The 141,114-nt window shown below is 47.7% G+C and overlaps 5 protein-coding genes, 2 long non-coding RNA genes and 1 pseudogene across 14 annotated transcripts; 4 read left to right on the top strand and 4 right to left on the bottom strand.

Annotated features, from left to right (window-relative positions):
- The first annotated feature begins 28,762 nt into the window (after positions 1-28,762).
- Positions 28,763-30,556, top strand: LOC311618273. The gene is made up of 3 exons (XR_014794284.1): positions 28,763-29,008; positions 29,523-29,609; positions 29,700-30,556. It is a non-coding gene; the product is annotated as an uncharacterized lncRNA (long non-coding RNA).
- Positions 30,557-35,076: 4,520 nt separating this feature from the next.
- On the bottom strand, positions 35,077-42,938 carry LOC311615940 (mediator of RNA polymerase II transcription subunit 27-like; annotated as a pseudogene). Its single transcript has 3 exons — positions 42,919-42,938; positions 35,900-36,661; positions 35,077-35,410 (listed from the first exon to the last, which is right to left on the bottom strand). The product of its transcript is annotated as a mediator of RNA polymerase II transcription subunit 27-like (transcript).
- A 4,722-nt stretch (positions 42,939-47,660) lies between these two features.
- On the top strand, positions 47,661-57,437 carry ZC3H12A (zinc finger CCCH-type containing 12A). The gene is made up of 6 exons (XM_084872611.1): positions 47,661-47,789; positions 48,606-49,083; positions 53,267-53,406; positions 54,258-54,492; positions 55,581-55,687; positions 55,893-57,437. The coding sequence occupies exons 2-6, from the start codon at positions 48,689-48,691 to the stop codon at positions 56,747-56,749; spliced, it is 1,734 nt and encodes a 577-aa protein (XP_084728737.1). The 5' UTR covers positions 47,661-47,789; positions 48,606-48,688; the 3' UTR covers positions 56,750-57,437.
- A 3,398-nt stretch (positions 57,438-60,835) lies between these two features.
- LOC311617102 lies at positions 60,836-66,071 on the top strand. The gene is made up of 2 exons (XR_014794054.1): positions 60,836-64,678; positions 64,737-66,071. It is a non-coding gene; the product is annotated as an uncharacterized lncRNA (long non-coding RNA).
- On the bottom strand, positions 65,121-86,371 carry MEAF6 (MYST/Esa1 associated factor 6). 7 transcript variants are annotated; one of them, XR_014794050.1, is made up of 9 exons: positions 86,210-86,371; positions 84,739-84,854; positions 80,766-80,853; positions 80,573-80,618; positions 80,326-80,358; positions 71,655-71,844; positions 67,977-68,034; positions 67,319-67,352; positions 65,121-66,832 (listed from the first exon to the last, which is right to left on the bottom strand). XR_014794050.1 is itself a non-coding variant. In XM_084873292.1 (9 exons), the coding sequence occupies exons 1-9, from the start codon at positions 86,297-86,299 to the stop codon at positions 66,824-66,826; spliced, it is 636 nt and encodes a 211-aa protein (XP_084729418.1). In that variant the 5' UTR covers positions 86,300-86,371; the 3' UTR covers positions 65,121-66,823. The 7 variants fall into 7 exon arrangements, 5 of the variants coding, with proteins under 5 accessions (XP_084729418.1, XP_084729419.1, XP_084729420.1 ...); XM_084873292.1 differs by lacking the exon at positions 67,977-68,034 and adding an exon at positions 68,140-68,169; XR_014794051.1 differs by lacking the exon at positions 80,326-80,358.
- A 5,297-nt stretch (positions 86,372-91,668) lies between these two features.
- SNIP1 (Smad nuclear interacting protein 1) lies at positions 91,669-98,782 on the bottom strand. The gene is made up of 4 exons (XM_084872066.1): positions 98,477-98,782; positions 96,585-96,684; positions 95,088-95,689; positions 91,669-93,115 (listed from the first exon to the last, which is right to left on the bottom strand). The coding sequence occupies exons 1-4, from the start codon at positions 98,704-98,706 to the stop codon at positions 92,851-92,853; spliced, it is 1,197 nt and encodes a 398-aa protein (XP_084728192.1). The 5' UTR covers positions 98,707-98,782; the 3' UTR covers positions 91,669-92,850.
- Positions 98,783-99,573: 791 nt separating this feature from the next.
- On the top strand, positions 99,574-107,180 carry DNALI1 (dynein axonemal light intermediate chain 1). The gene is made up of 6 exons (XM_084872377.1): positions 99,574-99,725; positions 100,223-100,365; positions 102,667-102,836; positions 104,103-104,281; positions 104,598-104,762; positions 107,064-107,180. Exons 1-6 carry the CDS (start codon positions 99,645-99,647, stop codon positions 107,097-107,099), a joined length of 774 nt encoding a protein of 257 aa, XP_084728503.1. The 5' UTR covers positions 99,574-99,644; the 3' UTR covers positions 107,100-107,180.
- Positions 107,181-108,723: 1,543 nt separating this feature from the next.
- GNL2 (G protein nucleolar 2) lies at positions 108,724-129,823 on the bottom strand. The gene is made up of 16 exons (XM_084872376.1): positions 129,621-129,823; positions 127,854-127,938; positions 126,772-126,866; positions 124,797-124,936; positions 121,757-121,941; positions 119,326-119,392; positions 118,050-118,208; positions 117,424-117,537; positions 114,285-114,413; positions 113,449-113,553; positions 112,516-112,674; positions 112,177-112,302; positions 111,002-111,450; positions 110,571-110,653; positions 109,667-109,752; positions 108,724-108,923 (listed from the first exon to the last, which is right to left on the bottom strand). The coding sequence occupies exons 1-16, from the start codon at positions 129,682-129,684 to the stop codon at positions 108,771-108,773; spliced, it is 2,199 nt and encodes a 732-aa protein (XP_084728502.1). The 5' UTR covers positions 129,685-129,823; the 3' UTR covers positions 108,724-108,770.
- Positions 129,824-141,114: the final 11,291 nt, after the last annotated feature.

The following is a 141,114-nucleotide window of genomic DNA, read 5'->3' as shown; positions in this document are numbered from 1 at the left end:
GGGGGCAGTTGGGGGCAATCAGGCCGGTGGGTGGGGAGGCAGTTAGGGGTGACCAGGCAGGCAGGCAGGTGATCGATTAGGAGTCAGCAGCACAGGATTGTGAAAAGGATGTCTGACTGGCAATTTAGGCCCGATACCCAGGATCAGGCCTAAACCAGCAGTCGAACATCCCCCAAGGAGTCCCGGATATGAGAGGGTAAAGTTTGGCTGTAGGGACACCCCCCCCTCCATGCATGAATTTCGTGCACTGGGCCTCTAGTCATAAATAACATTAATGGTAACCAACACTCTGCTGGTCTTGTCAGTAGTGGAGCAAGCAATGCACCTCCTGTAAAGAATAATGACTCTGAACTCCAGGTCACATTCCACACAGGCACGTCCATAGTGACTTCTGCCCACAAGCCCAACTGTGTTGAAATCCATTACAAATTAAAGACAGCACATCTCCTTGAAAACATTTGTGTCAACTGCCATTTTGCTTCAAGGTGGCAGAGTGAAGACATCATCACAGTGGCAATCTTGATCTTTGTGTTAGTCTCCAGATGTACCCAAATAAGCCCATTTCTTCTAAATTTATCAGTGTTGACAGACAGAGAAATGTCAAGCTGTCAATTAAAAGAGATCTCACTTCAGCTTTCAAAATAAATGCGTTCCAAAGAAGCTCTACATTAGAAATGATGCTGGACTGAGAATCAAAAGACCCAGGTTCCAGTTCTTGGCTTGGTCACCACTAGCCAGGTAGATTTGGGAAGCAACTTGACCCCTGTCTGGGCCTCAGACATCTCATCTGCAACATGAGGGACTCAGACCAGAGAATACCATGCTGAGAAAAAAAAGTATAAAGTTGAACGCATCTTGATTTGCTCCCATGCAAATCCTCTTGACTGAGTCATTGTCCTCTGCCCTCCCCTCCCTCGGATTGTCCACTGGCAGAGTTGCGAGCTGATTGGTCCTTCTTTCTTCCTCCTTTGGATTGTTATATTAGGAAGTGAGCAGGGTGGCGCAGGGCAAAGGAAAGGGTTGTCTGCAGCCCTCAGAGAGCTCATTAGTGAGAGAAACTTTCCGACGGGTGACTTCTGGCCTTCAGCCCTGATTCACTCAAGCAAAGGAGAGGAAATAGAGGAGATGGAGAGAAGTGCTGTCAGGGCCTCAGCAGCTCAGGCAGATGGGCAGCATGACTGGCTGGAAAGAAGCAGAGAGGCCCTCCAACTTCAGCAACTCCTCGCATAAAGTCTGAATTCCTGGCTGGGCTAGGGCCCTAAGGTAAAAATATAGGGGGCCCAGAGGTTGATAAGGATCAGCCAACAACAAACTAGACCCTTGAAGGAGACCCTTTCAGAGACTCCCCCCATGCAGGTCAAAGTCATGGGCATCCCTCTGGGAAAGGAGCTTGAGAGCTGTTGGAAGGACTTCTCAGGGAATGAGCTAAGAAGGGAGTTTGCAAAAGCTCTTCAACCAGAGCGATGGTTGGGAGCTGCAGAAGGGTCCCACACCAGGAAGGTTGTAGAGCTGACCATGGTGCTGGTGGCCTCGACCTAAGGCTGTCAGCCCACACCACATCCTGAGTGACCTTAGCCAACTCCTGCCCAAATTCATGCCTCTGCTGGCCTGGCTTGACACTCCTGCCAGCTGCCTGGCCCGAATCATGCAGTAATCTCCATTACCTGCTGCCTCAGTGTGCGGTCTGTTTACCCCAGCCTTTCCCAGCTTCATTGTCTACCCAGCTCCTGAAAATACAGCTGTAGGTTGTGAATAAGTCGCAGGCAGAGGCCCTGGGACTTGACCTGGCATACAGGCCAGGCTACAAGATCGGAGGCAGAACAAACCCACCCTTCCCTGCGCCCTACCAGTGCACCCTACACAGATGGCTGAGCAGAGCTCCCCTGACATCAGAAACCCATCCCCACCCATTGTCGGGCTAAGCAGGAGCCCAGCACAAGTGGAAATTCCCCAGGAGCCTCCCACTGGCCCCACTCCACCCCACTTTGCCCACAAGTTCACTGTCTTTCAGGAATGTGGGGAAGCTTTGCCACCAGCAGCTATCAGGTGCCCAATTGTAGAACAGTGGGTCTTCATTAGGACCAAGGGGGACCCCTTTCCTTTTGTGTACCCCTTGCCCAAATGACCCAAGTCACTGAATGTCTCTGGACCTCAGTTTTCCCATCAGGATTGCCACAAGGCCAGCCTGAGATCATGGAAATGAGAATGCTAGGTAAATTACAGAACATGGAGCAAAGGCCAGCTACTGTTACTGTCCAAAGCCTACCCAGGCCTGCATATTACTCTGAGCCTCGCCAAGGAGGATCCTGGAAGCTAGTTGGTAAAGGAGAACATACAAGTATTTGTATGTGCCAGGGGCTTTCACGAGTGCTGTAATACTTAATCTGTGAGGCAGATTAGTACTGGCACCATCTACAGATGAGGTTAAATTACTTGCCCAAGGTCGTGTGGCTTAGGGGTCACCAAGCCAGGATTTGAGCTCCATTCCATGTGGCTCTAAAACCTGTGCATTTTATTTTACCCTTTGCAACAGCATGGTTGGACCTAGAGGGTATTACGCTCAGTGAAATAAGCCCAACGGAGGAAGACAAATACATATCATTTCACTTATATGTGGGCTCTAAAGAACAGAATAAAGGAACAAACAGAATAGATACAGACCTATGGATAAAGAGAACAGACTGGTGGATGCCAGAAGGAGGGGGTTTTGGGCATGGGTTGAAAAAGATGAAGAGATTTAAAAAAAAAAAAAAAAGTGCTAAGTGGTAGTTACAGAATAGTCGTGGGGATATAATGTACAACACAGAGAATATAGTCAATAATATTGTAATAATTATGCATGGTGCCAGGTGAGTACTTGAAATATCGGTACTTTGTAAAGTATATGATTGTCTAACTACTATGCTGTACACCTGAAACAAATAAAAATTAGGCTGAATGCCAGCTGTAATCAAAAAAACAAAATTTAAAAAATAAAACATGATTTAAAAAACAAAAACCTGTACAGTTTAACCACCCCAGTAACCATGTCCCTCTGGCCGAGTGACCACAGTCCCTTCCATCAGTGCCAGACCTTTTTTCCAGAAACTCAGAGAAGGCCTTGATCCCACCTGCCCCTCCGATCAGATCTCTGCACTGTGCTTGTGTGCTGAGCCAGACCTCACTCTGGGGTTGCCAGGCTGTCCGGAACTTGGCTTTGGCCTAAGGCCTCCTGGGAGACACAGCCTTCCTCCCCCTGCCCATCCCAGGGTACCCTCAACCATCTCCGGATACCCCGTGCTCCAGCCACGTTCTCCCCACGAGCACGTGCCCTTTGGCCAGCGGTCCCCAGACATTCTGGTGCCTGTGGATCACTAGGGGAATGAATGCCAAGGTGGTTCCAGTGCCCTCACTGCCCTGGACTCGCAGGCCTGTGGTCTTCTCCCTGGGCTGGGAGGGGGAACCGGTTGTCAATCCCAAATATCACCTTCCTGTGCAAGTTTCCCTCCCAGCCCACCCCTAACGTCACAGAGGAAAGAACTGAGACCGAGGGAAAAGGTGATTCCTTCAGCATCAGACCACTGGCTGCTGGTAGAGCCAGACTGGGACCAGCACATGGTCCAGGAGGCTCGGCAGGGCAGGGATGGTGGGAGGTGAAGCCATGGCAGGCAGCCCACAGTCTTGGGGTCACTTAGCTGTGGGTCCACGGGATGACTCAGGAGGGAACAGAGCCTTTCACACTGATTGATGAGGTGGCCCCACTGGAGGACTGCTGGGTAGAAAAGCCATTTGTTACTTCCCCGAGGAAGGCTCCAAAATGATGACCACAGCACATGGCCAGGTCCTCCCCCCACACACACACACACACACACACACGTGTCTCATTAACAACTCCCAGGCCATCTGGCTCAGTAGGCACCAGGGCTCCCAAGGCCTGGGTGTCAGGTGCAGGGTTGGACTTTCCCTGCAGGAGAAGAGGAGTTTGCACTGAATTAGAAGTTGGAGAAAACATAGGTGCACCCAGGCCTAAATCTGGAGATGTATGAGACCTCCTTGGAGCTCGGCTCATTCACCATCAAAGCTCTACAAGCTCTGGCCAATAAAACTCTCCATAATGAGGGAGATGATATAGAAATAACATAGGAATCTGCTCTACTAATCTAGCCACTAGCCGTGTGTGATGACTTAACTCTTGAATATGGCGACTAATGGGACTGAGGAACTCATCTATTTTATTTTAATAAATATTAAAAGAAGTTAAGAAGTTTAACTCATTTAAATCTCACAAGAGAACTACAAGTAGATGTTATTTTCCCCGTGTATAGAACGAGGAAGCTGAGGCACAGAGAGGTCAAGTAACTTGTCCAAAGTCACACAGCCAGTAGGTGGTGGGGCTGAGGACTGAATCCAGGTAGTCTGGATCCAGAGTTTCTTCCGGAGCACTAAGCCGCCCCCCGGCTGGCAAGCTGCATTCCTGACTCACAAGCCGGGGCACACTGCAATGGCACATGTGCACATACACAGGTCTGAGCAAGGAGCCTGAGGAAGCACCAGGCTGAGCGTGGACTCCGAGCTCTGCTCTGTAGGGGGCTCCTGGTTTGATGGAGGAGAAACTCCCATGGCCTTGGCCAGACCATCAGCAGTGGCATTTAGAGCCTTGACTCAGCAAAAGAGACACAGATCCTGAGGGATGGGGTGACCGGTCTGATGGGAGAAGCCGTGGAGCACCTCCCAGCCAGACGGAAGAGGCAGGGGAACCTCAGGGGGTTGCCCTGGGGATGGCATGAGTCTGGAGAGAAGTGTCCTGTTGACCTGGAGGCTCCCTGACTCCGTTTCAGCTGATGCGAAGACAGTCTTTGAGGTTCCTGGGAGCCCCCGGATCAGGCCTTCCTGAGCCTCACTGAAAGGGAAGGCTTGGAGGAAGTGTGGCATCTCAGATGATCACTTCTCCCTCAGGCCGGGGTAGGGGAGCCAAGATAGTAATGGGAAAACACATGAAGAAGATGACTTACAAATGGCCCCACAGTCCCCCACATCTCATTTGCATTGAGCTGTTGTTACCTATCAATTATGTCAAATTAGGAGATAGTCACGTTGTCTGCAATACAACAATCAACATCACCAAACCCATTAGTGCCGAATGGGATGGGGTTCCCATGGCCTCAGCGCCGCGCATGGCTATTTCCAACGCCGTCCGCCTGGCCTTGGGAAATAATTGCGTGTCTACTGAAACAGTGGCGATCAGCAGAAATCTCCCCGAGAGGCCACTGCCCTCTCCAAGGCCCTGTGTCAGGGTACCTTGTCACACAAGCACAAGCAAAACGATACAACTGCTATCTCTGGTAGCACAAGTCTCAAGGGGATGGGTTAAGGACAAACCGTGCTAGGCCACCGAAATCCTTGATGAATCTGTCACAACGTTTCAGTCACAGACATGTTCACACAGTAGCAAACCCCCCACAGTCCACACGTGCTCACTCCTGTCATCCACACCCTCTCACAACCAGAATATACACACAAAACATGTTCAGACCCACTCCCACGCAAGCACACACACAGCTCCATGAACTTCAGGAACACACACCCCAAACAAAGGCACACATACCCACACTCACACAGTCACTCACTGTCACACCTACATACAAGCCGACACCCAGCACTCTCACACAATTGATCACCCAACACGTACAAGCAAGTAATCAAACCCAAGATACAGATTCACACACACCAGCACAGCACAATGATTTATCACAGGCACACACTTCACAGCACGCTTGTGGGCACACACTAGTTTGAGAGACCTTCTAAACCAGCGATTTTCAACCAGTGCGCTAAAGAATTTCTAAAGCATGCAATATCTGAATATTTAGTCAGGGACACTGACCTCTTTTCCCTTAGATTGTCAAATTTTTAAAAATGACAACAGTCAACCCAACAACGGCCATCCCGTGGGAATGCCCTGTCCTGAACTATCTATATATATAAAAGGCTAAGTGACCAACTGTACATCCATCCGACCGTCCCACTGACCAAGTGGCCGGTACATATGACTCACAATGGCAATTTAAAAATAAACATTGACTCATGCATGCACAATACACTAAAGCTCTCACTGGTGCCAATCACACACGTGTGTTTCAATCTGTCATTGTCGATCGTGAATTTGGTGGACACTTCTATTATAGAGAAAAGGTTAATAGAGATATTAAAATATTTCTTCTAATTAATTTCCTTTCAATGTGCACAAATCTGTGTACCGGGCCACTAGTAAATAAATATATGTCATTTAACAGAATTGCATCTTATTGGCCTCGTTGCATAATAAGGTTGCATCTGATTGGTTAATTCTCGGTAATAGAAATCCTTATATACAAGTATAGGCAGCTGACTTTTTTTAAGTCACTTTGGAGCAAAAAGGGTAGGTAATTACTTTTTTTGTAAATCAATCAAAATTATATGTATTTTTATCAGATCCGGGGGGGAAATACATTTGGGGAGATGCCGCAGAATTTTAGGAATTAGTTTATGTGTGCCATGGCATGAAAACTTCATCCTCGGTCCTCACTAACACAGCGCCACCCCAGGTCTGAGTACCTCCTCTCAGTGGTGTGGTCTGACTCCTCGTCCAAGATCACTGTTGGCCTGTAGTTCTCCCTCTGAAGGACTGGGGAGGAGGGCAAGTGAGGGAGGCGGGTGGAGACCAGGTCTCCTATGACGCAGGGGCCTCTAGGGAGAGGCATGCCATCATGGTTTTTCATTCCATCGGTGCCTGTTCATTTGCTCATGGTTTCAACCCTGTCGCCATTTACTGAGCAGCACCCTGTGCCTGACCCGGGCTCTCCCTCCATTCATGCAATCGCTACTTCCTGAGTGCCTCCTGTGGACTGGGGGCTGTTTTCGGCACGGGAGGCTCCCCAGGGAACCAAAACATCCCTGTGCTGGGGACATTCACAGTCTAGACGTAGGGGTGTCGAACTCAATCAGAGAAGGGGCCAAAATCTAAAATCCAGCCTAAATCGCGGGCCGAATGGTTTACTGAACAGTCATAAACTGACAATGTCATAAACTGAAAGCGGAGTGCAGTGATGACAGCGCGGTGCGGGCCACATTGCAAGGCCTGGCGGGCTGGATTTGGCCCGCGGGCCTTGTGTTTGACACATGTGGTAGAGGAAGAGGCAGATAACAAAATCATAACCAACTACATATATTAGCTGTGCAGACTGGCCAATAATATGTCAAGAGCTGTGAATAAAAATAAAGCAAAGAGGACAGAGGATAGGGAGAGGCCTGGGGCTGGAATGCAGGAGGCCACCAGGAATCTGTCAGCCATTCTCTCTCTGAATCTGCAGCCCTTTTGATCTCCTACCCACCCCCAACTTCTCAGTGGGAGGCCCTGACCCCGCCTCCGCCCAGGCCTGGCTCTGTATGTCCAGAAAAGAGAATTTGATTGACTCCATTGCGGTCTGATGTCCAATCAGCAACTAACCAGGAAACCAGCTCATGGGAGACACACGTAGCCCCTGAGCTCCTTCTCGCTCTGATTCATTGTTGCCCTCTCCTGGTTCACCCCGCCCATGACTGTGTCCCCCATGAGAGAGGCTCTGAGATGGGAACAAGCAGGGTGCCCTGTCTTCCCGGGCCTTGCAGTCTGGCCTACGCAGACCTGTAGCGGGTGAGGAAGGCTGGACACTGCGCAGGGGACAGCCGCCTGGAGAGGGATGCAAATGCCAACCCCTGCCGCACAGCCCGAGCTTGGCTTCACACACACACCCACCAGAAAGGGGACATCTGACGCTTCTGTGCGGTTCCAAAAAGCTGGAGACATCTCACACCCACAATAATAATCATTATCCTCTGTAATTATTATTTGTGCATTTTGCATAATTGTCATAATTATTATCATCAGCTCATCAGTCTCCCATCCCAGTGTGCTCTCTCCCCATCCTCAGCCCTGAAATCTGATCACATGAGGTGCCCTTTCCTGCCTCTGACTTCCTCCCAGGGGGCTGGATCTTGGGGACCCCCTCAGGAAACGGAATGGGATGCTCCTGGGAGTTCTTCCCTGGGGGGTGGGATCAGGTCGGTGCCGGCTGGACACTGGAGGGTGGCCAGAAGACAGTGGCAGCGGCCAGGGTCATGGCAGTGTCTTTATGCGGCATGGGCTGCAGGTGTGCGTGTTCTCCCACACTCCACAGCCAATTCGTGTCCGGGGATGGACAAAGAGCCAGACCCCTGGCGCTTGGCTGGGATATGATGCCCCACAAAAGTTGGCAAAAGGGCTTCTTTTCCCAGAGAATAGGTTGTTAAACATTTACCAGCACACCCTCAAGCCCGCCCTCCGCACCACAGACCAGGTGTTCTTTCAAGACTTAAATATAACAGTGTAGGCTCCTTCAGCAGTTCTAGGTCACCCAGAGGTGACGTTCAAACTCTTCCATGTGAGGCCTCCTGGAAAGCCCTGTGTGGGCAGCCCAGCCCACCATGCTGGCTCCCATCCCTACTACCTCCCACATCCTTCTAGATGTCTCCGGATCATACAGGATAACAAGGGATCCATCGTGCTGGAACGGCTGCGGCAGATTGTTCTAAGCCCCAGAGAAGTCAACTCCAGACCCCACATCTGGCCTCTCTCCACACACACCAGCCCAGCCTGGAACTTCCTCTCCGCCTGCAGCCTGCTCCCCTTCCTCACGCGGCCTTGGCTTGGACACCACGCTCAGTGCTCCTGTACCCACTCTCATGGCAGCACACATCTCATCACGTGTCTGTCTGTCTGTCTGTGGCCCCACTGAACTACTGGCAGGAATCAGGCCATGTGGAATGGAATGGAATCAACACCACGACGCAAGAGAGGCCGTGCCCAGTGCCCTCACAAAGCCCAGATAAAGTGCTTTGGGCCCTAGCCAGTATGGCTCCTTTGGTTGAGCATCATCCTGTGCACCAAAGGTCACAGGTTCAATTCCCAGTCAGGACACCTGCCCAGGTTGAGGGCTCAATGCCTGCGGGAGGCAGCCGATAGATGTTTCTCTCTCACATTGATGTTTCTCTCTTTTCCCTTCATCTCCCTTCTTCTCTCTTAAAAAAAATCATTAAAAATATTTTTTTTTAATTGAAATGCTTTGGGAGGTCACAGAGAGCAAGGTGCTTCTGAGAAATAAGTCAGGGCAGGTGTCCTGGCCACGTCCCCGAGGAGGAAAGCCAGACTCCCATTAGCAGGCAGTACAGGCGCCTCTGCTCAGTGGCAGTCCCTGCCCCAACTCCCTGCTTCCTGTGTGTCTGCCCTCTCAGCGGGCACCCTCACCAATGCCCCCCTCGCCGCTCCTGCTGGGTCTACAGCTTCACAATTCCTTGGGTACAGGAACCCCCACCTCAACCACACACACACACACACACACACACACACACACACACCTCCAACTTAGCTCCAAAAGAGGCTGAGGCTGAATTTCCCAGATTCGGGGTGGGGGAGGAGGAGACACAGGAGGTGGAAAGAGGCGGGCAGTTGAAGCTCCATGTTAGACAGTGTGTGTGGCCACGAGACTGGCACAGCCTGAACGAGGCTCCTTTTTCTAAATCACGAAAAGGCAGTATTTATTTAGGTTAGCCACGGCCTTGAAGAGCTGGCTGATATTTTCAAACCAAATAACACCTGACGGAGTCTATGGGAACAAACTCCGTAACGGTAAGTCATCTTTGTCCTTACCATGAGTGACAAGACACCGGGGAAACTCTGATATCAAAGGCCACTCCCAATAAATCAAAATGTATGTCATACTCGGTGTTTATAATAAATCCCATTTCTACCATAGGCAGATCACAGTTTTACCAATAGGATAAACATCACTTTTACTCATACATACGCCGCCCCAAATACCGGGTGAACAGAACCAGGAGTGTTGATATAAAGTGATGGCAGATAATTGGCCTGCCTGGGAGGGCCTGTGTCTCCATCAGGTTCTGCTTAGCTCGTTCCCTCCTACCGCTTTTCCAAGATGGTGGGGGGTGGGGGGGTACCGAGGGCCTGGGCAGACAGTGAGCACAGGGGGCCCCCGTGCCTGCTGCTGGCCACATCCGCTCTGAGGAGGCCCTTGCCAGCAAGACCAGCTGCCCACCTGGAGGCCAACTGAGAACTCGGTGCCTGGCAGGCCTGCGGTGGGTTTTCTAAGTCCGCACTTGACTTTGTGCACACAGCTCCATCCTGCATGTGGTCTTGGGGGAGGCTGCCCAGGAGCAGCATGTTGATCAGACTAGAAGGCGAGAGAGGAAGAGGAAAATACCTTCAAACAGCACAGCTTCAAATCTGTCATTGGGTCCTAAAGACCCAGGAACACGAGCACACACAGGCCAGCGCCGAGACAGCCACACGCGTGAGACACGGGAACGCAGAGACACAAGTCAGGCACAGAGGCAGCTCGCGGCGGTGAGCACAGCAACATGCACGATAACCGGCACACACATGTAGCACAGAGGCTAAAGCACGCGTGTCCAGTGCAGACTGGTCAAGCCCAGAAGTGCCTGCACATGCCCAGAGGGATGCACTCCATGCAGTGGGTGCCCAGCATCTTCACACACACACATACACACACACAAGTGCTTTCATGTTCACACACCCTACCACCCACTCTGCAGTCCTCATCCGGGCCACATGGGAGCAGGTATCTCCTCATAGTGTCCTGCTCACCAGCTTCTCTGGGCCTCTAGATGTCAGGGGCCTAGAGCCCTCGGACCCACTTCGGTCATGGCCATGAGATGCTAATGAGGCAGACCTGCCCCCAGGAGGGAAAAGAGAGCCCTGGCGTTTGTCAGGGCCCTGCCACCAGGTAATTCAGGAGCATTAGAACCACAGGGGGTGGAGCTTAAGTCACTGCCTGGCGCCACCCCCAGAGACTCTGACTCAACTGATCCGGGGAGGGCATGGGCATGGGTTTATCACTCTCCCAGCTATTCCAGTTGCTTCAGGGTTAAAATTATGGAGGCGGGCCCTAGCTGTCAGGCAGGGTTGCTCAATAGACAAGATCCTGCGGGTGGGAAGGCTGTCCCCTCTGCCCTTCCACTCGCTCAGGAAGCCCTTGACATCCTCCAAAGACCCTTTTTTAGTGCCGTGGTGCACAACAGAGCCCCGGTCGTGGGGCGCGCCCATCCGCGCACTGCGGCTGCCCCCTGCTGGACGGAGCCGGCAGAGCAAGCTGCCTCCCTGACCTGCTTCTCCCACCAGGGCTGATCCCTGGCTGAGATATGGGGGGAACCATATCTCAGCCAGGGAGAGCGCGGCCCTGAAGAGAAGTCCCCAAACCCTTCCCAAGAGGCCCAGACCTTCAGCTCTGCGCCTCCAGCCACCTCTCTGGTCCCAGCCATCTTGGGCCTGGGTGATCCCAGAGGTTCCTGCCTCTGCTCGTCACTCAATGGGAGCCAGTAATGCCAACGATCTGGCCAGCCATGGCGTCTGGGGCGACAGGGATGAAGGAAGAAGGACACCGACAGAGGAGGTGCCTCCAGTCCTCTCCCATCCATCCTCCCGCAAGCTGATAGCATCCTCGCCTACTGCACAGCCTGGTGCTCCCACTGCCCTTAGAATGAAGCTCAGGCTCCTGAACACAGCTGGCCAGGCCCCTCACACCTGGCTCCTACCACCCAGCCCCCCAGAAGGCCTTCCACCCTGGGGCCGCCTGGCAAACTCGTAGTCGCTGCTCCGCATTCTGTTCACGACACCCCTTCTAGGCAGCCTTCCCTGACCGCCTCACTTCACCACTCTCCACATCCATTCGCCACTTCCCCCTCTTTTTCCTGAACATGACATACCGCCTCTTGTAAGTCTCTGTAATGTGTCTGCCCCGCTGCCCCTCCCCCCAACCCCCACCAAACTAGGGATCCCAAAGACAGGGACCAGGGGCCTGGGCTCAGTAAGGGCTCGTAGAATGAATGAGGCTTTCTCCAGCCTTCTGGGCGACTGGGAGTTCTCCCCATTCTGCTCCCCACACGGGTGGCTGAGCCCCTCAGTCGGAGAAGCAGCCCCTAGAGCAGGAAGAGAAAACTAAGAATCCTGACTCCAACAAAACACTTACCTACCAAGGGCCAGAGGTATTCAGTCCCCAGTGCTTTCCATCTGTCAGTCCGTTTAACCTTCTGCAACATTATCCCCGTTTCGTAGTTGTGACGATGGAAGCACAGAGAGGGTAAGTAACTTGCCCAAACACACAGCTGAGCGATCAGGAGCTGGGATTCAGCCCGGAAGTGGGCTCCAGAGGCCACACTGCCCCCTCTTAGGAAAAGAGACTGTTGGTGAAGAACCCTGGCACAGTCTAGCCAGGCCTGCCTCCCCATCCCACCCCAATCCTCCATCCCACCCCAACCCCCCCTCCCACCCCCCATGCCTCCTGAGGGGCACTAAGGGCCTTCCCAGAAGCGGCCGGGCCCAGATTCTCTCCCCAGCCTGCAGTTCTAGGCCTGTGGCTTCTTTCACTTCCTTCTTAATTTTTCTGACAAGAGCAGATGCCACTGCAGCTGACATGCAGCCTGTCGCTGTGAACGGGAAGGCGGATCCAGCGCCTCGTTTGTCTGGTAGGAAAATAGAATTGGACAAGGAGACAGCTGAGCTTTGGAAGACCTGGAGGCCCTGGGTGTAGTGGCAGGAGCAGAAGAGCTGCCAGCAGGCGGGAAATGGGTGCAGAGACAGGACAGGCGGGGCCCACAGACCCTCAGGGCCAGCCCTGCCTCTAGTCCCTCCTTCCACCCTCCGTACCTACCTCCCCCCCTCCTCCTTCTTCCTCCCCTCCATCCAGAACTGAACAGCTGCCATGTGCTGGGCCTGTGCTGGCTCCTAGCAGCACAAGGACACAGTCCTCACTGCCGTCCCCAAAGAGGACAGTCTGGGGACCCGTCAGGGACAGACGTCAGGTCGTGGTGCGGGGGATGCTTTGATGGAGCAGGACTCTGAGGCCCAGCTGCCTAGGTTCCCATCAGCCTCCACCCCTGTGAGCTGGTGAACTGCACAAGCTCCTTCCGGTTCCATCTGTAAAATGGGTGCTAACGGCCCCCGGCACCCGCTTCATTGGGCGCTAGAGGCTTGAATGAGTCCACATGAGTAGCACTTGGGAGCAGTTCCTGGCACACAGCAAGCCCTTCCCCCACATTCAGATCCCGGAATAGCCGCTCCTCACCAAGCCCCAGGAGCCCCACTGCTCCTCTGCTGCTCCCCACACCCTCCAGAAGAGCCCCGAGGTCCGGCTCCCCCTCCTCCCGCTGCAGGCCCCTTACCATCCACAGCAGATGTTCGCACGCACCATGCATACCGTGCTGTGCTCCGGGCTGAGCTCCGTCTCCTCTGCCGAGCCCGCCAGGCAGGGGCCCCGTGCCTCTGAGCCCCTGGTCTTGGAAGAGGGTAAGAATTCTGCTTCCTGTTCTCGCCCATCTGCCTCACCAATCTCTCGGGACCTGGGTGGTAAGGGGCACCCTGACTTCAGAAAGCTGCCCCCTCCGCTGGACTGTTCTCCCTGATGCTGCCCTCAGGCTCTCCAGCTGCAGTGCCCAGGACCGTGTCCTGACAGCAGAGGCACTGCTGGGTGATCTGTGCAGGAGTCCCCCTGGCTCAGCCCCCGCCCTGCAGCCACAGACCCGGGGGGCAGAATACGGCGGGAGCTGGGCACACCTCCGGCCTCAGCGAGGCCATCAGAGAGGAGCGCCCGTGTGGGCCCTGCACCGTGACTGTGTCTGGAGGGCTCTTTGGAGTGTTTCCATCCGAGTGTACGTCTGGACACATCTGGGGGAAGGGGGAGGGGGTGATTGTGCTTGTGTGTCTGTGTGCTTTGTGTAAGTGCAGCTTACCCGTCTGTGTATAACCATTTCTCCAGGCCCCGGCATGAGTGTGTCTGTGTCTCCGGCAAGCACTTGCGAGCACTTTGTTACCATCACCAGGACCAGCACAGCTGTCATCCACTGAGGACCCACTGCGCAATGTGCTTTACCTACATGTTTTCTTTATTCGCCACTTAAAAAAATAAAAAATAAAAAAGCTTCCTGGCTCCAACCCTTTCCCAAGCCCTGCCTACGAAGATCCCAGAGGCAAGATCTAGCCCAAATTCCTGAGTATAGTCTTCAAGGCCCTACACAACCTAGCCCAAAGCGATTTCTTCCACTGTACCTCCCATCCGCCTCTCTCCTCAGTCTGCATTCTTCCTGCCCCGCCTCTCATGTCCAGGAAACTACTGCACACCTTTCCAGACCCAGCAAACATCGCTCTGCCTGGAAGGTCTGCACTGATGGCCCTGCCACCTCCTCCAGGAAGTCTTCCCTGACTGACCAAGAATTGGCATCTGTGGCCTGAACACTGCTCCTCTGATGCTCCCCTGGGTGGTCATTACTTCTTTTTTCTATGTTTTTATTGATTTTTAGAGAGAGGAGAAAGGAGAAGGAGAGATAGAAAGAGCAATAAGAGAGAAACATCAACATAGATCAGCTGCCTCCTGCATGCCCCCTGACAGGGATTGAGCCTGCAACCCAGGCATGTGCCCTGATAGGGGATTGAATCAGTGACCTCTTGGGGCATGGGTCAACACTCAACCACTGAGCAACACCAGCTAGCAGTCATCACTTCTCACTTATCTAGTTCCCCATCTGACTGGGGGCCTGATTTCCCATGAATCTCCAGCCTGCCTAACAGGAGGTGCTCAGGAAATGCTGGCTGAGCACTGCTTAGCTGGCTAGGGGAGAAGGAAGCAGGGAGGTGACCCGATTCCTATCCCCTGAGGCTCCCTGCCCATCCCCCTTCACTCAGGGAAGCAGCTTTGCTCCCGCTCCTGGCTCATCTGAAGGGTCAAGGTGCTTGGTCCAAAGCAGGCTGTCCAAAGCCACCCAGACCTGGAGGAGCTGCAAAGGAGCCTGCTCAGAGCTGACACAGACCTCTGCTGGGGTGAACTCTCCCCTCTTCCCCAAAATTGCTGCTCCCTCCAGACCTGGGATCAGCGGAGGCCACCGCCACCCCCCATTCCTGTGGTCACTGTCAACACCAAGGAGGTGGGCAGGGTAGTCGGAGGGAAGTGAGGTAGGGGCAGAGGGGAGGAGAGGCCAGAGCAGTGGGGGAGGGTGGGGGAGGGGAAGGAATGGGGGGGGGGGGGGAAACTGACCATCGGTTTCTGAGTTTGCAGACTGTGGCTTCTCCCTAGTTAACAATTGCTGTCCAAGCGCAGCCCCCAGCCCCTGCTAATGACTATGATTAGCACTGAGCGAGCTGTCGCATTTTATATTTTATAATTAAAGCTGTTACTGTCATTAGCACTCTGCGTCCCCGCGGCTCTGAGAGGGAGCGGGGAACGGGCCCTGGGGAGCTGCGGTTGGATCCTGGGGCCTCCTCCCCTCTCTCTGTGCCCCCTCCACCACCTGCCACCTCCAGGAGCACCAGCCCGGCCGCTCAAGGTGTCAGCAGGCTCGGTGGCCACAAGGAAGGATCTCGTGGGGGCCCCGGCAGACCCCCTGCACCCTGGGAAAAGCCAGAGCCAGGCCTCTGGGACACTGCCCAGAGGGGCTGCCACCCCAGGGCCCTGGCTCAGCCCCAGCTCTGCAGCCCACAGCCCAGGGAGCAGCGGTCTGCCAGGCCCATCTGCTCAGGACTTGACCTTGTCCCTTCGCTATTTGTGAGTGCCAGGCCTCCAGCCCCACAGGCAAGTGTCCTGTCAGCGCTGTCCTCTCTGGCTCCCTAGTCTCCCACCGCAGCCCAACGCAAACCTCCCCACTGAAGCGCCTTGGTTGCCTAGCCCTTGGAGTTTCTGTTTCGTTGTCTGTAAATGGGCTGTCTTAGCTCAGGCTGCTATAACAAACTGCCACAGACTAGCTGCTTAAGCAACAGACATTCATTTCTCAGTTATGAAAACTGGGCTGTCCGAAACCAAGGTGCCAACAGATTCCGTTCTGGCGAGAGCCCTCTTCCTGCCTCTCAAAAGGCCCTTCTCACAGAAAACACGTGTGCACACAGCTTTTCCTTGGTTCCTGCACATGGGAAAGGGGGAAGTGGGAAGGAGAGGGAGGGGACGAGAGGGAAGCAAGCTCTCTGATGTCTGTTTTTATAAGGCAGTGGTGGGCAAACTCATTAGCCAACAGAGCCAAATATCAACAGTACAATGATTGAAATTTCTTTGGAGAGCCAAATTTTTTAAACTTACACTTCTTCTAATGCCACTTCTTCAAAATAGACTCGCCCAGGCCGTGGTATTTTATGGAAGAGTCACACTCGAGGGGCCAAAGAGCCGCATGGCATGTGGCTCACGAGCCGCAGTTTGCCGATCATGGCCCTAAGAGGTTCCGTCACAACTTGGAAATCAGCAAAAAGACGGCTGTGAGTCTCCTCCGTGTCCTGTAAATCAGGCAGCACACCGGCTAGAGCGAGCGGGCTCTCTAGGGCACGCAGCTCTGTTTGACGTTCTAATTACTATCGATTAGGGCTCCTGCTCTGTAGCATCAGATGTTCACTTGTAGAAAACTGATAAGGTACAAGTGATTTCCAACCAGCAGCGGAAACAGTCTCAGAGGTTAGATTGCTCTATTGCAGCGATTCTCCACTGGAGTGCCACAAGAATTTCTAAAACATGCAGCACCTGACTACGCAGGGGCACTGACCTCTTTTCCCTTCGATCGCCCAATAAGAAAATGACAGCAGCCAACACAAAAGCCATCCCCTGTGAATGAACCAAAACTATACCTACTGAACCAAGATGGCAGCGTAGGCAAATGCCTATACTCACTGCCTCCCACAACCACATCAAAATTACAACTAAAATATAGAACAACCACCTTCCAGAACCTTCAGAAAGCTGGCTGAATGCAAGTCCTACTAGAGGAGTAAAGAAGAAAGCACAGAGGCTGGTAGGAGGCGCAGAGATGCGGAATGGGCTGGTTAGGCACCCACGTGGCCTGCTTTTTTAATCAGGAGGGAGATGGTCTCTGCAGAAGCCGCTCAGAGGAGCCAGGGGTCCCAGCCCCACACCAGACTCCCAGCCACAGTGATTGTCTTAGGGATGGGGGCTCAGTGACACAGAGGCTGCTGGAGACCCAACTGCTCCTCTTAAAAGGCCAGCAACACGAACTGAACTTACCAAGCTCCTGCTTCCTCTGAGCTCCATTGTCAGGGTGAGGCTCTGGGGGACCCAGACACATATGGAGAGGGACTGGACTGTCTGGCATCAGGGCAGGAACTCGGGGACAGCTTTCTTCCCAACGGAGGTACTCACAGGGGTTGTTGTTCTTGTGCTGGGACCTCCCCAGTTGCAGGACTGACTGGCAACCATTTCTGTTTGCTCAGCCCTGATGATTCCCTGAGACCCCACCCCACCCAATTTACAACCCCAGCCAAGCTGTGTGCAGAATGGCCTGTCCTTTTTCGGGCTAAAACCTGTCAAACAAGCTGCAGCTGGGTCAGGAAGCCCCAAACCTATCAATAACCAGCACCAGCCTGCCTTGCTTCACAGCTGGGCCTCCTCTGGGCACTTCCAAAGCTGATACAAAGAGGAGGAATTTGCAGATCTATCTGTAGCTCTTGCACGTTGGCCCCAGGCTAGCGGTTGGCAAACTGCAGCTAGGAGACCCACAGTTTGAAGCTCTGTTGACTAATGAGTTTGCTGACCACTGCTTCAGGCACCTTCCTGGAGACCCAAGAGCCAGTGTACTCAGTGGTCAGTGTCAGACCAGATTTCAACTCTTCACATCCATAAGCTACACAATCAAGGGGCAGATTCAGTGAGCACCAAAGCCACTGAAGCAAGTCCTGCTCCATCAGGGTGTCTCCTGCACAGTAGCTCTTCCATTATAGACACAGCTGGTCCCCACAGTCAATTGACCTGGAGATCAATTCCTTCCAGTGACACCATCAGCAATCAAGGCTCAACTACAACAAGACTGTGCACACAGCCCAGCTCAGGTGACTAGGGAGACTGAGCCACTGGGTCCTATAGGACACCTACTATACAAGCCACTCTTATCAACTCAAGAAGACTTAGCAGCTCCACCCAATGCATAGAAACAAACACAGGAAAGCAGCCAAAATGCAAAGACAGGATGTGAGGGTGATCTGGCTGCGACATTTGTCACCCCATTGATCGCCAGGGTTGATTTGGCTGATCTGGCTGGCTAGGCGGGTGTCCCCCTCCTCCCTCACCGATCCATGTGCGTCCCTCCCGAAGCTGCGCGCTCGGTCGAAGAGGACGACTTTCCCCCAAGAGGAGAGGACCGGTCTTCGGTCAAGAGTATACGAGTAGCTGCGCTCCCCTGCTAGAACCTCCAAACAAGCTCTCAAAATGCAAAGACAAAGAAACATGACACAAATGAAAGAAATGGAAGAAAGCAAACTACAAGAGGAACCCAAAGAGGACCACCCCAAGACACATCATAATTAAAATGCCAAGAGCAAAAGACAAAGAGAGAATCTTAAAAGCAGCAAGAGAAAAACAGTTAGTCACCTAAAAAGGAGTACCAATACAATTGTCAGCTAATTTCTCAACAGAAACCATGCAGGCCAGAAGAGAGTGGCAAGAAAGATTCAAAGTGATGAATAGCAAGAACCTCAACCAAGATTATTCTACCTAACAAAGCTATCATTTAGAATTAAAGGTGAGAAAAAGAGCTTCACAGACAAGAAAAAGCTAAAGGAGTTCATCACCACCAAAGAAGTATTATATAAAATGCTGAGGGGTATTCTTTAAGAAGAGGAAGAAGAAAACAAAGATAAGGATAAAAAATATGAACAACAAGTGGCAACAAACACATATCTATCAACAATTGAATCTAAAACAAAAACAAAATCTGATGAACAGAATAAACTGGTGAATGTAATAGAATCAGGGGCATGGAAATGGGACAGACTGACAATTCTCAGAGGGAATGGGATGTGAGGGGGAAAGAGATTAGACAAAGATCTTATATACCGTACATGTGTGCATTACCTATGGACACAGACAATAGGGTGGCAAGAGCCTGGGGTGGGGTGGGAACCATGTGGAAGGGAGCTATGGAGGGGAGGACATCTGTAATAATTTCAACAATAAAGATTTTTTTAAACTATACCTATTTTTTGTCAGATTGGCAAAAAATATGATTTTTATGTGCTGCAGAATTTTGGTAATTGGTTTATGTGTGCTATGAGATGGAAAAGGTTGAAAATCTCTGCCTATAGGATATTGGCCAATTTATATCTAATTTTGTAATCTTATTCCATTACTGTTTTTCATATGAGCGTCTCATATCTTCCTTTGAATCACCTTTGTTTAAAGATTCTCTCATTGAGCCAAGCAATATTTTGGTTGTGCTCACTAGGTATTGCATGAGAATTGGGTTTTGGGGGGTTTTTTAAATATATCTTATTGATTTTTTACAGAGAGGAAGAGAGAGAGATAGAGAGTTAGAAACATCGATGAGAGAGAGTCATCGATCAGGTGCCTCTTGCACATCCCCTCTTGGGGATGTGCCCGCAACCAAGTACATGCCCTTGACCGGAGTCGAACCCAGGACCTTTCAGTCTGAAGGCTGACCCTCTATCCACTGAGCCAAACCAGTTTCAGCTGGGTTTTTATATTTTGAGAATTATACCTGGGCATCTGGGGAACCTAGAGAGGAGTTCATGTGGCCCACACTGGGTCCTGGGCTGCTTGTCACCCTACTGCCCTGCTTTTCTCTCTCTCTCTCTCTCTCTCTCTCTCTCTCTCTCTCTCTCTCTCTCTCTCTCTCTCTCTCTTCACCCCTCCTCCCCCATTATCCTCTGTTCCTACCCCAGCCAATAAAACCGGGGCACATGTACAAAATTTACTACCTGTTTGCCTGCCTGCTTCTTAGATTTCGTCTTCCAGACTTCTTTTTACAAAACAGAAGTGGTGTTTGCCTTGTTTGCATCAAAGACCCACCCTGGTGATTTTCTTGAAAAGGGTGGAGAGGGGTTTAATTCAAGGTCATGTGTGTCTCCACTTCAAGAAACCAACCTGGTTTCCAGCAATAAACTGTCCCCTAGTGAGCATCCTCATTAAGTTTAAAAAAAAAAAAGAAGAAGAAGCAAAAAACTCTCTCCTCAAGATAACCTACTACAATATTTAAAAACTAATTATTGTTGTTATAGAAAAAAGCCGTTTTTTCTTATATTTATTATTCTCTTTCTAGCGTCTTATTAAACTCTTTTATTTGCCATAATTAATTATTTTGACTTAATTTTATTGGGTTTTCTAGTGATAAAATTGTGTCTTAGGCAAATGATGATAATTTTCCCATAGCTAAATTTTGTAATTATGTTCTCTGTCTTATCACATCAGCTGTAATATGCACTCTTTTCTATGATTAAATGTGTTGAGCTTTTGAGCAGCTATTGAGGAAAATGTCTTGGTGAGCAGAGAGCCTAGGGACTGAGGAAACAGCTAAAAAAAAAAAAGTCATAGTAGCTTGAGCATGGAGTGGTGGGACCCTGCCTGGACCAGTTATCATGCCTGCAAAGGAAGAGATACAGGGCAGAGAGAGTTTAGACCAGTGGTTCCCGTGAGGGGCACATGCCCCAAAGGGGGCAATTTGACTTTTAAAGGGGGGGCAATTTGAGAATGAGTTATTAACAATGTATTTTTTGCATTTCTTGTGGTTCTAGGGGCCTGATATACACTATATAAATATATTGTAACATTTGTGCATCTCTGTTCTCTATTATGTTTTGAGACTTTATTTGCTATTTTATTCATATCATTTTATATTTTTGTTTTTTAACAATTTCTTAGTGATTTCGTCCTCAGTGCAGTGCTTCAATTGTCCTTTTGTTCTTTTATTTTTCTCTTTCCTGGGTGCCATATACGGGAGGGGGGGGGAGGGGCATCAGGATTGTAGAAATGCTTATGTGGGGCATAGCCAAAAAGAGGTTGGAAACCACTGGTTTAGATGCTGAATCAGCAATGAGAACAGAAACCAATCATGAATTCGGGTCTGCACACCTGTAGTCCCGCAGTCCACCTGAATGACCAGGTATGGTGGGCACCCTCCTACCTCCTGTACACAGTGACTGTTTTATTGATATTTTACCGAGAGGAGGAAGGGAGAGAGATAGAGAGCTAGAAACGTCGATGAGAGAGAAACATCGACCAGCTGCCTCTTGCACACCCCCTACCGGGGATGTGCCTGCAACCAATGTACATGCCCTTGACGGGAATCGAACCTGGGACCTTTCAGTTCGCAGACCAACGCTCTATCCACTGAGCCAAACCGGTTTCGCACAGTGACTGTTTTAGGGATGGACACTGGATGCAGATCTTTGCTTGGTTTCCCCATCCACGTGACCCAATCGGTCCAATCAGAAGGGAAGTTTAGAGATTCTGTTGGATGGTCGTCCAAAGGGAAGCCCCTCTCTCTCCCGGGATTTGGAGGAAGAGCTACAAGCTACTGGTGCCAACATGGAGAAGCTGGCCTGCACACCAGGAGCCTCAAACTCCGGATCAGGGGCATGTCAAAGTTCACGCTGCCTCTGGCCTTGCAATTCACAAACAGTGCACGTGCCTTTTGTGAATGGTCTTCCATTACAACATATTAGAGAGTCCCCAACTGATACGCCAGGAAACTGACAATATTTTTAATAGCTACTTATAAGTCTCTCCCAGTGCATTCATCTGAAAAGAGGTGTGAGGGAGAAAAGTAATTAGATGTCTCAGTTTGTAAACATTTCCTAAAATGTGAATTCAAGAGAGAAATTAGCAGATATTTTAATTGTCTGTTCCATCTCCACATACTCTTCACACTTAACCTACCTACTCTGCAAATATATTAACATTTTCATAAACACTTTTCCAGTTTACAGTGCGACTTCACACGTCTTGACTCAGTCAGTTCCCATGACAAACCAGAGGAGGATGGTGACAGCGGTGACTCATTTTGGGTAGCACTCCGCAGTGTGCAAGGCTCTCTCTCACCTTATTTCCTGTGATGTTCCTGTGCCTGGCTCCTTCAAGTTCTGGACTCCGGGAAAACCGAAGGGCTTGTAGCTCTCTTGGCCCGAGAGAACTGTCTCACCTTCCTGGGTCTTCACCGGTGTCAGTCAGTCAGTATTGTTCTCCCACCCAGTTCAACAGGTGAACTCCTATTCGTACTTAAAAACCCATTTCGGAGAGGGCAAATGGTATCTCCCTCCACAGAAAGATGGGCAGGCTGTGTGGTCCTCAAGAGGCGTGTTGCCTTTGCCAGGTATGTCAAGGTCAGACAGCTGGTTGTCGGGATAGAACGAGGGTTCTGGTCAACTGTTTTGTGGTTTGGGGTAAACTTCATGCATCATGAAAGGAAAGACGCTAGCCGTAAGAATCCACTCTCTGATTGGCTAGGTTTACTCTGAGTTGTAGGGAAGGAGAAGGGTCGAGGTCAGCCTTGACCTTGGGCCATTTTTATTGGTTTGAGGCTACTGGTCCTCAGGCCAAGTAGTCTAAGGGGATCAGGTCGTCCCGCTTTTAAAAAGTCCCAATTTTTGGAAAGAATCTTTCCAATCTTTCCAAAAATCGGGACTTTTTTTAAAATGCTGTGGGACGCAGGAAAAATTGTTAAAAATTAGGACTGTCCCGCCAAAAGCGGGACAGTCTGGTCACCTTAAACTAGACTTAGGCCTTCCAACAGGTCTCAAGTAGACTTACAAATAAACCTCAGACTTCTCAGACTGGGTTCAAAGAGACCCTCGCCTGGATCCTCAGATGTCGAGGGGTCCACCGAGGCCATGGATCAGAGCACAGACCTGTGTCCGGAAGCCCCTACCTGCCAGCCTCTGTGGCCACACCACCCCGAAGGCACCCCACCTCCTCTGACCTCAGAAGAAGCTCTTTCCTCCAACCTCAGGTGTTCCCTCAAAGACACCCTCCTCCCAAGAGAGCCAGGACCAGGCACCCACCACCCGAACCCCTGCCGGAGGTCTGCCTGGGGCCAGCAGAACTGCCCAGGAGTGCATCTGGGGAGAACTAAGGGTGCTGGGTGACCATGGCAACCAGCTGGATTTCCTGACTTAGAGCAGGTGGGACACTGCTGGGCCTTCCCGACTTCCTTACTATTGCTGCGGGGATTCTGGTAACCAGAGTGACTCTCTCCATAGATCAGGGGCCTGGGGGCAAAAGGGGGGGGAGAGAGCTGCCCCATCAGGGGAACAAAAAGAGCCAGTGAGAGGGGGAGAGAGGTGATGGGAGCCGAAAGTGGCCCAGGCCCTTTCTCTGAAACTGATTCCCTGGGAGCTACCTGGGGTCGGTGGCACCATGGCCCAGTATTTACGGGATCCAGTTGTAACTGTCAGTGTGAAATAAATCTACTTCCTGCCAGCACAGACGGGCCCACAGCAGAGGGTCGACTGGTGTGGCCACACTCTGGACTCCAGTATCCAAACAGACTTGCAAACCAGAAACCCAAAGCTACCACCCTGTGTGCTCACCCTCACCACCCCTGCCATCTGAATGTGCAGAACGGGCGTGCACACAGGCACCTGGGCGTGTGAGGGCCTTGGAGAGCAGTAGGGGAGCAAGGCCTGCACACACACATGTGCCAGTGCCGGCCCCGATCCCCAGGGACCCTGGGCCGCCGCCGCCCTCCAGGGCTGCTGGGGGGCTCACCTCCCCAGCCCCCAGCACGCTGCATGCCTGTTGTTTAATTTCACTGAACACAGAGTCCCATCCCCGTGTTAATTGCTTTTGCTCCAGCCTTTTGTACCTCCCACTAAATGAGGAAATGCCACCTATAAAAATTTAATTTTAAAAGCCAACTTGTTTGTTTTATATTGAAATTCCCCAGGCAGCTCCAGCAGAGAAAACAGACACATTTTCGTTTCATTAAAGCAACTTGAGTGAAGATATAAAAAAAGAAGAAGAAGAAGCTAAGAAATGAGATTTAAAAACAGAGGGAGATGCGTTTAAAGAAAATGAATGAAAATGAGCTGCTGCTTGGACGGCAGAGAGCACGGCTCCACCTCTGCGCAGGGGACAGGGCAGTGGAAGAGGGAGGCAGGGGACACGCGAGGCTGGCGCCTGAGAAGGCGGGGCCACGGACTCTCTCCCCTGAAGACTAGGTGTCCTAGAAGACACAGGGTGGAGGGTCTCCAGCCCGGAGCCAGCAGCATCCGCTTCCTCAAGGTCCTCCTGCCTGCGTGATGGTTAAACTGGCTGGGTGGTCCTGGATCACCCTTACCAGCTGTGTAATGGGGGGCACGTGGCCTCAGTTTTCTCATCTTAAAACAGAAATGATAATGCTACTTCATTTGAGGATTCAGTAGGGACATACCTTGAAACTCTTAAAGCAGAGCCTGGTGTGCAGTAAGTGCTTAATAAATGTTAGCTTTTATTGGCTGATCCGGCTGCTACCCGTCCACTCCATGCTCCTAACACAGTCCCCTCGGCTGAATGCACCTGCCTCCCTCCCTCACCTACACATTCCCTCACCACTTAAAGGTCCTTCTACTGATGTCCCTACGCCAGTGGTCGGCAAACCGCAGCTCTCGAATCACATGTGGCTCTTTGGCCTCTTGAGTGTCCTAACGCCACTTCTTCAAAATAGACTCTTCCAGGCCAAAAACCGACTTCTGCACCTGGGCCACGTTTCAATCACACTGTAGTTGTGTGCCTGCACATGGTATTTTGTGGAAGAGCCACACTCAAGAGGTCAAAGAGCAGCATGTGGCTCGTGAGCCATGGTTTGACAACCACTGCCCTACGCTAAAGACAGCTAGGAGAGGCTGGGAGATCTGAGGAGAAGCCCCATTCTATGGCATAATTCTTGGGGCCCTAGCCAAGTCATTAAAATCCTATAAAATAAAAGGGTAATTTGCAAATTGACCCTAATGGTGGAATGACTGGAAAGACCAGTTGCTATGATGTGCATTGACCACCAGGGGGCAAGTACTCAATACAGGAGCTGGCCCCTGGTGGTCAGTGCACTCCCACAAGGGGAGCTCCACTTAGCCACAAGCTGTCAGTGGGACATACACACCCCACCCCTAAAGGCTGCTGGGCTGCCAGAAGGATGTCTGTCTGCCAGCTTAGGCCCGATCCCCCGGGGAGTGGGCCTAAGCTGGCAGGTGGACATCCCCCAAGGAGTCCCACACTGCAAGAGGGTGCAGGCCAGGCTGAACTTTCGTGCACCGGGCCTGTAGTGTTATTCTAATCCTTCCAAGGAAAGCCAGCTTCCTTAGGTTCAAATCCCAGCTCCACCAGCTGCAAGTTCTTGGACAAAAGTCAGCTGGGCCTCAGTCTCTCCAGTAATAAAATGGCAACAATGACTGGATCAGCCACATGTTGTCATAAAGATCCAATCAAACAAGCTCTTCGGAGTGCCCGGCACAGCTGCGAGCCCAGCGACTGGCCATTTCTTCATCAGGTCTGTGGAGGCGGACGAGGGGTGGGCAGGTGGTTCCATAATCGACTGACCTCGCCTCCCACTTCCTGGTTGTCGCCATGGGGCAATTATGAATGGTGTTCCCTTTCATTCCCCAGGGTCCGAATCTGGATGACTAACGATGTAGTCACCCCACTCAAATCCCCCACCCAGTGGGAGGCAGGCTCGCCCAGGAGCTGGGGAAAGGTCCTGATCCTTGGCCTGGTTTCTGCCTGACTACTGAGGGCTAACCTGGAGCCCTGACCTCACCCTCGGCTCAAGCCAATGAAGCTCATGACCTCACTTAGCAAGAAAAAGCGCCGGGGCAGGGAGAGTCCTGGGGAAAAGCCAAGTGTGCTGGGCTTGGAGGCTGGAGCAACTTTACACAACTCCTGATCCTCAACTTCCTCTCTCTCCAGGAGGAAGTTAGCACTGTCTTACTAAGGGCTGCGAAGATCAGATCAAACCAGTGGGTGGATGTGAAAGTGTTTTGTAAAGCGTTGCTCACAGTCTGATGAGCATCCTTAGAAAGTCAATGACGTCTGCCTCAGCCCCCAGAACAGAATTTCCTACTTCAGTTCCTGGAGGTGACCAGCGATGGGGACAGAGAGAGGCACAGAGAGGGAAGGAGTCGCCCGCTCAGCTCCTCCGCACGTGGAGGTCCTAGAACTCATAGCCTGTGTCCTGAAGGCCTTTTCCTACTTCCCACAGGAGCCCAACGCCTCACACGCACAGCAGAGGCCCTCCCTCCAGACTGGAGCAGCTGTGGGCCCAGGCTTCCCCCATTGGCTGGGACAGCTACCTCAGGATAGAAGGTGAGTGTGTGGCCTCATGGGCTGCTGCTTCTCAGAAAAGCTCAGAGAGAACCGTCCTAGGGGCTGCAAACCAGCACCCTTTCCCTTCTAGCAAAAGCCTTTTCCAGGTTCCCAACTTTACACCAGGACTTAGTGACAGTTCAGAGAGTGGGACCAAGTGGGTGGGGCTCCCAGTTCTCTCTCTCCCTATCTCTCTCCCTCTCCATCCCTCTTCTCTTTCTCTCTCTACCCATCTCTCTCTCCTGGCTCCTCTTCTCTCTATATATCTCCTCTTCACTCCCTCGATCTCTCCTCTTTCCTCTCCCCTTCCTCCCCTCTTTCTATCTCTCTCCCTTTCTCTTCACTCTTTGCCTCTTCAACCAGAGCAGCATTATTTTTAGATATTCTTCCCAAGATTTTTCTTGCGTAAAAATTTCCATCTTGTTTGTTTTCAAAAATACAGTTCTGCGGCTCCTCTCCTCCTTCCTCCCTTCCCCAAGCCATTAGGTGCAGCCGAGCAAGGGAGACCCCTGCAGGGGGATGGGGGAAGCTCTGAGGCCCAGAGCCGGGAGTCAGAGCAGGGGGTGGGCCCAGTGAGAAACCAGAGGCCCCGTTGGGTGAGGAGACTGTCTATCACAGTGACAGCCTGGCCTGGAGGCCTGGAGTACTAATGGGGTGAGGGGGTGTCCACACAGGGAGCGCTGGTGTGGGGGTCAAAGCCCAATCAGGGCAAGTAGGGCAGCCATGTGGGGGGATGGGCCCAGTGTGGGGAAATCAGAAGCCTGGCTGGGTGAGGAGGATTCTGCCTGGGAGAGGGTGAGGAATGTGTCTAAACCAGTGATTGGCAAACTCATTAGTCAACAGAGCCAAATATTAACAGTACAACGATTAAAATTTCCTTTTAAAAAAGGAAATTTTTTAAAGAGATAGGAAGAGGGGAGAAAGGGGAGAGGAAAGAGGAAAGATCGAGGGAGTGAAGAGGAAAAAAAAAAAGAAAAAATTTATTTTGAGAGCCAAATTTTTTAAACTTACACTTCTTCAAAATAGACTGGCCCAGGCCATGGTATTTTGTGGAAGAGCCACACTCAAGGGGCCAAAGAGTCACATGTGGCTCGGGAGTCGCAGTTTGCCGACCATGGGTCTAAATTAGGGGTGTCGAACTCAATCAGAGAAGGGGCCAAAATCTAAAATCCAGCCTAAATCGCGGGCCGAATGGTTTACTGAACAGTCATAAACTGACAATGTCATAAACTGACAGCGGAGTGCAGTGATGACAGCGCGGTGCGGGCCACATTGCAAGGCCTGGCGGGCTGGATTTGGCCCGCGGGCCTTGTGTTTGACACATGTGGTAAATGAAGGGAGAGAGTGACCCTGCCTGAGCGGTCACAGCCTGAGAGGGGGCAGTGCAGGGAGAGGAGGGGCTGCCCAGATCACCCATCAATCAAGCCTGCTCTGCCTCCCCCTCCCTATCCCCACCACATGCCAAGGAAGGCCTGGAGCACCTCCCCAAGTCAACTGAAGTCATAAATATTCACCGAGCACCAGTGATGTGCCTGCAGCCTGCGTGGTGCTGGGGAGAGAAGAGGATGGAGCACAACAGGCAGCCCAGCGGGGAGGACGGACCTGGAGCACCCTTATAAAGTGAGGGATCGGAGCACATGGGGGCTTGGGGGTGGGGGGAGGGGACAGAGCAGAGGCCAGCTGAGACGTGAAGGAAGATGGCCCTGCCAAGTGGGGCAGGATGCGGGGGCAGTGACTCTGGACCCTGTTTCCTCCCTGCCCATCCTTCACCCACCCAGTTCACCCCATCCCCAGAGGCCAGCGCCACCGGGAACCTCACAAGAGGCCTCTCCATCCTGGGCGCCCAGGGACGATGCCCTGGCCATGGCCCCTCCGGGAAGACGGGGAGCTGCAGGGGCTGCCGCCCGGCTGTGTCCAGACCCCACTGCAGCTGGGGGCTCCTGTGGAAGGGAAGGCCCCCTCTGCTTCCTGAGAGGCCGCTCATCCATCGTGACTGAGAAACAATTCCGCCTGGTGCTTAACTCGACCCCTTCTGCTTCCTCTGATCATAGGAGACGGGGCTCACGGAGGCCCTCCCCTGCTCAGACAGGCTCCCATCAGCCAGGAGGAGAGGCGAGGAGCCAGCCCACAGGCCAGCCCGCTGGGGCTGCAGCAAAGCCCTCCCTCGGCAGCGGCTCTCCCCTCCCCTTTTTTCTCCTCGGAAACCCTAACCTACCATCCTTCTCCTGAGGGTCCCTCTGCCCTTCCCAGGCTCCGGGAAAGCTCCCCTCACCACCCTCCAGCACCACAGCCCCGCCTTCCGCCCCAAAGGGCGCCTTTAGCGTAGAAACCCTGCACAGGCCCCTCTCCAGGTCCCTTCCACTTGGGGCTCAAGACCGCCCGGCCCCGACTCCATAGGACCTAATATTCAGGCTTCAAATGGCCCCAGGAGCTGAGGTTGGATCCAGCAAAGCACTTTTTTTTTAAATTTAAATTCTTTATTGTTTAAAGTATTACATGTCTCCCAGCCCCCACCCACCCCCCACCCCGCTCCCACCCCCAGCACACGCCCTCACCCCATACTGTCAGCGAAGCACTTCTGTTCCTATGGAGTCCCCCCAGCTCCGCTCCCTGCGGTCACCAGGAGGCGGCGCCACAGACCAGTTCACAGGTCGGATGATCTGAGGCCCGGCCAAGCCCCCAACGAGCGAGGGAGGGCCTGGAGGGCCTGGAGGGCCCCCGGAGCCTGGGAACCGGGGGTGCAGGGCAGCTGGGATCGGAGGCGACACACCCGCGCCCGCCCCGACACGAGGAAGGGAGTGGCCTCGGTCCTGCTGAGTCACGGCCGCGGAGACTCGCATCACCTCTGATGTCAGGGCTTCCAGGGGCTCATCTCCAGCCCCGGGCTCCAGGTAAGGGCGTCACAGGGCCAGAGGTGACACAGCTTCCCAGAGGTCGGGGTGGGAGAGAGGGATTCGAACCCAGGTCCGTGGTCACCTGCCCGTGGGCCAGCGCCCGCCAGCACCGCCCGCAGGTGGCCCGGCTCCCGGTACCAGCCTCCCTTCACAAACCACAGCCCCTGCGGCCTTGGCCTAGCTTCCCTCTTTCTCTTCTCTCAAATAGTCTTTCATGGCAAGCTCTGCTTGGCAGCTTCAGAATAAAAATAAGAGCCTCCTGAAACCGCAAATGTTTTCAATGAATTCAGGTCTCCAAATACCGGAGTGGGGCAGGGAGGCAGGCGGTGATCACCATCCTTTCACTGGGCAAGCTGGATGCCAGGGTGCCCGCCCCACAGGGACCTGAGGGCTCTCCGCGTCGGGAAGGATCTTTAGAAAACTCTGGGTCTTTGTGGTCTGTGTTTTGAGTTCAGTCCGTTATGAAGAAAAAAAAAAATCTCCTTTTGACAATGGACATATTCAAATCCAGGTGTAGTTCCCGCAGAACAAAGAGCCCTCTCCAGATTCTCTTTATGGGAAAGTAGCTTCTCACCCATTGAAGGAATAACACCTCGTGGTAAGTGGAATGTTGAATCCCAAGCCAAGAACCCGCTGTTGGGGATTTATTAAGAACGCTTGAATGGCCTGTCTCTCTGTTCCATTTCAGATGCGGCAAGGACAGCAAGGACAAGGCAGAATGTCACGGCTGGTGGATCTAACAGATCGAGTATGGCTTCACTGAGAAGAAAATGTGGGCTTTTAAAAAATATATGCTATTTGCTTAGATAGACTTCCTTCAAGACAGATATTCTAGTGGGACAAGTGTAAAATGAAACACAAATTGTAAAAAAAAAAATAAAACCTGAATCACACACTCCACCTTGCTAATTCAAAAACACTTGAATAACAACTTTCCAGAAAGGAGGGTGCATTAAATGTGCACATTGATTGTAAGAAAGTCCCGATTTCAGTAACATCCATGTTTAAAGTATACTTTTAAATAGGAGCAATATGGATTACGTATCTGTTGACTATAATATGGATGTATATTGCGAACAAGAATTTCTGTCAGCAGGATCCAGAACTTTTTGTTGAAACAGAGCCTGAAGCAGGCGGCCTTTCCTCAGCCTGCCTGGACAGCACTGACGATGGGTGTCCACTGCCTCTGACCGCAGCCCTTTGCATTGTGGGATGGCTCTGGTGGTCAGAGTTGGTGCTTGGCCCCCTGTTATCCCCAGGACCCCAGTTCGGCCCTTGGAGCCAGGGAGGGCTGTGCCACTGCTCCTGCCTCTGCCCCTCTGAGTATCTCTTCTCCAAGATCAGTAACCCCGTGTGCTCACTATCCTTTGCTCTCCACCAAGTTGGACTCTGGTCTCTCCCTGTCCCCTCAAAAGTATGGCAACCAGCTCCCTGCCGGTGGTTCAGTTGTTTGGAGCATCTTCCCATGCACCAAAAAGGTTGCAGATTCAATTCCCCTCAGGGCACGGGTTGCAGGTTTAAACCCAGTTGGAGTGCATGCAGTAGGCAACCAATCAATGTTTCTCTCACAGATCGAAACTCTCTCTCACTCTCCAAAAAATCAATAAAAACATATCTTTAAAAATATTTTTAATAATAAAACTTTTAAAAATCTTTTTTTAAAAAAATTTTTAATAAAGTCAATAGAATGTTATCTGGTGAGGATTAAAAAAAAAAAAAAAAAAAAAAGTACGTCAACCAGAAATGAATACAACCCTCAGCTATCACGTCCCTCATCTTCAACCTTATATCTATATGGATAGAGCCTGAGATCATATTAGTTTGGGACTAAAGTGTGATGAGGTCACATTAGTTTGGGGCTAAAAATGTGGCACAAAGGTCAAGCAAGTTACCCAAGGAGGCCCAGCCAATGTGGCTCAGTAGTTGAGCATTGACTTATGAGGTTAAGGTTCAATTCCCAATCTGGGCACATGCCCAGGTTGTGGGCCCATCCCCAGGAAAACTCAGTTGGGCCCTTATACCCAATGCCAAAATTAATTCCAATAGATAAAAAAAAAAAACACCTCTACATAAAAATGAAACCATAAATATGCTAGAAAACAATGGAAGAATTTGTGCCAGAATCTTGAGTAGAGAAGGCCTTCATGAGTAGCATAGAAAACCTCCAGGCCATAAAGAGAATCATCTGTTTGTCTACAGAAAGTTGACATTGTTTCCTGGGTAAAAAGGAAAAAGAAATTTATATACAAAGTCAAGAAACAATTGGCCAACAGGAAAAGAACGTATTTGAAATATATCACACAGAGCTAATTTCTCATCTTTAAAGACCCACACGTCAATAAGGATAAAAGACCAATAATTCAACAGAAAACTAGGCAAAAGATATAAACAGTTGGTCCTAAAAGCAATGCAATCTCTGAGAAAATCTATGAGAAAAGTGAAATACCGGCCGGACGACAATGAGATACCATTTTTCACCTACTAGGATGTCAAGGGTCAACAGGTCTGATGTGCTGACAAGGATATGGTGACACAGGCTCTTTCCTCACTGCTGGTGGGAAGGTAACATCTATGAAGAGCAACTTAGCAATATTTTTCTAAAAGTAAATGTTCATACTCTCTTTGTCATGGGTTGAATTGTGCCTCGCGCCCCCCCCCCCCCCCCCCCCCCCGTCAATACCTCAGAATTTAACCTTATTTGGAAATAGGATCATTGCAGGTATAATTAGGTAAGATGAGGTCATACTGGAATAGAGGGGGCCCCTAACCCAATATGACTGGTGTCCTTATAAAGAGGGAAATGAGGATGGACGGACACACACACACACACACACCACCATGTGACTATCAAGGCAGAGATGGGGTGATGTGTCTACAAGCAAAGGAACACCAAACATTGCCAGCAAAACCACCAGAAACCAGATTCTCCCTCACAACTCTCAGAAGCCACCAGCCCTGCCCACACCTTGATCTTGGACTTCTGGCCTCCAGAACTGTGAAATAATAAGTTTCTGTTGCTTAACCACCCGGATTTTGGTACTATGTGACAGTAGTCCTAGCAAATGAATACACCCTTTGACCCTGCAAGACGAGTTTACCCTACTTTATGTTTGCACAATTGCAAAGTGGTGAGTGAGTAGTCCAGGGTCTACACTGCACTATTGTTTGTAATAGCTAAGGATCAGAAACAACCTAAATGTCCATCAGTCAACAACGGCCTAAGTCAGTGGTCAGCAAACTGTGGCTCGCAAGGGAAAAACACTTAAAAAAAAAAACAAAAAAAAAAAACATTTTAATAATGCACTAATGTCTTTAACCTGAAGTCAAAACTTCTGGGTAAGGGTAATGCCTTACGCGGTGGTTGGCAAACTCATTAGTCAACAGAGCGGCAAGCTGGGGCTAGAGAGCCACACAGTTTGCCGACCACTGGCCGAAGTAATCCTTACAAAGGAATCATTTTCAGCTGAATGTTTTTCAGTAATGAGGCCATGTAACGCATACTGACTGGAATTGTCTCAAAGGTTTTTTATTTCGAATTGCGAAAAGCAAGGTGCAGTTGGTTGTGTAGAGAGACTCGTTTGTACAGAAATAAAGAGCAACAAAGCAGAATCTATATATGCAAATATCTGCTTGCAACAGCATGGATTCTATCAGGAACGATATACAAGAAGTGGCTAACTGCGCTGTTCCTGGAGAGCAGAATCACTTTAAGGACCAGGGAAAAAAGGTGCTGGTTCTGTTATAAACACACCTGTACTTTTTGAATATTTTACTAGTACATTGTTAATGTATCACCTGTTCAAAAAAAAAACCTTAAGTAGAACATTAAGATGTCTCTAGTACTTCAAAACCTACACTAGAAAGAGAAAATATAGTAATTTTAGCTTTTCATCTTTTAGAAATAACAGCTATTCATACTTGAAATGGGTTATTTGAAGAGATGATATCTTCTTTCTTACCTCCTTGTTTAGAAACAAAGCACAAAATTTGTTTTCAAAATAACTAGGTAAATCACACACAAAAATGGAGCATAAGATGCAAAAATTCTAAACTCCCAAGCATTGAAAGCAAGTATATCTACTTTTCTAATTCATAGCATGCAGTTAAATTTCAACCTATAATGATAATTTCAGCATACATTCAGTTCCCAAAACAAGCCTGCTGAAATATTTTTCCATCTATTTGTCCATACATTTTGATTTCTCTCACAAAATTACTTAAATTCTATTAAACAGTAGGCACCATTTATGAAATAGGAAAGGGTCAAAAGTAGTAATAGTAAATCTTATTAAATGTAAACTTTTAATACAATCTCAGGGATCAGACTTGAAATTTTCTCAAGATAATCTTCATCTTACAAAAATGATAAAATTATGTTCGTATTCACAAGAAGGGCTGTAACGTCACTCATAGCTATGGGAACAATCGGAGTGTCCAAACACTGTGTATGGTTGGCTGTGCAAGTTGTCAACTGCACAACTCCAGGGGGCGCCATTCAGATCATAATCCCCATCATGCAGTGCACCCCTGTACAGCAGCACAAATCAACCCTGTGGCTACTGAGAAGGTGGAGGAACCACGGAAGGCTTTGGACAGGGGAGCGGAGGCGTCGGAGCTGAAGTCACAAGGATTGTGAAGCCAGAATCCAATGCATACACCCCCCATCTCTCTTAGGTTGGCCTCTCTTTTGGAGGCTCTGGCACCAGAAATATCCTCAGTGTTCTCTGAGCCTCCTAACCTTGGTTTCCCTACAGTTAGGAGAAAGGACCCATCGGACAAGGACCACAATCACTTTCTTGGCCGCTACAACTCTAAGTCCTCCTTAAACACTCACTAGCTGGCTTCGCTCAGTGGATAAAGCACCAGCCTGCGAACTGGAGGGTCCCAGGTTCGATTCCAGTCAAGGGCACATGCCTAGGTTGCGGGCTCGATTCCCCATTGAGAGCGTGCAGGAAGCAGCCGTCAGTGATTCTCTCTCATCACTGATGTTTCCATCTCTCTCTCTCCCTCTTCCTTCCTCTCTGAAATATAAATAAATAAATAAATAAATAAATAAATAAATAAATAAATAAATAAAAATAAACGCTCACACTCAGATCACGGTCCTAATCATTACACCTTCCCTAATGGAGGCACAAGTGGCTAGCCCAAGGGGCGAGCTAGAGGGGCTGACCTTGAAGTGACATTCAGGATTCTGGCCTCGGGAACCAGCTCCACCACCGCCTTTCTGTGGGACTTTGGGCAAATCTTGACGCCTCTCTGGACTCTGCCTTCCTATTTGCAAAAGGAGAGGATTATTGCCATTCTTTCTCTGCCTCTTGAGAAAACAGATAAGAGAGGAAAACATGTGGTGATTTCACAAGGAATGCCTGGGCATTCAAGCATTCCTATTAGTATCGCTCAGCACGGAGAGCTAATGGGCCGAGCCACTGAGCCCTACTGAGCAGCCATAAAACCTTAAGCAAATCTCATGACCTTTTGAGCCTTCGCTTTACCAGTGCCAAACAGTAAAACTTGAACGAGATCAACGATTTGCTGACTTTGATCACTAAGAGTCTGTTTTTAGCCATTCCCACAGACCTCATATTTTGCAAGATTTTATCCCCTAAGCTGTATTCCAGTAATTATGATATGCTCAATAGTTAAGTAATTATTGCTACCATTACAAAGGATATTTTTGGTTGTGAGTGACAGAACTTATGAATTGGCAAAAAGTCTAAAACCGGGAGTAGTTTCAGGCAAGGCGTGATCCAGCAGCTATTTCCAAGGCCCTACGTTCTCCCAGTCTCTTGACTCTGCCTCCCACGCTGTGTCACAAGGTAGCCTCCAGAAGCTCCTGGCACTCCTTGCTTTTCTCATTGGTGACTGGCAAGAAACAGAGAGCTTGCCAAGACCGGTTTGGCTCAGTGGATAGAGCGTCAGCCCGTGGACTGAAAGGTCCTGGATTCGATTCCGGTCAAGGGCATGTACCTTGGTTGTGGGCACATCTCCAGTAGAAGGTGTGCAAGAGGCAGCTGATCGATGATTCTCTCTCATCGATGTTTCTAACTCTCTATCCCTATCTCTTCCTCTCTGTAAAAAATTAATAAAATATATTTTTTTAAAAGAAAAAGAAAAAAAAAGAAACAGAGAGCTTGCTTCCCAGCTGGTTCAAAGAAAAGACCCAGGAGGTGTCATGGAAGGCTTCGAGGGTCCGGAAGTCCCTCCATGTGGCAGGGAGGCCATCCTGCAGGCACCTCACACAGCGCTGGCACGGGGCCTGGAACCACTTTATCTAACTTCTCAGCCAATCAGGAAGGACTGGACCACAACATCTGGCATCTGGGGCAGCTAGTAGTGGAGCAGGGCCGTGCTGGCAGGTCTGTCACCTTCTGCAACACTTGGACTTGGCTTTGGACCCTGTATCTGATAGATCCTCCTTCCCCCAACTGATGGACGGAGAATGACGTAAACACCACCTGCAGCACGGACATCCCAGAGCATCCTAACAAGGAACCTTATATGGGCTGTACATGCCCTTGTCCGGAATTGAACCTTGGACCCTTCAGTCGGCAGACCAATGCTCTATCCACTGAGCCAAACCGGTTTCAGCTCTTGCTTGCTTTTCTACACTTAGTTTCTTGATCAGAATCCTTCTTTCAAGAAGACAAGAACCAAGCCCCCGATTTCTAAGTCCCTAGCTCCCTAATCATGTGCCTTACATGAAACCACCAATCAGCGTGTGCTGAGTGCCCTAAGCCCCGTCCCTTCCTTTTCTCCCCTCAAAAGGCATGTTCACCCCAGCACGCGTGCTCTTTTTCCCCTCTGGAAGGCAGCCCGGCAGGGGTCTTCTTTCCAATAAAGCCTGTGTCCTGGTATCCCAGTTCTCCGACCCCTCCGTTTCATTTTTCAGTATCTAGCTTGCCGTCTTCTGCGTGGACGTTTTCATGGCACTGCCCTCATTATCGTTCGGGCAATGAGCAGGCTCTGAATGACGACAATCATGTTCAACGCCTTGCCCAAGGTCACCAGAAGCATCGCTGACGTTCTTCCGACGGGTCTTGAGAACTGGATGGACACTTCAGGAAACATCACATCTATGAAGCTGATCACGTCCTCACCACACTGAGGAGGCAGGACGAGGGCGGTGGGCTGCACCTTCGGCCGGCGTTTCACAGACACTCCCACCTGGGTAGCAGCCCATTTCAGTGACTGCTGATGCAGAAGCCCGGATGCCAGACCTGCATGGCACTGCGGCGTGTTGGGCCATGTGTACACTTGAAGGAGCTGGCTGCAGAGAGGAGTTTGTCCTGCCCAGGATCCAGGCTCAACAGGCCACTGTTTTGGAGAGGACGGTTCTCAGATGGCTTGCCTAGCAAACTGCTCAGATGTTCCAACTCCTTGAGGTCCCGGCTGACCAAGGGCCAGCTGTCCTGGAGGTGTGCAATGAAGGCCTTCTCCCGGCCCTCCAGCGTCCCTGTGCTGTGCACGCCATCCTTCGGGCAGTCAACGCCCTGCTCACACAGGAGGGCACGCCTGGATGGCACTGATGACCAGGGGAAAGAGCCTCCAAGTTCAGCCCAATGCTCAGCATGCCCGCCATGTCTCCTCCGGGGCCACAGTCCAGACCTTGGTTCTTGTCTTCTTAAAAGAAGGATTCTGATCAAGAAACTAAGTGTAGAAAAGCAATCAAGAGCAGAAACCGTTTTTGGCTCAGTGGATAGAGCATTGGTCTGCCGACTGAAGGGTCCCAGGTTCCATTCCGGTCAAGGGCATGTGCCTTGGTTGCGGGCTCGCCCCCAGTGGGGGGTGTGCAGGAGGCAGCTGATCGATGACTCTCTCTCATCGATGTTCCTAACTCTGTCTCTCTCCCTTCCTCTCTGTAAAAAAATCAATAAAATATATTTTTAAAAAGAAAAGAAAAGCAAGCAATGCACTGATTGGATTTCGGCTCCCCATCTCCCTCAGTTGAGTGTTTTAAGCTCTTTACTCTCTGGTTGGGGAGGAGGATTTTAAGTGTTTATTCTGAAGTGTTCTTGGTTTAGGGAATAGGATTTACTAGGTAGCTGCAAACCACTGCTTACCTGTCTTAGTTCCCCATTCCGCTTGTCCTGGAATGTTACTAACTTCTTCCACTCTCCTAGAACAGATCTCCACCTGATTTGACTGAAAATTTTCAGTGGAAACAGAAAGTGATACTTATGTTTTAACATCTTCACATACTCTCATTTTTGTTTCCTTGGTACCATAATTCAGTATTAATAAGATGGGCTTGCAGTTTAGTTTGAGCGTATAGGCCAGTGGTCGGCAACTGCGGCTCTTTGGCCCCTTGAGATTTTTAGCAAAGGCCAGCTTAGGAGTACCCTAATCAAGTTAATAACAATGTACCTACCTATATAGTTTAAGTTTTAAAAATTCGGCTCTCAAAAAAAATTTCAATCATTATACTGTTAGTGTTTGGCTCTGTTGACTAATGAGTCTGCCGACCACTGGACTATAGGCAAAATCTTTTCTATCATTCTCAGGTACAATTAAAAGATTAACACGTATTCACATAGAATGTTTGAAAAATTTAGAAAATGGCATAAAAACAACAACTTCACATACCCCCACTACCTTTTCATGCTTTCTAGCCCTTTAAAAACTGCTATGCCAACATATAGCTCTATAAATATATACACGCATCAACCGGGACTTAAAACCAAAGGGGGGCTATGGCCCATGTGCCTAGGTTGGCTGGGCCTCATCCCATGCCCCAGATACAGGGGTCTTCAAACTACGGCCCGCGGGCCACATGTGGCCCGCAGAGGAGTCTGATCCGGCCCGCCAGGTTTTTTGGGCAGTGAGCGCAGCCCAGGTGTTACAGTAGGAATTAGTAGCTCATATAGTCCGGCCCTCCAGCTCTCTGAGGGACCGTGATCTGGCCCCCACTTTAAAAAGTTTGAGGACCCCTGCCCCAGAATGTGGCCAGTTCGATTTCTGTTCGCAGGTTTGGTCAGGTGTGTGCTGGAGACAACCAATTTGTGTTCCTCTTACGTCAATGTTTCTCTCTCTCTCTCTCTCTCTCTCTCTCTCTCTCTCTCTCTCTCTCTCTGTCTCTCTCTCTCTCTCTCTCTCTCTCTCTCAAATCAATTTAAAAAAAACACATTTGGCCGAAACCGGTTTGGCTCAGTGGTAGAGCTCGGTCTGCGGACTGAAAGGTCCCAGGTTTGATTCCAGTCAAGGGCATGTACATTGGTTGCGGGCACATCCCCAATAGGGGGTGTGCAAGAGGCAGCTGGTCGATGTTTCTCTCTCATCGATGTTTCTAGCTCTCTATCTCTTTCCCTTCTTCCTCTCTATAAAATATATTTAAATAAATAAATAAATAAAATAAAAAGGTTGGAATGGTAAATTCTAACAGATAAAACACTGCATAAAGTGAAATGATTATACATATATGAACAAAATCAATAAATGAGCTAAAAAAAAAACACACATTTGAAAAAAAAAGCTGGGATGATATTACACACTCTACCATTTACTGTTTTTAGTTAACAATAGAATTCCAAGTGGGTATATAAGGAGTAATCACCTTCTTTTAGTGGCTCTGTATTTCTGTGTAAATAAATGGCATATCATTTATGTAACCATTGTCAAATATCACATTGATAGATGTTTACATTGGTTTTATTTTTTTTTAATATTTTTTATTGATTTCAGAGAGGAAAGGAGAGAGGATGATGAGAGAGAATCATCAATCAGCTACCTTCGGCATGTCCCCTAATGGGGACTGAGTCCAAAGCCCAGGCACCTGCCCCGACCGGGAATCGAACCATGACCACCTGATTCATAGGTCAATGCTCAACCACTGAGCACACTGGCTGGGCATGTTTACATTGTTTTTACTTAAAAATATTTTTTTGGCAATGTTAAGCTATGCTACATGAATATTCTTGGTATATCTAAGTGCCTATCTTACTATTTCTGTAAACATACATTTCTAGAAGTACAATTTCTGGGTTGAAAAGTATACACATTTAAATGTTTCATAGTTATGACCCTAATATTCTCCAAAAAACATGTTATCAATGAACACCCTTATAATGAAGGTGCCAAATCATTCATTTCCTCACATCCTTCTGTGGTCGGCAGTTAGTCAGCCATGAGCAGAGCAAGGACGGTGCCCAGGTACAGAAGGTCCCCAGGGAGGAAAGCCCTGGGTGACTAGCAAAGGACAGTTATATGATGGGTTCTCACCCTAGGGTAAGGTGACCAAAAGTCCCGCTTTTGGCGGGACAGTCCCGATTTTTAACAATTTGTCCTGCGTCCCACGGAGTTTTAAAAAAGTCCCGATTTTTGGAAAGAATGCGGGACGCGGGACAAATTGTTAAAAATCGGGACTGTCCCGCCAAAAGCGGGACATCTGGTCACCTTACCCGAGGGTGACCTTTTCTCCCCTAGCATATCCCTGGTCATACAGTTTGGACCCCTGACCTTTCCTCCCTAAGGATAACATGTAGGCCTCAGCTGTATCTCAGCTCTAGGCCCAGAAAAGCAATCAAACCAGACCAGGGACCCCATGGCTGCCCTCAGGACCAGCTGCATTGCATAATGACTCCTGCCCGGGAACCAACCATTGCATGAAAACCTAGACCCTAACAGGACACACATGGAAAGCTGCTGAATATCCTATGAAGACCTCTCCCTGGGGCCTCCCTTACAATCTCCACCTCCTCCTGGGAACATGCCTTCGCCTTCCTCTTCCCCTTCCCCTTTTCCCTTTCCCTTCCCCTTTTCCCTTTCCCTTTCCCTTCCCCCCCTCAGATGTTATCCTATCTTCCTCACTCCCAAGCTCCTAGGGCCCTTTCTCTGCCTCTATAACTTCTTCCTAAGCTCATTTCTTAGACATGTTGCTTCTTCTACCTCTGTAATCTTATACATACTAGTAAATGATCTCTTATTTAAAAAAAAAAAAAAAATTAAGAAATAAAGGAAAAAGAAGAAGAAGAAGAAGAAGAAGAAGAAGAAGAAGAAGAAGAAGAAGAAGGAAGAAGAAGAAGAAAGGACCCAGAATTGAGACTCAGATTGGCCTGATGGGTGTCATGTGCCTTTTTGCAACCAATGACTACAGTTGGGAAAATTCGATATTCTCATTCGCTTAAGCCAGTTAGTTGCACTCTTACGATGGGGTCACTTCTGACCAGATCACAAGGCTGGGAAATTCCCAGGACTGTTACGAAGGAGGAATCAGGCAAAGGGTGCTGTAGACACAACAAGCTTCCTACGGCATGTGTACTCGCCAGCGATAGCTCCAATAGCCTGTCAGAACTTCTGACCAGCATGTGAGCTGCCGAGTAGTGACTTCCAGGATCTTGTGAGCCGGTCACGATGACAGCCCCATCTGTGGGAGGCCACCCTGCCCACATGAGCTGACTCAGCCCAGCAGGCAGCAAGTTCCTGACTGTGGTTAACCCTGGCCTAGTTCATCCACGTCTGGCTTATTTTTTTAAATTGATTTCAGAGAGGAAGGAAGAGGGAGTTATAGAAACATCATTGACGAAAGGGAATCATCGATCGGCTGGCTCCTGCACGGCCCCTACTGGGGACTGAGCCCACAACCCGGGCATGTGCCCTTGACCGGAACTGAACCCGGGACCCTTCAGTCTGCAGGCCAATGCTCCTTCCACTAAGCCAGTGGACTCAATAGTCAACAGAGCCAAATATCAACAGTACAACGACTAAAATTTTATTTGAGAACCAAATTTTTTAAACGTAATCTTCTAACGCCATTTCTTCAAAATAGACTTGCCCAGGCCGTGGTATTTTGTGGAAGAGCCAGACTCAAGGGGGCAAAGAGCCGCGTGTGGCTCGAGAGCCACAGTTTGCTGACCACTGCACTGAGCCAAACTGGCTAGGGCCATGTCCGGCTTTTAACTCCCATCTGACCTCCCAGATGGCTCAGTTGGAGACTGCAGGTAGATCTCGAGCTCCTTGGGCCTGTGACTGTCCTTTTCATATGTAAGGGGACCTCCATGAGCTGGACGTGGAAGGGGATGCGACAGAGATGTCCACAGCAGAGCATACCTGGCACCACGCAGGCCCACTCGTGCCCTGACTCACCAAGCACCTGTGCCAGGTCCTGTCCGGGAATGTGTCTTTAAGGAACCAGGCAGGTGGGGGGACGGTGGAGCCCAGACCATTACAGTTCAGATGGGAACACAGTGAGGAGGCAGAAGGGGGGCCCTAGGACAAGGGCAGGCCCCTCCCAGGCCAGAGGGCAAGAATGCCCACCTCAGCACATGGAGCTGCATGGCCACCTCAGCCCTAACCCCGCCTCTTGGCCCTACGGAAGGCCAGGGCCTCTCTGGCAGCTCCCAGTAAACCACTGACATTGTGTCCCCAGGACAAATCAGGAAGTGTTTGACCTCAAGGCTGGAACCCAATGCCTCTGCACACTCTCAGGGCTTCTCCACATCCTTCTGAGCCCTTCTCCGCAGTGGCTCTGGAGCGAGGGGGGAGGGGCGCGGGGGGTAAGGCAGCCTCACCCTTTGCCTTCCTTCAGATCCCACCTCTTCCTGGATCTTCCAAACCAGTGGGATTCACTGGATAGTGGAAGGGTTGGGGGGTGGGGGGGGGAGGTATTGATGCGCCAGTACCGCCAAGGGTGAACCTGAGTGGGGGCGGTGAAGGATTGAGAAAAGACAGACAAGAGAATGAAAGCTGGGTCTCGGTGGGACGCTGCCCTCTCTGATGGAGAGCTAGCGACAACGCCGCGGACCACAAGCCGCGTCTTTATTTTATAGCCGATGCCACGAGGCAAAGTAAGGGCGTGGTCAAGATGTTTACAACATTCTCGGGGGTTTCAATCCTATTCCATTACATGCACCTGAACTCTATCTAGCCCACATCACTCAGGCACGTGGGGCCACGTGTTCGGACCATAGGGTCAAGCTGACAACTCCAGCTGTTGGCTATCACTGTGCGGGGAGGGCTCTGCCCTCCAGGCTGGGACTTGCACGTGGCCATGAGAGGACTGTGCCCTCTCGTTAGTCCGAGGCTTGAACCTGTACACACACCATAGCCGCTCTCCACGGCGGGGTGCACAGTGAAGCCAAGGGAACATGTCACTGCAACCACGCTCCCCAACGGACACCTAGGAGCTGACATTCCTCCTGTTAGGCAGTGCCGTTCTCAGGTGGGACAGTCAGGAGCCAGTACCTGTGTCACCTGTGTCACCTGGTCCCCGTGTCTGTGGCAAGCAGGGCCAGGAGTGCTCGGGTGAGCAGAGCCTGCTGGTCCCATTCTCAGCCTTGACTAAATTTGCGTGCCAAGCGTCCAAGGGCAAGTTCCTCTCCCTCGTTCAGTCTCCTCAGCAAATAAGAGACAGGTGTGGGGCTCCCGCACCCTCACAGTGCACAATGTGAGCATCCAAGGTCCAGAAAAGAGGGAGCCGGGGAGGGGAGCAGGAGGGCCGGGGGGGCAGAGCCCCACAGGCAAAATGGCCCCAAGTTCAGACTTTAGACACTACCTCCAAATGGTTCTTAGTCATTTCTATGGATCAATAGAAATGAATAAAGACATCTGGTGCTATTACCAAAACAAAAGCCCGTGAAATTATATATATTTTTTTTAAATATATTTTATTGATTTTAGAGAGGGAGAGGGAGAGAGGGATAGAAACATCAATGATGAGAGAGAATCATTGATTGGCTGCCTCTTGCACACCCCCTACTGGGGATCAAGCCCACAGCCCAGGCATGTGCCCTTGGCCGGAATCAAACCTGGGACCTTTCAGTCCATTGAGCACCAGCTAGGGCCCGTGAAATTATATTTTTAAATAAACTTTTAAATTTTGCAATTACCTGTAGATTTACACCAAGGCTGCAGAGATAGTCCACACTGTTCCCAAATACTTCTCTCTCAGTTTCAGTTTCCCCTCATGTTACCTCATACCACAGTGCCACATCGTCAAAACCAGAAATAGGCCCGGCCGGTGTGGCTCCGTGGTTGAGCGTCACCCTATGAGCCAGGAGGTCACGGTTAGATTCCCAGGCAAGGCACATGCCCATGACAAGTCTTTTATAAATACACCAGGAGCCTCAAAACCCGAGAGGACCTGGCCCTTTCCCCATCCCCAGGCCTTGTGGAATTTAACCTCTGCAGTCACTCTGCCAAGGGCTGGAAGCAGCCTGCCTACCCTTCCCACGGAGGTGACCTGGTTCCTTCATCCACCCCAGTCTGAGCTGCCCGGTGGAACTACCAAAGGCCAAGGTAATTCATCCCTGAGACCTTTCCTTCTCCAGCCTCCCCCCCACCCCCCCCACCAACCCTACTCAGGGGTGGCCGGTCCTGGAGCTCTGCAGACCTCACCCAGGCTGTCCAGGTGCAGGCAGGTGTCAGGAAAGCAGGAAAGTTCCAGGAAGGAAGTTGGCAAACCCAGCCCCTGCGTCATGCATGCAAGAGGCAGAGGGGGGTGTGGCAGGGCACCATGAGGTCCAGAGGGCTCCTGGGCATGGGGGCCAAGGTTTGCAAAATCCAGCTGTACGTGGAACAGGGGTTCCATGGAAGAGGGGCCCCCGGAGCGTCCCTAGCTTCTGCAGAAGAGAGTGGGCTTCTCAGGAAAGAGCAGCCTGTATGCACCGCCGGAAGAGAGCTAGACTTCACTCACTCACTCCGGGAGGGCACGAGCTGCGTGACTCATCGCCCTGTGCTGCTGCTCCCTCTGGCACGGTGCTGGGCAGCGTGGAGCCTGGGAGCATGGGTGGAGTCCCAGCCCAACCCCGGCCCCAGCGGAGATCCCAGGCAGGCAATCACAATCCAGCACGTAGGGACAGGGAGGGTGGGGGGAGCGCAGACGAGGAAGCAACTCAGCATCTAAGGAGTCCGGGCAGGCCTCCCAGAGGAGGTGACATCATCCATAAGATGAATGGAATTGGCCAGGGCAGCGCGAGGGTGAGGGGAAGGGGAACCCTCCTGGGCTGGGGAAGAAGCAGATGCAAAGGTGCGGAAGTGTCTGCAAGGTGCTGGCATAGTGCCCGCCGCCTGGTAAGTGCTTCATACATGGGAGGCATTATCGCTGAGGCATGCTTGACTTATCATGATGATGATGATGATTAACCTGAGCTCGTTACTTACTAATATTCCTATCTTAAAGCTAGTTACTACAAGGAATAAATACCTGGCATCGCTAAGCTTCTCTCAGCTCTAACAGGCACTGTTGGGAAGTGGAGGGGTGCAGCATACAGAGTGCTCAGGGGGAGTGGCTGTGAGCATGTGATGAGGTTGGGGTGTCCCTGAGGCGGGGGGCGGGCACCAGAGGAGGGGAACAGCTTCGGGACAGAACTGGAAATGTGTGCTCCCTCCCCAGGGTGGTCTGTGGCCGCAGGGAACAATGTGGAGAGGGATGCGGAGGAGAGAGCGGTGACTTTCAGCTCTGCCAGCTCCGGGAGCTACCAGTGATTTCGCCTTTCTGAATCTCTGAGAGTCCATTCCCTCAGCCCTACAACTGCATTAAAATAAGCATGCTCTTTGTAACAAACAAACAAACAAAAAAAATCCTATAAACAGCAACTAATAACACATTAATGGATAAATACTCAATGGTATATTCCACAATGGAATATTATTCAATAATAAATATAAAAAGCAATGCTGCTCTGGCCAGGTAGGTCAGTGGTCGGCAAACTTCGGCTCCTGAGCCACATGCAGCTCTTTGGCCCCTTGAGTTTTTAGCAAAGGCCAGCTTAGGAGTACCCTAATTAAGTTAATATCTATGTATCTACCTATATAGTTTAAGTTCCAGTCAAAGGCATGTACCTTGGTTGCGGGTACATTCCCAGTAGGGGGTGTGCAGGAGGCAGCTGATTGGTGTTTCTCTCTCATCGATGCTTCTAACTCTCTCTCCCTTCCTCTCTGTAAAAAATCAATAAAATATATATTTAAAAATTAATTAATTAATTAAATAAAAAATAAAAAAGTTGGCTCTCAAAAGAAATTTCAGCCGAAACCGGTTTGGCTCAGTGGATAGAGCATCAGCCTGCAGACTGGAGGGTCCCAGGTTCGATTCCGGTCAGGGGCATGTGGCTTGATTGCGAGCACATCCCCAGTGGGGGGTGTGAAGGAGGCAGCTGGTTGATGTTTCTCATCGACGTTTCTAACTCTCTATCCCTCTCAATTCCTCTCTGTGTAAAATCAATAAATTATATTTTTTAAAAAGAAAAAAGAAAAAAAAGGAATTTCAATCGTACTGTTGATATTTGGCTCTGTTAACTAATGAGTTTGCGGACCATTGCACTTGCACAAAGTTAAAAAAAGCAAAACTAAACAATATATTATTTAGGGATTCATACAAAAATGGTAAAACTTAAAACATCAAAGAAATTGCCCTAGCTGGTTTGGCTCAGGGGATAGAGCTTCGACCTGCGAACTCAAGGGTCCCAGGTTCAATTCCAGTCAAGGACACATGCCCCCAACATGGAGGTAGCCAATCAATGATTCTCTTTCATCACTGATGTTTCTATCTCTCTCTCCCTTCCTCTCTGAAATCAATAAACATCAAAGAAATTATTAGCACAATTAGAACAAAATTCAGGAAAGTGGCTGTTCAAGATGAGGGTACAGGTTGTAATGGAGGCACACGGTGGGCCTCAAAGGTACTGGCACAGGCCTGTATTTTAAGTTAGGTTGTAGGTACATGGGTGTTTTATTATTATTACCCATTAAGTTGCACATGTATAGAGTAAATGGTGTCTTTTACAAGAAACTATTTTTTATTACAAAATTAATAACATGTAACCTTACAGGACACATTCCTACCATAAGGCAGAGAAAATATAAGAAAAGTACTGGCTCACACAGGAAACTCACTATTGAGTACTTGGCTCCCCGGGACTCGGTTTCCCCATCTGCGAAGTGAGCGGGTGGCACTTTGGACTGGTCCTCTAGCTCAGGGGTCCTCAAACTTTTTAAAGTGGGGGCCAGATCACGGTCCCTCAGAGAGCTGGAGGGCCGGACTATATGAACTACTAATTCCTACTGTAACACCTCGGCTGCGCTCACTGCCCAAAAAACCTGGCGGGCCGGATCAGACTCCTCTGCGGGCCGCATGTGGCCCGCGGGCCGCAGTTTGAAGACCCCTGCGCCGTGTTCCCTTAGTTCACACACACACAGCTGGAGGTAGGTTCCAGGCCTTACTGCCCCAGAAGAGTCTCCCCTCTGTTCTAACGCCACTTCTTCCAAACAGACTCGCCCAGGCCGAAAACTGACTTCTGCGCATGGGCCACTAAATTTCAATCGCACTGTGCGTGCGGGCCCACATGTGGTATTCTGTGGAAGAGCCACACTCAAGGGGCCAAAGAGCCCCATGTGGCTCGCAAGCCGAGGTTTGCTGACCACTGGCTTCGATGGCAAAGATGGCATCTGCTGCCCTGGACTGGGAGCTCTAGGTCCTGGTTCCGTCTTTCCAGCCAGGACATGAAGACTTTTCTGAATTTCTCTAGGGCTGTGGTCGGCAAACTGTGGCTCTCGAGCCACATGCAGCAATTTGGCCCCTTGAGTGTGGCTCTTTCACAAAATACCACGGCCTGGGTGAGTCTATTTTGAAGAAGTGGCGTTAGAAATTGTTTGGTTTTTATTAATATATTTTATTGATTTTTTATAGAGAGGGATAGAGAGTTAGAAACATCGATGAGAGAATCATCCATCAGCTGCCTCCCGCACACCCCCTACTGGGGATGTGCCGGCAACCAAGGTACATGCCCTTGACCGAAATGGAACCTGGGACCTTTCAGTCCGCAGGCCGCCGCTCTATCCTCTGAGCCAAACCGGTTTCGGCAGAAATTGTTTTAAGTTTTTAAAATTAGGCTCTCAAAAGAAATTTCTATCGTTGTACCGTTGATATGTGGCTCTGTTGTTGACTAATGAGTTTGCCGGCCACTGCTCTGGGTAAAAGGGCCATGATAACCTCGGCCTCCCTTGGCTAAGCCCAAGGGTAGATACTATAACGTGCTGTGCTCCCTGTGGGATCCAGCCTAGCTGGCCTGGGAACCTAGACGCATCCTCTGGAGGCCGGGGTGGCCTGGGTTCGAGCTGCGTGGGAGTCAGCATTCCGTGCACATTCACAGGGTGACTGGGGTCCGTGCGCCTCCGCCGCCCGCTTCTCCCCTGTCACCGCGGACCTGCAGGTCGCACCTGGCGTTCTCTCCGGTGCGGTCCCTGTCTCAGGCCCTGAGTGCGGCCCCGCCTGTGGGTGCTGCTCCTCGGGGTACCTGTGGAGTGCTCCCGTCTTTACCACCACGAACCTCCCTCCCGTGGCGCGGGGAGCAGACTCTGGGCCTGAGTCCCTCCGTGCGCCCCGGCTGCGCCTTCAGCGCTGGGGCCGGACCTGCGGGCGTAGGGGGGACGTGGCTGCACCTGTCCTTCTCCGACTCAGCGCGCTGCCTCCGCCTGCGCTCACCTCCGCGGGCCGTGCCCTCCTGCCCGCTCCGTCTGCGCGTCGCCGGGGCCCGGAGACCCGCGGACCGGGCTGCCTCGACGCCCCCCGACGCCCCCAGCCCCATCCCGGCCGCGCGGGGGGCGGGGTGCGGGGAGCGCGGCCTCGGCGGCGGAGCCGGGGGCGGGGGCGGGGCGAGGCGGGGCGGCGCGGGGCGGAGCAGGAAGGGGCGGTGGCCGACTGGCTCCTCGCCTACAGGGCTTCCGCGTCTGGGTCCTTAACTCAACCCGCCCGCAGCCCGCCCACCGGCTATAAAGGCGCCGCCGGCCTCGCCCCTGGGACTCGGACCCATGGAGACGCCGCCGGCTGCCCTGGGTGCGCGGCGGGGTGAGTGGTGCGCGGTGGGGCCGGGGCGCCGGGCGCGGACAGGGGAGGGGGCGGGAAGGGCCCCCCTTGAACCAACTGGTCCGGGAAGCACGTGGGGCTGGTCCCCTCCGGCCTCGAGGGTTCTCGGGACCCCCTCCAACTTAGCCTAAGTTGGGGGAGCCTGGGGGAAGGGAGGCCAAGCTCCCGAGCGAGCGGGGAGCATAGGGAGCTCGGGGCCGGGACCGCGTCACCGAGCCCGGCGGCCAACCAGAGTTTCCCGCAACTTTTCCGGCCGGTGGGTCTGCCCGGAAAGTTCTCCCCCAGCCGGTGAGCGCGGCCGCGGGCTCTGCGCCTCTGGGGCCGGCGCCGAGCGTGGGGTTAGGCGGGCGTGGGGCGAAGGCCTCAGCGGGGAAGCCCCTGCCCCCCCACCCTCACCCCCAGCTCCGTTCCAACCCGGGTTTCCATCCGAGCGCCCCGCCCCGCAGCTGTGGGGGCGCGGCGAGGGCCTCTGAGCAGGCCTCCCAGGACCTCTGGGTCCCTTGGGTTGGTGTGCGGCTAAGCTTGGGGTAGGAGGTGGAGTCAGACTGTCTAAGTTCACATACTTGCGACACCAGCCTACCAGCCGGATGACCTTGAGCCAGTGCTTCGTGTCTGTGGCTCAGTTTCATCCTTGGGAATGGTGACCCCGAGCTGAGCCGGGGAGCTTTGAGAGGATTGCCAGATGTGTGCAGAGTGCCGCCCAGTGTTGCCTCCTGATGTTGGGTGGGGCGGGGCCAGAGGGGTGGGGGGTGGAAGAGAGCCATTCCCCATCCCTAACCCCGGTGGTTCTCCTCCCAGGAGCTGTGACGGGTGCCCTCCACCAGTCTGATCTGTGAGTGGCCGGTGGAGAGAGAGGCCCACCCAGGAGCCAGCCCCCCACCATGAGTCTGTGGGATCCTGAAGACAGCCCCAGCTGCCACGTTACCCCCAGGTCAGCCCAGGAGCCCCCCGAGGAGGAGGCCTCTGCTGTCGAGCTGCAGATGAAGGTGGACTTCTTCCGGAAGCTGGGCTACTCCTCCGGGGAGATCCACAGCGTCCTGCAGAAGCTGGGGGTCCACGCCGACACCAACACCGTGCTGGGCGAGCTGGTGAAGCACGGGTCGGCCGCGGAGCGGGAGCGCCAGGCCTCGCCGGACCCCTGTCCTCAGCCTCCTCTGGTCCCCCGGGGCGGGGGCCCCCCCAAGGCTCCCACGCTGGAGCCCTCGTCCCTGGAGGAGGACAAGGAGGGCAGCGACCTGAGGCCCGTGGTCATCGACGGGAGCAATGTGGCCATGAGGTACGTGTCGCTCCTGTGGCCGCGACGTGGCTGGGAATGGTGGCCCGGTGTCCACCTGTCTGGTAGAGGGGCCTTCGGGAGAGAGTGTGGCTTCTTCTCACATACTAGTCTAAAGGAAAGGCCCTCCTGTGTGCCAGGAGGCTCCCATAATCCTCGAGGCCTCCTGGAAGTGGATTTGCTAGGAATGTTTCAGGTTTGAGAACAGAGGCTCAGAGACCTGCTCAGGGGTCACACTCCTGGGGAGCAGTGGAGCGCAGATTCGAACTCTGTCTCCAGAGCTCACCTTGTGCTCTTGGCCTTCCTGAGGGCTAGCACTCATCCAAGTTCCTCTCCTGTGACTTGAGGCCGTGCGGAGAAAGACTCAGACAGCCGCAGCTCAGGAAGGGCCTGGAGTCATTCAGGGCTAAGCCGGCGCCAGGGGCTGGCTGGAAGGAGTCATGCCTAGAGAGAGGAGCCCCCAGGAAGCAGCAGCAGTTGACTGCTCAGGGTCTGGGCTCCCGTGGAAGCCATGGAGGCTGTGGCTTCGGGTGAGCTGTGCTACTTGGGTCCATTCTGATTCAGCTAGAGCCGCCTGGGCTGGACTGGGCTCTGGGGTCTCCTTGGGGCCAGAGCCAGGACTCAACGCCAGTGCTCCTCTCTCCCCCCCCCCCCCCTTACAGGCTTTAACAGGGAATGGGATGGGCTGGGGCCAGGGTTGCCTCTGGCCGTGCTTTTTCCAGTCTCTCCAATCAGGAAAAGTACCGATGGGTATGGACGGGGAGTCCCCAGACATGGGTGGGCTTCTGGCTGCGCGTAGGGACCTCCCAGGTGCATTGCCTGAGGCCTCCATGCCCAGCTGGGTCAAGTCCGCTGTCTGGCTGGTCCTGGCCCACCTTAGCCATCTTTAGATCAGTCTCCCCACCTCTGAAATGGGTAGGAGTTTGGGTAAAGCTGGCTCCCAAATGCCAGTGGCAGCTGGTCGCAGCATGTGCTCTGAAAGCCAGAGGTCCCCTCTCGGGCTCCATCAGCATGTGGCTGGCTAAGTCTGTGGCTCCTTCCCCTGGAAGCCTGGGCCAGAGTGCTGAGCCCGGAGCAGCCATGTGCTGCGTGTGTTTGTATCCTGGCTGAAGAAGGTGGGGCCTGGGAGGGAGGGAGGAGGGGCAGAGCGGGGAGGGCTGGCTGGAGGAGCTGGCTGGAGGGGCCGAGCCATCGGGGGTTTCTGAGCTGAGGCTGTAGCCGGAGGGGAATTCCAGCCTCAGACTTCCTGTCTCAGCTGTTTCTGGGTTCCTGCCCTGCTGCCCCCTCCCCCACAAGGGGCAGATGGGCCAGCCCACACCGTATGCAAATCGTGGGGAAATTCACCTCTGTTTCCTTCTAAGGGAATTTTTCTCTAGCCGGGCCCAGCCCTGGCAGATCTTTTCACCTGGGTAGCCTGGCCTGACCCAGCCCTCTGTCCTGGGTGGGGGGAGCCACCGAGCCTCTGACCAGGGTCTCGTAAACCGGGCCGAGGGGCTCTGAGCTTCTGGGCAAACAGGACTGCGGTGGGGGTAGGAGGGTATCAGGTTTTCCTGTGCCGACAGAGCTTCCTCCATTGCAACGGGAGGGCTGTCTGGGAGGTTCTGCTTCTGCCCAGGGTAGGGCTCTGACCACCTGCCCAGGGGCCTTCTGAAGACTAGGGCTAGAGGTAAGAGACAGACCTGAACCTGTGTCGGGGGCCCCTGGGTTGCCTTCCTGTCCCCCAACAGCAAGAGCTGAAGCTTATTAGGAGAAAAAAGCTCTCAGACTTGAGTTTGTACCAAGTGTGAGGAGGGAGGGGCAGGCTGGGATCAGACTTGTCCCAGCCACGGTGTTGGATGCACAAAGGCAGTGCGCTGACCTGGAAGGCCTGGCATGCCATGAGGTCCCAGGGCTTGAAGATACTGGCCTGGGAGGGGGCACATGCATGTACACGCGTGTGTGTCGGAGGAGGTAAGCGGGTGCACGTGTGGACTGCATACCTGAGAGGGGAAGCCAGTCCTGGGGGAGCAGAGCACCAGGTCCCGCCCTCCCAGCCTCATGTGCCTCCCGGCAGCCAGCTTTAGTCCTCACTGCAGGGGGCCAGGGACCAGCTTTAGTCCCCACTGCAGGGGGCCAGGGACGGCTTCTTGGGTGCTGGCACCTCACATGGGACCTGACGGAGGAGAAATGTGCCAGATGCGTCATTTTTCCTGTCCCCAGCCTGCCCCTCCCTCCTAATCCTTGGTACAAACTCAAATGTGGGAATTTTTTCTTTTTAAAAAAATATATTTTTATTGATCTCAGAGAGGAAGGGAGTGGGAGATAGAAACATCAATGAAGAGAGAGAATCATTGATTGGCTACCTCCTGTACACCCCCCAACTAGGGATTGAGGGACCACCATCCTGGGCACGTGCCCTTGAACGGAATCAAACCCAGGACCCGTCAGTCCACAGGCTGATGCTCTATCCACTGAGCCAAACTGGCGAGGGCCGGGAGCCTTTTCTCCTAATCAACTTCAGATCTTGCTGTCGGGGACAGGAACGCAATCCAGCGGCTCCAGGCATGGGTTCAGTTTCTCTTACCAGTAGCCAGGGCATCTTGGAGAAATCTCAGAGCCTTGGTTTCCTTCACTGCAGCTGGCTTGGGAAGGATGGAGCAAGGAGGTGTGGGGCGCGCCTGGCCTCCGATAGGAGCTGGGTACCCACTGATCCCCCTCCATCCCGACCGCCAGGGTTGGCACCTGTGTGAGCATCAACATGGTGCTTCTGAGCACAGGCTCTGGGGCTGCATCTCTGACCCGCAGTTGCTGCTGTGTGATGCTGCAACCGCTTATCCTCCGGGGACCACAGTCTTCTCACCTGGCTTAAGGGGAAGGAGCCTTTCATGGCAGTCCCTTCCCGCAGAGGCTCGCTCAGAGGTCAGGGCTGGTGCAGAGCACTGGTCAATGTTAACTTTCACCATAAGCAGCGGAGGCGGATGCTCCTGGCCGGGAAGCCCCAGCCGGCTGGGATGAGCCCTGCTGCCTGCAGGCCGGACTTTGCCTCCCTGCAGTTCACAGAGACCTTCAGACGGGGGTCCAGGCCTACCAGCCAGATAGCTTCTGCGCCCCCAGCTGCCCTCCCTCCCTCCCTTCTCTTGGGGCTCCAGCTCTCACCCCACCACCACCAGCAGCCACCCACAGGATGTGGTCGGCCATGGACTCGAGTCTTTTGTGTAACGTTTATTCTGTTTTATTTGCCAAACATGAGTCTGCGTTGTTCACGGAGGATTGGTGGGAGGCCAGCAGGGTGGGGGAGAGATCCCCAGCTGGCTTCCTCCAGCCCCCCAGCCCGGTCCGCCACACCCAGTATTACCTGGGAGCCCCCTCACCACCCCACCCCCCTCATACACACACACCCAGGAATCCAGCGAGACCCTCCACTTTGCTGGGCTGTCTTTGGCCTCGAGCAAACAGGAAAGCAGTTGTCCCATGGACATGGGCCCCTCTTAAGGAGGCTGCAGAAGCCTGGGCCCATTTTTCAGACGGAGACACTGAGCCAGAGCGACCCGGCAGCACCTCAGGTCATGCCCTTCCGAGCGGGGGAAGAGGAGACGGGGCGGTTTAGGCGTTTTGGGGAATTGGCGGTCTCGAGAGGAAAAGCTGTGTGTCCTTTCACTTTCCAACCAAAAGGCTCGGCGGCAGCCGCCTCCCACATCTGCGGCTGCCTGCCCTCCCGGGAGGTGGGGATGCGGCTCCTTCCCTTCGCCCTCCTCAGCCCCAGCCCCTGAGGTTAGAGCGGAACTGAACTTTAATCCAGAGCAATCTGGTTTCTCTTCTGTTAGCCGGGCGGGTGCCGTCCCCACCCCCACCCCTGGACGAGGGAGGGCGGTGACTCAGTCTGCCTGTGTACATGTGTGTCCCCTGGTCCCAGCACCCGGGGTGCGGCAGGAACCAGAAGTCTCCGGCGCCTTTCCCCCACCCCCAGGTGTGTTGCAAGCAAGCCTGACCCTCCCCCACGCGGGGAGCGAGTGCTGCCAGATTCCTGGGCGTTCCCTCACTGCTGGGAGATGGGACCTCAGGGAAAGTCCCAGGTCTGGTCACCCTGGGCGCTGTGGGAACGGCAGGGAATGCAGGCGTGGGCCCCGGCCGGAAAGGGGGTGGGCTGAGCCGGGGCAGCGGCTGGAGGGGGCTCCCCTCCCTGCTGAGCCCTCCCTCCCCTCCGCAGCCACGGGAACAAGGAGGTGTTCTCCTGCCGGGGCATCCTGCTGGCCGTGAACTGGTTCCTGGAGCGGGGCCACACGGACATCACCGTGTTCGTGCCGTCCTGGCGGAAGGAGCAGCCCCGGCCCGACGTGCCCATCACGGGTGAGTGACCAGCAGGGCCCCAGGAGCCTGCTTCTCCCCAGAACGAACCCTCCGTGTGCCACCGGGCCTCTGCCTCTGAGCACTGGGCACCTCCCTCCTCTGACGGTGGGCGCGCTCTCCACCTCCCAGGGGCACACAGGGCAGCAGAGTGCGGTGGCTGAGCCCAGGGGCTCTGGAATCCCAGCCCTGGCCCTTCTGGCAGCCTTGCTCAGAGCCAGTTGCTCCTCGTCTGCCACGGGCGGGGGTTAGTACTCTCTCGGGGGGTGTTGCGAGGAGCCTATGAGTTAACGCACGGTAAGTGCTTACTGAGCAGGGTGCCTGGCACATAGTAGGTGCTCATACAGGCTAGCTGCTAACAAGAGCCCCTAACCTTGGAGAGGAGAAACCCGCGTTCATTGAGACCTGGGAAAGGCTGGCTGGGGCACCCGCTCTAGGAAAAGGAGCCCCTTCAAATGGACTCTTGTCCTGGCTGCGCAGGAGACAGAGCCAAGGCCCGTCTCCACACACGCTGGGGCTCACTCCCGGACCCCCGTGGGGCCGGCTGGGTGAGCACCGGAGTCGAGCCCCTCTGGCGTGAACAGGCTGATCGGCAGCAGGAGAGAAGGCCGGGGCCCAGCCCTGTGCTCCGGAGCCTCTGCAGAGCGGACCTGCAGGCCTGCACTCAGATGTGCTCGATGTTTAGGCAGCGAACCGCGGGCGAGGCCCAGGTGAGGGGCTGAGGATGGCGGTGGCCTCAGCAGAGCCACATCCATCCCCGGAGCTCCTGGGCCGGCCGCCTGGAGGCCCGGGGGCCCAGTTGGCCTGGCTCTGGGGCCAGACTGGGCTCTGACCCGAACCCCTGCCCCTCCCAGACCAGCACATCCTGCGGGAGCTGGAGAGGAAGAAGATCCTGGTGTTCACGCCGTCGCGGCGCGTGGGCGGCAAGCGAGTGGTGTGCTACGACGACCGCTTCATCGTGAAGCTGGCCTTCGAGTCAGATGGCGTGGTGGTTTCCAACGACACGTACCGGGACCTCCAGAGCGAGCGGCAGGAGTGGAAGCGCTTCATCGAGGAGCGGCTGCTCATGTACTCCTTCGTCAACGACAAGTACGTGCCGCCGGGGGCGGGGCCTCTGCCGGGGGGCGGGGCAGCCTCGATGGGGAGGTGGACAGGCACCGCGCAAGGGGGGTCAGGCTGGCACCCGGCTGAGGCGGGGGCGTTTTGATTAGGAGGGCAGAGCTGTAGCATTTTTTTAAAATTTTCTTTGATTAAGGTATCATATATTTGTCCTCAACCCCCAACTCCCCTGTAGCATTTTTTTTAACCTTTTTATTGATTTCAGAGAGGAGGAGGAGGAGGAGGGAGAGAGAGAAAGAGGTAGAAACATCAATGATGAGAGAATTGTTGATCAGCTGCCAAGGGATTGAGCCCTTGACCAGAATCAAACCCGGGACCCTTCGGTCCTCAGGCTGATCCTCGATCCACTGAGCCAAACCGGCTAGGGCAGTGGTCAGCAAACTCTTTAGTCAACAGAGCCAGATATCAATAGTACAACAATTGAAATTTCTTTTGAGAGCCTAATTTTTTAAACTTAAACAACTTCTAACGCCACTTCTTCAAAATAGACTTGCCCACGCCTTGGTATTTTGTGGAAGAGCCACACTCAAGGAGCCAAAGAGCCGCATGTGGCTCGCGAGCCGCAGTTTGCTCTAGGGTAGGGGTGTCGAACTCAATCAGAGAAGGGGCCAAAATCTAAAATCCAGCCTAAATTGCGGGCCGAATGGTTTACTGAACAGTCATAAACTGACAATGTCATAAACTGACAGCGGAGTGCAGTGATGACAGCGCGGTGCGGGCCACATTGCAAGGCCTGGCGGGCTGGATTTGGCCCGCGGGCCTTGTGTTTGACACATGTGCTCTAGGGCTTTAGAATTTTATTTCTTTTTAATCCTCATTTGAGAATGTGGTCGATGGTTCCGAGAGAGCCTCCGGGTTCCGGCACGGAATCTCTGGCCTTAGGTTCAGACTTTCAGGTTGCCCACTGCCCTCTGGCCTCCGAGAGGGCCCAGCAGGAGGGTTGCCCAGGGAGGGCCCCAGTTTCAGGAGCTGCCCTCCTATTCTTCTAGGCGAGGCTCACTGTCCAGCCCCCTCCCAGCTCTGGGAAGTCCCCCTCATGTCTCCCACCTCTTCTGCAGGTTCATGCCCCCCGATGACCCCTTGGGCCGTCACGGGCCAAGCCTGGACAACTTCCTGCGTAAGAAGCCACTCACAGCCGATCACAGGAAGCAGCAGTGCCCCTATGGTAAGAGACCCAGCTCCACCCCCCTGGCCCTCCTCACTCCTTCCCCTTCCTCTCACCTGTGGGCCTGCACCCAAGTTCTTCCTCATGGGGACCACCCAAACCTCAGTTTCCTGTGCCCCCCCTGATCCTCGAGATCCCTCAGTTTCCTGTGCCCCCGCCCTGGTCCTAGGGATCCCCTGCTGAGAGTCCCCTTCCTTCTCTCCAGGAAGAAAATGCACCTACGGGATCAAGTGCCGGTTCTTCCACCCGGAGTGGCCGAGCCGTCCCCAGCGCTCCGTGGCAGACGAGCTGCGTGCCAATGCCCTGCTCTCGCCCCCTAGGGCTCCCAGCAAGGACAAAAGCGGCCAGCGGCCTTCTTCTCCATCTCAGCCTGGCTCTGTGCCCCCAGAGCGTAAGCAGTGTAGCCTGGAAGGGAAGAAGCTGGGAGCCCAGGCACCCCCAGGGTCCCACCGAGAGGGTCTGAGCCAGACCTTCGTCCCGGTGACCACAGGCAGGAGCCTGCCGCCCAGCGGGGGCAGTGGCGGCAGCTTTGGGCCCACGGACTGGTTCCCACAGACCCTGGATTCCCTCCCGTACACCTCTCAGGACTGCCTGGACTCGGGCATCGGCTCCCTGGAGAGCCAGATGTCGGAACTGTGGGGGGGTCGAGGGGGGAGCCCGTACGCTGGCTACAGCCCCTATGGGGCTGAGCTCCCGGCCACCCCCGCCTTCTCTCCGGCCTTCGGGCGGGCCGTGGGTGCTGGCCACTTCAGCGTCCCTGCCGACTACGCACCTCCGCCGGCTGCCTTCCCACCTCGCGAGTACTGGTCCGAGCCATACCCGCTGCCCCAGCCCACCCCGGTCCTGCCGGAGCCCCAGGGGCCCAGCCCGGGGGCCGACAGGGGCACGTGGGGCGGGGCGGGCGGCCTGGCCAAGGAGCGGGCCAGCGTGTACACCAAGCTGTGCGGCGTCTTCCCCCAACGCCTGGTGGAGACGGTGATGGGGTGCTTCCCGCAGCTCCTGGACCCCCAGCAGCTGGCCGCCGAGATCCTCTCCTACAAGTCCCAGCATCCCAGTGACTAGGACACCTCCCGGGGCTGTCCGACTGGACCGCAGCCCACCCTGGAGGCTGGAAAGAGGGAGGACTCGAGTAGGGAAGGCAACCCACAAACCAAAGATACTGTAGGATTGGTTCTGACCCACCCGGCACCCCTCCGGCTGCCCGAGTGGGTCGGAAGTGATCACCCTGTTGATGCACATTGTATCTCTGTAGTTTAAGGAGACGCTGCCGGTAACGGCCGTCGGTCCGTGGCTCAAGCCCAAACCCTCCTTTCTCTCAGGGCGGGGAGGGAGGCCGGGGAGGCACAGGCCTGGGCTGGGGGCCCTGTGCGTGGCCCCCCGCCTCCACCCCGTCCCTGGGGTGCCAGTCTTGGCTGGCTAGTTGGGCACCGTGTGCCTGCCCTCCAAGGGCCCCTCCTCTAAGCCAATGAGGCCTCCTCCGTGCTCCCTCGGGCACGAGGCTTCATGTTAGTAAGCAAGATGCTTCTTAATAACCCACCTTCTGTCCACTCAGTGCGTCTACCCCGTCACCCCCGCCAGGGGTCCAGAGCCCTCTGCCCCGAACCCCCTCTCCCTCTCCCTCCCTCTGCACTTGGAGTCATCTCACCCTCCCCCGCAGCGGGGGGGAGTCACGTGTAATGTTAATGTTTTAAGTGGAACGTCCTTGCCTCCCTGACACATCAATAAAGTACATCAGTAACGTACAGTGTGAGCCCTTGTAAGGGTCTGTGTTGTGCTTGCGGGTCGAGCTGGTCTTTGGGTGATGGAAGGTCAGGGGTGTGTGCACACGGTCCTGACAGGCCGCTCCAGGACTGTCCGTCCCCGTGGGGCAGAGGAATCCTCTCTCTCTCTCTCCCTCCCTCTCTCTCTCTCCATCCCTGGGCCGGGCCCTGAGAGGGGGCCGTGGACGTGGGAGGGGTGGAGGGAGGTAGGAAGCAGAAGTGGAGCTTGTCCTGAAAGTGTGGTGTGGGGAGGCGGTGGGAGTGGGGGGACCTCTTCCCCTTTCACGTCCTGTGACCAGAACTGAGGACGGGAAACCACCTGACGAAGACGGCTTCCAGGAGAGCAGGGTGGAGTGGGGAGGGGGAGCCCTCGGCCTCCGGCCCAGTCCTCCCAGAGACTGTGTGGGAGCCGAGGGCGGGGCGGGGGGCGCCGGGGCAGGAGCAGCCGGAGAGGCAGGCCAGGGCCACCTCCACGCGGGAGGGTAGAGGTCCTGGTCCCACACTCCAGAGCTGGCTCTGCCACCGGTTGTGTCACCTGGGGCAAGGGACTCCTCCGCGCTGGGTCTTGGTTGCCTCAACTGTGAAGTGGGCATAACACGGCACCTGAAGGGCTGTAAGGAGCACATGAGGTCATACGTGCTGGGAGTGTGTCCCACGGCCTGGCGCGTATTAAGTGCTCATTAAAGACCCTCTGGTGGTCTGTGTGGGCCATGTTCACCTCCATCCACCATCTCTACCTTCTCATCTGCCCCTCGAAGGAAAGAGGCCAGGCAGGGATGTACCTCTCTCTCTTTTGCAGATTAACAGACGAGGTATAAATGTTAACTAAGTAAAAAGCTGGGCTGTCAGGCGATCCCCAAACAGCACCATCAGCAGGAAAAAGGAAAAAGCAGTTTTAATAATTACATCTTTGAACATCTCTCCTAACTTGTGCTTATTATTTGTGAAGCTTTTACGGTATCTGTATTTTTTTTCCTGCTAAGAAACGGCTTGGCCACAGAACAGCTGGGCAGCATGTTGGGGGAAATGCCACATGGGCAGGCTGCACACAGGGCCCCACCTGGTTCTTCACACCAAATGTTCTCTAGACGCCTGCACTGGAGGCAGGAATCCACGGACAATCCAGTCCGGTCGCTCAGCCTTCTGGGAAAGTTTATCTGCACAACGAAATGTCATTGCCTTATTCATATAAGAAAAAAAAAAAACTTTCCCAATCAAGAAGTGTACTCCAGGTTAAAAGGCTATTTATGGGCCTTTGTTTTTATGGGACAGGAAGCTAACAGACTGGACCGTCCAGTTTGTTATCAGCCTCTGACAATGCTGAGTGACTGACTTGCCCGAGGTCCCACGGAGAGGGGTGGACTGGGGCAGGGCCGCAGGTTCAGGTCCCCTGGCCCCACAAACCTGAGGAAGGGAGGGCCCTGAGAGGGATGGAGGCCGTGTGCTCAGCCTCGCACCTTGCAGCCCTCTCTGTTTACAAACAATCACGTACATAGGAATCCCTCCAGCATGACTGACATGACCCCCTCCCACCTGCTCAGCAACAGGCACGGCAGCCCCAGCCGCCAAGCCTCCTCCGTCTGTAGGAATGGGTACAACGGAGCATGGAGGCAGCGAGGCCTCCGCAGTGGCCTGGGAGCAGAATAGGCTGCCTTCACTTCTCTTCCCACCCCACCCGCCGCCTGTCCATAGACTTGAGAGCTTACACTTGGTCCTTGACCAGAGCCGAGTTCTTGGTCATTTGCTGCTTCTACTTGGGGATGGGGGGTGAGGGGTGGGGGTGGGGGGTGTTGAAGATCCTACAGAAGGGGCAGGAAGTGGCAGGCCCAGGCTGGCTGTGGCTAATGTCTGGAGGCCACATTTGTCCCTGACAGCTTGTTGACAGACACTGACAAGGGCGACGGAGCCCAGGTGGCAGGTGGCAGCTGGGCCCAGGCCCCGGGGAGGATTTGAGGTCATGTCGGTGCCCTGTTGGCCGGAGCTTGTATCCTGTGCTTTCTGGGCAGCCCCAGCCTGGCAAGGCTGGCCATCCAGGGTGTAGCCTGCCCTCCAGGCCTCTTTCTCAATCTGACTTCTGGGCAGAGCCACACAGAGGCTGCCAGATGTCTCTCCCACGAGCTGAGTTTTATCTGGAAAGTTCTCCCCACCATCTCTTGAAGCGCCTTTATGAATGGGGCCTCCGAGGCCCCACCTGTAAAAGGGATACGAGGATCCCTGGGTTCGACGAGATGCTTCCTCAGTTCCCATGGCAGCAGCGTGAGGAGTCCCCCTCCCTGGCTGTGTGGCCCTGAGCAACTCCCCGCTCCTCCCGGAGCCTCCGCTCCCTGGCCTGCCCCACAGGTCAGCTGGGAGGTTCCCACGGGCTGGTGTGGAGGAGCAGGGGCAGGGCCTGGACGTGATTCTGGGACAGAAGCTCTAGCACGGAGGCACTGGAGGGGATCAGACGCCTCAGCTGCCCTGCCGGCGTTCCTCCTCCTCTTTTCCTGGTTCCAGCAGCTGAGAAGCTGATGGGGAAACCAGTGAGTATGCAAATCCCCGCCTTGCTGGGAAATGATCCTGGGGAGCTCACAGGAGGGCCTCCTGCCAGCCCTTCCCTGAACCCCACCGCCTCCTCACCCCACCGAGGGCTGCCACCGGCAGGGCCCTCAGCCTGGTTCTGCCTCTCACATGGACGAACCCCGCTGGGGGTGCTGGACAGCTGTGGGGATCACAGCCACCTTGGCAGAGGACGAACTGGCCCACAAAGAGATGACATTCCTTGCCCTGAACGTCCCCACCCACTCGGTCCCCATATCACTCACCAGCCTGAGAAAAACCCCAGCTGTCCCTACAAATCTAGGGACCTAAACCAGGAGGAGAGCTGTGGGGCTCCAGGGGAGCCCCTATCCCAGGGCCCCCAATGCTACTAACACCCCAACCACGGCCGGCTCGTCTCTGGTAGGGAGGTTGGGGGAGTGGCTGGGAGGAGGCGACCACTGCAGCTGACCCTTCCACCCTCTTCCCACCAGCAGCCTGTGCCCTCCCATCGCCCCCACGTCACCTGCGAAAGCTGGAGACGGTCTCCCCAACACACAAGGGCAAGATCCCTGCCTGAGGGAGGGCTGCACCCATCTCTGTCAGAGACAGAGTGAGTAAGCAAGAGAAACTGGGATGCCATGGGACAGATCTGGGGACTGGGGGTGCCTCCAGCCTGAGCCCTGTGTCCAGCTGGTCCCCAGGGCCTTGTGCCCCCAAAGGAGGCGGGCCGGGGATCGGCACTCTGCCCTGGGGCCTCTCAAATCTCTGGCTCATTATTTTTTTCTTAGAACACAGCATAGTGGGTGGAGTAGAGGGTGGTGAGTAAGAGCCGCTTCTGCAGGACCTCCTAATTCATGGGAAGGGTGTGGGAGATTTGGCTGAAAGAGACAGGAAGTAGGGCCCTACAATTAAGAAAGCCCAAGCCACTGCAGGTCATGGTATGTAAATCCTCCCAGCTAGTTCCTGGATGGGGAGTAGGCACCAGGCTGTCACCCTGAGGTGTGATGCCTCTGGAAGCCCACCCTCCAGGCAGCGGCTGGCGATTTTAAACTGCTCACTCATTTAAGACTCATTTTCTCACTGCAAAACGAGGTGGAGAAAAGGATCCGGCAGCCCCACCCCCGCTCCTGCTGAGTTGGGCTCGCTGCTGAAAGGGCAGGTCACTGGGAAAGGGTCCAAAGGCTCTGCTTCTGGTTGCTCTCCAGAGAGGAGCCTCACAAAGGCCCGGGCACTGGCGGGGCGCTGCCTGCCACCTGCTGGCGCCTCCTGGCATGACAGCCTGTGGAGCTGGAGGCTGGCTGAGCAGCCTGCACCACCAGCTCTGGCCTGAATGAAGGGCCTAAAGACCAGGGTCTGCAGCTCCACCCTGGAAAGCAGCACCAGAGGTCACGGTCGTGCTGCCTACAAAGTTTAAAGTTCCAGAATATTCCGATTGTTCTGGGTAACAAATTGCCCAAGTCAAATTCTCAGGAAGTGGAGGAAGAAGAAAGGAAAAGGAGGGGGGAAAAAAACAAGTATCCAATTTGTTTAATGATCAGGACGATGAGTGAGTTCCATGTGTTTAAGCCCTTTGACAGATCCCCCCTTGGCTCAGCAATCCCACTGCTAAGAATCTATCCTACAGGAATTCAACACACTTGCAAAATGAGGTGTATAAAGCACCATAGGAGCCCTGGCCAGGTGGCTCAGTTGGCTGGAGCGCTGTTCCTACACCAAAGGCTGTGGGTTCAATCCCTGATTGGGACACTAATGGGAAGCAATCAATCGACGTTGCTCACACCAATGTTCCTCTCTCTCTGTCTCTCTCCCTTCTTCTCTCTCTAAAATCAGTACACATCCTTGGGTGAGGATAGAAAGCACACTATATGTATGACCCACAAAAGACAGGCAACAGCATGACTGCCAGCAACAGAGAACCGGTTAAATAAATGTTGGTATAGTATACACAGTGGAATGTTAAACAGCCAATAGAAATGAGGCAACCACACAGATAGGACATTTTCTAAGCTATGTTGCTTACATGGAAAAAGGAAGGATACAACAATGTCGCTATTACCACAATTTGCCCACCATCCAGAACTGAAATACCATTGCTGACATGTACACATAAGGAACTGTTTGACACTGAAATTGGGTCTCAAAAGAACTGGTGGTCCAGAAAGCAGCTCACTACAGACTGATGCATATGCTTTTCAGCATAACGATTATTGCTTGTCTCATTTTTTATTCTTATATTTCCAGTAGGACATGATCTCACTCACCTAGGGGAAATGGTGAACAACATAGACTGATGAACAAGAACAGACCGAGAGATAAGGAGCCATGGGTCAGACTGTTGGACCTCAAAGGGAGGGTGGGGATAAAAGGGAGAGATCAACCAAAGGACTTATGTGCACACATACGAGCCTAACCAGTGGTCAAGGACAATAGGGAGGCGGGGGTACGAGGGGGGGGTGGGGGATTGGAATGGGGGGTTGAGGACAAATATGTGATACCTTAGCCGAAACCAGTTTGGCTCAGTGGATAGAGCATCGGTCTGCGGACTGAAAGGTCCCAGGTTCGATTCCGGTCAAGGGCATGTACATTGGTTGCGGGCACATCCCAAGTAGGGGGTGTGCAGGAGGCAGCTGGTCGATGTTTCTCTCTCATTGATGTTTCTAGCTCTCTATCCCTCTCCCTTCCTCTCTGTAAAAAATCAATAAAAATATATTTTAAAAAATATGTGATACCTTAATCAATAAATTAATTTTAAAAATGTCACTATGTGATAACACTTCTGTAAGAGACACATACACATTGCTCATGCGTACAAGGTTCCTCTGGTTAGGATACACAAAGAACTGTCTCTGGGAAGGGCGGCTGGTAGCTGAGGGACAGGGCAGACTTATTTTTTAGTGACCACATTTCAGTACCATTTGAAAATATGCCATTTGCACGTATCACTTATTCAAATGAAACATCGTAAAGCCCCCTTGGGATACAGAACTAAGTTACGGGTGTTGGGGTTGGGACCTGAGGACGGTTGTATTGGCCAGAGTCTCCCAAGTTTATTCTTGGACACAAACAGTAAAAACTTAAGAGCATACATGTTCCCAACAGGTATATGTTGTCAATCTGTGAAAATTGCCATTTTTTGAAGATGGCAATGATTATCAGCAATTGCTTTGGTTCAACCTAACATGCATTTATAAATCATCTACCTGTGCTAATGACGAAGATGTGAGTCTATTTTATAACACACTCAAAGTGAAAGTAAATATAAATCAAACCACCTCCACACCACGCCGGCCCTGCGACGGAGGCTCAGCATCACCTGCACTGCAGCCCCGCTCAGCGGTGAGAACTCTTACTCTACAGCAGTTTTTCAAAGTGAACGCTGTTTCAAATCATGGCGCCGAGCACTTGTTTAAAATCCAGACACGATAATTTAGATCATTATCTCTGCATGGTCCGTGCACATCACCTTCCCAGGCACCGAATAAATACACCTGGAGCCCGGGAGGAGCACAGGTGTACGAAGCCACGCGATCCGCTCTCCACGCTGCACTCACACCCGGGCACGGTCCGGAGGGGGCTCCAGGCGTGACTTTTTAGTGTAGCAAAGCCCCGGTAATGTGGAGTTAAGAATGAGGGGCAGAAAAATCAGAATAAAAGCAAACACTAAGTCACAGACCATTTCAAAACAGCATGCTCACTGCTTTAAGCTCGGGCCGCTTGTTTGAATCCCTTATTCATGGCATGAGTCAAGGAGTCTCTATAGATTATTTACATCACCCGCACCCAAAGGCCCCAGCTTGGAGTTGGAACTAATTCCTATGCCTGCTTCCTTCTCTTTCAAAGCAAGGGATTATTTTCCTAAGCAAACAGTATGAGCTCAGTTGTGGGGAGAACAGTTAGCCTGCTTTTTGATAAGTTCTTAAAGCACCCTGAAGGCCCCCAAGCTATGTGGACAGCTTTCAAAGTCCGTGCTCTCTGAACACAAACTGGCCCAGTCAGATCCATGCTTCTCTTCAGCCTCTCCCCTGGCCCCACACAGCTCCTAACCTTGCCCTGCATGGGTTGTTCCGACAGAGTTGCTGCAGACAACCTGTAGGGGAAGGGTGTTTGGTTTGAATTTGAATAGACTAGTGTTTCCTCAGCCCCTGGAAGAGGACCCTGGAGACTCCCCAGGAAGCTTCGTACAGATGCCACCTCACAGGATAAGACATAAAATGTAACTACAACGCGCCTGAACTTTAAAACGTCTACCTACCAAAAGGAGCAAAGGACAACCTCTCCCCACCTTAGAGAGGAGAAGACTAGAGAAAACCACGTTTACCCCGACGGCAGGAATCAGCCAGCACGACTGCCCTCAGCCCTCCGATTCCTTTGTTTCTTTGAAGTGCGGGAGAGGAAGAAGGGAGGACATAGCCTGGGAATCATCTTCGGATTTGGTTCTAGTCCTTTGAACCAATTCACTCTCGATCCCTAAAACCTGAAGCAAAGTCCTACTCCAAACCCAACCAACTGGAAGGCAGGCCTGGAAGGAAGCCCCTTCCCAGGGGTCCTGGCGGTCACTGTTCAGGGGTCCCCCCACCGCAGACCACCCCCATCCAGCTATCACAGGCATCCGCCACCTACACAAATGCGTCCCTCCGTGTTAGCACTTTGGAGCAGGACTTATCAGTCATTACCTTGTCTTCTTTTAAAGTCACGCAAACTGGTTATTATCCAGGTTACAAGTATGATAAGCATGGCATCCAGGTTACAAGTATGATAAGCATGGCATCCAGGTTACAAGTATGATAAGCATGGCAGACAGTATCCTTTGGTGCCTTTTTCGAAACCACCCCAACGCCGGGGACCGATCTTTCAGGACTTGAAAAGCTCCAGTATGCCTCGCCAACTTACAGAACTGGGAGGTTTCCCCAATCAGTGATTAAACCTCACAGAGAAAGCAGCCTGATTCTATGATCACGTATACACACGGGTGTGTTCATGTGTACATAGATATGCTTTGAAATAATAATACGGTTCGAAGAGCAGTCCTAGGACATCTCCAGCAAATGTCAAACTGAGAGATGTTTCCAGGTTTGCCAGGGGCTTTCCTCAGAGTTCAGGAAACTGTAGGTACCCTTCCCCTCCCTCCCGGAAAGGAGACAAACTGACAAGGATACTGGTTTCCACTGTTTTTAGTTTTTCATTCTTTTTTTTTTTAAAGGAACAATCTACATATAAGAAACTATTTCCTTAAATACCCTGACATTAGAGTTCTGCTACCAAAGACATAGCCAAAGACATCTAAATAGCCACAGGGTAAAAAAAAAAAGAAAAAAAGAAAAAGAAAAAGAAAGGTTTATTGAGAACAAGAGTGAAAGCTTTTGTACATCTGACAAAGTAGAATTGTTTTGATAATCGACACCACCCACATTCAGCTCTACCAATAGTATCACGAATGGAACATATTTTTTCTAACAAAGATATAGGCATAAGTAAAGGACTAGGACTAAATACAGTCCAAAGGAAGGGGAGGTCCCAAGTCTTATCCCTTAGACTGATTCACAACACAGGATTTAAGTCGCATCATCCCGTCTCCTAACGCAGTGGTTCCTAACTTGGCTTCCTATCAGAACCCAGAGACTCTCGGAAAAGAGATCCCCATCCCAGAATACCCTCGCCCAGAACCTCTGGGGTGGGACCCAGGCATGAGTATTTTTCTAAGCTTCCCAGGTGAGTCCAATGTGCAGCCAAGGTGGATCACAACTGCTCCACAGGCAACAAGGATCAGTAACAATGATCAGCAAGTTCCTGGGCTCACAGCCCCCCGAGAAGGGGGATCTGGTGGGCGATACTGGCTCTCGTTGATCCTCTCTCTCTCTCTCTGCTCAAGAACCCTGTCTGGTTATCAGCTTTGAGTACAATTTTGAGCCTTTCCATATGCCTTAGTGATTTTTCAAGCACTATTTAATCAGGCAAATACCAGCAAAGAGAGAAAAGATGGAAAAAGAAATTTCCATAAGGCATGATATGAATAAATAAAAGACGTGAAAAAAAAAATTCTCAGATTTAAAAGTAAAACATGAGAAGTAAAATCCTGTGAATTTTTATTTATACAAAAAGAATAAAAATATTTTAAAAGGACTGATTTAAACTTAAGTTTTTAAGCTTTTCCTATTCTTTGAACATGAAACTACTCCCAACTCAGAAAGTTGAGATAAGTAATTATTAAATAAACACTCTTCAACTTTCCCCTGTGAAAAACCAAAGAGCCAAGTTCCCCATTCTGTTTATGGTAAACCGGGTCACTTTCAGTTTAAGAACATTGGCAACTCCGTGACACAGATTATTAGATATGTCCACCGGAACGGATGAGCTGTACAAAGTCATTACAAAAAGCCCCAAAAGAAATAAGATGGTAAAAACAACAATAGAAAAATCATGGAACACAAACAAAGTAAGAAAATGGCAGGTATTTACAGCCTCCCTGTGAAATGGATCAGTGCTCTACTTTCAGCACAAAATAAAAGCAGAGGCCATTTCTCGGTGGGTCTCACAGATGAAGCTGGTGCCAGCCAGGCTGGGGAGAGATATTCATTCCAAGAAGGAAGAGATTGAGTTAGCAACTTGCTGAGATTATAACCAGGTCCTGGTCTTCCTGCAGCTCTGTTACTAAGAATGACACGAAGTAAATGATCCGATGTGGCCTCACAGAAATGACTTGTCACCACATTTCAGAACAAGCGACTCAGAGTCACAGGCACCGGGTCTGGGGAGGCAGGGGCGGATGGCCACACGCTCAGGCAAGGGATGTTTATCTTTGTGAGGCCGGAGGAGGGAAGCAGGGCTCTCCAGCCTGGAAGCTTCTGCACTAATGAGTCTTCTAATAGTCCTAAAGAGAGGAAAAACAAAGTCCCCGTTTATTCTCAGCAGAACACTGGTTTGAACCTAAAAAAAAAAAATCTCCTAAACAACTCTGCTAGGCTATTGTTCTGCAGCCAAAGATTCTATGTCAAATGTAATATACAATAATATGTCACTCCTGAAAATGACCTATCTTCTGAATCCAAAGGCACTGAAAAACCAATTGTGTCCTAATTATTAGACATCCTGAGCTCACCAGTCAGAAAAAAAAAAAGCTAATATTAACAATTCATTATTTAATCATTCAGCAAAAATGTGCAACTCCTTTCTTTCTCCAATTTAAAAAAAAAAGTAAGTTAACACCTAAAAGTTGAAGAGTATTTATACATGGATACCCCAGACTCTTAAATTACAGCTGTGACCCCAGGTTGTGACACTCAAGCTCTGAGGACATTTTTCTAATCATTTTCCTAATCATCAACAGCCTCTCTGATATGGTCTGGCTGATACTTACAGCTCGTGGTTTTTTGTTTAACTTCAGATCAATCCTGTATAAGAAAGATAAGAGATTTGCATTTCAATTTACAGAAAAAGAGTCCAAGAATCAGCTACTGCATAGGGCACAAGCTATAACAAAGACTATTTGGTTAAGTAAAATCCACATTCTTCATTAGACTATGTCATATTTAGTTGTTTATCCAGATATTATTAAGCAAGTATTTAAAAATATGAGCAGATACTCCTGCCACAAGGCAAACTTAGATGACTCAAAAGGAAATATACAGCAGTTATGAAAGCCATATAATTCTTAAAAATTATTCCAAAATTACACATTAAAGAAACTGAATTAAGAGGGCATGCTCTATGTTACTGTGTTAGTTCTGTAACTATATCACTGATAATCAATGAGACATATGTGATTAAGAATAGAAAGAGACTAGGAGCTTGTATTTCCAGACATGAAACACAAATGAAATTAAACAAATTTCAGTTTTTTAAATCTTTTCAAAGCAAAATATCAAGATCTTAAACTATTAATCTCCTTATGAAGCAAAGCCAGAAAATCAATTTAAAATATGAATTAAAGTGAAAGTTATCTATTTTAAAAGCAATTAAAATGCATAAAAGTGAAGTTTACTTAATTTTGCTGAAGTTATTAAATAAAATGTTACCTCCATCACGTTTTTCTGTTTTTAAAAAAAACTTCCCAGCCTAACCTAATATACATACCTACAATTAAACAGATAAACTATGGGTTAGAAAGGTCTCAAAAAGGCATATTGGTCTCTACACACTAAACAACACAGCACAAATACTAATTCAAATCAAACTTACTCAAAGTCATAATCAAACATGCCAGACGGACTGAGGGGCAGCATTTGAAAGGAAGAAAGCAATAGAAATTAATATACTAATTGAATAAATTAGTTGATTAGCCACCCTAGCAAGATTTATAGAAACAAAATCAGCTTTAAGAATCTTAAGCCATAAAGTTTTAAACATGAAAGCACCAAAGATTTTGTGGTTGGGAGATTCCCTTCCCTCAATAGTTTTCATATCGGGAGAACAGACTATGAAAGGAAGTTATTTCATTAGAAAACTAGACACCTGCAGGCCTTCTATTAGCTGCCAGATTCAGAGTTAGAACGTAGAAAATATTTAATTGTAATGACAAGTATAATTAGGACATTAGAAGAAATAGAAAAAGAAGGGTTTAGTCATATAATGAAAGGTGCTTTGAAGACAGTACTAACAACTCAACAAAATATACTTGCACTAAAACAAAAGATAAAAACATCATACATTTTTTAAAAGAAAACATTCTGCAACTTTTAACTCGTTATATGTTCTAAACAAGTTATATGTTCTAAGCATATCCAGGGAACATGGTACTCCTTTTCTACTGCATTCATTTTAGAAGCCCAGGGTCGAATGAAGGAACTTCAGTGACAGGTGAGTCTTGTTCCAGAAACTGCAGAGCCTGCACTGGTGATGGCAGTTAACTGTTTGTGTCAGGGCTACAGTTATGGGACACCAGAGTCTGCAGCACCCCTATGAAAACAAAGAAAAGTTGACACCCACAAGCACCCATGCCTCAGGGATCCGGATGGGAGTAGTATGAAGAGAAAGTAATTTGGGGCCTTCACCGATAACCATGTGTGGGCGGACCTCCAAAGCAAACATAACCCAGAGTCGGACACCAACCCCGTGGTTCCAACCTTTCAGACCACAGATAGGTGATAAAACAATATGCAAAACGGCTATCTTTCCCTCCTCACCAATGTTTGCAAGAGTGAAGCTGGAAGAATGCTTAACACCAATATCCCTTATGCAACAGTTTCACTCAAGACATTGGGAAAGAGTATACAGAGGTGTACAAACCAGGAACTATTAAACATTTTTCTTCCAGCCTCATTTAATTTTATTCACAAAGAAGACTGTACCTACTTAATGAAAACCTCATAAATCTAGAGGAATTCCAGAGTTTAATAAAGTAATAAAAATCTAAAAGAGAGGCTGTAAGTTATTATTTCAATGGTTTTCTTACAGATACTGAAACCTATCTTTCAGATAATTTATGAGTATTAAATATTATGAGATAAATGTTCATATTCCTGAAGAGAACAAATTCAAAAGTTATTCCTTTTTGCTAAAGTAACTTATTTGTTTCCACTTTGCTTCATCACCGCTGAACAGTACCTAGCACATAGTAGGTACTCAGACATTTGTTGGAATAACTTACTATTGACTTTATCTGAATACATGCAGGTTGGAGAAGAAACAAGTACAAATATGTACTAGGTGCTCCATCCGGCCACCCACTCTGTCAGACCCACTAAGACTGACTTTAGTCAGAGGCGAGGGGTTCGGGCCACGCATTTCCTGACTGAAGAAGGCGGAATCTGAGACCTTCACTGGCCACGGAGCTGCTGGTCAGGCACACTCACTCTGTTTTCCCCAGAAAGAAGGTAAATAGCTCCACTCTGCTCCCTTGGGGCAGGCGAGTATCTAAGTCCAGTGGAGAAGCCCAGCCAGATTAAACCAGGGAGGTGGTCAAAGGATCCTGCTTTCCAAACAGAAACACCATTTGTGAAAAATAACTAACATCAAAGATCCTTATAAATCCTAGTTATTTTTCCAGAAGGAGTTAGCTTCTAGGGCCAGGAAAAAAGGGGTAGAAAGAAGTATAGTTCCTATGGAAATCTACAAACCTTTAAGAAGAAAATTAGATTCAAGTTCTAATTCCCTTTTTTCACCAGCTGATCATGTCACAGAAGGAAATGAAGTATTACCTGAAATAAACAATAGCTATCTAGAGAATGTCTATTGGTATCAGTAACAAACCTTCATGGAATTTCCCTCCTACTCTAGACACTGAATTGGAAAAGCATCATTTCTTTAAAATGACACTGGAGTAAATTTTAGTAAAAGCAACAGAGAGCATAACATTTAATTTTCTTGACAATTTAAAAATATTTTTAAGAATATGGTTCTCTGCTATTTGTGATAAGCTAGGATGAGTCCTATCACAGTGATCAAACACACAGCCTTACAAAAATGAAAAGATACGTAATTTTTGTTATTTCTTACTGCACTTATGAGATTGGCATGGTGATCTGTGGTTTGCAGAAAAATGCTAAGCTAGCAGTCCTTAGTCTCTATTTGGAGGAAATACTTTTTCTGCAGTCTAAAAACCACACCACCATCGACAATAAAAACTCTTAAAAGAATGAAGATTCCAAAGAGGCTTAAACCAGTTAGAATTAATTTTATATTATCCCTGTGTGCCGCAGCCACAAAGCTAACAATGTAATGCCTGGGTGCGTAAAGGAAAATCCTACAGGTTTGTAAAACAATCCATCCCAGAAGCAAACTGGAGGACAGGGAACCCCATCCATCCCTTGCATGCCTCCTTTCACCTCCTCAGCATGCAGGCTCCGAGAGAAGCGGGACAGAGGCCAGCCCCCAGCCTATAAAGCACCGGTTTCCATGCCTCCCAGAGAAGGTCTTGAGGCTAGGGAGAGATTCCTCACTTGAGAAACTACATCCTCCCTCGACCTCTCTGAATGCAGCTGTGTAATTTCTAATTCTCTGAGCTAACAGGCCCATATTATCATACAAACCCCACCAGAGTGAATACGAACTCCTCTCTGGTGATGCCTGACCTCTCTGTCCACTGAGGCCATTCCTATCTCATATGCACTGCAAAAAACCGCAGCGGACAAACGTTACCTGGGAGGCACTCTCATATCTTACAGACTTTATACTCTTCCTCGGATATCTGGAGTCAGTGTATTGCAGAGGTACATAAAAACAGAGAATCACATGCAATAAAAAAACCTCACATTTAAGGAGAAAAAAAGACACATCAGATCGGTTCTCTCCATTCACCGGGAAACAAGAGTAGGCAGGGATTGGGATTAAAAACAAAGGATTCTATCCCACTTTGCAGCTGCCCAACATGGACTAGTGGTATTTTTCAAACACTATTACACAGACTCTGTTTCTATTTCCCTTTTTCCACTTCTAAAAGGATTCCAAATTCATTATATTAAACTAATTTTTTTTATGGAACAAAATTCTTCTACATTAGAAGCGGTGAGAATGCTGTCCTCCTGCACGGTTATGCTAAAGCCCACTAATTACCCCCTAGAAAAAGAAAAATTATTGTTTCATTTGTACCAATGGAAATTCTTCCCAACAGCACAGAAGAATTAAACCAATCCTGAAGACTTTTCATTCTAGTAAAATCCCTTCATAGCAATGATCATGGATGCTGTGGGCGGGTGGGGGGTGGTGGGGAGTGGGACATATGAGGTGGGAGGAGGGAGGTGGTCCCTACCACTGACCTGTGTCGGTTTTTATTCTTTCGTTTTTTATGGCTGCTGTGGTGGCTCCCTGAGGAAGTGGAAGCAGCCTTCTGGGGTTTCACTCCCTGCACAGATCCGTCCAGATCCTCAGGGTCCTCCTGGGTGGGCTCATTTTCCTGATTGTGGAAGTCTGGAGAAGTATCGCTTTCCGTCCCACTTCCTGGCTCCCCTTGAGGGAAGAAACACAAATCCCCAGAAGCACCATCAGTACTCGGGCAATCTGTCGTCAGTCAGGAACAATTTTTTTTGAGCACTAATATATAAAAAAGACTAATTCCTATACTCATTGATCATACCATCTAACTAACAAGAAGATACATACAATCAAAGCTTCAAAGTTACCAGCGTTGCTGGCATGTAATCAGAAATGGTGTAACCAGAGGCAGATCTAAGGACGGCTGGGAGATGGGGACATACAGGCAGGACAGCCTCACTGCATAAAGGTTCTATAAACACAGAATATATTAACAGGATTAAGAATGATGCAAGAAGGTGACGAGTGACCGTGGAGAAACTTCCTATAGCCAGCCGATTCCTTTCCCCCAAACCATCCCGGAATCCTGTCTTTCTGTCAAGAAAAGAAGTCCATAAGAAAAGTTCTACTACCTAAATTACTCTGAGAAATATTAAGAGTATTATTTTTAAAAATAGCAATAACACTCTTCAGCTGACACATATTCCCAATTTTAAAACATCCCTTAATATATTATGCAAAATAAATAATAATTTATATAAAATATTACATATATTTTCGTAAGTGTATACTTTTTCCTGAAAGGAATTTCTTGAAACTCTTCACAGAAAAGGATGGGCGAAGTTTTTCACTTTGCTCACTGTTGATGTCTTTGTATTATAAATTGCTGGGAAGGGACTTTAAATTGAGTAGCACGTGGACACAAGAAGTAAAAGAAAGAGATGTTCCCAAAACGCAAAAGAGAAACAGAACCAGAGCTCAGAAATCATGAAATACTATTTTTTGATCACTTCATGAAAGCAACCAGAAGAGGGAGCTCTAGAATATAAAGCCAGAAAAAGTGTGATCTGGCCCTGCCACAGTTCAGAACAAACAGATTTCATAGAAAACTCAGCAAAAAGAACGCCAAAACTTACCCATAAAACTACAGTAACCAAAAGTATGTGGTATTGGCATAAGAACAGACATACAGAAACCGGGAAAGAGAATTCAGAGACCAGATACAAACCCTTAACATATATGACCTAGTACTGATTTTCAACAAGGGCATATTGACCAACCTGGCCCTTTTAATATGACGGACAATTCAATTAAAAGATACTGATGAGCAAAACAATCAATCATTGCAGGCCAGATGCATTGGGAGTACTTGGAGTAAATGGATGAACTGGTCATATTTTATAAGGTAAGCACACAAGTTCTTACAAAACAGTGTAAATCAAAGCCCTATGAACGAAAAAGGTAACATGCCAGGCAGTAACCCATGCTCCAAAGTCCTGATATGGATATTAAGTATCACCAGTCAGAGAAGAAAGAGTGAATTCCTCAGGGAAAGCTTCAATGAAGGGGTAGATTTTAACTGGACCCTGAAAAAGGAGAAGCCAAAATAAAGACAAAAAAAATAGCACAAGCAAAAGTGTAGAGGTGAGAAAACACAAGGTATATTTGGGACAAATGAGTCAAACAGCATCATTTAAACAGAGAGCTGGAGAAATGAGAGGTAAAATGGAGTGGCAGGAGAAGAGGACTCATGTAAAGGATTTCATTTCCGGAAGGTGCTGGTGAAGAAAACTGACTTGTAGTTTAACCTTTCTAAGCCTGTTTCCCCATTTGTAAAGAATTCGTCCTTTCATGTGTTCAGTATCTCTTATGGGCAAGGCATTGGGGTAGACATTGAACTACCACAACATTCCTTATTTTCAAGGAGTAGTTTTAAAGATTAAATGAGATAATGAAAATAGTATTACTTGGTGACTAGAACACAGAAAGTGTTCAATCTTGGTATCTGTGAGATCTACAAGCAGCAATAGGGTGGTGAAGACCTGGGGGGAGGGGAAGAGTTGGAGAGAGAGAGGTAAAGGGGGGGAAATGGGAGATATCTGTAATACTATCAACAATAAAATAAAATAAAATAAAATAACCCCTGAACAGAGAAGTGACATCCAACAATGAATATTTGTGAAGTTCTGTCTAAATCCCCGTTTTAGGGTTACTAGGCTAGTAGTTTATAAGAGGACTGGAATCAGGGAACTAAACACCATTACAGTGAGCTCTGACCAGCATGGTTCAGTGGCTAGAGCGTCAGCCTGCACAACGAGGATCTTGGGTTCAATTCCCGACCTTAATCTGATCAAAGGCCCATATCTGCGTAGCACTTTCGACCCCCACACCGAGTCAGGGTGAGTGCAGGAGGCAATCAATCGATGTGTCTCTCTCATATTGATGTTTCTCTCTCTCTTTTTCCTTCCTTACCTCCTTCCATTCCCCCTCCCTTCCACTCTCTCTAAATATCAATGGAAAAATATCCTCACTCCTCAGTGAGGATAAAAATAAATAAATAAGTAAATAAAATACAAAGTGAGAATAATTTTCTTCTTGGCTCAGGGAAGCAGGAGAGGAGTGATGACAAAAGGGCTGGGTGACAACATCTCAAAGCGCAGCAGTGAGTCAGTCACCCGCATGGTGCTGCCACCACAGGGAGACAGCAAGTTTGTTTCTCACTCACATAAAAGTGAGCCACTCATTTTTAGAGCAAAGAACACCAGATTTTGATTAAGTTTAATAAATCTACAAATGAGACCCTCTACTTATTAAAAGAAAGGAACAACTATTAAACAGTGTCAAGGCAGTAACTTCTGAGCACACAAACAGCTAAAGGAGGAAAGGAACCAAGAGCAAAGCTTCCTGCAGGCGTACACCTACCCACAGGGCTAAGTCAATGCTGAGAGATCTGGCTGGATGAAAGCTCCAGAGGAGTCCAATAAAAAACAGTAGAGACTGTGCCGATCCTTTATTTTTACTTTTTTAATTATTTTAAAATATATTTTATTGATTTTTTTTTTTTACAGAGAGAAAGGGAGAGAGAGATAGAAACATCGATGAGTCATCGATCAGCTGCCTCTTGCACGCCCCGTACTGCAGATGTGCCCGCCACCAAGGTACATGCCCTTGACCAGAATCAAACCTGGGACCTTCCAGTCCGCAGGCCAGGCCAATGTTCTATCCACTGAGCCAAACTAATTAGGGCAAGTATTTTATTTTATTTGTATTACTTTTATTTTTGTTAATCCTCACCTAAGGCTATTTTTCCATTGATTTTTAGAAAGAGTGGAAGCCGAGACCCGTTTGACTCAATGGATAGAGCATCGGTCTGCGGACTCAAAAGGTCCTAGGTTCGATTTTGGTCAAGGGCATGTACATTGGTTGCAGGCACATCCCCGGTAGGGGTGTGCAGGAGGCAGCTGGTCAATGTTTCTCTCTCATCGATGTTTCTAGCTCTCTATCCCTCTCTCTTCCGAAAGAAAGAAAGAAAGAAAGAAAAGAAAGAAAGAAAGAAAGAAAGAAAGAAAGAAAGAAAGAAAGAAAGAAAGAAAGAAAGAAAGAAAGAAAGAAAGAAAGAGAAAGAAAGAAAGAAAGAAAGAAAGAAAGAAAGAAAGAAAGAAAGAAAGAAAGAAAGAAAGAAAGAAAGAGTAATGGAGGGGGAAAGACCAAGAGAGAAACATCAATGTGAGAGAGACACATCGATTGGTTGCCTCCCACACACACCCTGATCAGGGCTGGAGGTCTAGCCTACAACTGAGGTACATACCCTTGATTGAAACCGAATCTAAGACCTCCAGTCCCCAGGCTGATGCTCTATTCATCTAGCCAAACAGGCTAGGTCTATGCAGTTCCTTTAAAGGAAACTGGATACAACCTACCTGTTTTGTTTTCCTCTTATTCTTTTAATATATATATATATATATATATATATATATATATATATATATATATATATATATATATATATATAACTAGAGGCCTGGTGCACAAAATTCATGCATGGGGGCAGCAGGGTGTCCCTCTGCCCAGCCTACACCCTCTCCAATCTGGGACTCCTCAAGGGATTGGGTCTAAATGGGCAGTCAGACATCCCTCTCACAATCCAGGACTGCTGGCTACCAACTGCAAGCCTGCCTGCCTTTCTGATTGCCCCTAACCTCTTCTGCCTGCCAGCCTGATCACCCCCTAACCACTGCCCTGCCAGCTAGATTGATGTCTAACTGCTTCCTTGCAGGCCCAGTCACCCCCAACTTCCCTCCTCTGCTGACCTGGTCACCCCTAACTGCCCTCCCCTGAAGGCTTGATCACCCCCAAATGCCCTCCCTTGCAGGACTGGTGCCTCCCAACTGCCCTCCCCTGCTGGCCATCTTATGGTGGCCACCTTGTGTCCACACAGGGGCAGGATCTTTGACCACATGGGGGCAGCCATCTTGTGTGTCGGAGTGATGGTCAATCTGCATATTACTCTTTTATTAGATACGATAGAGGCCTGGTACATGGGAGGGGGCCAGCGGGTTTGCCCTTAAGGGTGTCCCTGATCTGAGAGGGGGTTCCCTTGGGGCATGGGGCGGCCTGGGAGAGGGGCCTGTGGTGGTTTGCAGGCCAGCCATGCCCCCTGGCAACCCAAGCGGAGGCCCTGGTATCTGGAATTTATTTACCTTGTACAATTGAAACTTGGTAGCCTGGAGCAGAGCCAAGCTTCCTGCTAGCTCCATGGCCGGCAGCCATTTCTATTGGGACTTATGTACCTTCTATAATTAAAACTTTCTAGCCTTAAGCAGAGGCCTGGGCTGGCCAGGGTGTGCGGAAAGCTTGGCTTCCTCTATTGCCAGCGAAACCCAAGCCTCTTAACTGCTCTCTGTGGGCGCAGCCATCATGGTTGGGGTTAATTTGCATATTTGCTCTGATTGGCTGGTGGGCATGGCTGATGGGTGTGGCTTTGAGTGGAGTGGTGGTTAATTTGCATATTACTCTTTTATTAGGTAGGATGATTCACTAATTTGCATAAAATTCCCCTTTAGGAATGATGCTAACCCACTTTATTATTCTAGTTTGTGCACATCCTAAGCCAAAGGAAGCAAAAAGCAATGCATTTCTGAGAAAAATTTTCAAAATGGTTTGAAAATAAAATGCCAAAAGTATAAAACTTGCCTGGCCAGCGTAGCTCAGTGGTTGAACACCGACCTATGAACCAGGAGGTCACAGTTCAATTTCCGGTCAGAGCACATGCCCAGGTTTCAGGCTCGATCCCCACTTTGGGTGTACACGAGGCAGCCGATCAATGATTCTCTCTCATCATTTATGTTTCTATCTCTCTCTCCCTTCCTTTCTGAAATCAATAAAAATATGTATATTTTTAGCCAAAACCGGTTTGGGCTATGAATACTTTTAATAATAATGAGCAGTGCCGAAACCGGTTTGGCTCAGTGGATAGAGCATTGGCCTGCAGACAGAAGGATGCCTATTTCGATTCCGGTCAAGGGCATGTACCTTGGTTGCAGGCACATCCCCAGTAGGGGGTGTGCAAGAGGCAGCTGATTGATGATTCTCTCTCATCGATGTTTCTAACTCTCTATCCCTGTCTCTTCCTCTCTGTAAAAAAATCAATAAAATATATTTTTAAAAATTAAAAAAAATAATAATAATGAGCAGTACACAAAGATAACCAAGCACACAGAGGCATTAGATTTCATGGGTAATGACTAGTAGAAATAAACAAAAATAGGTCATTAAGGATTTCAGAAATTGAAGTTAAATACAGACTATAGAATAACTATACTCAAGCATAAAAGACACGTTTAAAAATAACTACAAAGAAAGCTATTGGAAAATTACCAGATTTTTTAAATAATTAAGTAGAATTTATGAAAATAAAATTGTAATAAGATTTAAAATCAAGGGAATAGCAAATCAGATTTAACTGAAAAGAGAATTAAAAATGGGCAAGTCAGGAAAAAATTACTCATAATGCAGCACAGAGACAAAAAGATGTAAGGTACAGAAGAGATAATAAAAGGCATAAAGGTTAAAATGACAAGAGTTAACATACATTTAACCACAGTACAGAAGAAGAGAGAAAGCATGAAACAAATAGAGTATCAGAAAAGATAACAGCTGGGTATTTTCCAGAACTGATAAAAATACCAACAGTTTCAACAAACCCAGTGAAACCCAAGCCAGATAAATAAAAAAATTCATACTTAGACACATTGCAGTTAACTAGAGAAATATCAAGACAAAAATAAAATCTTATAAATAGCAGTGGGAAGTGGTAATGGTGAGGAGGTGAGACAAAATGCAATAGAATTACTTTAAAGGGCTCCAACCATTTGAATTAATGAACTCCAGCATTTGTGTAATTCTCTGCTTTATTAAAAAAAAAAAAAAAATCCTAGGCAGCTTGCCAAGATTCATATAATGTAATCCAATAAAATAAATTTAAAACGAGATAAGGCAAAGAAGAATTGAAGAGGAAAGTAAGCTGGATGCAGTACTAAGATTCAGTCCCCAAATGCATGCTATAAATTGCTATCTGCTTTCTAGAGGGACACCACAAATTTGGCTTTTAAGCATTTTAGCACCCATACAAAGAGGGAAACAATTATAGGATTTTCAATAAAAAACAACTAGACCCTCAGGGAAAACAACTATTTCTAAAGGAATGATAATTAGGAATAATAATAAATAGCATTTGCCACCTCCTCTTACAATAAATAGAGATACTTTTCATAAAACCAAATGCAACTTCATAGGGAAGACCGAGGAATACCAATATGGAGGCTCAATCTAGGAGGAAGATTTTAGCGTAATGGATGGTCTGCATATGCTTCAGAGAATCTTTCATACATAAGCACTCTCTCAGGTAAGCTTCCGAAAGGAATGGCTTTAGGAGTCTCCCTGACTAGTACTGAGGTGTAGGTGCTCTGTATGAGTAATTAGGTAGCAGAGCACACACTAAACTATCTACTAAGCAAGGGGCAGGGTAAGAGGCTCTTATGAAAACTGAGGAGTCAGACATCATTCCATCTGGACTGAGTGAGATTCAGAAAGTTCCTTAGCCAGCCTCATTACTCTACAAAGGAGGTGAAATGGCTCTACATTCTACAAGTGGCATTAATTGAAAAGAAACAAGATTTACTGGGCCTTTGTGGCTCACTGGCATATGCCCTGGCTGGGAATTGAACCATGACTTATGAATCAGGAGATGACAGTTCAATTCCTGGTCAGGGCATATGCCAAGTTGTAGGCTGAATCCCCAGTCGGGAGTACAGGAGGAAGCCAATCAATGATTCTCTCATCACTGATGTGTCTATCTCTCTCTCCCTCTCTCTTCCCCTCTGAAATAAAAAAAATTTTTTTTTTTTAAAAAGGAAAGAAACAAGATTTATCTGACAGTCATAGCAAAAGAAAAAAAAAAAATTGGCACAATTGATTAGGTTGGCAAAAATCAGTAAAGATGCCTACAAAGTTTTGAATGATGAAGAACAAATACTATAACAAAAATTGGACAGACAGCCGAAACCGGTTTGGCTCAGTGGATAGAGCATCGGCCTACAGACTGAAAGGTCTCGGGTTGATTCCGGTCAAGGGCATGTACTGTGGTTGCGGGCACATCCCTGGTGGGGGGTGTGCAGGAGGCACCTGACCGATGTTTCTCTCTATCCCTCTCTCTTCCTCTCTGTAAAAAATCAATAAAATATATATTTTTTTAAAATGGGGCAGACATATTTTAAAGAAAACGAATGGCTCAGTTTTAGACAAAATGTTTGGGTTTGAATATTGAATGGAAATGTACAGAAGACATTTTCTAGAAGTTTCTAGAAATGTATCACTAAAGGGGTTAAGGACAGAACTAAAAATTTAGAAATCAGTACACAGAGATAAAATTGAAGTCGATGAATAGTTCTAATACCCACGCCACCAAAATCTCTTCTCCCCAAACCACTGCCCCACTGCAAACAAAAGAACTGGATCCCACAAGATATGCCACGGCCATGATACACAAAGCAGGTTGTATTTCAAAGTGAGCCAGTGCACAGGGAGAATATTCAATACAGCTACATAGAGTCTGACTCAGAAAGATAAATGCACAGCTATATATGCCGTCACTAGAAATTAGAACAGAATTGCTCTATAGGGCTCATTACAGAGAATGCCACACTGCTCTATTTCCATTTTATTTTTATTTATGTATGTATTTATTTTTGCTAATCCTCACCCTATTGTTTATTTACTTTTGCTAATCCTCACCCCAGGGTACATTTCCATTGATTTTTAAAGAGAGTGGAGGGGAGGGGGGAGAGAGAGAGAGGGAAATATTGATATCACATTGATTGTTTGCCTCCTGCAATTGCCCCAACCAGGGCCAGGGATAGAGCCTGCAACAGGTATGTACCCTTGACCAAAATCAAACCCGGGACCCTTCAGTCCTCGGGCCAATGCTCTATCCACTGAACAAAACCAGTTCGGGCTCCATTTTATACTTAAGAACACATTCTGTTTGAAAGATCAAATTTCCTAAAAATTATCAATTTGGGGGTTTTATTGGCTATGTCTGAAATTTTCCATGATAAGAGTTTTTTTAAACTTATAAAAAATTCCCTAAGACTTATCAGGTCAGGAGTGAAGACATACCTTTCTGTCTTTGAGCAGCTAACATCAACCTTCCTGTGATACAAGAGGCAGGAAGGAAGGACACGGTCATTTCTTTCTCATAAGAAAGACAAGATTAAAGATACACAAGAGGTTATTAACTTCTAGAAAGAAAACACAAGAGTGTAAGAGATGCAATCTTCAGATACACCGTTGGATAGGTGTTAAAGATAGAAACTATAGCAGCTTTCTAATAAACTAATAAAAGAAAGTAAAAAAATAAACTTACTCTTTTCAATGAGCTGGTCCTGAACCCCTGCCAATGCACTTACTGCCTGAAAGAAAAAACCACTAGTTACAAAAAAAATTATCACAGACCTCAGGAGAGCACTCACAGCCAGAGGAAAAAAGAAAACTCACAAAAATGCAACTGAGGTTTTCCTAAATAATGGGCCACATAAAGATCCCCCCACCTCACTTACAGCTGCTGAAGTAACTGAAGATTTACTGAAGAGCCGCTCAGCTTCCTTGAACTTCCGGTTCCTTCGATCGTTTTTGCTGTTGGAGTTTCTGAAACACACACAAGGATTCATTATAAGCACCAAGCTTTGTCTATGGCTCAAGCTGAGGATGTCTCAGGGCAAATGTAAAGAACTTCTTTGTTTTTGTAATTTATTTATTTTTTATTTTTGTTAATCTTCACCCGAGGATATTATTCCATTGATTTTTTTTTTTTTTTTTTTTTTCTGTTTAGAGTGGAAGGGAGGGAGAGAGACAAAGAGAGAGAAACATCAATAAGAGAAAGACACAGCAACTGGTCACCTCCCTTAGTTGCCTGAAGCATGTGCCCTTAACAAGAATTGAACCCAGGACCCTTCAGTTCACAGGCAGATGTTCTTTTTTCTTTTTCTTTTTTTTTTTTTTTAATATATTTTATTGATTTTGTACAGAGGGGAAGGGAGAGAGATAGAGAGTTAGAAACATCGATGAGAGTCATCAATCAGCTGACTCTTGCACATCCCCTACCGGGGATATGCCCACAACCAAGGTACATGCCCTTGACTGGAATCGAACCCGGGACCTTTCAGTCCCCAAGCCAACGCTCTATCCATTGAGCCAAACCGGTCGCAGCCACAGGCAGATGTTCTATCTACTGGGTCAAACTGGCCAGAGATCCTTTGTTTTTATTACTTCCACTCCACTTGGATTGACCAGTACAACCTTTATGCCGAATACCTATGTAGACAGACAACAATTTTTCCCAACATATGGAATGTGCTCCACAGTGGTACATGAGACTGTTAGTTGGTTCATAATCATTTTCATATGTATATATTTTAATAATTTTAAAAACAACTAGCATAGCCGAAACCGGTTTGGCTCAGTGGTAGAGCGTCAGTCTGAGGACTGAAAGGTCCCGGGTTCGATTCCGGTCAAGGGCATGTACGTTGGCTGTGGGCACATCCCCGGGTAGGGGATGTGCAGGAGGCGGCTGGTCAATGTTTCTCATCGACGTTTCTGGCTCTCTATCTCCCTCCCTTCCTCTCTGTAAAAAACAAATAAAATATATTAAAAAAAAAAAAACAACTAGCATAGCCGAAACCGGTTTGGCTCAGCGGTAGAGCGTTGGTCTGCAGACGGAAAGGTCCCAGGTTCGATTCCGGTCAAGGGCATGTACATTGGTTGCGGGCATATCCCCGGTAGGGGGTGTGCAAGAGGCAGCTGGTCGATGTTTCTCTCTCATCGATGTTTCTAGCTCTCTATCTCCCTTCCTCTCTGTAAAAAATCAATAAAATATATATATATTTTTAAAACAAACAACTAGCATAGACTAGTGATATGAAGTGTCTGTTAAATAAACTTAAATCTTAAAATTTTAAAGAAAAAAACAGGATTCCTTAGAAAAATGGGACAAGAAAAGGAAAAGGTGACAGACAGAAAAAAGGCACTCAAACCTACAGGATCAGGTCAAAAGGACAAAGGAAATCGGCTTAAAGAGGCTCCTTCTGACCATGTTTGGGATAAAATAAGCATCAAAAAGAATGACGGGAGTCCTGGCCCTGGCCCTGGCCCTGGCCGGTGGCTCGGTTGGTTGAATTATCACCTCAGACACCGACAGGTTGTGGTTTGGTTTCTGGTCAGAACACACACCTATGTTGCAAGTTCAATCTCCAGTTTGGGTACATACAGGAGGCAACTGATTGATATTTCTTTCACATCAATGTTTTGCTTTCTCTCCCTTTCTCGCTCTAAAATCAATAAACACAGGCAGTCCTCAGGTTATGTCAGACTCGACGTAAGCCGTTTTGTCGCCATCTCCCATATACTTACCAAAAAAAAAAAAAAAAAAAAAGTTCCGTCATTTCAACATATGTACATATGTGCTTTATGCTTTTTACTATTTATTTACCACAAGTAAAGGTCAGGAATTGGCATCCTTCTTTTAAATTTTTTACTGTTTCACTTCATTACTGCTGTGTATGTGCTCCACGTGAGTGACGTAGGTGCTTATGTAGGTAAGTTACAGCTTACGGCGAAAATCGAACGGATCTCCGACATAACCCAAGGACCTACTGCATATATTTCAATAAATTAATTTATACTAATAAATAAACCTCTATAATAAAAAAGTGACAGGGCTAGATCCCAACAGTAATTTTTTTAAATAAATATTTGCTATCTTTAAAAATATATATATATTTTTATTGATTTCAGAGAAGAAGGGAGAAAGAGATAGACACATCAATGATGAAAGAGAGTCATTGATAGGCTGCCTCCTGCATGCCCCCCACTGGGGATCTAGCCAGCAACCTGACCAGGGATTGAACCTTGACCTCCTGGTCCATAAGGCAACACTCAATCACTGAGCCACACCAGCCGGGCCCAACGGTAATTTTTTTTTAAAAAATCCATGAGTCTATAATGATACAAGAGAGACAGAGATAAAAAGGATGAAAGAGAATGAAGATAGCCAGGCTGGCAAGGCTCAGTGGTTAAACATCAACCTATGAACTGAATAAAATGGTGGGGAGGGATGTAGCATATTACTACTATCTAAAAGTATGAGATCCAAATTTACATGGTTAATTACAAAGAGAAGAAATAAACTTTACAATGGAGAGATCACATGATCAAACTTATCAGTACCAATAAAAGGACAATCTGGCAAAAAATGTGTACGGATCTCCCATGAGGTGGCAAAATAAAACTCTGGAATTGGGACATTGTATGCGACAATGTCATAAACTTCCCCACCAAAAAGGGCAGAGAAACTCTCCTACATTAAAAGACTAAAGAGACATAGCTAAACGCAATGGAAACTCTGACTGGATCAAAATAAGGCAGTAACACATGTGGAGGACAATGAGGGAAATTTGAATAAAAACTGTATATTAGATGATATTATCAATGGAGTGCTAATTTTATTGGCATAATTGTGGCTAGGTAAAAACATGTTCTTATTTTTAGAAGATAACTGCTGACATATTTATGGATAATATGTCATAATATCTGCTTCTAACTTTTTTTAAATATATTTTTTAAATCTATTTTTATTGATTTCAGAGAGGGAGCAGAAGAGATAGAAACAACAATGATGAGAGAGAATCACTCATTGGCTGTCTCCTGCAAGCCCCCAACCGGGGATCGAACCTGAAACCTCTATATATGCCCTGATCAGGAATCAACTGGGCACCTTGTTGTTGCTGTTAATCCTCACTCAAGGATATTTTTTCCATTGATTTTTTTAAAAGAGAAAGGAAGGGAGGGAATAGGAAGGGAGGGTAAGAGAAAGAGAGAGAGAGAAAGAGAGAAATCAATGAGAGAGACACATAGATTGGTTGCCTCACAAATGCGCCTGACTGGGATGGGGAAGGGGATTGAACCTGCAACCCAGGTAAGTGCCTCTGAACAGGAATTGAACCCTTAACTCTTCAGTGGGCAGGCTGACGCTGTAACTACTGAGCAACACTGGCCTGGCACCTTTTGATACGCTCCAACCAACTGAGCTATACACACCAGGGAGGGCTCTTGCAATTTTCCTACAGTAGTATATTTTAAAAATTTCAAAGTTCAGAAAGTTTTTGAGAATACTATTACTAAATAAATCGCGATACAGTTGGTACCTGTGTCTAGAATAGATGGTGGAACCTATGACTGATTAAAATGTGGAAAACAGGAACAGAATGCTGTGTGTAAGGTATTATATGCTGTATTTCATTTAAGCCTCACACACCCCTGTGCCATAGACAGGACTCCCCCTATTCTACAGATGTAGGATTTGTTTAGGATTACTCAGTGAGGCTGAACCAGAATCCAAGTTCAAGCCCAAACCTCTTTCCACATTACCACGTATTATACCCCCACCCTACAAAACTGCTACCAAAAAAAATGTACAGTCTTAAAAACAAGTATTAGTAGGTCACCATACAATCACCACAGGTGTCTGACACTCACTTTTGGTTGGTCAGATACCTATCCCAGCCACGAATGATATTGCCATACATCTGGGTGTCTTCTAGGTAGCTTCCTTCAAAAGCATAGATCTGTCTCTCCAAGTTTGCCAGTGTTTCCTGCGAGGTGAAAAACAAGGACATGGAGAATGCCTTTTAAATGCAAAATTAGGTTTGACCCAACTGAAATCTTGCTATTACATTTACAAATTCAAGCAGACATATGCTCAACCACCCTTGTGGAGAGACGGATGACATGGGGAGGATCAGGCAGATTAAGAAAGTCTAGAATTGCCAAAACCGGTTTGGCTCAGTGGATAGAGCCTGTGGACTGAAAGGTCCCAGGTTCGATTCCGGTCAAGGGCATGTACATTGGTTGCGGGCACATCCCCAGTTGGGGATGTGCAAGAGGCAGCTGATCGATGATTCTCTCTCATGGATGTTTCTAAACTCTCTATCCCTCTCCTTTCCTCTCTGTAAAAAAGTCAATAAATTAAAAAAAAAAAAGACAATTTAGAACTGTCCTCCTGGATCCCTGTTGAGAACAGAATGAAGCAGAGCCTGTCCCGGGAAAAATGCATACACATGCACAGTTTTGCATCTACTTCAGAGGGCTCATGAAAACCCAACTGCGAGGAAGCCTGGCTCATGCAGACTGCACTCCCATGCATCTAGGCATTGCTGGCGGGAGGGATGGGTGCGCATCCTCTCAGCGCCAGCCAACTCGCTCCCCCGCCTCGGAGGCCGCCGGCGCTGGGTAGCCAGTTGCCATGGAAACCTGGGAGGACAGCTTCAGGTGAACGAGCCTCACGGGTGCCCACGCCAAGACTCGGGGGTGGGACAGGCAGGACTTCGCCACCAGGGCGCATAGGGCCCTGGGTGCACCTCACAATCCCCGATTCCCCGGCCGGTGCCCGCTCCCTCGCCCGTCACCTTCCAGACGTCCCCACATACACACACACACACACACACATCGCATCCCTGCCCATCAGAAATCCCATTCACTGGGTCTGCTGGTCCCCAGGACGCCCGTCCCTCCTCCCTCCAGAGGCCAGAACGGATGGCCGAGCCCCCCTCCCACAGCCGCCTCCTCCCCACCGCGCCAAACCCACCCGCAAGCCCGCACCAATCTGCTCCCGCCCGGCACGCCCGCCCTCCCTCCCTCCCGCCCGCCCAGGCGCCGGCACCCGCCGCTCCGGGGCTCCCACACACACGCCCGCCGCGCCCCGCGCCACCCTGCCCCCAGGCCCCCGCCCGCCCCGGCTCCCTCCGCGCCCCCGCCTGGGGCCCCGCTCCCTCCCGGCCGGGGAGCCCAGGCGCCGGCGGGCCGCGAAGGCGCAGCCCTGCCTCAGGCCGCCGGCTCCGGACGGCCGCGCTGCGCCCGCCAAGTAACGGCCTGGCGCGGCGGGCAGGCGCCTGGAGGCGGCGGCGGGCGCGGGGTCCTCCCTCGGGCTCCCCCGGCGATAGCCCCTCACCGCCAGCTCCTGCTTCCGCTTCACGAGCTCCGCCAGCTCCCGCCGGGTGTCCGGGATCTGCGGTGGCGCTGCCTTGTTGTGCATCGCCATGTTGGGCCGAGGCGGGCGGCGGCGGCGGCGGCGCGGGGCTGGGGGCGGTCCCTGCACGCCGCCGCCAGGGGGCGCCCGCGCCGCACTGCGCCTGCGCGCGCGGCTTCCGGAACCGCGCGCGCCCCTTCTGGGGACCCGGTGATGGGGCTCTCTGGTCTTGGTCCAGGCAGTTCTGCCCCTGGTGGACGGTTTACCTTTCCAGGTGCCGCAGTAAGCACCGCGAGGACTGTCCCCCCATTAGCCCAAATCAGAAACCTTCCTATTCTCACCTCCTTCACACCTTAATCCTGTATCCTAGCCGCCCGCTGGGAGATCTCGCAAATCCATTTGTTTCTGTGGGCCACCTATCAGGACCTCCCTATTGTTAACTGCACTTGTTTCCACACTTAGTTGCATTTAATCCATCTTCCACAGGACCCCAGGATAATTTGATTTTAGGAAACAAATAGTGTTATGCCCCTGGCTTCCCATTGTCCTTTATTGAGACAAGTACTAAGAAATGTATGTTTAGTTTTTCAAAAGAGCCCATAGTATCTTGTTCAAAATCCTACCTCTACCACTGATATCTGTGCCACCTTGGGCAAGTAGCCAAATTTCACTTGTCTCAACTTCCTCATCTGTAAAATGGAGGTAATAAATAATACAATTGCTGTGAGGAGCAAATCACTTGTCTGTCCAGGTTAGGCAAGTACTGTAATAACAATATCTAAGTGTTAGCTTTTAACATTAAGTCCAGTCTTCTTAACTTTGTTTTCACTATCATGAATCTAGGTAGGACATTTTTCCTTCCTTCTTTCCTTCTGCTGTTATTGGAAAGGGGATCTGGCCCAGTGAGGGTCTGCTTAGAGCCAGCTGGTAGTGTGTGTGTTCTTGACTTTGTGCAGGGAAGATTTCACAATGAGTCCAGGTGATTTGAGACTACAGGGTCTTTTATTGCGTGCTTTAAAAAAAAAAAAAAAGAAAAGAAAAGAAATGGTATCATTTGGGGGGAAATTTGGAAATAACTGGAGGGGAATTAAAAAGTCCCTCGAGTAATTTCACCTATTTCTGGACAACTAAAGGCAATACTAGTACAGGGTCATCTTAAATGGAGTTCAAGGCTTGATGTTTCCTGAGCTCCCAGGCTACAAATACCTGGGAGGATTCTATTTCGGATCCATTCTTGTACTCTGAAAATTACAGTCCTTTGGCATGCCAACTTTTCATATGAAACATCTATTATACTACCCATTGTATGTGGGTTTTGACTTCTATCTCATACAACCTAGAGTAAGGTCTGATTTGCTAGTATCAAATATGGTTTGCCTTTAGATCAAATGTGGTTTCAAAAATAACTTAGTCCCTCATTATCAGAATCCAGAAGTCACACTCACCCTCTTCTCCCTAACTGAACTTTAAGTATTTCCAAAGCCTCATTAATTTACTACCTCAGGTATTTCCTAGTGCTAGTCTCTCTGCCTAGAAATCTGTATTCCTTTCTTTTCCCATCCTCACCGGCCTCTTTTGAATAACTGCTCACTCCTCCGTGACTACTGAGGCTTTGTTGAATACTATTTCTCAGAGCTTCCGTAACTCCCAATGCTGCTTCTATCTAGCACTGTGTGTAGCTCCTGGTTATATTGTTCTGAGACCTTATGCATCTCATAGCTATAAACAGCAATATAGCCCCAGTATGTTTGGCTCAGTGATTAGAGCATCAGTCCAGGGACTTAAGGGTCTTCGGTTCAATTTTGGTCAAGGGCATGTATCTTGGTTGCAGGCTCAATTTTGGGAGGCAACCAATCAATGTTTCTCTCTTTTTTAAAACATTTTTATTTGTTTGAGAGAGGGAGAGGGAGAGATAGAAACATCAATGATGATAATCATTGATCAGCTGCCTCTCTGCATACCCCCTACTGGGGACCGAGCCAGAAACCTGATCATGTGCCCTGACCAGGAATTGAACCTTGACCTCCTGGTCTCCTGGTTCATAAGTCAATGCTCAACCACTGAGCCACATTGGCCAAGCCACTCTATCTTAAAAAAAAAAAAAAAAAAAAAAGGTGGAGGGGCCTCCAATCAATATATCATAGAAGTTAAGAATGTGGCATCTGCAACCAGAATGACTAGGTTTGAACCCATCCTACCTACAACTGTGAACATAACCTCTATTCCCATTTTCCAATCTGCAAAGTGAAACAATGAAAGAAGCCTGCCTCATAGGATTCTGAAGAAATAAGTTAAAGTATGTGTTAGTATACATGTAAAATGCTTAGAACTGTGCTTATACATAGAAAGTGCCCCTAAGTGTTGGCCAGTTTTATTGAAGTCTCAGTTCATAGCACTTCTTAGGCACCCAATTATTGAATATTTACCTATTTTTATTAATCAATATGATCATTTCCAAGCAACCCTGGCTATGACTTGGTGGAGGATTTGTCTGAGCTACTCTCTACCCTTGAAAATCCCACCTGCTGTGATTTCCTTGAACACTCTATGAATAGGACAGCCTATTTCTCTCAGTTCTCTCCACTAAGCTCTACTAGGATGGTGAAAAGCAAGGGTCCAGGGGAAAGACCACTGAACCTGGACTGAGGTTCCTAGCTCTACCAACTTGCTGTGAGTCTTCAGCTAAACAGCTAAATTTTATAGGATCCTTTCCACATCCTCACTCCAATCCTGCTGTCCCTTAAGACTGCTCGGTATAAAACAATGCCCTTCTCCACAACTGGTTCAAAGTCCACTTAGTCTCTAAGACATACCTTAAATGCCACTTCTTGCCCACGGTGCAGCCCGCCTCCATATTATTGCTCCCTGCTTGTAACTTACAGTTGTAAACCAAGCACTAGCATTGCAAGCTTATGCAATTATTGTTTTAGTGAATTACTTAAACTTTAGAGTACATGTGAACAAATCAACTGTCATAAAACTGTTTAATAAATATACTGGAAATAAGGAATAAGAAAGCTTTAATTTAAATCAAGTAGACCTTTCAGTTCATGTAAACTCACATGTCCAGGAATATTGTGGGCTCACAAGTAGGCAATGCTGGCATGTTGAGCATGTGACCCTTTGATTAATGTCGTAACCTCTTTCTTCACATCCATAATTTTCCCCAAAGGGAAAGATGTTAAAAAATATTACCATTCGGGCCGAAACCAGTTTGGCTCAGTGGATAGAGCGTCGGCCTGCGGACTGAAGGGTCCCGGGTTCGATTCCGGTCAAGGGCATGTACATTGGTTGCGGGCACATCTCCAGTAGGGGGTGTGCAAGAGGCAGCTGGTCGATGTTTCTCTCTCATCGATGTTTCTAACTCTCTGTCCCTCTCTCTTCCTCTCTGTAAAAAATCAATAAAATGTATTTTAAAAAGAAATATTACCATTCGGGCAACATAGTGAATGATAATCAACTCAGAATATATAAGTTCTAAGCCTTTTGAAACCAAGCCATGTTATATACTAATATACTCAATACAGTAACATAATTTTAAAAATTTTCCAGTTATCTGAATTGATAACTTTCACTTACCACCAGGATACAATATAAGTATTAAAGTTACCAGTTACGCCTGGCCAGCATGGCTCAGTGGTTGAGTGTGGAACTATGAACCAGGGAGTCATGGTTTGATTTCCAGTCAGGGAACATGCCTTGGTTGCAGGATCAATCCCCAGTGGGTCAACTCCCAGTAAGGGGCGTGCAGGAGGCAGCTGATCAATAATTCTCTCATCATTGATGTTTCTCTTTCTCCCTCTCCCTTCCTCTCTGAAATCAATAAAAATATATTTTTTACAAAGTTACCAGTTGCACTTAATGAGTTGTCCTTGGTCAATGTTAGAATGAGGGAATGAGAAGATGACTAGGAAAAGTCATCTTGATGGAGAAAATCTGAAGACCCTGTATCATACCTCTGCAGAAATGTATAACCACTGCAGAGGATTTGGGGAAGGGTCCCAGAAGCAAAGGGCTGTTTTACATATTACTCAATTTTGATAATAATTTAGACAAACCAACCAGGTAGGAGAAAAGCTAGGGAATGAAAAAGTTGCAAATAGCTTAGATCGGTGGTTCTTAACCTTTCTAAAGCCGCAACCCTTTAATACATTTTGTCATGTTGTGGTGATCCCCAACCATAAAATTATTTTCGTTGCTACTTCATAACTGTAATTTTGCTAGCTATGAATCATAATGTAAATATCTGTGTTTTCCAATGGTCATAGGCTCTACAGCAGCGGTTTTCAACCTAAGGGACCCACAGGTTGAGAACTGCTAGCAGGGTCAGACCATCGGAAAACACAGATAGTATTTACATTACAATTCGTAACAGTAGCAAAATTACAATTATGAAATAGCAACGAAAATAATTTTATGGTTGGGGATTACAACATGAGGAACTGTATTAAAGGGTTTTGGCATTAAAAAAGGTTGAGAACCATTGGCTTAGATGAACATGAGTTTCTAAGCAATAAATATACTAAAAAAGAAAGCTTTAGGATTATGTCAACTTCAAATGAGAAGCCTGCTGGTTATTTGTGGCTCTGGAGAAGAATGTCTATCCTTTAACGTTCCCTCTTAAAAAAAAAAAAAAAAAAAAAAAAAGGGAGAGCATCTTCCTAGATATTTGGCATGAAGAATCTCTTAATCCAGGAAGCAAACGTGTACACAATTGGGACCTCTTATTGAAAACGTAGGCAAAAATGGTCGTCACAGTGCCCACCAGGATGGCATCTGAAGCAAAGCCCAAGGCATCCAGGAAGTAGTAGTAGCAGCAGCACAAACTGAACAAGGAGGCCCTGAAGTGAGATGCCAGATTAGTGCCTAAAACCCTGAACGACAAAACCATCAGTCTGGATCAACAGAATAATCCAAAATCCATCACAATGGAACACACCTTTTAGACATGCACATATGTAGTTTGTGATCTATGGCACGTGAAAATTAGAAAAACAGCTATTACAGAAGCCCATGTAGAATACAGTGGGGATACAGTAATTGCTCTTACATGGTTATAGCTTCCCTTCATCTAACCTTTCATCTTACTAACCTTAAGTGTTCACTCTTCAAAGAGGATCTTTTCATTTCTTTTGAGTACACATGGGTGAGACCTTAATGGAAAAACAATATAAAGACAATCTAATAGTATCGTTAAGTTTCAACCCAAGAGGAATAGTTAGCAGCAGCAATGATTGAGTTATATGATAACTCCTTTCTCTCCATCCCACACCCCCATCACCACCAGAGGGTGAATTAGTGAGGGCAGGGATAAACTGGTACAAGGCCCACTATGCAGAACCTGCCCCAACTCTATTCTGGGAAAGAAAACCCCTTAACTGCCAATACAGAAAGCACTGCAGCTTCAACAGGACCAATACTCACTTGTCAAGATATGGGGCTGTATTTACAAATTTTATTATTTTTTATCCCAAAAATACATATAAATGAAAACCTGCTCTTCAAATGCAGGTTGAGTTTACCTATCATGTAGCATTACATTTACATCACAAAACATCCTCATATGAAAATCAGTTGCAGCTCTTTCACACACAATTAGATATATATTCACACTATATATATATGTAAGTAGTTATGAATTATCTACTTACACAGACTCCTTTAGTGGAAAATTAGGAAATTCCCATGCTTTCCAGCCTTGGGAAGGTAAATAGATGTTTTTAAAAAGATGAAACATGTAAACTACACAACCTCCTTTAGACATGTACATAAGTTGTTAGAAAAATGCAAGGACCCTGCCACATAAATAATAGTGTGTTTCTCAAAAAGAGAAAGAGATTAACATTTGAATAAAAATGCAAAGTTGAAGAATAAGATGGTCAAAATTGTTCTGTACATGCTCCATGGAGAAATCAGAATTCTCTCACAGGAAACAGATCCTCGATGCATCTCAGCCTCTCGTGACATTAGATCGGCCCCCACTGGCAGTAGTCATGATGATCTTCCTGGACAGTGAAATGCTTAATCAGGCTCCTTAAAGCATCTGTTTAAGTCCAACAGTCAATAATGAGGTCATGTGGTAAATTCCCACCCCCCAAAAAAGAAGTGCAAAATCAACTTCTGTGACTCAAGAGCTCAACCAGGTCAAAGCTTTGGTATATACAGGAGGCTGTTTTGGTGAGAACCAAAGCTTAGAAAGATTCTGTTAAGGGATTTGCCCCAGGAAAAAAAAAAAAAAAAAAAAAAACCCAGTCCACAAAGCCTATAAATAAAGTAACTGTACAAAGAGAAGAAGCCACAATTCCCCTTTAGACAAGGGTTTATAGTTTCCTAGGCAGCAGTTCTGAAAGCACCAACTAAAGCCACAATGCTTCTACGAGAATACAACGTAGTGGTGAGACTGCTCTGAAAACATATGCCCACAGGCAAGTGGGTGATGTGCCACAGAAAAAAGTTTAAACAAACATGTGTTTTCTTACATTATAACATAAGCTGGTCAGCAACCGAGGAGAGACTTAAGGCAATAAGAGGCATTACAAAGAGCGCCCGGTGCTCTTGAGTCAATCACAAAGCCTTCGCAGAGAGGAAAGGTCTCTCGAGAGTTTGGGTTGTTTATTAGTTTGCTAGCTGTCAGATACTTCCTCCTCCTCCTCCTCATCCTCGTCCTCTTTCCTGTCTACTTCAGAGGTGTCAGAGGACTCATGAAGCAGAACATACTCTCTGCTGCTGAACCCAAATTTAAGTACATCTTTTTCCTTCAGTTCATAGTATCTCTGTGGCTCAATGCGCTTGTTATTCAAGAATGTTCCATTGCCTGAGCCAAGGTCAATGATGTAGGGCTTCACCCTGCGGCCAACTGTCCCATCAGCACGGGTGTATTCCACAAGCCTAGAAGAGATAAGAGAGAAACCTAAGGGGGTGAGGGAAGGTAGAGGAGGATATAGGGTGGATAATGATGAGGGGAGATTTGGCATAGGGTGATAAATGCACAATACAATATATAGATGATGTATTATAGAATTGTACACCTGAAACCTTTAATTTTATTAACCAACTAGAGGCCCGGCACAGGAAATTCGTAGAGGGGGTAGAGGGTGTCCCTCAACCGGGCCTGCACCTTCAAAATCTGGGAGCCCTCAGGGGATGTCTGACTGCCAGCTTAGGGCAGCTCCCCACTGCTGTGCTCACCAGCCATGAGCAGCACTCTCCCTGTGGGAGTGCACTGACTACCAGGGGGCAGCTCCTGTGTAGTGTCTGCCCCCTGGTGGTCAGTGCACATAATAGTGGCCGGTTGTTCCGCTGTTGGTCGATTTGCATATTAGCTTTTTATTATATAGGATGTCACCCAATAAGTTCAATATAAAAAAAAAAAAAAAAACGAGAGAAAAATGTGGGCCAGATCTTGCTTCAGATCATCCAGCTTTTTGTTAACACTGTCTACATGTGGTAAATACCTGGCTTCAATACAGCTCAAGTTCAAACTCTAAGAAAGGAGGAGAAAATACGCCCTTAAATCTAGAAATTAGGAGCAAGTTAAATAATACTTAGTAAAAAGGTGAGACCTGGTACTTGGACAGGAAATTCATGGTAGATCAAAAGCTTAAAATATAGTCCCTACCAGGTAGCTTATTTGGTTAGAGCATTGTCCTCATATGTGAGGGTCATGTGTTCCATCCCCAATCAGGTTACATATATAAGAATTAACCAATGAATGGATAAATAAATGGAACAACAAATCAATGCTTCTCACTCCTCTCTCTAAAATCAATCAATAGCCCTAACCGGTTTGGCTCAGTGGAAGAGAGTTGGCCTGTGGATTAAAGGATCCTAGGTTCGATTCCAGTCAAGGGCATGTACCTTGGTTGCAAGCACATACCCGGTAGGGAGTGTGCAGGAGGCAGCTGATCAATGTTTCTCATTGGTGTGTCTAACTCTCTATCGCTCTCCCTTTCTCTCTGTAAAAAATCAATAAAATATATTTATAAATAAATAATCAATAAATTTGCCATAATTACGAAAAAATTTTGGGTTGTTTATAATTAATATAATGTTTCTTTCACCTATATTTCAACTTATTTTATCTCCCGTCCCAAAGGGAATAAAGCAGATTTAGACTTCAAAGTTAAGGGCACTTGCCGAGGCTGGTTTGGCTCAGTGGACAGAGCATCAGCCTGTGGACTGAAGGGTCCCAGGTTCAATTCCGGTCAAGGGCATGTACCTTGGCTTCAGGCACATCCCCAGTGGGGGGTGTTCAGGAGGCAGCTGATTGATGTTTCTCTCTCATCAATGTTTCTAGCTTCCTCTCTGTAAAAAAATCAATAAAATATATTACAAAATATATTTTTAAAAAAAGTTAAAGGCACTAGATTTGAGCCAGATTTCTATTATGGGGACCACTTCCTAGTCAAGTCACATGGCTTTGCTGAACATTAATCTTCTCACCTGTCAGATGGGGACATTAGTACCTATGCTATTCGCCTCACAGGATTGATGGGAGGATCAAATAATAGCAGATGTACTATGCAAACTGTCAAGATACAGACACAGCCAACACCTTTTCAATTATATTTCCATTTAACTCTCATAACAACCCTGTGAAGTAGGTAGAAACTGAGGCCAGAGAGTGGCTTGTCCCAGATCAAACACCTGGCAAGTGGCAGTGGCAGGATTCCCAACACCAAGTTCAATGCTCGTATACAAATATAAGTAATTATCTAAAAGGTAATTAGATTAATACTCCTTAAGACGAATATTAGATATGAGGTATGGATTCTTTTGCATATACGTGCCCACAAAACTTAGTAATCCTGAGACACTAGCTTCTGCTCACACTTGAGTTCCTTTCTGCAAATGTACTTACCTATACTGAAAGACCGCGTGCTGCTTGGAACAAGAGGGATGATCGATTGGAATGTCTGCAATACGGCGGTGTCGCCCCAGGAGGTAAGCGCTTTGTCGATGAATGTACATGATTGGAAGCACCTCATCATTTTTAAATGGGTAGAGACGCCACCGTTTTTTAGGGATACGTGCTTCGGGGGGCTCGCTGTATTTAATGACTACACCTCGGAAGGTGTTTGTGTCCTCAAGAAGTGCCCCAGAAAGTTCAAAGCTTGGCTTTTCCTTGACGGGCACCTCTTTGCTTTTGCTGTTGCCACCAGGTGGAGGAACCAACTCCTGAGACTCATTACCACTGGTACTGCCTTCATTCTTTTGGCGATGCTCCCGCCTTCGGGCATTATAAAACTCCCGCTCTGCTTCCTGAGCCGGCAGGTTCTGAAGGTCTCGATCACGTCCCTGAGCCGACCCACTCCCAGGTCTCTCGTTAGAGGTTCTCCTCTGGTGGGAGTGGCTCCTGTGCCTGCCTCGGTCACTACTCCTGGCTCGCCTGTGTTCCTGTCCCGATGATTCCCTGTGCTGCCGATCTTCCCGTTCTCTCCGGGGTGGATGATCCTCACGTTCCTGAAATTTGAGCAGACTCAGTAAATTCAAGACAATCCAAAATCTACGAACAAGCTACATTCAAAAAGTCATTTTTGATTTGGACTTTGGCATTCAAGAGCAAAATGCTGCCTAGCCAGTTTGCCTCTGTGATTGAGCTTCGGCCTATGAACTAGGTCGTTATGGTTCAATTCCCACTCAGGGCATATGCCCAGGCTATAGACTCAATCCCCAGTTGATCAATGATTCTCATCATTGATTTTTCTATCTCTCTCCCCATCTCCCTTCCTCTCTGAAATAAAAAAATACATATATTTTTAAGAATGCAAAATGCCCCACAGAAATAAGATTATCAGTGGTGATTGTTTCCATGCAAGGCCACACTGACTGTGTATCCCATGCTGTTGCTCAATTATAGCTCTAACAGTGCCAGTCCATGTTCAGAGCCCTAGAAACAACTAAAAAGAGATCATATACAGAAAATAGAACTAACAAAGAGAGCTAACTAGTCACAAACAGGATAAATGTGTAAAGAGAAAGCTATCTTTCTCACATTTCAACAGTAACAAAAATTATTCAATACCTAGGAATATACTTAAGAAATATTTAAGATCTGCCTGGGATCAATTGGTTGAAGCGGCATCCCCTGCACCAGAAGATCCCTTTTGATTCCCTGTCAGGGCATATTTTTACGTCTTGACTATATAGAGGTCACCATTTCTAGAAACAAGGCAGAGTATATGCCTATACTAGTTTTACAACTACAGGCGTATATTCTGTCATTCAACAAAAAATTCACCAGTTTTGAGAAAATCCCATTGCAGATACGGGTGATTATTACATGCATAAGACTTTAGCAATGGTGAGAACAGGCTCTAGATTCAGACCCTGCACCAAAACATCTCAATCCACTTACCTGCTTCACTTTGACTGTTGAGTGGTGAGGACTTCGGCTTCTGTTACTCCGAGGAGACTTGCTTCTTCTCCCTGAGGACTTTTTCTTTTTGGCTGGGGATCTGTTAAAAGAATGGTACACACAGGATTTTATCTCCATTTCCCTCCCCCATGTAAGTTACCTTCAAATATCAGGCTTACCTACCATACAGACATCACATTTGTGAAGGTCTCTGCTTTTCTCACTGTAGGAGTCAGGAGCTTTGCCTTCCTAGCCCACGGTCTCCCCTGAGTTCCAGACCCACAGACATAACTGCCTACCAAACCTTCTCACAGTTAGATAACATAACTCTTGATTCCCAACCCTCAAAACTTTTCCTCTCTCAGTCTTTGCCATGTCAGTGTCACCACCCTCCACCCTGCTCAAGCCAAAAACCTAGAAGTCATCCTTGATCCTTTTCCCCCTCACCAGCAGCGCCCACACCCCTTCCCCACAGTCACACTCAATCCATCAGCAAGTCCTCTCCCTCCCTCTCCTACCTCATTCCAACCATTCCTTTTGAACACCACACTGGATTTTTTTCTATTTCTAAAACAATCACAATTGTCCTGGCCAGGTATCTCAAGTGGTTAGTGTGTCATCCAAATACACCAAGGTTGCAGGTTCCATTCCAGCCAGGGCACATACAAGAATCAACCACGCCGAAGCCGGTTTGGCTCAGTGGATAGAGCATCGGCCTGCGGACTGAAAGGTCCCAGGTTCGATTCAGGTCAAGGGCATGTACCTTGGTTGCGGGCACGTCCCCATGGGGGGGGGGGGGGGGGTCAGGAAGCAGCTGATCGATGCTTCTCTCTCATCGATGTTTCTAGCTTTCTATCCCTCTCTCTTCCTCTCTGTAAAAAAATAGAAAATTAAAAAATTAAAAAACTCAATAAAACATATTTAAAAAAATTAACCACTGTATGCATAAATAATCAGAACAAATCGATGTTTCTTTCTCTCTCAAAAATCAATCAATAAAAATAAATAAGATTATCACAACTGATTCCATTACAGATTCTTTGCACACACTGTTTCCCCTGCCTGGGTGCTTACAAGGTCAGATTAATCTTATCATTCAGGTCCGCTCAAATGGCACCTTTTCAATGAGGCTTCTCCCACTTCCCTCTAAACTCTATCACATTAAATATTATAACCTACTCGTAATACTTGTTATAAACAAACTTTTTTTTATTTGCTAGTCATTTTGTCTCAGGGTCATAGGACATCAATTCAAGAGGGTAATGTCCATCTACATTTTATTTTATTTTATTTTAGAGAGAGGGAGGGAGAGAAGGGGAGGGAACAAAGGTAAGGGGGGTAGGGAAGGAAGAGAGAGACATCGATTTGTTGTTCCACTTACTCATACTATTCACTGGTTGGTTCTTGTTTGTGCCCTGACCCGGGATCCAGCGGGAACCACGCGAGGCTCTAACCGAGCTATCGGGTCCCCCTTTCAGCCTCAGTACCCAGGGCAGCCTTCGGCACATAACAGGTATTCAGTAAAACTTTGTGGAATGAATAAATGAACCCGTCTAGCAAGAGACAACCCTAGGCGCTCCAAGCGGAAACCTTTTGGAGCCGATCATTAGAGACACCGCCCACACTCTATTTGCAGGCAGACGAGGAAAACCTTCCACTTCAACTTATAAAAGGATCCTTGCTGGCCGCTAAGTGCTGGGCACACAGGCATAAAGAGTTGGGATCCTGTCCATTAGGCCCCTAACGCCCAGCGACAACGCCAGGAACAAGTAAACAATAATACCAGCCCCGCCGCTACTTCCACCGCCGGATTCAGCCCAAGCCGCTGCGCTCTGCATTCTAGGTGTGTGTGTCTGAGGCTGGCCGGCCCACCCCGGCGGCTCCCCACTTACCGGCTACGTCTCTGCGCTCGGTTCCCGCGGTGACCGGGGCGGCCAGGCTCGCCGGCTGGCGGGGACGCGCTGCCACCGGAGTCCGGGCGGCGGTGAGCCGGAGGCGCGGCCTCCGGGCTGAGGCGTTCCTGCTTCACCACCACCATCGCCGCCGCCGCCACCGCCGCCACGTCCTCGTCCCGGTGCCGGCGCCGGCTGCCCCGCTCCCGCTCGCTCTTCACCTCTTTCATGATGAGATGTCCACGGAGCGCAGGGAAAACTCGGCCGTTGCGCTCCCCTCGCAGAAAGGAAGTGACGTGCCGGAGCCCCGGACTTCCGCTCTGGAAGTACACGCTCTCCCAGAAACCCTCGCGATACCGAGGCTAAGCACGTGACGACGCTGTAGTGGGCGGGGCCGTCAGGTCGCAGTTCGGGTGGCGCGAGTTTTGAGTTTCAAACACCAACTCCCGGGAAAAAGCGATGCTCCCAGCGGTCGCCGCGTCCTTAGTATATTACTTCCTAAACCCGGAGACGACATAAAGCTCAGCAGTCGGGCATTGTTTAGTCAACTGACGGGTGTTATGTCGCCATCTGCAATGCTGTCTACAAACTCCATTATGACAAAAAAAAAACACACACAAAAAAAAACAACCAGACGTTAAACGAAAGAAACAGGATACAAACTTGTGCGCAAACTGTGCTTACATTTATGTGTGGGAATACGAAGACAAGAAAGGAGTAGATCATATGATAGTATACCGTGGGCAAATCATTGGTATTTCTCCAACTGTTGTGTTGTCTTTTCGCCACTTCATTAAAAACAAATGATTTTTAAAACCTGGGGACTCCAGATGTCTTCCTCTATGACTCCCACTTTGCAGGTGACAGATCGGGAGTCACAAAAGGTGTTCTGCCACCTCGTTCAAATTGCGAGCTAAGCGTGGCACAGAAGCCCGTCTTCCCGATTCCCAAGAGTAGAAGAGCGACCAGTTGAGTAGGCAGCCAGCCGGCCGAGCTAAGCAAGGAAGACCCTTACCCGGATGCTGCGCCGAGAGAAACTCGCGCGATGCTGGCCCCGCCCAACTCCAGAGCCCCGCCCAGGCCTGGAGGCTGGGAGTAGAGGTTTCCATGGTGACAGTAAACAAGGCTCTGCCTTTGAGGGGCTATTGCTGGGCTACTCGCCGGCACCATGATTCCCCCCGCGGACTCTTTACTCAAGTATGACACCCCGGTGCTGGTGAGCCGGAATACGGAGAAACGGAGCCCCAAAGTAAGGATGGGTCTTAGGGGCAGGGGAACCCGGAACTCCTATGGGGAAAGACAGATGCCTGTGTTGAAGATCCGGAGTCCCAAGGAATAGAGGCTGAAACAATTGAGAGTAAAGAGAATTGGGGTATGAAAAAAAGAGGATAGGAGAGCAGAACCAGAAGCCCAGATGTTAGGCCACTCCAGAGGGTAAATTTAGGACGGGGAAGGAAGTCACAAGGAGATGAATGGGATTCGCCGTTTTTTCATGGTAGTCGGTGCAAGAATAGATCTGGTAGTGAAAGCAGACGCCTGAGCACCGGGGCCAGAAACATCGATTCAGGAGATACGAGCGTTGGATTGGGCTGGGACCAGAGACTCTTGGCCTCCTTGCGCTCTGAGACTTAATTTCTGCTGAGAAGACAGATGGGGAGAGTGTGTGGGAAATCTGGAGCAAGGCCCAGAATGTGTGGTGCTTAGTATCTGAATCACCTCCTGCCCTAATGTGTCTCTTCCTCCCAGGCTCGGCCATTGAAAGTCAGCCCCCAGCAGCCTGGACCCTCAGGTCCAGTCCCACCGCCACCCAAGTCCAAGCTCTCAATTTCATGTGTCCCAGATCCTACAAAGCAGGCAGAAGAAATCTTGAATGCTATCCTGCCCCCAAGGTGAGAGAAAAAAAAAATTTTTTTTTTTAATAAGCAAGAGTAGTGGCCCAGGCTTTTGCATCCCAGAACTTGAGAACATGGAAAGAGGCATGCTGTCTCTGTTTCTGGCAATCTTTCCTCCCAGTGTCTCTGAGTTCCTAGAGCTTACAAATGGCTGGATCCTGGGAAGGTGGGGCTACCTTGTTCTCTGCCTACCCTCATTTCCAGATGCTCGTGGCTTTAAATGCCATCTACCTGTATGTGCGGAGGCTCCCAAGTGTATATTTCCAGATCTTGTCCTCGCCTCTAAACTCAGAGCCATATATTTTACGACTGCTTTACTACCTTCATGAAGAGGTTAATAGGGAACTCAAGCCACCCCATCCACTGGCTCAACATGTCTAACCCTAGCTGGTTTGCTCAGTGGATAGTGCATCGGCCTGTGGACCGAAGGGTCTCGGGTTCGATTTTTGGTATAGGGTATGTACCTCATTTGCAGGTTTCCCAGCCCTTGTAGTGGAATGTGTGGAAGGCAACAAATCGATGTCTCTCTCTCGTTGATGTTTCTCTCTCTCTTTCTCTCCTTCTTTCCTCCCTTCCACTCTCTCTAGTTATCAATGGAAAAAAATATCCTTGGGTGAGGATTTAAACACACACACACACACACACACACACACACTCAACATATCCAAACTCATAATTTCTTCCTTACCCCAACCTGCTCATCCCCTCTTCCCTTTCTACTAGGGGCTCAGGCCACATCTCATCCCTCTTGGTCTTTCACATCACAGATGCTCTCCTTTATCGATTTCTTTTGGCCCCGCCTTGAAATCATCTCCCAAATCGGATCATTTTTCACCAGCTCAGCTTCCATCCTCTTGTTTGTAGTCACTGCTCATCACCTGTACCACTGCAGTGGCCTCCCACTGAAAACCTGGCTTCCACTCTTTGTCCCTACAAGCTATGCTGCACAGAGCCCCCACATCATAAGTCAGACCATGCCAGGCTTCTGCCAGAAACTCATGGCTTCCCATCTTACTCAGACTAAAACCCACAGTCTTTTCAATGGTCTGTAAGACCTGGCATGATCTAGCCCCAATATACGCGGAATCTTATCTCCCGTTACTCTCTTTCTTGTTCACTGTGCTAATGCCCCAGGGGCCACTGCTTGCTGTCTCTGAAACACTTCACTCTTCCACCTCGGGGCCTTGACAACTGCTATTCTTACTGCCAAGGATACTCCTCCCCTAATATTCACCTGGTTCCCTTCCTTTCTTTAACCTGGTCTTGCTCAGCTGAAACTGGTTTGGCTCAATGGATAGAGCGTCGGCTTGGGGACTGAAAGGTCCCAGGTTTGATTCCGGTCAAGGGCATGTACCTTGAGTAGGGGGTGTGCAAGAGACAGCTGATCAATGACTCTCATCGATGTTTCTAACTCTCTATCTCCCTTCCTCTCTGTACAAAATCAATAAAATATATACTTTAACCTGGTCTTGCTCAAATGCCATTTCTTCAAGGAGGACTTCCTTGAGAATCCTTATAAAAGAGCCCCTTCTCCCTCCATGATCCCCTTACTCTGCTTCTTTCTCCTGCAGCCACATTTATTACTGGCTGACGTGCCTCTTCCACTGTTTTTTATATAATACGTGGACAGCACAGTTTTTAAGGCTATGGTGAAAAGAGAGGCTGCAGTTTCCTCTCAGATGGAAGTCAAAGAAAGGGGGGGGGGGGGTGTGTTGGTTTTCCTGTGGATTCCTTCCCGCCAATGAGTGGAAGTCCTCTCTCCCATGGTGATTTTGCCCTTAGGCTCCCTCCTTGTGGTTCTAGAATCTGGCCACACCTCCGACCCAAGGTTTGCTTTGAGGAGCTACATGCCTTTAAGAACATCCCTACCTCCCACTGCACATATTCACCTCTTTCGGACTGGCACGAGGTTTATAGTGCTGGGTCTCCCACCCCACACGTCAGGGGGCACCTTCCACTGGACCTTCGGTTCATATCAATCAACAAACCATACATTTGTCCTCGACACATCGGGAGGGTAAGATCTGGAACATGGGTGATGATTTCACAGAGGGCTGTGGGAGAGCGGAGCCTGCCCAGCCCCGAGGTAGGGCCCCTGTGGAGGCAGCTGAGTGGGTGTGGCTTTGGGGCCACACACTCCCTGAGGAAGAAGGAAGGATGGGGGATTCTGATGGGTTTGTGACAAAGCTGCCCCTCACTCCTGCCCAGGCAGAGAGCTCGGAGGGCCATCTCTGCTCATGCCCTGAGCACCCTCTCTGGCAATGGGTTTCTCTCAGCCTGGCTGTGTCTGTGCCGCAGGGAGTGGGTGGAAGACACACAGCTATGGATCCAGCAGGTGTCCAGCACGCCCAGCACCCGGATGGATGTGGTGCACCTTCAGGAGCAGCTGGACCTGAAGCTGCAGCAGCGGCAGGCCAGGGAGACTGGTATCTGCCCTGTCCGCAGGGAGCTCTACTCGCAGTGTTTTGGTGCGTGGCCAGGGGGAAGGGTACACCACACTCTACTACCTCTTTCTCTTCCGCTTCAGCACAGCCCCAAGCTCTGAGTACCCCTGAGCTGAAGCCCACCCCATCCTGGAATCATCTGTGCCCCACTACCTGTCTCCCCCCGGATCTGCTAAATGCTCCCTCTTCTTCCTCCCAGCCCTGCCTTTCCCACCAGTCCCCCCCTTGCCGGTCAACCTGATAACTTGGTTCCTCGCCTCTTAGCAGATATTGGAGTAAATAAGAACTTCCATTTTATAAATATATTTTATTGATTTTTTACAGAGAGGAAGGGAGAGAGATAGAGAGCTAGAAACGTGGATGAGAGAGAAACATCGACCAGCTGCCTCTTGCACACCCCCAACCGGGGATATGCCCGTAACCAATGTACATGCCCTTGACCGGAATCGAACCTGGGACCTTTCAGTCCGCAGACCAACGCTCTACCACTGAGCCAAACTGGTTTTGGCAAGAACTTCCATTTTAAATCTTTAGGTTTTTTCCCCCAAAGATTTCTATAGTAAGCATGTGTTAATTTTTTAATCAGAAAAATTAATGTGCTCTATTCATATCCACCTATCAGCAGTTAGCCCTTGGTCCAGAAAACACTTCAGGGTAATTTGTTGTTAACAGACAGAAGGACTTAAGTTCTCCCTCCTCAAGTGCAGGTGTGAGTGGCTGTCTGGCCTCTGCCCACTATCACTGGCCCACAGGGACTCGGACAGGCAAACCACCTCCAAGCCCTGGGGCAGCTGCGAGGGCTACAAGCTGCCTGCGGTCTGAGTGTGACTGTGGTTTGTCCTCCAGGACAGCATTTATGGAGGAGATGGGTGGGCAAGCTGTAGGCTGTGGTGTTTCCCAGCCCCAAACCAGTCCAGCCAAGGAGACATGTGGGATTTCCCAGCTACTTTAAAGCAGCCACCATCTTCAAATAGAAAAGTCGTGTTTCTTTGAATAGTCCCCAGTTCTTGGCTGAAGATGGAAGAGAGGGGCCTCATGCTGCAAGCAAACCTGGGGCTCCTGTCTCCCTCTGCCCTGGGTTTGCCCACTGCCAAACTCCCAAGTGCCAAGTTCAGAGCAGTGGCTACATGGCAACGCACTTGGGACCACTGACGGCCCCTGCCTGAGATCTGACACCAAGTGAGGGGGACAGTGTTCCAGTAGGAAGGGTGGTTTGCAGTAGGCAGGTGTATTTCCCCTCCTGCCGACCTCCTCTGACCACTGTATATGTGTGTGTGTGTGCATTGGAAGATGAGCTGATTCGTGAGGTCACCATCAACTGTGCGGAGAGGGGGCTGCTGCTGCTGCGAGTCCGGGACGAGATCCGCATGACCATCGCCGCCTACCAGACCTTGTATGAGAGCAGCGTGGCCTTTGGCATGAGGAAGGCGCTGCAGGCTGAACAGGGGAAGTCAGACATGGAGAGGAAAGTGAGTGGGGTTTGCACAAGCCTCTGGCCCTCTGGACTCCTCTTCTCAGGGACACATGGTTGTCATTCTGGCACTAAACTCTGATCTCTTGGGATGCTCTCCATCACTTGAGTGTAAGGGTCCAGAGTGTAAGGGTCGCCGCAGGGTTGTCTCCTCTTGGATGTGCTGTGTCAGGCACTGACCTCCCACTGGGTGGCAGTACAGGCCCTGGCAATGTCTTGGGTTGGACAGCTGTGTTCCAGGGCCCCTCCACAGGGCCCTAAAGCCACTCCATCCGCTTGGCGACGTCCCAGGATGACTGGGGTTCTGTCCTCAGATTGCAGAACTGGAAACGGAAAAGAGAGACTTGGAGAGGCAAGTCAATGAGCAGAAGGCAAAGTGTGAGGCCACGGAGAAGCGGGAGAACGAGAGGAGGCAGGTGGAGGAGAAGAAGCACAATGAGGAAATTCAGTTCCTGAAGCGGACCAATCAGCAGCTGAAGGTAATCATGGCACAGACCCAGGTGGAGGTGCACGCCCACCCGCCCTCCAAGCCACATAGGCCAAGCATTTGGTTCTTTTTCCTACGGAAGACTATTGTAAAATCCTCACCGGAGGACAGTTTTTCATTGATTTTTAGAGAATGAAAGGGAGAAACGACACACACACACACACACACACACACACACACACACGGGGGGGGGGGTGAAAACATAGATGTCTCACATGGACTTGTTGCCTCCCACATGCCTGACTGGGGCTGGGGATCAAACCTACGACCCTTCAGTCTGGGGGCCAACACTAACCACTGACCTAAAATGGCCAGGAGTAAAGAAAGCTGATTTTTTTTTTTTGGGGGGGGGGGGTGGGGGGGGAGTGGGGAGAGTAAGGGAAGAAGAGGGTTCATTACCTGGATTCCCCATTCTTCTGGTTCTGGAGGAGGCTCAGTTCTGAACCCCCATGATCCCTCAGCCTGGCTCTCCAGTGCTTTTTTTCCCCTTGGAAAAGTCTTGGGAGACTTGGATATAACAAAAAGTGGAACTTCTTCCCTAAGGCAGCTGGTGATCTGGCCCTTCCTAGAGTGAGCGGAGCTCTCAGCGAGCTTCCCCGGGGTTGCTTTCCCACCTGCAGTCAGTCCCCACCTAGGCCCTGCATTTGGGGCAGGCAGGGAAGGCCCTTTGAGAGGGAAGAACCATAAGAAACCAGAATGTGTGGTCAGAGGAACTCGTGTTTTTCCTCAAAGCCCGCTTGCAGATGTATACTTTTATCCAGCTGAGCTGGAGGGAAGGGAAGGAGGGGGGCTGGTGAAGGAAAGGGCTGAGCAGGGGCCAGGCCTCTGAAACTCAAGGCTGTTTGGTCCAAACGTTCTCAAACACTGGGTTCCAGCCCTGGCCAGTGTGGCTCAGTTGGTTGGAGTATCATCCCATACATTGAAAGGTGGTGAGTTAGATCCCTGGTCGGTGCATATGGGAAGGCAACCGATCAATGTTTCTCCCTCACATCAGTGTTTCTCTCACCCTTCCCCTTCTCTAAAATCAAGAATATCCTCAAGTGAGGATTTTTAATAAGGTTGGATTCCAGACCAGCATTATTCTCATCAAAGATGATTGGGGCCACCCCAGACCTACCAAATCAGAAACTTTGGGTTTGGGTCCAACAATCTATTCTAACAAGGTCCCCAAATGATTCTGATGCTGGCTCCAGCTAGAGAACCACTGTTCTGGACATATGGCTTATTGACATTTAGTGGCTGTCTCCCATGGCCCTTAGCCAGAAGAGGCCCCTGAATTTTTCTCGCTCTCCACCCTAGTCTCATAGAAATTTTACTCTTGGGACTGGCAGGCTTGTTGGCACTACAAACCAAGACAGGCACTTGAGATAAAGAAGGGCTTGTATTAGCGGCTAGTGCTTGTGCAGGATGACACGGATTTTCTTGTTGCTGAGTTTAACAACAGAAAAGCTACATTCACTGCCAGATGTGCATGTTTACTTAGCAGCCTCTGAAGCTGCCTCCCTTATCTGCCGCCCTCCTTTATCCTAAGCCCAAGGTCCTCAGTTCCTCTATAGTAACTGGCAGCAAGAGCAAAGCAGAGCACCTTGGCATCTTTCTAATATTAACAAGCCACGCTGTAATCCCCAGGGTGAAGGACTCTTTAGAAGTGAGTTATTTTTATTGGCTCAAAACGGCACTGCAAATAAAGCAGTGTTTGCAGTCCCCAGGATAGACCTACTTAAAGATCTGTCCACACACCATGATAGTAAATTATGTTACTGGCTGCCAGAGGAGCAGAGCAAATAACTCCCAAGTGTCTTCGGCTCTACATGCAAGACAGACAGCTCCCTACTCACTGGTAGCAATTTTCTCTAATTGGGTGTCAAGTTGTCTCAGTGGCTGAAAATTTGCTGTTTCCCAAACCTCTTGTCCCAGCACAGGGCTCCCAGGATCCCAAAGTTTAACTTAGCAGACATATTTAGGCTTGAAATCTGAGCCATGAAAAACCACTATTTCAACAACTTTGATTCAATTTCCTTTTCAATGCTTTATATTATGCACTGAGCCATTATTGTATGGAAACCAGCACAGCTCTGGTTTCTCCTAATGTAGCAAGACAGTATGCCAAGCCAGAAACAAGCTAATCTAGAAAATATGGAGTTGGGAATGGGGGGGGGAGGGGGAGGGGAGGAGGGAGATGTGTGGATTGGCAGCATTGGGATTATCCTTCCCAGAGACTTTTATCACCTCTCAGCTATTTGTGTTAGACTGCAAGTTTTAAATATTAATGAAGTTTCTTTTTGCTTTGCAGGCCCAACTGGAAGGCATTATTGCACCAAAGAAGTGATAATTTCCATATGGGTCCACAAACACTACTACCCCATCGTAAGCCCTTTGTAATAAAAAGCTAGTTTCCTAAATGAACAAAGCCACACGCTCCCCTGATCACCACCCGTGTATTTGTCAGAAGTCACAGTGTCATGGAACCACCTAAGTCTGGCAGCCAGGCTCCTGGCTGGGCAATGGAAGGCAGTGAGGCCAACCTTGGGATTTGCCAAGTCAAATAGTAAGACTTAGCATCCACCCCTTTCTGCTGCATCCCTCTTAGGTGAAGCAACTGCTTTCTCATCACTGATCCTAGCAGGACACAGCTGGTTTCATCCCCTTCTGGGTCCACAGTTTGTCTTACCTAACTTGGGCTCCTCTGGCCTCAATTGTTCCCTTATTTGACGTCTTTTCACCATCCTGGCTCACAGTTCTAGTAACTCATTTTGAAGGATTTATACTGTGTAAAATGTCAGTTGGACCCCTTTCTTAGTTTCAGACTGCCTAGGTGAGAAGATAGTGGCAAACCCATGGCTTTTACGTAAATGTTTCCTGGAAAGAACTCAGTGTCTACGGTGAACGGCTTATACGTCACATCTTCCCCAAAAACCAATCTGTTCACTTTCCTTTGCTGAAAATCAAACCCTGGCCCTACATCCCTCTAAATAGCTAAATTTAGTTAACAATGGGAGAGGTGCCCAAACCTACCTGCAGTCCTAATTACTGTCAGGCTGTGACCTACTGCATTTTACTATTCCTCTTAAGTTAAACTCAAAGTCTGGAGGCGCAGGACTCTTCTGGCTTTGTAGACCCAGTCTACGTAAGCGGCAAAAATCTTTTAATTCAGGGCAAACCAGGGAGGGTGAGGGCAGCAAGCTGCGTGACTTCAGCACCCTCAGCTGGAATGTTTCTCAGCACTCTGTAGTCCCCTGGAGATGTGAGGAGGGCTCTCGTAGTGGAGCCTGAAAAACCACTATTTCAACAACTTTGATTCAATTTTTGAGCCATGAAAACTAACTGCCACCATCCTGGTAGGGTTTCCAGGCTCACTGACTAACTGCAGACCAAGAGCTACCTTCAACTTCCAAGTCAAACGCCCCATTTGACTCTCAAATTTGAAGGCCCAGCTTTCCCTTGTCCAGGGTCTTAGTAGTTCTAAGAGTCCCTCTGCTCTGCATGCTGTCTTTTTCACGGGAAAGAATGCCACTCACTGAGATGTACTAGTGCCATTCCTCCTTAACAGAATAGCACGCATATCCCAACGGGACCCAGCTACCAGACAATGAGGCAAGAGAAGCTGCGGTAGCCTTTTCTTCCTATTTTGAAGCTCAGGCCAAGCCCACTACATCCTTGAAATTTTGTTCTTACTGTTCTATTCCAATAGCTTCTGTTCCATAATGCTAAGTGCTGGGACAAAAGAACCACCCTTCCCGTTCTATAGACATCATCCCTGTTTCTATTAGACATTTACGTGACAGAGCTTCTCTCTGGAGGAACCACACGGCTGATCCCAGTGTCGGAAATGCCAATGGATTCCATCGCTGAAATTCCTGGGGCCGGGGGCTGGCACTGGTGAATGGTTTCAGCTGTCAAACCTCAGAACAAATGCCTTACTAATGCCAACTGGGCAGGAAGAAATTGAACAGTTTCTAATGCATATTTTTGTATAATTTAATAAACAGCTTTTAAAAAGTTACTGCTTATGTTTGAATTTTTTGTGTTTGTGCTTCTGTCCCTCTGAGTCATTGGTCTTCTTTTTGTTCCTGTTCCTATTTTTCACGTTGTGTGTTTCATAGTAGCGGACACCAACTTTTCTGGGTTGTTGCTTCCGTGCTGCTCGCCTCCGCTGTAAAAAAGGGCAAAACGAAAAAGGCAAACCATTCAGATTCTGAAAATCACAAAACGGGCCCCCATTTCTTTGTGCTCCATCCTCAAGCCACCTCCACAACTACTACCGTGTTTCCCCGAAAATAAGACATCCTCCGAAAATAAGACCTAGCACATGGAAAGATAAGACATCCCCTGAAAATAAGACCTAGCACAACTTTGGGAGAAAAATTAATATAAGACGCTCTTATTTTCGGGGAAACAGGGCAGAAGCAGTCAGTGCTGACGGAGGGTCCATCTCCCAGACAAAGACTGTGCTTCCACTGTGATTTGTGACAAATCCAAGTTACAGACTCAATTGGCCCAGCCCTCACCCAATGTTTAGATCTGTTCTATTGCACTCCTGACAAGCTCTCCACCTCCCACGAGGGCCCATTCCAGCTCTGAGAGCCCAGTTACAGAGCTAACTTTACAGGGAGCAGAGATCCGTCTGCCTAGTAACAGCTCTGCTCACTGTGTCATTTCCACGGGGCCACATAAAACCAACTGATGCTTCCAGATGATAAGCTACATTTGAGGACAAGATCTTCATCTACTGGGCCAACTTTTGATCCTATGAACTGTCTTCAACTCCATCACTTGGGACTGGGGTTCCTTGAACTCAACTCTAGGCCACTAGTTTCAGAAAGAGTTCCCCGTAAGAACAAGCTCCTCCTCTCTACTTTCTAAACCTGGGTGATGCTTAAGATAAAAAACACATACTTCCTTAGATGTCAGCGTCTTTCGAGATTTATTTGAATGTTCCTCTTCCCTCTGTGCCTTCCTCTTCTTTCCCTTTTTGGCAGGTGCTAGAAACATTGAATACACACATACAAGTTACAAATGTGCCTATGAATCCTAAGACGGGAAGGAACTTGAAGTGCTGGAAGGAAAAAGCCAGAGTGAATGAGTATGGCCAGCAAAGTGCAGAGTGAAGCAGGATGAGAAGAGGAGGGCATCAGGCCAGGAGGAACAGCTCACAGGCCGTGGCAAGGTGTGCATTCATGTCATGAAAACACAGTCTTGATTTAGATACTGTTAGTCCAATGCAATAAAAAAATGCATGAACCACCTTGCCCACCACAAAAATAAAGTCTGCCTGCAGACCCACCCTTAAACTGTAAGGCTAACCATGTACCCTGTTAAAGAGGGTTTCCTGAATTATCAATTTAATACTAAGAAATGTGCAGAATGAAAATGGATAATCCCATTTGTATTATAGATTGTGAAACCAAGGTAATTTGCCAGATATAAATAATTATGTGGAAGTGATCATTTGAGATTTAGAGATAATTTGAAGATTTAGTTTGGATTTCCTAAAGATGCCAATCAAGAGATAATTTGGCCCTGGTCGGTTTGGCTCACTATATAGAGCGTGGGCCTAGGGACTGAAGGGTCCCAGGTTCGATTCCGGTCAAAGGCATGTACCTTGGTTGCAAGCGCATCCCCAGTAGGGGATGTGCAGGAGGCAGCTGATAGATGTTTCTAACTCTATCCCTCTTCTTTCCTCTCTGTAAAAAAAAAAAATCAATAAAATATATATATAAAAAAAAGATAATTTGAAGATTTAGCTTGAATGTCCTGAAGATGCCAATCACATTTAAAGGATTTAATAATTTAACTCTACCTGTATCTTCCACATCTTCTTCAGCTGTTGTTTTTTGCTCTTCAGATTTTGCAAAAACCATTTCACTTAGTCCCTTGGATATTCTGAAACAGAAAAGCAAAATGATGAAACTGTCGGATGTTCCCCTCCACAGCTCAAGCCACGTGCTGACTTGAGACAGATTTACAGGTTAAGACAACCCACTCGTATTCAGTTACCACCACTGGTAGGTAGAAGGCAACACTCCAGTTTTGCAGCTCCCTGAGCATTTCTAAAAAAAATATTGAAGCTTCTCATATTTTAGGGAGCTGAATTTTGAAAATCTAACAGACCACTTTTTAAAACTGTGCGCAATACCCCCTAACTCCCCATCCCCATAAACATATCTCTAGTGCTCATGGCAAGCTTCTTGGAAAGAAAAGAGGAGACTGCAATTTGTGAGATGAAAATACCTGACTGCTGAGAACTTTTTCGCTTTGGCTTTGTTTAAAAACTTCTGATATTTAGCGATCTTTTCATCCAGGGCTTTAATCACTGCCTTGGTGTCGTTTTCCTGGTGTTCTTCCCGGGACTCTGAATACTCTTCCTCCTCGCCGCCCTGTTGCTCCGGTTCCTCCTCCTCCTCCTCTACAGAGCTCTCTAGCTCCTCATCTATATCTGACATCTCCAAAGGAACCAGGTCATCCCCAGAGAACTCGGGTACGACGTTGATTTTGCCGAAGTTCTGCCGAACCCGCGCAAGGATCTGCTGCATCTCTGAGCTGGCATCACAGGGACTGTTCACTCCTTTTTCCTCCTCGAGGACAGATTCTGACGCTTCACCTACAGTTTCTGTGATGTCCTCTTCTGGGTTGTTCTGGGTTGTTTCAGTGGCAGTTTCCAAAGATGATGAGGATGGAAGCTATTCAGTCAAAGGGTGGGGGAGAGAAATGAGAAAAGAAAAATGGAATTTCTGAATTTATACCTTGCTCTCAAATGAGGTAGTCCTCTTCTTAGGACTAAGGGGGAGTGTGAAGAACACCCAAATTTGTGTCATATCACTATCTATAATAATAAAATTTAATATGCTAATTAGACAGGATGTCCTTCCTTCCAGACAAAGCCAGTGTGGGGGCTGAGGCAGAGGCGTCACAGGCCCCCGGCCACAGTGGTGGCTGGTGGGGGCCGGGACAAAGGCCCTTGCACGAATTTCGTGCACCAGGCTTCTAGTCTATTATAAATCAATGTGCAGTAAACTCAGAACCCAGCATTGAAGATTAAAGAATTATATTTGCAGTTCCAGAGGAAGAACCCACTCTAAAAGTATTTAATCATTACAACCAAATACCTACTTACTGCTGGGTAAGATTCCCTACAACTTCCCTGAGGATTGTAAGAAATGGATGTTGTAGAGAGAAGCACACACAACTACCTAAGAATGAAAGCAGCATTAGTTTAGGAAGTGACCAGTGCTAAAGAGAGGCACTGGGGAGACATCTAGAAGGAAGGCATAAGGTGAGTTCAGAAGGAGTAGGAACATGAAAATGAGCCTATTCAGATACTGATGAAAAGAGATGTACCAGACTTTATACTGATGCTTCTCAGATGCAATATATTATTCCAAGAGGTGGGCCCACCCTGAACTCACCTGGGGGGCTGTAGAGTGCTCTTCAGGGGGGTCTGCATTGGGTGGCTTGACAAAGAAAGGAATGCGGCCCCTCTGCCAGTCATTGAGAACCATCTTGCCCACAGTCTGCAAGTCAGGCTCGCCGCCCTGAAACATCGTAGAAAGACTCCCAATTAAATTCGAAGACCAAAACCAGCACCCAGTTTGGAGGCACATCGGCAGTTGCTCATTACCGCCATCTACTTGCCATCAGGTTACTGGCTGCTCACACTTCCCTGACAAAGGAAGGTCCAGACCACATTTCACACTTCACACTGCCTGCAGAAGTCCCCGTCTGAAATCTCACAAACCCCGGCTCACCTTTAATAATTTCCCTGTCCGGAAAGCTAGCTTCTCAAGAAAGTCCTCGGCATTCTCCCAAGAATCAATCTTGTACGTCTTGCTGATATACTCTGGTTTTGCTCGTTCGAGTACAGCACCAATGTGGTCTTCGGGAGCCTTAATCTTTTCAACTTGAACCTGGATGTTAATAGGAAAGCTCTTGCTTGCAAACCTTATTATGGAGCAGGAAGCTCACAGTACTGTTGGTAATAATACCCAAAAACAGATTTCAAACCACAAAGCCAGTGGGTCTTGGCAGGAGCCTGTCTCTGAGGTGGCTGGACATGGTGGGCCAGAAGGAGTGCCACCGAAAGTCGGCCACAGCCACGGAGCCCAGGACTCAGCTCTAATCCCAGTTCACCACAAACTAACTGAGTGGCTTCCACAAACAGTTTAAACTTGGAATGCTTCATGCTACTCATTGGCAGAAATGGTTAAAAGCCTGCCAATCCCACCACACAAGGAGAACGGAGTAGCTTGAAAGAGGAGGGGAGGAAGGTGCACAGGATGTATAGCCAGCAGCACTGGTTAAGGTTAAGTGGAACCAGTTAAAGTTTCCGATTGTATTCAGAAACAAGTGAGGAAATGACTGAGTTCCAAAATGACTCAACCCGTAAACCCACAAGGATGAATTATCACTAAACATAAACAGGCCTTGCTTCCCTTTGGATCCTCTGTTTTGTGGGATGACATTAACCAGATATGCCCATGGTTCCACTAACTCCTCAAACAGGCTTAAGGGGAATGGAGAGGGTGCCCTGTTCAGCATCATGTTCCTAAAGTTTGGTAAGACAGCTTGACCCCAAACTGTCTTCCAAAGGAGTGAAAAGCCAAGGTATCCAGTGTCCCCCACAGAACATTTCCCCTGAAGGCAAACCAAGAGTCTGCAAGGACCAGGACCAGAGTACTTACAACTCCTTTCAGCACAATGTCTGTCTCCGAGTCCTCAGAGGGGTAAACCACGCCGGGACAGTCAATAAGGAATATCCGACGCATCAAGGTAATATACTGCCAGACCTGAGACAAAAAAAAAAAAAAGCCAGAGATTTCCCAAGTCAAACACTAGGGAGTCTAATTTCACAAACCCCTGATGCTCATGAAGGGGCTCAGGAGGGGAAAGAGTCAAAAGAAGCCACCTGCTGAGTAACGAAGCTAGAAAGTCTCTCCTCTACGTGTGCCATGCACGAGGCACTTCATGAAGTATAAACTACAGTTCCTATCAGCTAAGGGTCTAAAAATAATGCAGAGGCAGGATCCTCATCTAGTGTTGTGCAATAACATCTAGTAAACCTCTCTCTGATTTTATAAGTACTCTTGGGAGCTTAATACTGTTTGGATTCTCTTCCTTTCAGCAGAAGTATGCTGCCCCCAAATATTCTGTGTTCCAGGGTATGACCCCCAAAAGCCAACAACTACCCTAAGTTTGAGCTTTCTTTCTTAACCCATTGGATATTCCTGAGTTTGCTTTGTGTATTGAAGTAAAAGGTTGCAGTGACAATTTAAAACAGACGTAAATATGAACAGCACTTACCAATGCCAAAGCCTCATAATAGCATACAAAATACTCTTAGTCTTATCAAAATGGGCAGAAACCTCTCAGCACATTTCAAACTATTAAGCTGAGACTAGCCCTTCAATGGTAGTCTTCATTCAAGAGCAGCAATAGAAATCCCCATGATCTACATAATCACCCTCCATGGAGATAAAATTCTTGGAAGTAAATAAGACCCCCCTCAAACCAGACGTACCTTTGTTTCACCTGCAATGGGGGCCACGTTACACACTTTCTTGGAGCGTAATGTGTTTATCACAGAGCTCTTGCCAACATTTGGATAGCCAATGAACCCGACACTGATCTGTTTCTTGTCAGTATGCAACTGTTCAAAAAAAGAATATACACTACATAAGCGCAGTCATGGAAATCCCTTTGGACAAACAGGTTGTATCACTTTGCTAATATAAAGAATATTGTGTGAAACTGTTGCTAGAATTTTATTTAAAGCATAGACACACACCACCTACGTAGTCTGAGCAGGCTGGATACATATGGTTATTAATCAATCAGAGGTGAGTCATTTCCTCAATCATCCATGTGAAATTATTCTTGAATGTTTTAAGGTTAAAAGTATGTAGGTCAAGAAACAAAGGAAGAAACAGTTTGTTAGTCATCAACTTAGAAGAACACCAACCACTGATAAAATGTCTTCGGCGAAGAGAACCTTAGCAGATGTACCGACTGCCAACCCCAGACCCATCCTTTTTCTCTGCACAATACATTTTGTGTTTTCATTGCCAAAAGAAATGAAAGAGGCAGAGCTCAAGAAGAGGGTCTACAAATGGACTCTGACTAAAGGTGGCACAGTAAACATCTATGACTACCTCACTGCTTCCCCCAACTCTCCCAGAATGACAGCAGTGGGAATGAGTACCATAGAATCAAACATTTAAAACCAAAAAATGAGCTGGAGACAATAAACACTAACATGTAATATTAACAAAACACTAGTAGCCAAAAAGTAGTATCTAACTTGGCCCAAAATGAAAACTAAGTGACTACAAAGGAAGAAAAACTAAAAATCCAGCAAAAATAGTGTCCATGAATCGCAAAAAATGTCGGAAATTAGTAATGCAGATGGCTCTGAGGGCTGGACTAGTGGAAAGTTTGTAAAAACAGTCACTTCTCCACCCCTGCCCTCACTTATCATGGGGACAAAACTTCCCTAAACCCAAGCCTTAGGGAATAATGATATTTTTGAAACCCTGCGTATCTGAAAAGACCTTTAATTTTTCAGACCTGAAAGGGACCCTAGATTTAGAGTTAACAGTGGCTGAAAGCAAGTGTTGCCTAAATGATTAACTGAAAACTTAAAATAGTGAACAGTGAGACCCTCAGGCTTTTACTTTTATCGAGTTCCCAGAACCTTGGGCAGGCTTATCCACCCCTGAGCTGGAGATCAAAGACTTCTTTCTGGGGGAACTCACAGGCTCAAGAGTAAAGACCCATATACACTGACATCTAGGGTGTCCTTCAACAAAATATTGGGTTTCTATCCAGTTACCCTACAGTGAAGTCTATCATTCAACACCTCCTACCTCCAACAAAACTACATCAGCTTTTTGTAGTGGCCCTCGCTTAAATATGAATGGAGAGCCAAGAATAACCAAACCTTTGAAGTGTGAGTATAGCAGAAAAGACAGAAAAACACACAAAGAAACTGGATGAAACAGAGTCAGTGTAAGAGAGAAAAATTTCAAAACGCCACTATCATTCTCAGAGACAGATGATATTCCATCTGCGGGGGGAAAAAATAGGTTGTAAAAGGGGGCAGGACAATTCAGAGTTAAACAAGAGGTCTCAGGAATTACAAGAGAGGTAAAATTAATCTTGCAATAAAACAGGTAGGTGATCAATTCAAAAACTGCCAAGAAAATAGAGCAATATGTCATAAATGTACTGAAATAAAAGATAAAAAATCCAAGAATTAAACCAGGAGATAAAACCACATTCCTGAATGAGAACAGAGATGAATGGGGGTGGGGGGGGGGGGAATGGGGATTTCAAAAAATAACATAAGACAATATCAGTCTGAAAGTCCCATCCAATGTGTGGCTCTCTGAATAATAAAAGAGCCATCTTAAAGCACATCACTATGGAATTTTAGAACAGAAATTTTAAAAAAATTCCAGCCACAAAGGATCAGGAGTCAGAATGACCTGATTTCTCCACAGACATGTCAGAAGACAATGCAGCAGTACCCTAGACTGCTGGGGAGAAATGCTGTAAGGGAAAGATATTTCTAGAATGCAAGGTCTCAAAAAATGTTCTTCTAAACACTGCTATTCAGAAGTAAACCAAGAAAGAAGAAAATGGATCAATGCATAAGGGACCCCACACAAGGAACAGCAGACGGTGGTGAAAGGCAAGCCCGGAATGCCCTGCATCTGGCCGGGAGCAGCCGGAGCCCCTGGGAGGGAGGTGCCCGCTCATCATAGGAGGTCCCACTCCACTAGGGAATCTGCTGGGCCCTTAGTGACATATAAAATAGAGCAAGTTAACATCAGAGAAAACAGGTTTGATTAGAAAGCAATTATAATCACAGTACTATGTGGATCATCTGCAACTGATATTTTACAGTCATGATGCAAACACTGAATTTAGCCAACATATAACGATAAAGGAAGAACAGAGGGAGGGTAAGTATGCGTGCAGGGAAGGTGTAAGAAACCTAATTCTCATTTTCCATCATAGGAACTTAAATATCTAAAACTGGGGGTGAGGGGAAGGAGAATCAAGAAATAGACTTCTAAGCATGTGTTCAAATATGGAAGGGTAAGACAGAGAACATGTGTCTTGTGAGAAGCCAGGTAGAATTAATTAAATACGCGAAATTGCAAGTACAGAATATGAAGCTTGGAGAACATTTGCTAGGGGGATCCGATGGGGTTTCAGGGCTTCCCTGAGGAACTGACATCTGACCAGGCAGGATGCCTCCCAGGCAGAGGGGACAGAAACAGCTCAGGCCCTGAGGGCAGAGGGAGCACGGCAGGCCTTGAAAGCCGGGCAGCGAACAGAGTGTGAGCTCAGGGGTCCATCATCAAGTAGAGGTTGGGCCATAAAATGCAGAGAGATGGCAGAAAGGAAGCAGAGATATGGCAGAAGGGAAGCAATGCTGGTCAGGGTGGGAGCCATGGTTGACCTAGAAAGCATTTCAGATCCCCTAATAATCATGAGGCTCTATGGTTTTTTTTACATCACTAGAATACACGTTTCTCATTACAAAGAAGATGTAGGAAGTGAGGAGTGTAACTCTCTCACAGACTGGCAAGAGAAACTATTAACACAAACCCACAGCTTCACAACTGGAGAAACAGATCAGGTCTGAATACCTTTCCAAACTGCCGTAGAAGCTGAATAAATGCTCCTTTTCCAAAGGGGTTAGTAAGACTTGCATGGAAAGCAAGTGTTGGATAATCCTGGGAGAGGACAGCAACCCATCGTTTCTAAGGAGGGAAAAGAAAAAGATGCTGGTAAATTGTAATTTGTTTATTTACAATACAGGAAGAATCAGAGCTTGAATTGCAGAATTGTGCTTCAAAAATACACAGCTGTCTATGGAAAATGTTAGCTATAATTCTTTGAAATGTTTTTTTTCAAGTATGACAGTTAATGCTTTGTCTTTTGTCTCCTAAATACAAAACAATATTCCAAAAATGCCCTCACTGCTACTAAATGCAATTAATGTGACATGATGTGAACAGGCCAGTGGCTGTGGCAGCCGCCTCCCTCTGAAGCTGTCCCGCTACCAACCATCAGAGGAGAAGCGGTAAAGCTGTCCAATCAGTGAAGCCCATTTCAGTTCTGTTTTCAATGAGAACGCTTCAATGACTATTATCGCAAGAGTTCCACACTTGCCCCAAGTCCTAGAAACCACAAAACTAATAATTTATGGACACTCCAGGCTTACACGAGTTGAGTAGCTGGGAATCTGTTTTGCATTAGCAGCTGTACTTACTGTTGCCCAGGTTGGAACAAGGTCACATTTGTTAAGAACAAAAATGAGGTGTTTCCAGGGCTTTTCCTTTTTCAAGTAAGTCTCGATGTGAGGGGAGCGGGTACCCATTGGATCTCTAGCATCAAGAACTTGAACAACGACATCTGATGAATCTATCACCTGCAAATTCATAGAGGTGAAAATGATTTGTTAACGTACAGGGGCAAATGAACAAGGGCTAACATTATAGAGAACGTGGGGTGGGGAAAATAAAACGACAGCAATCTTATGAGAGTTGAATCTAGACAATCTCAATGCTCAGTGATCAGAATCCCAAAGTTTTTTTTCATCCTGGGTGTTTGAAACTTGTCAAATTTCAAATAGGAAAACTAGTTAAATGAAATCCATCTTATTTCATGACTACTATTCATTACTGAACAGAATCATTTACTTCTTAAGACTTTTTTTTTTTTAAAATATATATTTTTTATTAATTTTTTACAGAGAGGAAGAGAGAGGGATAGAGAGAAATATTGATGAGAGAGAAACACCGATCCGCTGCCTCCTGCACACCCCCCACTGGGGATGTGCCCGCAACCATGGTACATGCCCTTGACCAGAATCGAACCTGGGACCCTTCAGTCCGCAGGCTGACGCTCTATCCAGTGAGCCAAACCGGTTTTGGCTACTTCTTAAGACTTCTAAAAGTTTCTACTGCTATAGGTTTTGTATATTTTACAAAAAACTAAAACACTTAGTTTGCTCTCATTATACTATTACCTATTATGTTATCGTTTAATGATGCAACTATGCGTGAAGGCCTTTGTTACTGAAATGTTACTAGTGTGAAGATAAAACTCAGCCAGCTGTAAGGCACTGGACCAGCACTCAGGACACACAGATTTCACTAACCAGCTGGTGAGCTGGGTAAGGTATTCAACCTATATAGATTTGTGTTATATGAAATAAAAGGCCTGGACTAAATAACTTAAAAATTCTCACACAGACTGGTAAATCTAAACAGGACTATCATTTCAGTAGGTAACCCAAAGAAATATTGACAGAATATATGAATGTATATAAGGTACTACTATACAAGTAATAAAAATGCAATTATTTAGACCGATGATAGTATGTTCACAGCTATATCGATCCAAGTTTCTCTAGGAGAAAGAGAATGGACTAGGTAGGAGAGCCTGTACTTTATCTGACAGTTCCAATACATCAAAATCAGTTTTCTCATATAAGACTGTAAAGCCAAACGGACCACTCAATGAGAGAAAGTTTAAAGTCTTACCTTGTAGAGCTCACCCCATATTCTTTTGGACTGTCCCTTTTTATAGATCTCTTCTTGGGCTTCATTTCTAAAGAAGAAAGCACCCAAAGTGAGCAACTGGAGACTGACGAGTAAAAGGATTTTTTGGGGAAAGTCATCCATATTCCAAAGGAAAAGAGTGTCACAAGTAGTTGCAGATGGACTGAAAAAACACTTAATTTTACAAAAAAGCCTTAATTTTATTTTATTTTTTTTTAAGATTTTTTTTTTTGTTTTGTTTTTTTTTTTGAGAGAGAGAGAGGAAGGGAGAGGGATAGAGAGATAGAAACATCGGTGAGAGAAAAACATCAATTGGCTGCTTCCTGCATGCCCCCCACATGGGATCAAGCCCACAACCCAGGCATGTGTTCTGGCCGGGAATTGAAATGGTGGCCTCTTGGTTCCTGAGTTGATGCTCAACTTCTGAGCTACACTGGCCAGGCAAAATAAACTTTAATTTTAAAAGTGACTCTAGCCATAACCAGTTTGGCTCAGTGGATAGAGTGTCAGCCTGCAGACTGAAGGGTTCCAGGTTCGATTCCAGTCAAGGGTATGTACCTTGGTTGCAGGAATATCCCCAGTAGTGGGTGTGCAGGAGGCAGCTGATCAATGTTTCTCTCATTGATGTTTCTAACTCTCTATCCCTCTCCCTTCCTCTCTGTAAAAAATCAATGAAATATATTTTAAGAAATAATAATAAATAAATAAACATCGATGAGAGAGAAACATCGACCAACTGCCTCCTGCACAGCACCCACTGGGGATCTGCCCGCAACCAATATACATACCCTTGATCGGAATCAAACCTGGGACCTTTCAGTCCTCAGGCTGATGCTCTATCCACTGAGCCAAACCGGTTTCGGCCATAATAAAAAAAATTTTAAAGCACGTGTAATCAGGCAATATATCAGAGAATTATGAAAAGGAAGGCAGGACATGAACCATAATCTATGCTCTATCACTCCTATGTAAAGTGAATTTTTTCTGATTAGGTTAAGAATCTGTTTATTTACTAGCTTCAATGGCTTTGAAACAAAAAATGGTTTTGTTTTGACACCCGCCCCCCATTACCTACTGTACCTTTGGGGGGAAGAAAATAATTCAAATCAGCAGAACACAGTCAATTAAAAAGCCCAAACAATTATAAGAATAAATGAACTTGCTGCCTCTTTTTGTTAGTCCTCAAATGGCTTGACATTATCTCTGGGAGGCCCACAGCTTGGCACGGGCTACCAGCAGCACTGATGTGGCATTACTGCGCTCAAGGGACAACACCTCTTCGCTAAGGCACTTAAGACATGAGAGCCCTGGCTGGGTAGCTCAGTTGGCTAGCGCATCGTTCCAATATGCCAAGGATACCAGTCTATCCCTGGTCAGGGCACATACAAGAAACAACCAATGAATGCATAAATAAGTGGAACAAATCTCTCTCCCTCTTCCTCTAAAAATCAGTAATAAAAAAAAAGAAGAAGACACAAGAGGAAGAATGGGGACTATCCGGCACTGCCGGAGAAAACTAAACTGGTGACCCCTTCTGGAGGGCAATGTTTCAACCACTCATCAATGCAGACACAGTAACCTTCACCATAGAGTTTACCTCTGAGGAATAATTAAAGATGAGAAAGGTTTGGTCACACTGATGGTGTACTCTAATGATAAACAGTGTAAATGTCCAACAGTGGAACTGGCCACAACAAAGCACTATTCTGACATTAAATATTACATTGCTGTAAGGACTGACATGAAAACATACTCTGAACCATTTGAAGAAATGTATTAAAAGGCAAGTTAAAGCAGTCTTAGGCTATTATATTCATAAATAAAAATTAAGTGTAAGAAAGATCTAGAAGAAAATAAGTATTGGTGACTCATTCTTAACCTTCTTTGGGGTATGGAATCCCTATGAGAATATGTTAAATGTATGAACCTTTTGTCTCCTCGCACCTCCCCAAAATAATACAAAACAAAAATAAAAATCTCACCACATAAATCCTCAGAGGGTCATAGAAACCTCAAAGGCCACTCATTAATCCCCAGTGGTCCAGACTACTGGTTAAGGAAACCCTGATCTTACAACACTTAACAGAGGCTGGGATTATGAATTCTTATTTTTTGCTGCATTTCAACCTTAACTATACTTCCTCATTTGCCCATGATAGACTATACTGGTCTTAAAATGAAGATGAAAATGTTACTTATTTTTATTTTGGGGACGAAGAGACCTGTAGTAAACAAGCCCTCTTAAATTATTCAGTCTGGCCTCAATTTCATGATATTTTCTAGTCTAAGGGAAGAGGATAACTCTCCACCTATGAGTTAAATCACGAGCTTCGCACAGGCAGAGTAAGTGTAGAGAAAATGTTTTGTTGCAGAAGAGCAAATGATGACACTTATGTGAACTTCAAAACTGTACCTCACACCTGTGTCTTCAGTCACCAAGTCGCGATCCTTGCCCTGGTCATAGCTCCCAGTGGACATTTCTGCATTTGCTACGAGAGACTGCATGTCACTGGCAGGTAAATTTGGTCGCTTCCTCTGAGACTTAGGGCCAAATGTAGTTTCAAAGCTTTCAGTATCGAGAATGTGCACCTTTGAGTTCTAAAATGAAAGAATTATTGGTAAAACTAAGGAAAATAGTAAAATAAAGTAAAAAAATAAAAAACCTACCTAGGAAAGGCGTTCTGCTTTTATTATCGCAAAGCTAAAACCACACCAAAATCAACATGGATGCAGCCCGATTTCAAATAAAAAAAGCTTATTTAAATAGCAAAGGCACTTGCTCCTCTACTCTGAAGTTCCGAAACTTCCTTGGAGATATACAAAAGTAATACAAATAGTCAAAGCAAAAAAAGGTCAAAGCAAATATGAATAGTTGTGCAAGACCTGCCAAAAACTCTGCTTTATTTCATCTATCATAAACTTTAGTCAAATGTAATTAAGGCTAAAATACTGAAAATTAACTTATCTTTTCTGACTTTTTTTTTTTTTTTTTTTTTGAGCTTTCAAACAAGTGAATAAAATATGCCAAATTCACAGATTTTGTCAGGGTCAATCATACTTAAATTTGTGTGTTTTTTTAAACCAAGTGTAAATGCCAACTTTTTCTTGGAAGTTCATTTCTTTCATGGCTAAAAGGAACTGCTTGTTTTGTAAGATGCGTTTTAGTTTCAGATAACATTTTCCCTAATTTAGGTAACGTTTTTATTAAATGCACATGGAAAGCCTTCAGATGAAAAACATCTAGCAAAAGTCCAAAATAATAGTTTAGATGTGATAAAAGGAACCTGATACTAACTAGAACTTGATGTGACTGTAAAGGAGTCACCGGCATAGGAATTTTTGAAGCCAGATAAAAGTCAAAGTTTGAGTTAGCGTCTATCACGTAACAGAATGTTAACAGCCGGCAGATGATATTCTCAAAAAAAAAAAACCCCACCCTCTGCCCCTCAGTACAAGCTCCTCTATAAGCACAGCTACTAACACAGATGAAGGAACAACCCAGTGGCTTCTGAACTTTAACAGATCCTCTCTCCACCTTCTAAAGACCTTAAGCTGTTATCATTTTCTCAAATCCTCTAACACAGCTTAGTTCAGTTTTACTTGCTACCTTCCAACAAGGGAACATCTCCAAACATGGGAAGTAGGTTCTAATGTCCCTGGGGAAACGATCAAAATTATCATTAAAAATCTCTTAAATAGTACACATGGACTTGTGTGTATAAATCTACATAATATGTGGTACATAAGGAAGCACACACAAAATATTATAAGTATTTTTAATATGCTACAGAAATATAATAATATAATGCATGTTTAGCTAAATGTGCAAAAGTGAAAAACATATGTGATCTGACTACCCTCTGCAGCAATCTCTAAATTAGATTTTATAGCATGTAGTAGATGTCAACTAACATAAAAGAGGTATGGTTTCGCCCTGGCCAGTGTGGCTCAATGGATATAGCGTTGGCCTGTGGACCAGAGTCCTGGGTTCGATTCTGGTCAGTTGCAGGCTCCTCCCGCGCCTGGGCCCCGGTTGGGGTGCATGCAGGAGGCAACCAATTGATGTGTCTCTCTCACATTAACGTTTCTCTCTGTCTCTCTCTCTCTCTTCCACTCTCCCTAAAAATCAATGGAAAGATATCCTCAGGTGAGGATTAACAAAGAAAACAACAGGAAAAAAAAAGGGGGGGTGGGGGGGTATGGTTTTTTGAGACCAAAGCAGAAACTTATCAATTGCTCTGAGGTTTCTTGAAACCAAAGCAGAAACTCATCAATTGCTCTGAGTGCCTATCTGCATCAAGATGCAAGCTGACTGCTCTGGCTGCAGAGCCTTCATTCTTCAGCTCAGATAGTTAAGCACTGGATTTTGAAAGCACTGAAAGACTGGAATGGGCAACAAATCAGTAAATCCATAATAGAACCTCTCTGTTCTTCCCATAAACAGGATTCAATAGTTTGTTGAAAGATGGCTTTAGGGAGAACAGACAAAGGGAACAAGGGAAATGAGCAACTTGTCTGTGGTTCATGAATTACACTCATGTGTTTCCCTGAAAGAAAACAGTCATTCCCCTAATAGGTGCCATTCTTCCAGTCTGTCATAAAACAAAGCATAATTGATAAAACCTGAGGCAATAACCAGGCCTCGGTTTTTATTTTGTTCTGCAAGTAAACACTTTTCTTTGAACTGTTAATCCATGTATGCATGTCAATGTTTTCTTTCCCTCCTTATACTGGAACTGAAGCTTATGCACTGGCTCTGTTTCTGGGAATTATTATTCAATGTAAGTAAAAACGTGCAGGAAAACATTAGGCCACTTTTTGGATTCTGTGTGGAACTCATTACACTCAAGCCAGATTCAGCTCTTACTGTACTTTGAACTTCAATGATTAACAATCAATCTAACCAGTATCCTTTCCTGCAGCTCAAAAGAATCTCCAAGGATCTTACAAAAGAAAAGCAAGTACGCACCACCAAAACTCTCCCTCCTAACAACCCCATCCTAATTCTACATTTCCCCAGAGTCTGATGGAATTGCCACTTAAACAAGTTTGCCTACAAAAAAACCGTTTAAAACAGTATTAGTGATAGCTCTGATCATGTGGCGGGCTGTGTGCTCACTATGTGCCAGGAGTTTTACTGACGTCTCAGCTGCATCCAGGCACCCGAGAAGGGGGGTTATCTTGATTTTACAGCTAGGGAAGTGAAAGCTCGGAGAAATGTAACGGAAGGCCATAGGAAGGGGTAGCACAAAGATAAAACCCAGATCTCACTCCAAAGCCGGAGCTTTGATCAGCATACTACTGAACCTCCTTGACAGATGCGATTCAGAAAGCTCACCAATTCTACATTAAAGTCACTACTCTCTATAGACAAAACAATAGACAGATATGGTAGAGAGAATCTGCATGGCTCTGCCAATGAAATTCCATTGCCAGGGATATCTCCATCTTACATGAGGCTGGATTCGATCATGCAGAAGAGACATAGGTAACTTGCTCTGCTTCATGACAACTTTGTAAGGATCCTTCATAACTGTATCCATTTCCTCTTGAAATTTCTGTAACGATGACTGCTTAATCACACGTGTGTTTCCTGTTTTACAAAAGAATGTTGCCATTTACTAAATAACTTCTTTTTGCTTTTTGCATCCATCTTCCCAATGACAGAGTGAAAGGCAAGATTTTACATTACCCTCGCTCACCAAAACAATACATTCATCCATGCAGTCATTTTTAAAACTTAAGAGGAAAAAGCCCTATCCAGTGAGGCTTAGGGGTTTAGACTGTCCGCCCACACACTAAAGGGTCATGGTTTCAATTCCCAGACCTGGATTGTAGGTTCAATCCCTGGTCCCAGTGGGGGCGCATGAAGGAGGCAATCAACCAATGTGTCTGTCTCACATTGATGTTTCTCTCTCCCCACCCCCTTCCACTCTCTAAAGATCAATAGGAAAAATATCCTCAGGAAGGATTAACAAAAAAAGAGGAAACAACAACAAAAACTGCCTCTTCTGCACTCATTACACTATGAACTAATCCACCAACCCAGACACATAAAGGATTTCAATAGATTTCCAAGCCCAATTTCCTGACTGGGTGAAACTGAAAAACAAACATCAGTGAATGGAACTCAGATTTGACAAATGTCCTATTTCCTGTTAGATCTGACAAAAAAATTTGGAGCCAATCACAGCTGCTTAGTTAGAATATACAAGGAATCCCAAAGCACAGAACCCTAGGAGTCGGTTGCTGTTTTTAGGGTTTGAAGGGACTAGTAAATGAACCAATAAATCACTGTATGAGAATAAAATAAAGGTATATAACACCAGCTGGAGAACACCTTGTAAGTGAGAGGTCTCAAAGACTGTATTCAATTAAGCAGTATGGTGCAGCACAACACAGAACCAAAGATGTTGATTATGACAGTGAAATGCTGATGTGATAGTGGTTCATGCATATATATGTATGTGTGTGTGTGTGTGTGTGTGTGTGTATAGTATGTATTGTACTTACAGATAGTTAGGCACTATTCTCAGCACTTGACTCATTTAATTATCATTAAAAATGGGTACCTTTTTTATCTTCACTTTAGATATGAGGAAACTGATGACCAGACAGACTTAATAACGTGCCCAGTCACAGAAATGGTAACATCCAGAGAATTCAAGCCAGGTGATCTGCATCTAGAGTCACAGTATCCAGCCACCATGCTGAAGGCCTCTTTATGGAGTTTTTTTTTTTTATTTTATCCTTTTCTATGTTGCCTTTTCCTAGGGGGAATCCCATCTGAAGGTGTTAGAGATATTCAAAGGTAGTTGCCATCGGCCTCCAGAGAGGTCAAACACGAGACTGACAAAGGGGTCCAGTCACCTGCAGGCACACACACCTGGCAGTGGCTAAGGGAAAGCCTGAGAGCCCAGACTGAAAGGGAGGTGAACTTTCCAAAGGAAGCCTGAGCCTCTGTGACTCTGCAGACACTCCAGTCACCCCTGGGAAGAACCAACGTGGCCACTCAGTTCAACTACAGCCCCATTACAGACAAAGTGTTTCAGAGGAACTTCAAGCTAACGCATTCACTCTGCAAGAAGAAGCCCAAACACACCCTCCAAGGCACCTCTCAAACAGTAACCTGTCCACGTGACCAGAAATGAAGGGATGACAGTTCTAAGGTCTACGAATGGATGAATGGTGGTCATTGGGGTGGTCTTACTGCTTAAGAGGGTCGCTTACAACCATGAGTTCTTTTAAAAAGGAAGTTATTGATTAAATCTACCACCTCTACTTTCCTATGCACTTTTTCTTATTCCCTTTCTCATACAATCCTTGACAGTTCCACTCACCCCAAAACTGCTTGCCAGACACCTGGACATCCTACCCTTCTCCACACAGCACACATTTTGTAGAGCAAAAGTAACAAACGATACTCACCAAACCATTTAATATTTGGCTCCACTCTTGCCACTGTGCCAGAAGCCACCGATGATTGATACTGCAGAGGCTTAATCACTTTACCACGACTGTTCCTAAATTGAGAAATTAACAGGCTTTGGTTGAGAACAGAAGAAAGGCAACAGCAAAGTTTGGTTTACGGAACACCCCTTCCATCAAAAGGGCCTTTTCTTTTCTTTCTTTGTTTTAAATGATCATGAAATACAGATTTCAATAAACAAAAAGTACTTCTACATTTGAAACAGATTGTCCAAAAGCCATTTACCCTCTTGCAACAGAGCATGTAATGATTTCTGCTAGATGAATAGCAAATAATGCCAATGTTTAAAAATCTGTTTACTGTTTCTTGCTTTTTTTAAAAAAGTCACATACTTGAGTTTTGTGGGTTTGTGTGTTTTTTTGAGTAATTATTTGAAGGCTGCTTTAAATGAATTTTAAGTAGAGGGTGATTTATGCTGGAACTCGAAATTCTAAAACAAACTACAGGGTAGGTGACTAAGGCAGATTAAGTTCATTGACATTTGTGTTTAAGACACATCTTTTAGGACGGATGGAGATTCTTATTACTAAACAAATTAAGACCAGCCAGCAAAATGCCACAACTCAGCAAGTCCCTGCTATAGAGGCTGCCTCAGCAGAGTTGTGACGAGTTTTCAAGTGCCACAACGTTGTGATCAAAAGTTTGGCATTAAAAAAAACAAGTTTTCTGGCTGCTTTTATGACTACAGTCCTATATGCTTTGTTAAAGAAATCCAGATTTCTGTCTGACAGATACTTAACCTGAGATTTAATATGCCATGCGTGGAGGCCAAGGCTGTAAGAAACAAGACTTCTAATTGCTGTAGGGTACTATGAGACAATCACAATTACACCGCCCACTACCCTCATCTTGAACCCAAAATCCACAATTTATCATAACCATACCCATATAAAATGACATATGAAAATATACTACTCCTATTGGGGAAAGAAGTGGTGAGAATATCAAAGGTTTAATGGTCTCCAGTTACAAGTCAGGGGCATGGAGGACAGGGGAAGAGATGACAGTGCCCGATGCTCACCTGCGCTCCTTCTGCCTGTACATATTCAGGCGCCGGATTGTGGCCCGGTCCCTCATGTTTTGGCCTCCTGCTCCCTGCACTCGATCTAGGAAACACAGAAGTAGACTGACTGCACACTCTTTGATAACCAAATCTAAGTATGAACATTGCTCCAAGCACACCAATTAGTTCACTCAAGAGTAGGCAGGCTGACACCTCATGGCAAAATCTCTCCTTTCTCCATGTGTTGTTCCAACAAAGTTATTACTGGAAGCTCCATGGTATGACAAAGCTGACCTAATCTCTGATCCCCCCCAATAGGACTGTACTTGATAATAATCATGGCTAATATTTTTGAACATTAACTATGGCACTGTACTATCTGCATCACAGGCGCTGTCTCATGCAATTCACACAACCATCCTAAAAGAGGGATACATTATCACCATTCTGCAGGCTAAGAAACGATGCACAGCGTTCAGACAATTTGCCCAAGCTCACAGAGCTACTAAATGGCAAAGCCACAATTTGAACAAAAGCATTTGATCGCCACCTGTGATCTTACCTTCTAAGACACCTACCTCTGGGTCTCAGCTGAACCGAAACAGAGTGTCTGCTACATGAAAAGCACCATGGGGACTCTCATTTTTATGCAGCCATGTTCCTAATATACTGGTTTCCTAACTTCCTAATGTTTGATTGTAGTTTGAGCAACAGCTAGTAGTTCTTGCCTTACCGTCTCAGAGAGAGAGGACAAATAAGCACTAGCCTAGTTTCTCATTTTGGGATCCCTTCAAATCACCCGTCTACTGCTGAAGCAATGCAGGGGGAAAAAAAAAAAAAAGCTAAAATCACAGGACTACTGGCCCTACTGCTCACTAACTGATGACAGCTACTTCCCCTATTTTGGCTCAGTGTCATCACCTATAACATCATGATCTCTAAGGGCCTTTTGGGGTCTCACATTCTAAGATTCCAGTCTACCCAAATTGAATAATGTATCAGTAATCCAGAGAAAACATTGGGCATGAATTAAAATCATCAAAAACTTTAAATCAGATTTAAAAACAAAGTTTTACTAACTAAACCTGAATGGAACCCCTCCCTCCCACCCCCCAAAGTCTTCCTTGTTCATCCGATAGGTGGAACCTCCACAAAACCCATACAACAGCTTCAACAGCACTTTTATGTAGGGTTTTCTCTGAACTTTACTCTATGGGCTGACTTCAAAAGCCAAATCTACAATGTCTTTCTCATTTAAATGGTCAAAGCTTAAGTGGCAGGCAAGTGCGGTCACGGATAAAAGGCCAGCTGAGTTGGCCCTACACCAGGTAATCTGACTTTACTTCTGCAAGTTCCTTGGGCTGGAAAGGTGGCATCATCCCAAGACTGAGATGTGTTGGGGGAGGGGCTCCAACACCTGATCCACACAAGAACACAGGAAGAGGTCAAGGGAACCTGCCCCTTCTAACTCAGAGCTTCCGAGTCCCAGCCCCTCACCCCGGGGGCCGCCCCCCCACCCCCGGGGGCCAGGCCCGAGTGCCCCCCTCCCCCCGACTTCAGACCCGGGGCCTGACACACAGAGCCCTGGAAGGCGTGCAGGACCCTGGCAGCCCTCCTCCGTGACCCCGAGAGAAGCAGCCACCTTCTCATCCCCCAATAGCCACCCGGCTCCGAGTCATCCCGAGCAATACCGCCCGCGCAATACCGCCCGCGCGTCCCCCTCCCCTCGGAGCCTCGCCCCCGGCCGCCGTCAAGCTCCGCCTCCCGCGGGCCCGCCGCCAGTACCCGGGTTCGTGCTGGCCTTCGACGGGTTGATGGTGCTCCGTCCTTTGTACTTGGGCTTCACCATCTTGCCGACGGGCGGAGGACCGGAGCGCTAGGTCCGGCCTATCTCAGGTAAAAAGAGCTCCTAGCTTCCCGGCCCGGCCGAAGTGACCCGCGTGAACTACGCTAGAACACGCGTGCGAGCGCGACGTCACTTCCGCTCGCGCCCAGTCCCTCCCCAGAGCGACTTCCTGCGTACGCGCAGAGCGCGCCGCCGCCGCCCTCCTGACTCCGCCCTCGTCCCCCGCCGCTCAGACCGCGACCTGCGCGGAGGCCACGCCCCTCTTCCTCCCTAGCAACCGCCAAGCTGCTCCTCCATAGCAACCGCCTAGATACCTTCTTAGATTGAGTCCGAGGACCCAGAACTCCTAGTTGGGTCCAGCCCCAAACACAGGGGTCTCGCCCCAGGCCAATGGCACAAGCTTAAGTTGAACGATTTGGATTTGTCTTTTAAGCCCTTCTGAAAGTGACTGAACACACAGCAGCCGAATATCAATCAGATTTTGTCACCCTCTCTCTAAAACTCCAATGGTTAGAGTTAGAGAGAGACAGACAGAAATCTTCTTGTCATCCCTACAGAATTTTGCATGATCTGACCCCTGCCTATTTATTTGACTTCATCTGTACCTCCCTCCCTCTGATTATTCTGACATTTACACTGGATATTCCCTCTGCCGGAATCACTCTGAGCCTAAGTCTTTGCTTAGATGGTTTCTCCTATTCATTTGGTTTTCAGTTCAAATGTTACCCCCTGGTAGGGTTGCAAGATTTAGCAAGTAAAAATATGCCTAGTTAAGTTTGAATTTCAGAAAGACAATGAATAACTTTTTAAAAAATTGATTTCAGAGAGGGAGAGAGAAATGGAAACATTAATGACAAGAGAGAATCATTAATTGGCTGCCTCCTGCATGCCCCCCCTACTGGGGACTGAGCCCACAACCCAGGCACATGGGTCTGGAAGGAAACCTGTAACCTCTTGGTTCCTGGATGGACACTTAATTGCTAAGTCACACCCAGCTGGATGACAATGAATAACTTTTAGCATAAGTATGCCAGATGCAATATTTTAGACATACTTATACTAAGAAAAATGTATTATCTGAAATTCAAATTTACCTAGGCATCCTCCTGTATTTTATCTGGCCTCCCTTCCTACTGGGAGGTCTTTCCTGTAGTTAAAAAAATAAACAACAGCCGAAACCGGTTTGGCTCAGTGGTAGAGCGACGGTCTGTGGACTGAAAGGTCCCAGGTTCGATTCCGGTCAGGGGCATGTACGTTGGTTGCGGGCACATCCCCAGTAGGGGGTGTGCAAGAGGCAGCTGGTCGATGTTTCTCTCTCATCGACCTTTCTAGCTCTCTATCTCTCTCTCTTCCTCTCTGTAAAAAATCAATAAAATATATTTTAAAAAAATTTTTATAAAAAAATAAACAACAGGTCAAAATGGAGTAACTTTTAAAAAAATATACATTTTTATTGATTTCAGAGAGGAAGAAAGAGGGAGAGAGAGATAGAAACATCAATGACAAGAGAGAATCATTGATCATCTGCATCCTGCACACCCCATACTGGGAACTGAACCTACAACCTAAGCATGTGCCCTTGACCCTTGACCAGAATCAAACCTGGGACCCTTAAGTCCACAGGCTGACTGATGCTCTGAGGTCAAACCAGCTAGGCCCAAACCAGCTAGGACTGAAGTCATTTTTGCTAAGTTATGTCACCAAACCAAAATTTAAAAGCTAACCTAATTGCAGTTTCTGCCTTTCCCAGGAATAGGATTTTAAACCAATCTGATCAACAATAGTGAGATAATTTGCCTGAAATAATCCACTCTTTTAATTTCTTAGTTCCACTCTCTTTCTGCCTATAAAAACCTTCCACTTTGTATAAATCCTTGGAGTGCCCTTCTAGTTGTTAAATGGGAAGCTGCCTGATTCATAACTTAATAAAATCAATTAGATATTCAAACTTACTTGATTGAATTTTGTTCTTTAATACTGTCTCATCTATCTAAATCTCCCACCCTTCTGCAGTTATTCTGTTACATATTGTTTTATTTACTTCATGGCATTTATTAGTAGCCAATGTTATGTTATTTACAACTTCATCTGCTGCTTCCCCAAAACTAGAATGTAAGCTTCCTGAGAGCAGGGACTTTATAAGTTTGTTCACTGCTGTATCTCTAAGATTTGGAAAGGCACTTGAAGCTTAGTAAAAACTCAAAAACTATTCACTGAATGGAGGAATGCATAGATGGTGTCTTGGCTCATCCTGCTGTAACAAAATATCAGACTGGGTGGCTTAAACAATGCTTTTGTTCATTTTTCACAGTTCTGGAGTTTGGGAAGTCCAAGATCTGGGTGCCAGCATGGTTGGGTTCCTGGTGAGAACTCTCCTCCTGGCTTGCAGACAGTTGTCTTCTCACTGTGTCCTCATGTGTTGGAGAGACAGGGAAGGCTCTGGTCTTTTCCTCTTCTTACAAGGGCACTAATCCCATCATATGGGGCTCCACCCTCATGATCTAATCTAAGCCTACTCACCTGCATAAGGCCTCTCCTCCAAATAATGTCACACTGGGGATTCAGCCTTTGAATTTTAAGAGGACACAAACCTTTAGTTAATAGTAGAAGGGAATGCTTCTTGCCCCGAGTGGGGATGAGGATGGTAAGACCCAACAGTTTCTGTTTCTACTGGTCAAAATAAAGTTTCTAGACGCCAGTATTTCAACCAATAATCTCTCCCTCCTTTTTCTTTTCTTTCTTTCTTTCTTTCTTTCTTTCTTTCTTTCTTTCTTTCTTTCTTTCTTTCTTTCTTTTTCTTTCTTTCTTTCTTTCTTTCTTTTTTTTTTTTCACCTCAAATTGCCAGGAAGTGCCCACCACTATGCTTCCATGATAAGCCAGAGAAGAGGTGGTGAGGCAGGAGGAAAGTGAATTCCAGCCTGTCGTGAAGCTCATTCCGTAAAAACAAACAACTTGGTACAGAGTGAGTTATCCTAATTGTGAGCTGAGTCTGAAACAAACAAACCCCAAAACATTCTTCCTAGAGCAAAAGAGGGCAGTGTCCTAAACAAGGGCTGGAAGTACCTTCTCTCCCTGGAGACTCAGGTTTATTGCCCCCAGGGCAAGTATCATGAGATTAAACACAATTTCGCTACGGACGCCTGACCCTGACACAAGGTCCCAGGGAGTCTTTTGAGAGCTGATCGGAAACTTTTTGTCCAGTGAGGATCCAAAGATGTCCTCCCCTGCCTCACACTGTCCCTTTGATCCCCCAAATGAGGGTGCAATAGCCCACTCCCAGAGAGAAGACCAGGATAATGTGTTTCTGATGCCTCAATTTGGTTCAAACCAGAATAAACACGAATGGCAAAAATCAGCCCATGAGCTCATTCAGGCTTTGATCAGAGACATAATTTCATTATGAAATTTTGAATCAAGCTGTTGTGAAGTCTTGCCAAGGAGTTTCATTTTCCCAGATGATATGGTGGGTTGTTTCTCTCCTGTTCTCATACTCAGCTTGCATTTATCATACAAAGTTTCCATCTATTTTTATAACCTGGTCCATCAATCCTTTTACAACAGCATTTGCTGATCCTGACAACCAACCTCCATTCTACTAGCCAAAAAATAAGCTGGATCCTGGTGGGTCAAGCTACAGTGATCGGTTTGGTTTGCCTTCCCTGCTTACCACAATTGAAATACACTGACTCTTTTTCACTCCCCTCTCTGATATCGCGGTAACTAGAGGAGGCAAGATACACCTTCAAGCCTACAATTGCTCAGCTTTAAAATAGACTTATTAACTACCCGGAAAGACTGCTGAAAGCATTGTAGTCATGACACAGGTGGGCCGCTTTCTCCTTTCCTGCATGGCTCGCCCTCATTCCCTGGACTCCTGCTTCCAGGAGCCCACAGGTTAGTGTGAATGGGAAGACCCCAAAGGAACTACCCGAAAATGCCACTTTTCTGAAGCAGCCTCAGGCCAAGCTCTATAGGAAACTATGGGCTGGTGTTTCTACAGGAAGCAGAGGATCCTGACCTCACTGTCTTCAGCATTCTGTACGAACACTTTTAGGATCTCATGGGCAAGCAGCAGCAGCTTTGAAAATAAGGTTTTTCCAAGTGTGGTCTGAGGTCCCTCAGCATCAGGATCACCTGGGGGAAGTGGTTGAAAATGCAGACACCTGGGCTTCGCCCTCGCCCTCGAGCTACTGAATTTAGACTTGCTGAAGGTGGGGCCCAGAGAATATGAATTTTAAGGAGCTCCTCACAGGCTTCTTGTTTTCACAAAACTCTGAGTTCTGAAAAGCAAAGTCTTTCCCAAAAGTTGCCCTCAGGCTCTCAGACCCGATGACCAGAAGGCAGCCCTGGTAAGGCCCAGCTCCTTCCCCACCTATGTGAGATCCTCTTTTTCCTCTCTCTGCAGAGCCAGGGTGAGGAAGGCTGCTGCAGTGTCTAATGCACTCAGAAAATATATGTCTTGGCTCTGCCCCAAATGCCTTGATATTTATGCTGCAGCTGGAGGGTCGTTATCCTTTGGCAACGCTCCATTGTAAGGCCATTAGCTCTTAATTAGTGCCAGCTTGTTGGTTTAGCCTTCCCAGTTGAACCTAGAGCAGAGGCTTCTCTATGTAACCTCCCGGGTCTCTCCTCTAGCAAGTCCATGAGGAACTGACCTCTGCCTGCTGGGGCCAAGAGGTGGGCCCTGGAGGGGCTGCCGCTCAATGTGAAACAGCTACCAGCCCCCAAGCAGAGGCTCTGGGACCCTGGAAGTATAGGGAAACTACTTGGAATATGTTTTCAGGGGTTTGTTATTGTGTTTCTTTTGTAGAAAAAAAAAAGATTAAGAGAATCCTTGGTCTTACAAACTCAACAGTTTACAAGGGAATTTAAGAAAAATAAGATGCATAGCCCTGCCTGAGTAGTTCAGTTGGTTAGAGCATCATCCCAATACACCAAGGTTGCAGGTTCAATCCCCAGCCAGGGCACATACAAGAAGTAACCAATGAATGCATGAATAAAGTGGACCAATAAATCTCTCTCTCTCTCTCTCTCTCTCTCTCTCTCTCTCTCTCTCTCTCTCTCTCATTTCTAAAATCATTCAATTAGCCAAAACCGGTTTGGCTCAGTGGTAGAGTGTCGGTCTGCAGACTGAAAGGTCCCTGGTTTGATTCCGGTCAGGGGCATGTACGTTGGTTGTGGGCACATCCCCGGTAGGGGGTGTGCAAGAGGCAGCTGGTCGATGTTTCTCTCTCATCATCGTTTCTAGTTCTCTATCTCTCTCCCTTCCTCTCTGTAAAAAAAGTCAATAAAATATATTTTTAAAAATAATAATAAAAAAATAAAATCATTCAATTAAAAAAAAAGTATGGTGCATTGAACTGAAACTTTGTGGGCCGAATAGCTATATATATATAAAATTGATTTTTTTCACAGAGAGGAAGGGAGAGGTATAGAGAGCTAGAAATGTCCGCAGACCAACGCTCTAGAGAGCTAGAAATGTCCGCAGACCGACGCTCTATCCACTGAGCCAAACTGGTTTCGGCGGCCCTTATTTTTTTAGTCTAGGATTCTGGGAAGTTTTGGGACAAGGATACAGCAAGCTGGTGGCCTGGATGGCTATGAAAAATGGCTGAGGGACTTCCCTCTGGAAACCCTAAGAAACTTCTCTTCATGGATGATGTATCTGGTCACCTCTTCTAAGTGGGAAAAACAGTATGTATTGGTCTTGGCATTGATCTCATTGCTGGGTAAGAAGCTCTTCAAAAAGATCTCTAGATTAAGCTTTGGAAAAATAACTAGCAGCATTTTGCTCCTTCCTATCACCGAATCTCCGTGGGCCTTAGCATATGCCCCTTAAGAAAATCTGAGAAGCCAGTTTATGAGATGCTATTAATGGCCTCTCATTTTCAGCCTGGCTTAGATAACTCAGGATTGCTGGCTGAGTCCTGAAAAATGGATCCAGAACACACATCGATGTGGGAATTTAAAGTATAATTCCAAGTCGTAGATAATTGTTTACGCTCCAAGATGGCTGGAGGGCCCATATTAAGTCATCTCCCCAGGATCGGTGTGTTTTCTATTATACTTGATACCTATCTATCCAATGATCCTTTTGATTTTCAAGCCTTTAGACTAAATCTTTGTATATAATTCTTTACCCGCTCATCTCCTGCCTATTCCCAAACCCCTTTTCCTTAGGAAAACACTTTTCTAAAATGTTAACCAGGTCCCTTGGATTGTTTCCAGGAGAATAATGTCATGTTAAAGAATCTGAAAAGTCAACCCCCAAAACCAGTGTGTCAGGGGGACTTCTGTCTGTCAAAAGGTCAGTCTTGCCCGAGAGGCAGCTCCTGCCCAGCAAAATACTCAGGTTTTCATTGGGCTCCTGCACCCTTCTTGCTCTCCTGTCTGGTCTAGTCTAGCCTGTAGATGCTCAGACTAAGGTGTGGAAGAAAGGTAGGACGGATACCTTCTGAAGTAGCAGAGGAAGAGGTGGTCAGGACCTACATTCATGTGCCTCTTTAGAGCCCTGATTAAAAAAAAAGACAAGTAGCAGAAACTGGTTTGGCTCAGTGGATAGAGCGTCGGCCTGCGGACTGAAAGGTCCCAGGTTCGATTCCGGTCAAGGGCATGTGCCTTGATTGCGGGCACATCCCCAGAAGGGTATGTGCAAGAGGCAGCTGATCCATAATTCTCTCATCAATGTTTCTAACTCTCTATCCCTCTCTCTTCCTCTCTGTAAAAAATCAATAAAGTATATATATATAAAAAGAAAGAAAGACAAGTATACCATGCCTTCATCTCAAAAAAGCAATCCTCCCAACTGTGTAACCAGGTTCAAGGAATCTTCTAGGGGCTTTACATGTCTATTTGAGCAACTTTAGAGTTGTCATTTTTGCTTCCAGCCAGAGCTGAGCATATCCCCAGGATACCCGGCCACTGTACCCAGGACCCGGGGACCTGGGGTTTTGCTGTGTTCTCCCATCCCCCACCTCCCAAGGGCACCAGGCATAAATCCAGTAGTTTATCTCCAAGGGCAGGGGTAATCAACCTACAGCAATCCCTCCAAATCCCACCAGCCTCCTGTTTTCATGTGGCCCATGAACTTAGAATTGTCTTTATGCTTTTTCCCCAAATGTTATGTAGTGCTTTATTTTTTAAAATGTTTTTATTGATTTTAGGGAGAAGGAGAGAGAAACATCAATGATGAGAGAGAAGCATCAAGTGGCTGCCTCCTGCACACCTCACACTGGGGACTGAGCCAACAACCCTGGAGTATTGGGGGGGGCATGTGCCTGGAGTATTGGGGGGGCGGGGGGGGGAACAGCTTGAACAGCCTGTGGGCAGCCCAAGGGAATCGAACTGTGATCTCCTAGTTCATAGGTCAACACTCAACCAATGAGCCACACTGGCCTGGCAGTCTTTATGTTTTAAAAATAAGAACATTTTATGACATGTGAAGATGACATGAAATGCAAATTTCAGGGTTTATAAATAAAGTTTTATTGGAACACGCCATTTGTTTATAGGTGGTCTATGGCTGCTTTTGAACTATAGTGGCAGAAAAAAGTATTGGGTCGGCAACTAAGTAATTGCGGATTTTTTAAAGAAAATCAAAGACAATTTTTTCATGGAACTAAATAACTTTATTCTGTAATGTATTGCCCATTTTGATCAATGACCTTTTGCCATCTTTCAGGCAGCATCATAATCCCACGTTCAAAAAACTTCTGGTTTTTATTAGCAAAAAACTGAATCAGGTACGATTTGACATCATCATCATTATTGAAATTTTTACCATTCAAGGAGTTTTGTAAAGATCGAAACAAAAAGTAATCAGATGGTGCAAGGTCAGGACTATATGGTGGATGTGGCAAAACATCCCAACCAAGCTCCATTAATTTTTGCCGAGTGACCAAAGATGTGTGTGGCCTTGCATTGTCATGATGGAATACAACACCTTTTCGATTTGTCAATTCGGGCCGCTTTTCTTCAACTGCATTGTTTAATTTCGTTAGTTGTTCAATGTAGACATCAGAATTGATCGTTCGGTTGGGTGGTAAGAGTTCAAAGTAGACAATTCCTTTGTAATCCCACCCAACTGATAACAAAACCTTCTTTTGATGAATATCAGCTTTTGATGTTGTTTGAGTTGGTTCACCTGGCCTGCTCCACGATCTTTTCCGCTTGATATTGTTGTAAACAACCCATTTTTCATCGCCAGTTATCAGTCGTTTTAAAAATGGATCATTTTCATTACGTTTCTTTAGCAAATCGCAGCTGCTAATGCGTTGCGTTAACTGTGATTCTTTAATTTCGTGAGGAACCCATGTATCGAGTTTTTGAACATAGCTAAGTTGTTTTAAGTGATTTTCAATGCATGTATGTGATACATGAAGCTTCTCTGCAATCTCACGTGTTGTGCTGTGACAGTCCGAATTGATTATTGCTTTGATTAGGGCGTCATCAACTTCAACTGGACGACCAGAGCGTTTTTCATCTTTGAGTGAAAAATCACCAGAACGAAATTTGGCAAACCAATTTTGACACTGCCATTCTTTTAAGGCTTCGTCACCATAAACAGCACATAACTTTTTATGAGCTTGCGATGCGTTTTCCCTTTGCGGAAATAAAAAAGCAAAATATGACGAAAATGTTCCTTTTGATTTTCCATTTTTCAACGAACGCCAAACGAAAACTACAAAACAGATCCAAAAACTTTTTTTACTGATTAACAGCTGAATAGCCAACTATCAAATAACAAAATGTGTTTTACATTTGTACTACGTCTGCAAACTAAAAATTCAACTGAAGCCATATATGTGTGAAACCCGCAATTACTTAGCTGCCGACCCAATAGCTAGTCTGCAAAGCCTGAAATATTTACTACATGGGCTCTTATAGGAAAAGCTTGCCCACAACTCTGGCCTAGGGCTCTGGTGTGTGTTCTGTGCATGGAACTATCAGTTGACCCTCTAGTTGCCATTGTCCTCTGACAGTGAACATTGCCTGTCCCAATATGGAGGTTTTATTTATTTATTTATTTATTTATTTATTTATTTATTTATTTTCTGCTCTGAGGATTCAAATGAGGGGTCCACTACACATCTGAGTGTAGCTGATACGTTAGTGGACCAGCAGGGGGCACTCTGCCAGGTTTAAAATTGCATGGGGGGAAGACAGAGGGAGCCTGTGAGAAGGAGAAAATAGGGTCTGGGAAGAGCAACACTGGTCTGTCAGTCCCTGGCCCAGCCCTGGGATTTTCTTTTTTCTTTCTGAGCCCAAAGAAGAAGGGGGCTTCAGGCAGAAATCCAAAAAGCTCCTTGGTCCCGAGTCTTTGTGAGACAGGTTTTGGTGACCTGGAGGCAAAGCAAGACACAGGAAGAAAAGAGACTCTTGGTTCGGTGCTTTGGAGTCTTCAGGGGCTGCACCCAGGGTGGGCAGCTTCCGGAGTGTCCTGAGGCCATCTTTGTGGCCTGAAGCTTACATGCTGACACCCATGCCAGGGTCCGGAGCAGCTTCATGAGTGAGGGATGCTGACGAGGGACTAGAGTGGAGGGGGCCTTGTGGGTGCCCATGAAGACCTTATGGCATTATTTGCGAGCACATGTGATCCATCCTCTGCTTCCCCTCCTCTTCCCAATAAATGAGTGAAACTCTGAACAGGCTGAGTATCATGGCATATAGGTAGGGAAAGGACAGGAAGTTTTCACATAGCTAGGCAGTAGCAAAGAGAAACTAGCTGAGTTCAAATCCCAGCTCCACCATTTAATAGCTGTGTGCTCTTGGTCACATCACTTCACTTCTTTGTGTCTCATTGTACTCTTCCGTAAAATGGGCATAATAACAGTAACTCAGGGCTGACTTAAGAAATGAGTGAGGCAAGGACCAGTAAAGGGATGAACAGTTTAAGTGCTATATAAACGTCTATGTGTGTGTATGTATGTATGTGTGTATATATATATATATATATATATATATATATATATATATATATAATATGCAAATTGACCCAATGGTGGAATGATCAGAATGACCGCTTGACCAGTTGCTATGAGGCACACTGACTATCTCCCAGTCCCCCAGCAGGTTTAGATCCCTCGATGGCAAACGGGGAATGGGGGGGGGGGGGGCGGCCAGCTGTTGACAGCCAGGGAAGATGAACCTGATCACAGGCCAGGCCTAGGGATGGTATCCGTGCACAAATTTCATGCACTGGGCCTCTAGATGTTATTGTAAGTCATGTCTCCAACTGCACGCAGAGCTTTATGAGATTTGAGAAAGGACAGGGAATGCAATAAGGAATCCCACAGCCCCTGTTCTCAGGAGTTGACATTAGGCTGGGGGCAGAGACATAGATGTGATAAAAGTGTGCAGACAGTCCAATAGAATAATAGAGCGGGGAGCAACTGCCAGTGAGGGGACCTCCCCTCCTTCACATAATAATGTGATCTAGGTATAAAGTATGAGTATTAGGGGGAGGAAACAGCTTGAACAAAGACACTGAAGTTTGAAAATTCATCTATATTGGGTACTATTGAGTGATTCTGAGTTTAGATGGGAGGGGAGTGGGAGTGGTAGGAGATAATTCTGGAAAGCTATGTTGTCACAAATCACAAAAAGATCAAAATCAAGTTGCTTTCAGTCTAGTGCTCTAATGAACTTTGACGCTGGCCTTGTTTTTCCTCCCAGAAGGAAAAAGGAACAGGCCCTATCAATAACTATGATATCCAGGAATCATATGAGAATAAACTCATGCCAGTGGGATCTTTCCATTCATTCAACAGACATCTGGCCTAAAATGACAAAAGACCAATGCAGTTGGTCAAATATACAGGGGAAATGGAGACGGGGCAAGCCATGGTTATGAAGAACCTGTGGCTGCACATGAGGAGGAAAGGAAGACAAAGGATGGTGGTGGGAGGGGGTGTAAAGTTCTCAGGAGTTGAGTAGAAATGCCAAAGTTAGCCAACATGGAGAGAATCAGAAGGACCAGATGGGTGAAACAGGTTTAAAACTAAGAAGAGGGCCCTAATCAGTTTGGCTCAGTGGATAGAGCACTGGCCTATAGTCTGAAGGGTCCCAGGTTCAATTCTGGTCAAGAGCATGTTGCAGGAGGCAGCTGATTGATGTTTCTCTCTCATCGATGTTTCTAATTCTCTATCTCTCTCCTTTCCTCTCTATAAAAAAATCAATAAAATATACTAAAAAATAAAATAAAATAAAATAAAATAAAATAAAATAAAAAGAGGGAGTTCAGCTGACATGGCTCAGTGGTTGAGCATTGACTCATGAACCAGGAGGTCACAGTTCAATTCCCAGTCAGGGCACATACCCGGGTTGTGGGCTTGATCCCCAGAGTGGGGTGTGTAAGAGGCAGCCGATCAATGATTCTCTATTGATGTTTTTAGCTCTCTCTCCCTCTCCCTTCCTCTCTGAAATCAATAAAA

Source organism: Pipistrellus hanaki (assembly GCF_964339955.1).
Source record: "Pipistrellus hanaki genome assembly, chromosome: 2".
NCBI lineage: Eukaryota > Metazoa > Chordata > Mammalia > Chiroptera > Vespertilionidae > Pipistrellus > Pipistrellus hanaki.
This window is presented reverse-complemented; position numbering and strand designations above follow the sequence as displayed.

Excerpts from the sequence above, each read along its gene's own strand:
- SNIP1 (XM_084872066.1), bottom strand. The coding sequence starts at position 98,706 with ATGAAAGAGGTGAAGAGCGAGCGGGAGCGGGGCAGCCGGCGCCGGCAC. Across the intron at positions 96,685-98,476 it reads CGAGCGCAGAGACGTAGCCG|ATCCCCAGCCAAAAAGAAAA; the intron begins GTAAGTGGGGAG and ends TTCTTTTAACAG. Across the intron at positions 93,116-95,087 it reads CACGCGGTCTTTCAGTATAG|GCTTGTGGAATACACCCGTG; the intron begins GTAAGTACATTT and ends TATCTCTTCTAG.
- ZC3H12A (XM_084872611.1), top strand. The coding sequence starts at position 48,689 with ATGAGTCTGTGGGATCCTGAAGACAGCCCCAGCTGCCACGTTACCCCC. Across the intron at positions 53,407-54,257 it reads GCCCGACGTGCCCATCACGG|ACCAGCACATCCTGCGGGAG; the intron begins GTGAGTGACCAG and ends TGCCCCTCCCAG. Across the intron at positions 55,688-55,892 it reads GAAGCAGCAGTGCCCCTATG|GAAGAAAATGCACCTACGGG; the intron begins GTAAGAGACCCA and ends CCTTCTCTCCAG.
- MEAF6 (XM_084873296.1), bottom strand. The coding sequence starts at position 86,299 with ATGGCGATGCACAACAAGGCAGCGCCACCGCAGATCCCGGACACCCGG. Across the intron at positions 80,619-80,765 it reads CTTCAGTTACTTCAGCAGCT|GCAGTAAGTGCATTGGCAGG; the intron begins GTAAGTGAGGTG and ends TTTTTCTTTCAG. Across the intron at positions 71,845-80,572 it reads GGACCAGCTCATTGAAAAGA|GGGAGCCAGGAAGTGGGACG; the intron begins GTAAGTTTATTT and ends TCTTCCCTCAAG.
- DNALI1 (XM_084872377.1), top strand. The coding sequence starts at position 99,645 with ATGATTCCCCCCGCGGACTCTTTACTCAAGTATGACACCCCGGTGCTG. Across the intron at positions 99,726-100,222 it reads CGGAGAAACGGAGCCCCAAA|GCTCGGCCATTGAAAGTCAG; the intron begins GTAAGGATGGGT and ends TCTTCCTCCCAG. Across the intron at positions 104,282-104,597 it reads AGTCAGACATGGAGAGGAAA|ATTGCAGAACTGGAAACGGA; the intron begins GTGAGTGGGGTT and ends TTCTGTCCTCAG.
- GNL2 (XM_084872376.1), bottom strand. The coding sequence starts at position 129,684 with ATGGTGAAGCCCAAGTACAAAGGACGGAGCACCATCAACCCGTCGAAG. Across the intron at positions 126,867-127,853 it reads TACAGGCAGAAGGAGCGCAG|GAACAGTCGTGGTAAAGTGA; the intron begins GTGAGCATCGGG and ends TTCTCAATTTAG. Across the intron at positions 114,414-117,423 it reads TTCTACGGCAGTTTGGAAAG|TTGCATACTGACAAGAAACA; the intron begins GTATTCAGACCT and ends TTTTTTGAACAG.